Genomic DNA, 144,179 nt, shown 5'->3' with positions numbered 1-144,179 from the left:
ATTTTAAGAGTTTAATATCTCATATCAAACTCATGCACCCAGCACCTAGCAGTTGCTTCATAAATATTGGCTGAATCTTTCTGTAGGACTGTTTAAGTCATCATTAGATCATGCACATTGCATTTACAATAAACCCTACTATGTGCCTTGCTTTGCACTGGGGATTAAACTTCTGATATGGGATGCTAACAATCTGTGTAAGAGGCAAGTAAGAATATAACATCCAAGGATGTTCAGAAAGTAAGAGAAGATGTAAGATAATCAACCGGAAGTTGAGTGGGACAGGCTTCAAATGTCAAAGTAGTTCCATGTGACCTTGACCTGCATGGGACATGTAAAAAATAAAGTAAAGGTTCCTCTTCAAAGACTTTCCTCCCCATTTAATTAGAAATAAATAGTAACTTCTCTCAGAAGCAAAATTTATTTAAAGACCTGTGCTAACATTCTTAAATATCTGCTAGCCGTGATAAAGAAATCAATGTACTTTATGTTCTTAGCTACTACAATTTAGCCTAACTATTTGCCCCAGCATGCTTATACTGGTCCAAGTAAGCATTAGGTCATATCCTGTTCCTCTTCCTTATTTAAAGGTGTTTTCACCTTTCTCAGTATTCCACAAATTACTTCCTCCTTCCTTTGTTCTCCTCTACTTTTGCCTCTTTTAAAAAGTTCTCTAATTTGCTAGCCAATCAGGACAAATACAGAACGTGAGGTCTTGTTCCAGCCAATGGAAACTGGACACAGCAGTAGGGTGGACATGTCAGGTTTTAATGACCCTGTCTCCTTTGTTCGGTGTCCTCTCGTGGCAAAACTGCTGGCGAGTGTACCCTTTCTTCAGAAAGTATAAAAATGGCCTTGCTGAGTAAATTAAACTTATGTTCAAGTGCTATTTCTTTACGGCACCTGGGAACAAGCATTTCAAACAGACAAAGGAAGAGGAACTTAGGAGGCACCAACTTTCTAGAACAACTGGGATTCAAATTGTCAGGAAACAGAATAAAGGGCACTAAATGTAATAATTAAAACACAGAACTTTTTAGAACATGATCTCTTTGGTCCATCACAGTATTAACCATAAGCATAACTTTTCTCATTATGACCAAGTCAGCCTTTTATTTATGCTAGAAAGAAAGGTTTGAACATGTCCTGCTTCCTCTAATCAACCACACCTGTCCTACAAAAGATACAATCATTTTCTTTCTCTTTAGATTTCCTTTTGTCTTCTTTTGATTTTGTTTTTGTTTTTTATGAAAAAGACACTGGATTTGTAGACAGATCTGAGTTTGAGTCCTGATTCTGCCCTTGCTCAGAAGCTTTGGGAAATGCATTTCCCCTTCTTCATACTAACTTTCCTTACTTGCCAGAGCACGAGACCTGGCCTATGTACTGTGCTGCTATCACTAAGTTGGCTGGGTCTCCTGAGCTTCCTTCCATCTGTAAGGCTAACTAACCCATCATAATTATCTTATTCCTTAAAAGCAATAAGGTCCTGACCCTTAGATGATAGCAGATATATGGTTCTATTACAAAACTTTTTTGTTTGATTTATCAAAATTATTCGATGAATTTATTTCATTCTGCTGGAATTGCTTTGTGTGTGTGTGAGTTATAGGGGCAAATGATGGAAAAGGAGGTCAAGGAAAAGATTGCAATTTAGTAAATTTCACCATGATTGGTTATGGCTAATATCTTGAAGACATTTTCCAACTCCAAAATCATATGATATATGGCCAAATGTTAAATTACAATTCAACCTCAGTAGCAAACAAATATGTAATTTTAAAAATCAACAATCAATAAGAGTAAAACAAAAAAAGGTAAAAACAAAAAAGATTCAAATTCACTAATGAAGAAATAAATGAAATAATTATTTTGCCTATTGAATTGACAAAGCTTAAAAAAATGATGATAACTAGTCCTGGCATAATTGTGGAACAAATGATATCTCATATCATTAGTAAAAGACAAATTGGTGAATCTTTCTGAAGGGCAATACGGCAAAATTTTCATTAACGCGCGTACCTTTGGACCAGCAATCTCACTTTACCAAATTTGCTCAAAATAAATAAGTTGAAAAATACTCAGATGTATGTCTATGGATCTTCACTGTAGTTTTTTTATTAATAAAACATTTTAACAAATTAAATATTCACCAATAGAAAATAGAGTACATATATAGATACCACCTGTATATGGAATGATGCATTGTGTAGTCATTACTAATGATAAGTGTAGGCCGGGCACTGTGGCTCACGCCTGTAATCCCAGAACTCTGAGAGGCCAAGGTGGGTGGATCACCTGGGGTCAGGAGTTCGACACCAGCCTGGCCAACATAGTCAAACCCCGTCTCTACTAAAAATACAAAAAATTAGCCTGCTTGGTGGCAGGCACCTACAATCCCAGCTACTCGGGAGGCTGAGATGGGAGAATTGCTTGAACTCGGGAGATGGAGGTTGCAGTGAGCTGAGATCGCACTCCTGCACCCCATCCTGGGCAACAAGAACGAAACTCTATCTCAAATAAATAAATAAATAAGCACTTGTTTTCTTTAATGGAAAATTTTCACAATATATTAATGTTGTAACATTGCAGTGATAGCTTTATTAACTGCTGAGTGTTTATATTTTTCCTCCTTTACAATTTATTAAAGATAAGGTTGTCTTTGCCTGCTCAATGTCCCACCACCCCTTTCAGTCCTCAACAGAGAACCCTTGACTTTCCCAGCAAGGTCCCTTATCTTTGGTGACATAGACTAGAGAGTGGTAAACTAGTAATGGAGACTAAACAGCAGAGGTAAAATATGAGGGGGGAAGACTTAGCAGAGAAAGCAAGGTGCTCTACATAAAAAGGTGGGAAGTGGGATGGGACAAAAGCCCCTTTGGGAATGAGGAAGATATTGGATCATGCGGCACAGAAGTTATCTTCAGCAGCTTTGTGTGCAAACAAAGCAAAACAACACAAAACACCTGAGGAAAAGAGGAAGAGGTTCTGCTCATTTACATTCCCACCAGCAGTGTGTAAACATTCTCTTTTTACCACATGCATGCAAACAAACATCTATATTTTTTTTTGACTTTTTGGCCACTCTGGTTGGAGTGAGGTGGTATCTCATTGTGGTTTTAATTTACATTTCCCTAATAATTAGTGATGTTGAGCATTTTTTCCAATGGTTGATGGTCATTTGTATATTTTGTTTTGAGAAATGTCTGTTCGTGTTGTTTGCCCTCTTTTTAATGGAACTATTTGTATTTTTTTTTTCTAATTTGTTTGAGTACGTTATAGATTCTGGATATTCGCCCTTTGTTTGGAGACATAGTTGGCAAATATCTTCTTCCATTCTTTAGGTTGTCTGTTTACCCTGTTGATTATTTCTTCTGCTGTGCAGAGCTTTTTAGTTTAATTAGGTCTCATTTATTTATTTTTGACTTTGTTGCATTTAATTTTGGAGTCTTAGTCATAAATCCTTTGCCCAGGCCAATGTCCAGAATAGTTTTTCCTAGGTTTTACAATGTGGTAAACAGTATGAAGATTTCTCAAAGAACTAAAAGTAGATCTACCATTTGATCCAGCAATCCCACTACTGGGTATCTGCCCAAAGGAAAATAGGTCATTATACCAAAAAAGACACCCGCGTATGAGTGTTTATAGCAGCACAATTCACAATTGTAAAGATATAGAATTAACCTGAGTGTCCATCAACCAATAAGTGAATAAAGAAAATATAGTACATATACATCACAGAATACTACTCACCCATAGAAAAGAATGAAATAATGTCTTTTGAAGCAACTTGGTTGGAATTGGAGGCCATTATCCTAAGTGAAGTAACTCACAAATGGAAAACCAAATACAAGATGTTATCACTTATAAGTGGGGGCAAAGACATACAGAGTGGTATAATGGCCATTGGAGACTCAGAAGAAGGGAGGATGAAAGGGAGGTGAGGGATGAAAAATATCTACTGGGGCCAGGTATGGTGGCTCACGCCTGTTATTCCAGCACTTTGGGAGGCCAAAGCGGGTCGATCACTTGAGGTCAGGAGTTTGAGACCAGCCTGGCCAACATGGTGAAATCTCGTCTCTACTAAAAATAGAAAAATTAGCCGGGCATGGTGGTGCACGCCTGTAGTCCCAGCTATTTGGGAGGCTAAGGCAGGAGAATCGCTCAAATCCAGGATGTAGAGGCTGCAGTGAGCCAAAATCGTGCCACTGCCATCCAGCCTGGGTGACAGAGAGAGACTCCCTCTCAAAAAAGAAGAAAAAATATCTATTGGGTACAATGTATACTATTCAGGTGATAGGTACAATGAAAACCCAGATTTCATTTCTATACAATTCATCCATGTAATCCAAAACCACTTGTACCCCTAAAGCTCTTGAAATTTAAATATTAAAAACAAGAGGAAGGGGCTTTCAAGAGCATAATTGTGGGTTGTATATTAGATTTCTCTTAATATAATATCTCTCAAGAAACAAAAGGACAGGGGTAAACCAAGATGGCAGAATAGAAGCCTACACCATTTGTACCCCTGGAAGGAACATGAAACTTTAACAACTATCTGCACGCAGAATAGCACCATCACAAGAACCAAAAATCAGGTGAACAATCACAGCACCTGGTTTTAACTTCATATCATGGAAAGAAGCATTGAGGAGGGTCAGAGAGACTGCCTTGAATTGCAGAAGCCACCCTTCCCCTATCCCCAGCAATAGCTGTGTAGCACAAAGAGTCTGTGTACTTGAGGGAAGGAGAGCACAGTGACTAGAGGAGTTTACATTGAATTTGGTGCTGCCCTTTCACAGTGGAGAGTAAAGCCATACTAGGTATGAATGAAACTGGCTCATACTTGTAATCCCAGAACTTTGGGCGGCTGAGGCGGATCACTTGAGGTCAGGAGTTTGAGACCAGCCTGGCCAACGTGGCAAAACCCCGTCTCTACTAAAATACAAAAATTATCTGGGTATGGGAGCAGGTGCTTATAACCCAAGCTACTCGGGAGGCTGAGGCAGGAGAATCACTTGAACCCAGGAGGTGGAGGTTGCAGTGAGCCGAGATAGCTCCACTGCACTCCAGATTGGGCGACAGAGTGAGACTCTGTCTCAAAAAAAAAAAAAAAAGAAAAGAAAAGAAAAAAACTGGAGGAATCACATTACCTGACTTCAAATTATACTATACAGTTACAATATGCAGTAATCAAAACAGCATGGTACTTGCATAAAAACAGACACGTAGACCAATGGAACAGAATAGAGAACCCAGAAACAAATCCAAGAGGACTCAGAAAAAAATCCATATGTCTACAGTGAATTCATTTTGGGCAAAGGGGCCAAGAACATACTTTGGGCAGAAGATAGTCTCTTCAATAAATGGTGCTGCGAAAACTGAATATCCATACGCAGAAGAATGGAACTAGACCCCTATCTCTCACCATATACAAAAATCAAATCAAAATGGATTAAAGACTTAAAACTAAGACCTCAAGCTATGAAACTACTGCTGATACCGTTCTTGATGCATAAGAGAGAACTCAATGCATTATACAATGGATGCCTGATGCCTGAGGGCATTAGGGCTTAACTCTTTTCTGAAACCCCTGATTGAGAAAGGCTGCTAGAGTGCTGTCTACATGGATGAAGCATGTGAAACCAACACTGCATCTGCATTTCAGCACATGGAAAAGAGACAGAGCCAGGAGAGGGCAAGCAATTTTTAAAAGTGATATAGAAGTTCCACACGTCACTTTCACTCATGTTGCATTGTTGAATAATTGGCCACACTTAGCTGCAAGGAAGGCTGAGAAACATGTTCTCTAGTTAGATGGCCACATGCCTAGATAAAATTTATGAAGATGCTATTACTAAAAGAGCACAGGGGAAAATGTCTGCCTCAGGCACAATGACCTAAATACAGCAAATCACAGACACGTTTGTTCCTCTATTGTCCCTGACTGTAACCACCACACACTCAAGCTGGAGATAGTGTCTGCTCTCATGAAGCTTATCTCTGGCAGCGGGGGATAGGGGAAGCAGGCAAGAACAAGTGAGGCTGACAATATCCTTCAAGACACCAAGTCCAACTCTGCCTAAGGCAACCCTGGGCTTCCAAAACACATGAATAAACACATTCCTTTTTTTTTTTATTAAGCCAATATTGGTTGGGTTTCCACCTTTTGCAACGAAATGAGTCCTGACTAAAGAACAGCTCTGTAGGCTTCTAGAATAAAATTATGATCTCAACCAGCATTTTATTATGAGTTAGGTACAGTACCAAGAAGCTTTCAAACATCTCTTTTAATCTGTATCACAGCACCCTATTACTCATATAGCACATGTCACGTAGTATTTTATATTTTTACATAATATTTTACCTGTTTAGAGCCTGTCTCTTTAATAGAAGAGAAATTCTATGGTGAGAAAGACCTTATCCATATCCTTAGCGTCTAACACAGAGCTGCTGGCACATAGTAGTTGTTCAATAAATATTTGTTAAGTGAAAAAATTAATTCATGACTCTAAAGTCTATGGTTTTTTTTGTTTTTTTTTTTTTTTTGAGACGGAGTCTCACCCTGTCGCCCAGGTTGGAGTGCAGTGGCGCGATCTCGGCTCACTGCAAGCTCCGCCTCCTGGGTTCACGCCATTCTCCTGCCTCAGCCTCCTGAGTAGCTGGGACTACAGGCGCCCGCCACCGCACCCGGCTAATTTTTTGTATTTTTAGTAGAGACGGGGTTTCACTGTGGTCTCGATCTCCTGACCTTCTGATCCGCCCGCTTCGGCCTCCCAAAGTGCTGGGATTGCAGGCGTGAGCCACCGCGCCCGGCCAAAGTCTATGCTTTTAATTATTCTAGAATGTTTCCTTTCTAACATAATAACCATCCTATTTTGAAAATTTGGAATTATCTTATCCAGTTTACTTATCTAGTAGAAAAAATAAGCTGAAACCCAAAGCACATATATAGTTTTTCCAAAGACACAAAAATAACTCTGTAAGATAGTGTCTACAGAAATGATTGCACGCAGATAGTTTAATTACATGCTTGTAAATAAAGTGATTTGCCTGAAATTACTGATTTTCTACTTTTACTCTTTATTACTGTGGCCATTCACATTTATAAGTCTCACCATTTCTTCGTCATTACTACCTGTCTCAGTGACTAACTTCCTCATAATCATCATCTTCACTTTCCCCCGTTTTTTAAATTCAAGTACCATTCTGTCCTATCAATAAATTTTGAAATAAATAATTTCTCATATATTTTCATCTGATGCTTCCAAACTTTCAGGAACTCATATTGCATGAATCTAATGAAAAGCTAATTATTCTTTTATGAGATGGCAGTCATTTATGATTTAAGATAATCCTTAATTCTAAGTAAAATATAATTGAGAAAAAAATACACTTTCCTTTTGAATAAGCACACTATAGGGAAAAAAAAAAAAAAGCCAGGACTACAAGCCAAGTAAGCACCGGCTGTTTGTTCTGCATGATGAGTACTCACTATAATATATTAAATGAGAAAATGTATGTGAAATACTTTATTAGTAAGAATAACTTGTAAAAGTGGGAGAAAATGTAGTTCTATAGTGATTCAGCTTTTAATTCCTGACATGGATCATTAGGAACCTCTCTCTTTCTCTCCCCCAATTTCTGTCTCCCACCATTCCTGATTTCAATTTTATCAGTCTTTAAAAAAAACTTTTGACTTTGTTGATTCTCTGTTTGTTTTATATTTTATTAATTTTTGCTCTTGTTATTTGCTCCTGCTACTTACTTGTAGTATATTTTGCTCTGCTTTTTCTAACATGGTCATCAAATTTCAGCCTTTCCTCCTTTCTAATGAGTTCATTTAAAGCTATGATTTGTATGTAGCTTTAGCTGTAGCCCGCATGTTTTGATATATAATATTTTCATTATTCTGTTCAAAATACTTTCTAATTTTTACTATGATTCTCTTTTGATTATCAGTTGAGGTGTATTTTAAAATTTCAAAACATATGAGAATTTTCTAATTTTCAGTTTGCTACTGATGTTGTGGTCAAAGAATATACTTAATAAAATACTTAATATACTTAATATAGCACTTGAAATTTATAAATTTTTATTTCATAGCATGACATTTGGTTGTTTTTTAAAAATGTTTCATACAAGCCTCAAAAGATTATGAATTCTGTATTTCTTCAGAAGAATAGGAATTTTTATGTATCTAAGTATGAATTTATATATATAAATACATACATAGTTGTGTTATTGAAATCTTAAATAACTTTACTAATTTTTCTGATTTTTCCATTAATTTTTGAGAGATGTGTGTTAAAATTTCCCATCACAATGTTTATTTATCTATTTCCCTTTGGGAAAGGAGGCCTATATAAATAGAAACATAAAATCTTAAAATTGCTAAATTCTCATCTTGAATTAAACCTTTTGTCATTGTGAACCATCCCAATTCATTTCTAGTAATGCACCAACTTAATGTCTAATCTGTCTGATATTGATATATCAGACATTACTCAAAAGAAAATACAAAATAATGCCAGGGTTTTTTGGTTAGTATTTGTCTAACATATATTTCTTTCATCTTTGACTTTTGATCTTTCCTTAACCTTAATTTTTAGATGTGCGTTTTTTGAACAGCATATAAATGGTTTTTGTCTTTTATCCAAGCTGACAATCCTTGTATTTTAACTGGAGCATCTAGTCAAGAATTACTGTACATTGGGATAAATGTACCATTTTATTCTATGCTTTCCATTTGCGGTGTTTGCTTTATCATGCCTTCTTCCTTTTCTTCTTTTGAATCACACATGTATTTTCATTCCATTGCTTCCCCACTATGACTTTGAAATAAATATACCCTCTTTCTCTTATTTAGTATTTATCTGTCCGTTAAAACATACATATGCAACTTTTACAAATTGTAAAAATAATTAATAACTGTATTCCAAGGCATTACAAGTACTTAGAATGCATTCATTTCATTTACTTGCTTTCCAATTTATATGCTACTGATATATGTTTTATCTTTTTAATCCCTCAAGACATTAATACTATTGTTTAGCACAATGTTTGCTTAGATTTACCCAAATATTTAACATTTCCTAAGCTTTTCCTTTCTTTTTGCATTTTAGACCTTCTATTAGGGTGTGTTTTTCTCCTGCCTAGGTTCATCTTGTAGAATTTCTTTTAGTAGGGTTCCATAGGTGTCAAAATCTCCCTTTGTCCAAAAATGACATTATTTTACTTTCATTCTTGAAAGTTTTGTAGAAAACTTTTTTGTAGAAAACTTTGTAGAAAATTCCAGTTGGCGGTTGTTTTCTTTCCGTACACTGAAAACATTTCCTTGTCTTCTGACTTTTGTTGCTAAGACTACTGTCATTTCTGCTACACTGCTTTTAAGAGTTTTTCTTTGTCTCCGGTTTTCTATAGTTTTGTTACAATATACCTAAATGTATAATTCTTTTAACTTATCCTGCTTAGGATTTCTTGGTATTCTGCAAATGTAACTTATCATCTTTCATCTGTTTGAGTAGTATTAATAATTATTTTTTAAATGTTACCTATATCCCATTCCTTTTCTTCTTAAAGGAAAATTCTAAAGCATTCTAAAAAGTTACAGAGCATTTCTGTTAAATATAAATTATTCTTCTGTATTGAATGCTCCATAACTTACCTTTTTTCATGTTTTTCCTCTTTTTGTTCCTCCATGCTATGCTACATACATGAAATTTTCTTCTGGTTAGTCTTCCAGCTCACTAATATTCTCTTTAGCTATACCTATTGTTTAACATGTTATAAAGGTTCTAATTTTAGCATTTTTAATTTCTAAAACTTCTATTTATCTTTTTAAATATTGGTTTCTCTTTTAACATTACCTATATCCTGCAGATGATTTTCAAATTCTTCTCTAATTTGTTTATAATAATACTAGGTTCAAGTTTTTCTCTAATTTATTTAAGCATAATCTGTTTTTGATCATTTTAATTAACAAGATCTTTTTCCATATCTTTCTATTGTCTGTTATTTCTGCTAGTTGTCCCTAATGTGTTCTAATTTTTTTTGTATGCCTGACTATCTTTGTGATCATTATGCCTTAAAAGTTGTTTGTATGAATACTCCGTGGTCTAGAATGAATGTCCTTTCTCCAAACAACACTTGTCTGCTTCTGCCCCATGACTGCTGAACTAACATTATCAGGAACAACTTAATTGAAATTCAAGATTTGCAGTTTTGTTCAAGCCTGGATGATTTGACTTGGGCTTCAAAGCCATGAGAAGGTTGGTTTACATTCAATTCACCGTCATAATGAGAGTACAGTTTTTCAAATTCTCAGCTAATTTTTCAGCTACATTACCCATCTTAATGCAGGTTTTACTACTGTCCCCACATCTCACAAAGCCATCAAAACAAAAGTTCAAATTTGTCAGTCTCAGTGAATTATCTCAGGAGTAACTTCCAGGATGCTCATGCCATTTTTCTGAGTTGCTGTTCTCTTGCAATGTTAACCTAGTACTTTCTCAGTTCTTTAATATATGTATGAAGGCGTGTATATATCCTATTATAGCCTATATTCTAAAGAATAAATATTAATAAATAAATATTACATATATGTGTGTGCATGTATATATACATATGTAATCAATTATATATAATCTTATGTATAAGATTATATGTAGATCTTATATCTTATGTATAATTATTTTATAAGTTTAAAAATAGATTATAATATATTTAATCTATTCATTTTAGCTGTTTTTACTGAGACAGCTGGTCCAAGCAACTAAGCCTGACATTACTGGAAATAGAATATATCTGGCAAAGTATAAAGGAAGGAGAGAAGCAGGTTCAAAATCCTGGCCTTCTGGACAAACTGTCAAACTTGTCTGCACTTCAGTTACTAAATAAGTTTGTTGTAAAGATTGAGTGCGATGAGTAATGTACCATATACATCACAATGTCTGGCACAAAATAGTTGCCTTTTTCCTTTTGTTATCACATTAAATGGCTTGATTTGAAGGCTTTTTAATGGGGGAAGGCCAACACACGTTGTGTGAGAGCAAATGTTGGGTGAAAGGAAAGGTTTGAGGTGGGAAGCTGTGAAAATCAAAGACAATAAGGAAATGAGGCTGCTGAAAACAAATCTTTTATTACTCTGAGCTGTAATAAATATGGGATATCTAGCATGCTTAAATGAATGGTAATTTTATTTCCTTTTGTCTGCCTGTATAATTAATTTCTATCTTTTATGATCCAGTTCAAATGTCACCTCAAAGCCAAAATGCTCATTAAATGGATGACTCTTTTTCTGGGGGAAAAAATATTGCAATGCCTTGGAAAATGTTTGGGAACACTCATCGTTGTATAATTTTCCTCAATTTTATACTTTAGGCTTACATTTCATGTTGCCAGCTACAAAAGAAATAAGTTTAGCTGTGTAGAACAACATAGCAGGATCTGAGTAAACCAAGATTGGTCTTGAACTTTCCCCACTCTCAGACATACCCATATTTAGCATTCCAGAGCATTGTGGCTATTTTTAAATATCTCAGGGAAGGTGCTACAGTTTTTCTCAGACCAACTGCCCTTTCTGTCCAAAATCCTTCCTCACATTTCAGTTCACTCCTTTCTGAAACTACAGAGCTACATGAAATATGTTTGGAGTTTTACACTTTTAAAAGTCCAATTGCCAGACTCTCAAGGTTATTTTAAGGCATCTGTTGTAACTATTCTCTATTACAGAGTCCTTTTTCTCCTTCCTCTCTCCTTCCTTCCTCTCTCCTTCCCTTCTTTTGTCTTCTCTTTCTCTCCTTCTTCAAACAGTTATAGTGCCCAGTCTTCAATGTTCTTGTATATACTTTCCACCTAGCAAAACCACAAGGGTGGGGTATGGGAGGAAAGGCAGTTTGATTGACTCTGATTCCAAAAGAGCATTTATCTGTCACTTTCTTCCCTCTCTCATCCCTTCAAGTTCACACTTCCCAATGCATCCTGAGACATTTGACCTCACCTGTCTTTCCTTCTCAATGTTTGCAGTGCTTCAGATATGCAGAGAACAAAAGAACATTGCACCTTCTCTTGAGGGGGCCTGCAATTGCATTACATTTTTATTTCATTATGTGACCCTGACCAGCTACAGAGATATGACATCAATTTATTCAGCTGAATGTTTTAATCTTGCAGAAAGTAAATGCCAGCTGCAGACAGCGCTTTTTACCCATTTGCCCTTACTTGATTTTCTTCTTCAATTCCAAGCACATTTATGGTAATGAGTTAACCTGGCTGCGTACTCTCTGTGACCCTTTTCCCCACAGGCCATGCAGTGTTGGCGCGAGATGTCAGAGAGACATAAATTCTTGTTACAGAGATTTCTAGTGCAAGGTTGGAAGCGTCCTCCCCGACGCCTGTTAGCCTTGAGGTACAACCTTGCTTACTCTGTCCTTATCTCCATGGTATATACAGAACCGGGTTATGGCTGTCATATTTCAAGTGGCAACTAGGAAGGAAACAAGATTTGGAAACATGTCAGTAATACCAATGACTAACATTTGTATAGCCTTTACACCTTGCAAAGGGCTTTTGTATTTGCCCATTAAGTTATCATGGTCCTTCTGGAAGCTAGGTGTTTTTATTTTGATTGTCATTTTACAAATGAAGAAACTGAGCCCTGAAAAGATATTAATAATAGCTTAAGACTATACCGCAAGTAAATGACTATCTGGTTGCCAAAACCAAGATTTCTGGTGCCAGAACCCACAGTCTTAGTATTTAAATACTAAAATATGTACATATGCTTTGTTCTAATGTGTAGATTTCTGAATAATTTATTATTTTAAAAAAAGTCAGAAATACACATAAACTTTATTTACAGAAATTTTCAGTACAATGTGGAAATGTGATATAGTTACAAGCTAACTAACATGTAAAAACTATTAGGCTGCATTTATAAGATGTGACACAGTATAGCCATTAAAACTGTATTCTTAGCTGGGAGTGGTGGTTCATGCCTGTAATTCCAACACTTTCGGAGGCTGAGGTGGGAGGATAGCTTGAGGCCAGGAGTTGAAGACCAGTCTGGGCAACATGGCAAAACCCCAACTGTACAAAAAAATGCAAAAAAAAAATTAGCCGGGCATGGTGGTGTGTGCTTGTAATCCTAGCTACTTGGGAGGTGGAGGTAGGAGGATCCCTTGAGCCCAGGAGGTCAATGCTGCAGTCAGCGTGATGCTGCCACTGCACTCTAGCCTGGCTGATGGAGCAAGATCTTGCCTCAAAAAAAAAAACAAAAAAAGCTATACTCTCTAATGGCATTTAAGCATAATTGTTATATAATATTAAATAAAAATTAAAATAGATTACAAATCTACCCATTGTGTGATTCCAATTTTGGAAAATATATGTCTAGAAAAAACCTAAAACCATTATATACACACATGTAAACATATACACACATATAATCATGAAAATATTGTACGTAGTATTCTCTTATTTTTCTGTGAACTTTAAAAATTATGTTCAGAATGTGTATTAATTTTATCAGCAAAGAAAGACAATAAAATGATTTTTCAAATGTTTATCAGATAATACCAAAGAATGGTAATTATATATACCAAAGAAAATATTTGGTAATTTCTATACCAAAGAAAATATTATCTGATAAGGAGTACTTCCTTACCCCTCTAGGGATCTATTTATTCTAATGGTCTGCTATCACTTGCATTTGTGGATATTTTGTATACCCCGCCTGTGCAAAATCCTCCCCTTTTCTCTCTCACCCAGGTATGTTCCTGGCATCTTTTGTTTTGCAGTGGGATGGTGGGGTGCAGGGAAAGACAACAAGGAAATTCAGTTTCCATTTCACTGGCTCTCCAGCCTACCGTTTTCTCTCTGGGCAGCTGATACCCAGTGAAGACACTGTCTAGTGACCCACAGGGTGGGCTGAGGCTCCTGCCACTGCTTTTCCGCTACAGCCTTCCCTCAACCCCACAAAACAAATTGAAGGTTGCTTCTGTGCCATTTCAGAGAATCTACTGGGCCTCCTGCGCCTGGTAGAAGCAGCACTGTGAGTGAGGCTAGGTCTTTATCTTGTACATATATTGCCTCAACCTCACTGCAAAGGAAGAAAGCCCTGACAGGATTAAGCCTTTGGAAAGCTGATGTCTGCACAAATGCTCACTTTATCCTCTCCTCAATGTCCATCCTCTTACCCCAGACTCCTACTTCCAATGCCTTGGTTAGGTGTCCTGACTCCTGCCTCTCCATGTAAGGAAGAGGTTCCTTCCACTCCTTGATCCTTCTTCCTGTTTTCTACAAACTGAAGTTTCTCAACTTTGGGCTGGAGGCTAATGAAATTTTTCCTTTGGTTGGTTGAAAGGGGTCAAGTAGGTTCTGGCATTATTAAGGGGTTAGGAGGGGGTTGTCAGTGCTCCTCATTCCAGTTCAATCTACCCACCTGGAAGCTGTGGCTGATTTCCTCAGAAGTTGCCTAGGAAGTTGGCACACTTCCCTACAGCAGACGTTACTTTTTCCAAAACAACACATTATATTCTTATATAAGGAAAACACATCCTCCCATTAGCGTGTCTTTTATTATACCCTAACATTGCTCTGCTAAGGGTCATCTGATTTTGTCCTGAGCTTGTCATATGCATCCAGAATGATAGCTGTGAGTGGCTCCTACTTACTCATTCGGGGTGGGGGAGTATTAGATTCTATGTTTTCTCTAATATTCAAATCTCTTCCCTAATAGAGTGAGAAATAGGAGTTGCAAATGCCAAGAAGAAGAAAACATGCTTATCATATATCTTCCTTCTGAAGGTCTGATTCTGCATGAGGCTTCTTCCCTGGAGGCTGTTACTGTGGCTTCTCTGTGGGATCTGCCAACCTTTCTCTACCAGGTAGCACTTGCTGCATAACAAACTACCCCAAAATTTAGCTGCGTGTAACAACACCATTTATTCACGTCAGCTGTCAGGATGCAGAGAGGCAATAAAAAAAAATTAACTGTTCCGACAAAGAGTTGGTTGAGACAACAAATATGACAGGAAACTCAGGACAATGAGTTTTGCAACGGTTGGTACTAGTTTTTCCTTTCCATGTTTAGTGCTTTTTTTCAGGACCTCTTGCAAGCCAGACCTGGTGGTAATGAAATCCCTCAGCATTTGCTTGTCTGGAAAGGATTTTGTTTCCCTTTGGCTTATGAAGCTTAGTTTGGCTAGATATGAAATTCTGTGTTGAAAATTCTTTTCTTTAAGAGTGTGGCCCTCACTCTTTTCTGGCTTGTAGGGTTTCTGCTGAGAGATCTGCGTTACTGTGATGGGCTTCCCTTTGTAGGTGACCTGGCCTGTCTCTCTGGCTGCCCTTAACATTTTTTCCTTCATTTCAACCTTGGAGAATCTGACGATTTTGTGTCTTGGGGTTGATCTTCTCGTGGAGTATCTTAGTGTTGTTCTGTGTATTTCCCGAATTTGAATGTTGGCCTGTCTTACTAGGTTGGAGAAGTTCTCCTGGATAGTATCCTGAAGTGTGTTTTCCAGCATGGTTCTATTCTTCCCATCTCTTTCAGGTACTCCAATCAATCATAGGTTTGGTCTTTTTACATAATCCCGTATTTCTTGGTGGTTTTGTTCATTCATTTTATTCTTTTTCTCTAATCTTGTCTGCCTGCTTTATTTCAGCAAGAACATCTTCAATCTCTGATATTCTTTCTTCCACTTGATCAATTCGGCTATTGATAACTTGTGTATGCTTCAAGAAGTTCTTGTGCTGTGTTTTTCAGCTCCATCAGGTCATTTATGTTCCTCTCTAAACTGATTATTCTAGTTAGCAGCTCCTGTAACCTTTTGTCAAGGTTCTTAGCTTCTTTGTGTTGGGTTAGAGAATGATCCTTTACCTTGGCAGAGTTTTTTATTACCCACCTTCTGAAGCCTATTTCTGTCAATTCGTCCATTTCATCCTCCATACAGTTCTGCACCCTTGCTGGAGAGGTGTAGCGATTATTTGGAGGAAAAGAGGCACTCTGGTCTTTTGGGTTTTCCACACTTTTTCACTGATTCTTTCTCATCTTCATGAGTTTGTCTAGTTGATCTTTGAGGCTGCTGACACTTGGATGAGGTTTTTGTGGGGACTTTTTTTTTGATGTTGTTGTTGTTTCTTTCTGTTGTGTTTGTTTTTCTTTCAACAGTCAGGTCCCTCTTCTGTAGGGCTGTGCAGTTTGCTAGGGGTTCCCTTCAGTCCCTATTCTTCTAGTTCACTCCCATGTCTGGAGATGTCACTTGAGGAGGCTGGAGAACAGCAAAAATGGGTGCCTGCTCCTTCCTCTGGAATCTCTGACCTTGAGGAGCACCAACCTGATGCCAGTAGGAAAGCTCCTGTATAGGGTGTCTGACAACCCCTGTTGGAGGGTCTCACCCAGTTGGGTGGCATAGGAAGCAGGACCCATTTAACAAAGCACTTTGATTGTCTCTTGGTGGAGGGGGTGTGCTGCATTGGGGGGAAACTCACTCGTCTGGGCTGATGGATACCTCAGAGGTAGCAGGAGGAAAGACTAATTCTGCTGGTCCGTGGAGACTATGGCCACTCCGCCTCCTAGTGGCTCAGGCCCAGTGAGATCAGAGTTCTGACCCTGAGCGCCTGGTTGGAGTTGTTGAAGTTCCTGCACGGAGGCCCTGCCCAGTGAGGAGAAATGGGCCAGTGGCCGGCCTGAAGAGGCACTCTGGCCGCAATTTCCGAAAGCCAGTGTGTGGGGCTGTGGGGAATACCTCTTGGGACCAAGCGGCCCATTCTCCTTGGCTCCAGCAGGGAAAAAGTGTTGCCTGGAGCTATAGAGATGGCTGCCGCCATTCCTTTGCCCCCCACCTCACCACTCTGGGAGCTTAGTGTGTTAGGAAGCTAGCAGCCCCAGTGTTGGCGCCACCCCTCAGGAACTCAGATGGCTTAGACAGCAGGCAGCTGCAGCTGTGGTGCTGGCCACCCCTCCCCCTGGGAACTCGGCAGGCTTAGGCAGATTCCAGTCAAGTGGCTGTTCTGAATCTGGGTAGCTCCATGATTGGGATCCGAGGCTCCAGTGGTGTGGGCTCATGAGTGGGATCTTTGAATCTGAGGGTTGCACAGTTCCGTGGAAAAGGCACGGTTTCCCAAGGTGGGTGGCAAGCTTGCTCATCACCTCCCTTGCCTGGGCGGTGAGGGCTTCCCTGCCGCGTGTGGCTTTCAGGTGGGCTGCCGCACCACACTGCTCTTCCTTCCTCTCCTTGGGTCACGCCAGCCGCCTAGTCAGTCCTGATGACAGAATCTGGACACTTGGTTGCAGCGCAGGATTCGCACATTCTTTTGGTTCTTTTCAATGTGAGCCTCCAATCGCCACTACTTCTAGTTGGCCATCTTGGCCCTGCCCCCTCTTCTTTAAAAAAAAAAATCATAATCATACTTGATAGTAGCTATACTTTTAACACCTACTTATTAGCACAATTCACAAGAGTAACTTAGACTGGCCTCAGCTGGGCAGCAATTCTGGTCTTAGGTGGGCTTTGGCAATCTTGGCTGGGCTTGTTTATGAGTCCGGGGTTAGTGTGTGAGCCAGCTGGAGCTGACTGACTTATGAAAGCCTCGGGGGAATGACTGGGATGTCTCTCATTCTCCAACAGCCTCTTCCAGGTGGGTTCACATGGCAGTAAGGTCTGAGAGCAACAAGAGGGCAACCCCAGATGTTCAAGCACATCCTACATCTCTGCTTGAATTGTATTTGCTACAGTCCCATTGACCAAACAAAAACAAAATAGCACCACAGGTCCAAACCCAGTATGAGAGCACTTTCAAAGGGAATGAATACAGAGAAACATTAAAATTGAGGTTATTGCTGCAATCGCCTTTAACTCTGTAAAGGAACTACATGTCTCTCCATCTAGAGTGTGTTTGGTCTGGAGAAAGTTGGCAAGTCAGGAAGTACTCTGGAAAGGGATGGCAACCACTTCTTGCACCCTTACAAGTTTGGGGCATGGGCGTTGATTAGGCAGATGTTGAGCTAAGATGACACTGTTTCCTACAGTACCAGTTTCCTAAAGTTGCTGTGACAAATCACAAATGGGAAAGCTTACAACAGAGATTTTTGTCTCACACTTTGAAGGCTAGACGTCTGAGAATGTCAGCAGGGGTATGCTCCCTCTTAGAGTCTAAGGGATCATCCTTTCTCACTTCTCCTAGCTTCTGGTGGTTGCTGGCAATCCTTGGCATTCCTTGGCTTATGGCAGCACAGCTCCAGCTTCTGCCTCTGTCTACCCATGGCCTTCTTCCCTGTGTTTCCTCTGTGCCTTTAAATCTTTCTCTCCTTATAAGGACACTAGTCACCCACTTTAAACCAGGGTGACTTCATCTTAACTTAATAATATCTGCAAAACCCTATTTCCAAATAAGGTCACATTTAAGGTATCTTAGTCCATTCAGGCTTCTATAACAAAATACCATTAACTGGATGGCCTATAAACAACAATTTCTTACAGTTCTGGAGGCTGGGAAGTCCAAGGTCAAGGTGCCAACAGATTCAGGGTCTGATGAGGGCTTGTTGCATGGTTCATAGATGGTGCCTTCTCATTGTGTCTTCACATGACAGAAGCACAAGTCAGCTCTCTGGGGCTTCTTTTATAAGAGTACTAGTCCCATTCATGAGGGCTCTGTTCTCATGATGTAACCACCTCCCAAAGGCCTCACTTTCTAACACCATCACATTGAGATTAGGTTTTTAACCTAATGAATTTTGGGATCTACAAGTATTCAGACCATAGCAAATAAATACTAGAGTTAAAACCTCAATATGTATCTTTTGGAGAAATACCATTCAACTCACAACACCTATCTATGACCTACTAAGTAGAGTCACTATTACACCTCAACAGCCTAGGACTTGCAAGCCGGAAGCAACCTAAAAAATTCAAACATAAGATAGTAAAACTGAATTTCTTGAGTCCTAGGTCTCCACTCTTAGGTTAACAAGAAACACCTCTTATAGACAGAAAATAGAAGACCTTTTGACCCTCAAAACTCTACCCTTATAGAACAGAGTAATGATAAGGGAGGCTGATGGGGGATAAAAATTTCAATATATTTCACCACGTTATTTTGCATTTATTCTCTTCCTACCTTCATGAGGGTTCAGTCTTTCCAATTAAATTATAAGTTCCTGAAGCCAGGTACAATTTTCCACTTGTAAATATAAATGAACCCTTATTCATTGAGGAATTAACATTCACTACTTTATTCTCAATAAATCCCTAAAATTCATGATGCACAGTAATTTATAATGGTCAAGAAGTCACTTGGAATTCCAACAAAAAATTACTGGTTGGGGAACAATTTACTTAGCTAGAGAGTTCTAGCTGGTCACACAGAGTATTTTTAACTTCGCACATTTCACTTTTTCCTTAGAAGTTGAATTTGTGTCTTTAAAATATATGGTTTTATTTGCTTGCTTGTTTGTTTTTTGAGACAGAGTCTCTCTCTCTGTTGCCCAGGCTGGAGTGCAACAGCGTGATCTTAGCTCACTACAACCTCTGCCTCCCAGGTTCAAGCGATTCTCCTTCCTCATATGACTTAACTTTTTGAATACACAGAATACAGTTTTAGTGTCCTTGACTGCTAGTTCTAACATCTGTGTGGTTTGTGGCCAGTTTTAATTGATTCGACCTTATGGGTTGTACATTCCTGCTTTTTTGTTTGCCTGGAAATTTTGGGGAGATGCTAAACATTGTGAATATTATGTGTTGAGTGATATTTTTTGTTTTATTATAAATATTCTTGAGCTCTTTTCTAGAGTGAAATTAAGTTACTTGAAAACTATTTTATTGTTTCGGATCTTGCTTTTGATATTTGTCAGACAGGACTAGAGCAGTATTCATTCTCCAGCTAATTATCCCATTACAGATGCAAGAACTTGCCAATCAGCACTGTAACCAATGCCCCATGAATCTTGTCATTTTCCAGTTTAACTGGCAAAAGTAACCCATATTTTCAGTTGTGCATAAATATCAGACACTATTACCTCTAATCCTTTTAGCAGGTTCTATCCCCAGACTTAGGTAGTTTCCTCACATGCATGTGTTGATCAGTACTCGGCTGAATACTTGAGAGGACCCTCTGAACATATCCAAAGTGTCCTCTATACATGATTCTGTTTCCTCTAGTACACTGGCCTGCAAATTCCAATCACCTTAGTTTCATTTGACATAGGCTGAGCTTCCCTTTTCTCTTAGCCTGGAAACTCTAGGCAAATGCTGTGATAATCATAGGGTTTCCTTCTTCCTGAATGATCTTTGGGTCAACAATAAAATCAAGACGGAAATTTAAAAATTCTTTGAACTAAACAATAACAGTGACACGACCAACCAATACCACTGGGATACAGCAAAAGTGGTGGTAAGAGGAAAGTTCACAGCATTAAATGCCTACATCAAAAAGTCTGAAAGAGCACAAATAGACGATCTAAGTTCACACCTCAAGAAACTAGAGAAACAAGAACAAACCAAACCCAAACCAAGACCACATTGATCTCCACAAATTTCTAAAATTAATATTTAATGTAATGATTGATATGCACTAAAAAATAAAAGAGTGATTCTTTCAGTCAGAATAAATTATTTCATTCTAACCTCATTTTCTTTAACACAGAATTACTAGGTTGATATTACAGGGGAATGCTTACTTATATCTCTGAGTTGCACCAAGGCCACTAATACCCTATCTACTTGTATGTATGGATACGAACATGTTAACCGGATAATAATTAAACAAGGAACTGAAAAGATGCTGGTCAGATGCCATTGTAGAGGGAAAGCACTAAATGCACACTTGACATCTGAGGCAGAATTTTCCTAGTTTGCCACAAAACCTGTTCACTCTTCTTACTGGACACACAGCTAGAATATAATTCACAGCCTCCATTGAAGATAACCCCGTGTAATTTAGTTCTAGCCAGTGGAACATGAGAAGAAGTGATTTGTGCCACTTTCAAGTTTGGAGCAAAGAAATGCCCCATGGAAAAATCCTCCATGCTCTTTATTTTTCCATCAGCTGAAGAAGACAAGAGTAGCAATCACAGAAGGCACACACTGAACATGGGAGAGTCACAGGTGGAAAGTGCTAGGTCCCTGACTCTCCTGTGGAGGAGGCTGCTCACTAGTTAGGAACATTGTTTTGTTTGTGTGCTTGTATGAAAAAAGGATAATTTTTTTTTTTTATTTTGGAGACGGAGCCTCGCTCTGTCGCCCAGGCTGGTCCACCTCCCGGGTTCACGCCATTCTCCTGTCTCAGCCTCCCGAGTAGTTGGAACTACAGGTGCCTGCCACCATGCCCGGCTAATTTTTTTTTTTTTAATTTTTAGTAGAGACGGGATTTCACCATGTTAGCCAGGATGGTCTCAATCTCCTGACCTCGTGATCTGCCCGCCTCAGCCTCCCAAAGTGCTGGGATTAAAGGCATGAGCCACCACGCCTGGCCAAAAAAAGGATAAATTGTCATTGCATTGAGACATTGCAAATTTTAAAGATTGTTATGGCAGCAAGTTGAAGATACCCTCAGTAATGAAGCCTCTAACTTTGGTGCTTTGCTGTTCACATTTTTATAAACTAATTGGATCAAAATAAAATCTCGTGAGTAATATTAATTTTTAAAACTCTTGTTCATGTTATTTATTATTTTATTTTTTCTACTTTTAAAACAATACATGCGCATTACATATTTTGCAAAATTTCTGCTCCTTGCACATAAGAGAAAGAAAAGTGAGAAAGAAAAATAACAATCTTCTGTCATAAAACACTCAGTGATAACTATAGTTAATTCCACAAGTTGTCTCAAAGTCACTTCAAACTCAATTTATTCAACACCAAACTAAGGATCTTTCCCCCAGATAAGGTCTTCTTTTGATGTTTCCTACTTGGTTGAATAACAATATCCTCTTTCCAACAGCATGGACCAAAAACCTCTAAGTGCCCTCCTGAAATGCCTTTTATGTAACCTGGAAGAATACCTAATACAGACAAAAGATGCGGTGGTTAGTGAAACAACAATATATTGATATGTTGAAGTGATGGGTGAAGTGTAATAATCCTATTTCAAGACAGTTTGGGATTGGGAAGAGTCATCGTACAGATGGACTAGACAGAGGAAAATGTGATCAGCAAGAGTTTGGAGGTGAATTTGACTGTTCATTCTCTGAGGATTCGCTTTTGTCATTCTATAGTCTTCCTGACAAAATCCAACCCCAAGCCCAGCTCAGAATCTATCTCTTGCACCAAGCCTGCTTGATTTCCACGCTTGCTTGACTTCCACACCACAGTAACCTGACTTTAACTTAAAGTAATTTCTTTCTTACAAAAGTATTTCTCATCCACATCATTCATGTGGTGCCTGTTTTTAGCCATACACTATTTTTTTATTTCTTAATATGGATATACTTAGCTGTCCTAGCTAAAATTAAAAATGTATAGCTCTTAAGGGATAAGGAATGTGGCTTTTATCTCCTTGTGCACTCAGCATCTAATACGTTGCCTGCTTCTTAGCATGCTTATTTTAAAAAGAGGAAAGAACAAATCCTGTTGACTTATTTCATTTTATATTGCCCTCTGCTACTGTCAGCGAAGCCATATGGAGAGTTGGGGTGAACAAAGAGACCCTTTGTGAAACTTCCTACCTCCTTATTGAACAGAAGGCAAATGACCAGGTTTCCAAAGTAGTTACTTACATTCTGATCACTTCCTGAAATGTCTGTAAGACCAAGATTTACAAGATGAGATATCAGTTACATTCTAAAGATATGAATAACCCCTGCTGCGATTATTTCTCATTTAAAAGAAAAAAATCCACCTAAATTGGCCCTCCTCCAACACACTTTTTATACTGATTAATTTCTCTCCAGTATTGACCTGCTGATCTCTTGAACATTCAAATTCACTATCTATTTCAATGACAGTCTATTAACTTGATTTTTGTATTGACCACAGGACCTGGAAAATGTTTTCGAATTTGCTGATCTGCTGAAAGATGATTGTGCATATATACTGAAATTGAGCCACGGAATCTAAAACCAACAAAATGAGGGCTAACGGAGAGCTGTGAAGCTTATTCTTGGCCTGACACCTGGGCAGTTAAATGGAAACTTGTTTTAAAAAAAAAAAAAAAAAACTAACATCTAAAGAGTCTTATATTTTACTCAAAAATCTTTTACTAAAAATAAACATATAAAGACAGTAAGTAGCAAGATGTTAACCATTTCCGATTTTCTCTACTCCTTTTCAAAAACACTGTATTTTCTGTTGTTCCAGTGTTATACAATATGGTAAATCAAGACATGCTCTTGTGTGTATATTTATTTACCAGCGTAGAAAGAACTCTATTCTTTAAGGAAGAAAATCATGCTATGATGCTTTTCATAATCATAGTTTTGGAATATTTGCTATTATCAAATATGGTGCTAAGTAGATTATGCCATGAGGTTCTCACATCAGTTCTGAAATAGGCATTATTCTCCTTTTTCCAGTAGGGATGTCAAGGCTCAGAGAGGATGCTTGGATCACCCAGGGTTATTCAGGACTTGGGTTCAAACCTGGGTCAACCTGATTGCAAGGTCAAAATTTTAAGGGCCACGTTGCCTCAAATATGGCACCACATAAGGAATTCTTCAGAGTGATGTGTCATACATGTTAGTTGTAATTGGCATTTCTGGTTATCATTGTTACTGGCTTACAATGACAGTGTTCAGAATCTAAATATATACCCTTTAACTCAGAGTGAGTGCCCAATGCTAGAGGCAGAGAGACAGAGGCAGAGTGAAGAAGGGAAAGAGAGGGGGAGAAAGAGAGAGAGAGGGGCAGAGACAGACAGATAGACACAAGCTGATGTTGTGAGAAGAGAGATGGTTCTGAAATCTAGCTGACATAGCTTCAGGTCCTGGCTCACCACATAGTAGCCAATGTAATGCCCAACAAATGAAATCAACTATCTTATCAGTAAAATGGCATGAATAATAATAGCTTCTATTGGGGGATAATGATATGCTCATTATCTTGATTGTGGGATGATTTCACTTGTGTGTATATATGTGTGTGTATATATACATATCATCAAAATTTACAAATGTACACTTTAAATGTGTGCAGCTTATTATATGTTAATTATACTTCAATAAAAGCATTACAATAATAAGTAGCTTTCTATCATTAGGAAGCATGAGGAGTAGAGTAAATATATACTTAAGTGCCCACATAAAAGTGAAGATAATTTTTCCTCCCCTTTTGAAGATTTGAGTCTGTTAAACAAACTGACAATAGACAAATTAACAAGAGAAAAGGCATACAGACTTACTCATGTGTACATAGCCATGGGAGTCTCACAAATATGAGACTCATAGAAAGCCCAGATGGTTGAGGCTTAAACACCATCTTTATAGGGGAGAAGGAAAGTGTAAGCAATTTTGAGAGGTAATAAGTGATTTTAGGGGAATTAACTGAGCCCAAATAACAGACAACGGCCTGGGACAAAATATTTCTGAGTTCTTCAGGGCAGTGGTAAGAAAGAGTGGGATGGAACTTTGCTGTGAACAAAGGTTGTCTTATTATGTAGATAAAGTATCTCAGGTCATTTTTTTGGAGTTGTCCTTAGAAGAATAAATGAACAGGCTGTCTGAGCACAGTGATGACTTTTGATCTTTTTTTCCCTGGCAGTTGATTATTTTCTGGCTATTTGATAAGATTTCTAGGGAGAGGCTCTTAAGACAGCTGTATTTTTTGGGGAAAGAATTGTTCTTCAGTTAGTTAAAGGAACTTTTAGAAAGAGCCTATCCCTGTGCTTGGTGGCGACAAAAAGGGAAGGTTAGAAAGTCTTTGGTTCTGAGGTAACTTCTATGGTCTTCCAATTTCCTTTAATTAAAATCATGCCAAAGCACCATACTTTGGGGTATCAGTCTCTGTGCCCTGCCATACCCGTCTGAAACTTCCCTAGAAGTTTCACACACGCTAAAAGCTGAACTGGTGGCTGGAGAGACAGAATTTGAGTTAGAAGCTAAGTGGCAAAGGATACCATTAAACCCATCTCCCAATCCTGGCCAATCCAATTAAAAATTGTAGTTCATTTAAGGAGAGAGTAGTACTTCCATCAAGGCTAGGTCTCAATATGGTGCAAGTATACAGGTATTTAATAAGAGACTTGTCTATGGAAGCAAAAGAAAATTAAAAGTTGATGTCAGAAGCAGTATATAATTAGTCTGCAACTGGAGGGCAGTCAGCTGGGAATATTTTTAAATCTGGTCTGAGGCATCTTTAGTTGGAGCAAGGTATATAAGCAGCAATCTGACAGATTATCCTGGTGTGCAGGTTAAATGTGATAAAGGCTGTCAATATACAAGCCATCACAATGATTTCTCTGGAGTTTATTTATTAGGTTGACCAGCTTCAGCTTGCAGAGCCTCAGGAAAAACACAGTTTTAATTTTTTGTGATTCCAAGTCAGAGGACTGAGAGAAAATTTGGAAACATTAGTTTGGAGATTTGCAGCCAGATGTTGGAAGAAACAAAACTAATTTAGCATTTAGTCCAGATTGTACATAAATAATAAAATCTCAAAAACAATGAACTAGGATCTAATAACAGGTATACTATAGTTTTTTCTAAGATATAATTGTTTTCTCTACATTGCTACCAAAGATAAATCATAGCAAGTTTAATTTACTTGTAAAATCAGTTTTGTTATACTTGGACTGACCATTTACATAAGTCTAGCAAGACTAGTGACTGATTAGGTTCTTTTTAAGTCTGCTTTGTTGAAACTTTTAATAAAGAATGTTAGATTATTCTTTTAAAAACCTGTCAAGGCTAGAAAGCCAAGGCAAGGAGTCACCCTTGAATTTTGGCTGTAATACATATAGACTTGGCTCAATGAAGAAGAAAGAAGACCCCAAAAAGAGGGCTAGTGGCACCTTTTCTGTGTTTCTTAGGGGATCTCAGGGTTGTGAGAAGTCTCCTTTAGATCTCTTTATGTGGTAGTCATGTTACAGGAAAGGGGACCTGATCCAGACCCCAAGAGAGTTCTTGGATCTCTCACAAGAAAGAATTCAGGATGAGTCCACAGAGTAAGGTGAAAGCAAGTTTATTAGGAAAGTAAAGGAATAAAGAATGGCTGCTCCAAAGACAGAGCAACCCTGGGACAGCTGGTTGCCTATTTTTATGGATATTTCTTGATGAAATGCTAAACGAAGGGTGGATTATTCATGCCTCCCCTTTTCAGACTATATAGGATAACTTTCTGACGTTGCCATGCCATTTGTAAACTGTCAATGCACTGGTGGGAGTGTAGCAGTGAGGACAACCGAGGTCACTCTCGTGGTCATCTTGGTTTTGGTGGGTTTTAGCCGGCTTCTTTACTGCGACCTGTTTTATCAGCAAGGTCTTTATGACCTGTGACCTTTTGCTGACCTCCTATCTCATCCTGTGACTTAGAATACCTTAACCATCTGGGAATGCAGCCCAGTAAGTTTCAGCTTCATTTTACCCAGCACCTATTCAAGATGGAGTTGCTGTGGTTCAAACGCCTCTGACAGTCAGAATTCTGATGTTTCCTCATGGTAATTTTTATCCACTGACACCAAATAGAGAAGGTAGAGGCTTCTCTATTTTTTTTTATTTTCAATTAAAGGAAGTTGGGCCTGGCCCGGTGGCTTGCGCCTGTAATCCCAGCACTTTGGGAGGCCGAGGCAGGTGGCCTCTACTAAAAACACAAAAAAAATTATCCGGGCCTGGTGGCACCTACTCAGGAGGCTGAGGCAGGAGAATGGCTTGAACCCAGTAGGCAGAGGTTGTGGTGAGCCAAGACCACGCCATTGCACTCCAGCCTGGGCAACAAGACTGAAATTCTGTCTCAAAAAAAAAAAATTTAAAGGAAGCTAGATGGAAGATTGAAGGTGGTGAAAAGGAGATAGAAGGAGCAGAAGCAAATAAAAGAATAAGATTCAGGGGAACCAGATTGAGAAGATCTTCTGTTTCCCAAAAGTCTAATAAAATTTTACATTATCTTTGGCAAAATTTATGTCATCAAGAAAGGAAGCACATGTATTTAAACGTATTGATTAAATTAAAATAAATTAATAAAGTTATTAATTATATGCTTAATAGGCTAAGCATATAATTAAAAAGGTGTTTCAGTTGACTAAGAAAAACGTTATGGTAGAAACAGGATCCAAAGAAGAAAGTTCTTAAAAAAAAAACAAAAAATAACTATAACCTAAACATTACCTTTTAATTAGGCTGACTATTTTGACAATAGAATTCTTTTAAACTTTTTAAAAATATTTCATTACTAGGTTTGAGCTGGGCAAACTGTAGAAATTCCTGTTTCCTGGTTCTTTTGTCCCTGAAATTTGCATTTTAAAGGGTGTTTCTTAGGTAAGACTGAGGAAAGAGTTTACACCTCAAAAGGCACAGAGAAATAATACAAGTGGTTAGTGGCTTAAGGTAATTATTAATCAAGAAATTTTTTTTAGTATAAAGTTCCCTTTTACCTCAGAGAAAGGAAAAAGCAAGCCAACAATTGAAACAAACAAACAAAAAAGCATTTATTATGCTCCAAATATAAACAGAAATTTAAAATTTTAAATTTATGTCTCAAATGACATAAGGCTGAAACAAATAAGCACAAGAGACCAAAATAAATAAGGGCTTTCAGGCCGGGCGCAGTAGCTCACACCTGCAATCCCAGCACTTAGGGAGGCCAAGGCAGGAGGATCACCTGAGGTCAGAAATTCGAGACCAACAACATGGTGGGCAACATGGTGAAATCCCATCTCTACTAAAAATACAAAAATTAGTTGTGCATGATGGCAGGTGCTTGTAATCCTAGGTACTTGGGAGGCTGAGGCAGAAGAATCACTTGAACCCGGAAGGCAGAGGTTGCAGTGAGCCGAGATCTTGCCACTGCACTCCAGCCTGGGTGACAGTGCAAGACTCCATCTCAAAAATAAATTTAAAAATAATAAAATAAATAAGGGCTTTTAAGCAAGGCCTATAAACAGGGAGAAAAGATGCAGCCCTTTCAAAACCTGTAGCATTCCAAAAGGCAGGCAAAAAAAAAAATGGCTTAGATGCTTAGCCATAAAAATATGTAACCCACATTCTTGCCTTGCTATATTTTGGGAGCTCCCAACTTTTGGTTGGCCACATGCACACAAAAGCCTGATAATGTGTATGTTTCCGTGGATGGAAAATCAAAAGAGACAAGTAGTCCATTTGAAAAATAGAAAATCAAAAGTTATTATCAACGAAAAGAGTCAAACTCTGTAAGTTATTTGAAGAGATTTATCCTGAGCCAAATATGAGTGACCATGGCCTATGACATAGCCCTCAGGAAGTCCTGGGAACATGTGCCCAAGGTGATCGGGGTGCAGGTTAGTTTCATACATTTTAGCATTTTAGGGAGGCATGAGACAGCAATCAAATACATTTAAGAAATACAAAGGCAGTGATATAGTGATATGGCTCCAATGACTGGAAGAACATCAGGGTTCTTGGTCTCACACAGGTTTGGATAAAACGACACGGACACACACGGAGTGGTTTTAAGGTGCGAAAAGTTTAACAGGCAAGAAAGAAGGAAGGAAGAAGAAAACAGCTCCCCCATACAGAGACAGAAAGAAGGGGGATTCTAACAAAGAGAAAACCTCCTGTGTGGTGGAAAAGTGGCTGCTTATATGAGGAAGTTGGAGGAGGTGGCGACTGATTTGCATAGGGCTCAGGGGATTGGTTTGACCAGGCATGTCATTCATGTAGCCTGTGAAAAAACTGGCCCTCCCACTCTAGCCTTTTAATACGCAAATTCAGGGCACCATGATGTTCTACACATGTGGAGATTTTGGGGGCGGCCATGTTGTCAGACACATGTTGGGGCAAGGGGAAGAAGACAGTGGGAATCCTAATGTTTGGGTGGACCCAGTTTCTAATGGCCTGTATTTGCATATCAAAGCTTGCTAGCCCAGCTCTAAGAGCCAGGACATTCCTGCTAGACAAGAAACATTTCTGGAGCTGCTTTAAAAGAAAAAACCTTCCCGAGGACCCCTTTTCCTCCCTATCTGCCTAAGATAATTTCTTAGTAACTCCTATAATAGCAGTGAGAGACAGGACTAGCTGGATTTCATAGGCTGACTAAGAATTCCTAAGCATAGCTGGGGAAGGTGACCACACCTATCTTTAAACACAGGGCTTGTAACTCAGCTCACACCTGACCAATCAGGTAGTAAAGAGGGCTCACTAAAATACAAATTAGACTAAAAACAGGAGGTAAAGAAATGATCATATCATCGATCGCCTGAGAGCACAGGCGGAGGGACAATGATTGGGATATAAACCCCAGGTATTTGAAGGGGGAGTGGGCTCCCCTCCCATTGTATGGAAGCTCTGTTTTCACTCTATTAAATCTTGCAGCTGCACACTCTTCTGCTCCGTGTTTGTTCCAGCTCAAGCTGAGCTTTCGCTCAGCTGTTTGCCGCCATGGCAGATATGCCATCAACTTCCACCCCTCCAGATCCGGCAGGGTGTCTGCTGCATTTCTAATCCAGCAAGGTGCCCACTGCCACTCCCCAGCGGCCTAAAGGCTCACTATTGTTCCTGCAGGGCTAGGTGCCTGGGTTTGTCCTAATTGACCTGAACACTAGTCGCTGGGTTCCACAGTTCTTTTCCATGAACCAAGGCTTCTAATAGAACTGTAACACTCACCGCATGGCCCAAGGCTCCATTCCTTGGAATTCGTTGAGGCCAAGAACCCAGGTCAGAGAGCAAAAGGCTTGCCGCCATCTTGGGAGTGGCCTACCACTATCTCGGGAGATCTAAGAACAAAGACCAGCCCTTAACGAATACACATAAGGCAATAGGTTGGAGGGAGAACTTTCTGAGATTGTTTTTTTACATACAGAGTCTAAGTCAAAAGATCCATTATCTGGCATTGACAGTTAGGGTCCTCAATGATGTACTTATTTTAGTCCTTACATAATCTAATAAATCTCTTCAAGGAAAGACTAGGAGGTAATTTTTTTAAGTTTAGAATAAAATTTTTCATCAAGGTAAGAGGCATCCCCAAAGAAGATGTGGAAGAGGCAGCTCCCATGATACCCAAAAATTGACTCCCAGAAATAGACTAAAGAAGCCAAAAGATTCCGTTGACACAGATGGCTAAGGTTGGTGTCTGTGCAAACATTGCCTCTGGTCTCCTTCTGAACATGTGGACACAGGGACACATGGGGGTGCCTGCAGTCACAAACTCATCAACCTGTGAGTCCAAGCAGGGTTTTCTGGGGTTGGACTTTCCTAGGACTAACAAGGCAACAAAGGCCAAAATGACAGAAACACCCATGGATGAGATTTTTATTTGTTTTTTTTTTTTTTTTTTTTGAAGGGGAGTTTTGCTCTGTCTCCCAGGCGGGAGTGCAGTGGCACAGTCTCGGCTCACTGCAAGCTCCGCCCCCTGGGTTCACACCATTCCCCTGCCTCAGCCTCCCAAGTAGCTGGGACTACAGGTGCCCACCACCACACTCAGCTGATTTTTTGTATTTTTAGTAGAGACTGGGTTTCTGCATGTTAGCCAGGGTGGTATTGATTCCCTGACCTCATGATCCACTGGCCTCAGCCTCCCAAAGTGCTGGGATTACAGGCCATAGCCACTGCACCCGGACTAGACTTCTTAAGACAAATGCGCCTGTGAGTTTGGCACATTTGGAAAAGAGAGTATTACTTAATAATTGTACGTGTCATGGGTTACCAGGCCTTTCAGACTGGCCACCTGACGTGATTTAACAACCATGCCCCCAGCTGGCAGACAAGCAGAGAGAGTGTTTTCACTTGGCCCCAAAAGCCAGGCTCTCAAGATATAAAACAAGACAAAAGCCCAGCTCAAGCAACAGGTTTATAAGGGCCTTAGACCCATGTTGTACCCAACAGTTTTCTTCTTTGTGGCAAACAACACAGAAAGACTGAGACAAAGGAAAACAAAGGCCATTTCTGGAAGGAAAAGGATCAGACAAGGTGAGTGTGCATACCAAAAATACACTGGAGTTGCTATACCCAAGGACCAGTCCATACAAATGCTTTTCCCCTATTAATCTAACATTTGAAAGGAAAGGGAGAAAAATAGTGTTTTGCCATTCATTCAACTGGAGTTCATAGACAGAGAACCAGGAGTCTGACTGGTAAGAAATTCTTCCCATTTTTGCTGGCTTTTCAGTCCTAGGTTCTCTCAACTGCAGATTCCAAAGGAGCAGAGTGGTTTTGGTATCCTGCCAGCTATGCCAAATCTGAGGCCAAGACAATTTTCCCTCACTCCCTGAAGGTTCATGTCTTCTACATAAACTGACAATAAACAGATTAACAGGAGAAAAAGCATACAAATTTATTAACTGACATGTGTATGCAGGAGTCCTGCAAATATGGGATTCAAAGAAAGGCCACTTGCTTGTGGCTAAATTATCATCTTCATAAGAGAGAAGAAAATGAGGGGAATATAGGCAATTTTGAAGGGTAGTGAACAATTCAGGATAATTGAATGAGTTTAAAGACCATAAATGGCCTGGGGCAAAGTTTCTCTGAGCTCTGGGAGAGATGGCAAGAAGGTAAGGGAGTGATCTCTCAAACACAGCTCTTGCTATTATCCAAAGAGCTGCATATTATCTTCATCAACACTATGGGTTTTTTTTGTCAAAAAGTAATTGTGACTATAGAATTATATTTCCTTGCAGTTTTTCTCCAGCTTTATTGAGGTATAATTGCCAGGTAAAAATTGTATATATTTAAGGTGTACAATGTGATGTTTTGATATACATACACAATTTAAAACTGCTTCTCAAGCTAATTAACATAGCCATCACCTCACATATTTATTTTTTTGTGGTGAGAACATTTAAAACCTATTCTGACATCTGACAATAGTCATGATGTTGTGCATTAGATCTCGAGAACTTATTCATTCTGCATAACTAAAATTGTGTACCCTTTGACCAACATCTTCTTTTCTTCCCTAACCCCAAGCCCTGTGAAACACCATTCTCCTCTCTGCTTCTATGAATTCCACTTTTTTAGACTCCACATATGAGTGAGGTCCTATAGTATTTGTCTTTCTATGTCTGGCTCATTTTACTTAGCATAAAGTCCTAGATGTTCATCCATGTTTTCAGAAATGACAGAATTTTCTTCTTTTTTGAGGCTGACTAGTATTCAACATTTGCCTCATACATTCATCCAGTGATGAACTCTTAGGTCAAACCCATATTGTCACTATTGTAAATAATGCTGCAATGAACTTGGGAGTGTAGATGTCTCTTTATATACTGATTTCAACTTTTTTGGGATATACCCAGAAGTAAAATTGTTGAGTTATATGGTAATTTCTAGTTTTTTGTGGAGCCTCCATACTGTTTTCCATAAGTGTACAAATTCACATACTTATCAACAGTGTACAAGGGTTTACTTCTCTCTACATCCTCACCAACACTTGTTATATTTTGTCTTTTTGATGACCCTTCTAACAGATGTGTGTTGATACTTCATTGTGGCTTTGATTTGCATTTTCCTGCTAATTAGTGATGTTTAGCATTTTTCATATACTTGTTGGCCATTTATCTATCTTCTTTGGAGAAATGTCTATTCCGTTCCTTGGTCTATTTTTTAATATGGTTATTTGTTTTCTTACTATTGGGTTATTTGGGTCTCTTATATATCTTGGATATTAAAAACTTATGAGACATATGGTTTGCAAATATTTTCTCCTCTCCTAGGACAGTATTCTTGCTAAACTGACAGTAGGATTTTTGCTAAGACTGGGTTATGCAGACCTGGCTAGAACGGGGCAAGGTTGAGGCCTAGTCAAGAAAAAGATTCAGAGAAGCCTGGATAAAGTTTGGTCAAGGAGAGGGCGTTTGTCAGTTCCATCCTCTAAATATTTAAGTGGATTCAACAAATCCCTGCTGAAAAGTAAATGCCCACCAAAAAGTCATTTAATTCTGTCATTTAAATCTGGTTACTAATTAATCTCAGGAAGAAAAGAAAAACCAATCTCTTAACATGAAGAGATAATTTAGAAATTTAGAAGCACAATCTTTGAAAAAGGGTGGGTGGGGATACTCTAAGGCCCTGAGGGTAGAGATGGAAGCCAGTCTTCTCTCCTTTTTCCATTTTCCTTCTGCTCCTGTAATCACAACTGCAAGTTCGCTGGGCTGCCAGCATTGGCAGGCATTAGGAAGGCCTGGTAGAATTGTTTTTGTTTTGGGAGGATGCTTGTTTTGTTTTGTTTACAAATATAGATTCCTTCACATAGTAAGGAATCATAATGGGTAAAATAAAAGCTAAACAAGCAAATGTTCTTCATAAATCATACTGATTTCAGTCATTTTTAATGGCTTAATGACTTAATATCAGTACTGATTTCGAAGATTGTACAATTAATTTCTACTATCAATATGTATGTAAAAATTTAAGGTTAGAATTTGACTAAATCTTATAAGTTGTACAAACAGAGCTCTTCCATCCTCATCCGAAGACCTAATCTGTCCTCTGTTTCTTCAGTAGAGAAGCTCAGGCCAGAGAAGAAATGGAAATACACCACTTACAGTGAGCAGCAAGATCAAAAGTTTATCCTCAAGGAGCGTCAGACACTTCTATCTGCAAAAGTCTAAGCCTGGGTGGAAAGGAACTATAAATAATTCTGAAGGCCTCCCACAAATTGTTGGAGAATGCAGAGGAAAATCAAGGTGATTCTAACCACTCTGAATTCCTTTCCTGGGTGTAGACAATGGTTTGATGTCTCCTTGCTCTTGTACCCTCTGTGTTTTGTTCAGGACATAGCTCACTTTCTTTATGTTGCACACATGACAAAGCTCCAGAGAGATGTCACACGAGCCATTCTCTCTCCTGACAATAAATTAAAGGCAGGAAGGTTTGACTTCCTCTAATTGATTTAGGTCCATGACTTGACTCATGACATTTCATATTCTCAGTGAGTTATTTCATTCATGATAAATGATTTGAGTGCCTGAAAAAGAGCCACTGCAGTAGGATGAACTAGATAGCTCAGGAGGCTGAGGAAATAAAAGTGCTTTTCTCTGTTTCAAATCCAATTTGATTAATGGAGACAAAAGGCTGTTGTTTAAAAGCTGCTCACCAGGAGGGAAGGTGTACATCTCCCCCATATCCAGCAGTTTTTGCAGAGTTTTTTCCTTTGGTACAATCCACTTCAGCATCCTTTATCAGCATTATCTTCTTGAGCATGCCTTTGCAGCTTGACCTAAATCATGCCAGCCCCAGGATAGCTAGCAAAAGTAGGAAGAGAAGTTTAAGGTAGGTGAAGTAGGTTAAGGTAGAAAAGAAGTCCCCTCCAGAAGAACATGCATTCGACAAATATTTGCTTAGCGCCTCCTAAACGTATGGTTCTGCCCAACAATGTCGGTTGTAAGCACAGCCGAGGAGCATGAAGAAATCCATTTTCAGCCATTGCATAGCTCATCCCTGTAATCAATTCCAGCACTTTGGGAGGCTGAGGCAGGAGAATCACTTGAGCCAAGGAGTTTGAGAGCAGCCTGGGCAATAAAGTCAGACCCCCATCTCTACCAAAAAAAAAAGGGGGGGGGTTTAATCAGCAGGGCATGGTGGCTCATGCCTGTAGCCCCAGCTATAATTAGCAGGGTATGGTGGCTCATGCCTGTAGTCCCAGTTACTCTGGAGGCTGAGGTGGGAGGATCACCTGGGCCTAGGAGGTTGAGGCAGCAGTGAGCCACTGTAGTGCAACCTGGGCAATATAGCAAGACCCTGTCTTTAAAAAAATTAAACATTTAAAAGACCTACATTTTGAAAAGAAAAGAGATTGATTTTATCACTATATATCATGTTCACATGCTGTTGCAAAATATTTTTTTATTATTCTTACCATTATCATTTGGTCTTTCAGAATCCATTTCAAGTGAGATCTTTTCTTAATCTCCTTTCTTTTCTACTCTTGGCCCCACCCTCACTCCTAGTCTCATTTTGCTGCTGTCCCTCTGGTTAGGCCTGTGAGAGCTGCTCTATCCTAGTAACCCAGGCCACCTGAGCTCCTTCATTTGCAAGACAATCAGAGCTACCAGTTTCACTACCAATGATCATTTGGCATTCTTTTGGCTGTGACTTTTATTTTACCTTTCTTATTTTTAATTGAGGTTTAATTTGTACACAATGAATGCTCAGATCTTCAATGTACTGTCCAATCAGTCTTAACACATACACACCAAATGGTGAGCACTTCCATTGCCTAGAGAGTATCTTCACCCCTTCCCAGTGTGTTCCTCCAGAAATAGTCACTGATCCGATTTTCATCACCGTGCAACATAGTTTTGCCCCATTTAGAATCTTCTGTGAGTAGAATCACACATTATGTAGTTTAGGAATGGGGGATCTGGCTTCTTTCACTCAGCATAATGTTTTTGACATTCATCTATGTTGTGACCTACATCAATAGTTTGCTCTTTTTTATTTCTGAGTAATATTTCATCACCTGAATAGACGATACTTTGTTCATCCATCCCATTGATAGGCATGCAGGATGTCTCCAGTTTGGGGCTACTGTGTAGAATAAGGCTGCTATAAACATCCTTCACATGTTGTTTTCATTCTTCTTGGATAAATACGTAGGTCATAGGCTGGATGTATGTTTCGCTTTTTTAAATTGCTAAACATGGTATACCACTTTACACTCCCACTGGCAATGTATGGAAGCTCTGATTGGCTCATATTCCTTCTCATTTTAGCCATTGTAGTGGGTGTGTAGTTGCATCTCATTATGGTTTTAATTTGCATTTCTTAAATGATATTATTTGCTTTTTCATGTGCTTACTGCCATTTGTATATCATTTTTTGAGAAGTGTTTAGGTCCATTGCCCATTTTTTATTTTGTTATCTTTTTTATTATCGAGTTGTAGGAGTTCTTTATATACTAGATAAAAGCCATTTGCCATATATATGTGTTGTGAATTATTTTTCCCAGTCTGTGAATTGACTATCAATTTCTTGATGCTTTTTATTAATGCACAGAGGTTTTTAATTGTGATAGCCTAAACAATTAATATTTGTTCTTTTTAATAATTTATGGGTTTGTGTTCTCTCTAGGAAATTTGTACAGATATATAGGGTTAGCTTCAAAGTTATGAAGCTAACCCTATATTTTATTCCAGTAGCTTTATCATTTTAGCATTTTTATTTAGGTCTGTGATTCATCTTCAGTTGATTCTTGGGTATGGTTAGATAAGTCAAACATCTTGATTTTTCTATATGAATATTCCGTTATCTCAGCACAATTGGTTGAAGAGATTTTCCTTTCCCTGTTAAACTGTATTAGTGTGTCTTTTAAAAATCACTTAATTGTCTATGTGCGGACTTAGCCTTACTTTTATGTGTTTTATGCAAAAAAGGAGCCTATCCTTAGCAGGGGTCAGAATCCAGAGTTCAGCCTAGGGAGGTAACTGACACAAGCTGGAGTGCCTTCATACCTGAGGCCTGATTTCTACACCAGTTTTTCAGGCTCTCATAGGTTTAGGTAAACCTAAGGAAATATATTTAAAAGAGCTTTTGGCGTTGATGAAGTGTGAAGTCAAATTTCATTGTTTTCCTTCTGCAATCAAAAAAGAATTGTCCAAGGTGCTTCATAGATCTTTGCAATGCGGGACCCCCTTGATTATAAATGCAGAGACATTGACTCCCATCTCCAGAAAATTGCCTGGAAACTTCATCAGTGCTACAGCACTGGACAGATATATTGAGAATTTTTTATGCTGCCCTAAATCAAAATTAAGGAGGAAGTGGCCTGACCAATTTTTATTTTCCTACTTCCCCTTCATAAACTCTACAGTGGTTTTTATCACAGGTAAGTTGACATTTTGGGAATAATATTTTTTAAAACCCATGGCAGATATACCTTTTTGAAGGTTTGTTTAAAAATTTTCCTTCCAATTATTATTGTTATTTATCAAAATCATAGCGTAGCAATCTTTTAAATATATATTGAGTGCTTGGTAATAGAAAAGAAACTCAAAAAGAAACAAAACAAAACACACAGACACACATCCTCTGTAAATTGTATTGACTTTTGAGAATTTTCTTGTATAGGAAAGTTCAGACTTTCCCTGTGAAAATTTAAGTCTGAGTCTATTGAAATAAACTGACGAAAGACAGATTAATAGAAAAAAAAAGAATATACAGATTTATTAACATGCACATGGACACAGGAGCCATATCCAAAGTATGAGACTCAAAGGAGGGACCAGATGGTTGGGTTTTTATATTATCCTGAGGTTACAGAATGAATAGGGGCTTGGGGCTTCTCAGGGGAGGTGGAGACACAGGTGATGGGAGAGTGAGGGCAGGAAAGCCAGTAAAACCTTTTTTTTTTTTTTTTTTTTTTTGAGACGGAATCTCTCTCTGTAGCCCAGGTTGGAGTGCAATGGCACCATTTTGACTCACTGCAATCTCCACCTTCCGGGTTCAAACGATTCTTCTGCCTCAGCCTCCTGAGTAGCTGGGATTACAAGCACCCACCACCACGCCCAGCTAAATTTTGTATTTTTAGTAGAGATGGAGTTTCACCATTTTGGCCAGGCTGGTCTCGAACTCCTGACCTCAGGGGATCCACCTACCTCAGCCTCCCAAAATGCTGAGATTACAGGTGTGAGCCATTATGGGCCAGGCCCACAACAGGCTATCTTGTTTACAAATGACATCCCTCAGGGAGGAGCTCTCAGAAAGAACAGATGAGTGCCTGGGGTAACAGTTTCTCTGTAGGACCTTTAAGGTGTCAGGCTTTTAGTCTCCTTTTCTTGTGAGTTCTTCTTTCCCAGATCTGGATAAGGGGAGCCTCAGAGAAAGCCTGGCTATTTATTTCACCTATGTGGATTTTCTCTCTAGATGCAAATCTCCCCCACAAAAGAACATCTTTTCATAGCTATTCCTGTGGTTTGCAGCCCGTCTAAATAGCCTTTTCAAAATATGCTAAAGATGTATATTTTGGAGTTAAGTACTCTGGTTTCCTTCACTCAAAAGTCTTATTCTGAAATTTAAAAAAAAAAAAAAAAAAAATGTTCCTACTGGCATGAAATAAGTTAAGGTTTAGAGAACATTTGGACAATCACCATTAAAAGGCTAATCAGAGCTTTATCCCAAAGCATAAGAGGATTTCAGTGATTGAAGCACAGATTCCTGGTGTTACCTTCATAAGAAGATATTGTAGTACTAATTAATAGTTACCACCCTTTTGGCAGACTCCGAAGAGAGGAAGGCAATGTAGGCAAGCAGGGGCATTTTCTTGCGGGTTGTTTGTCAAACAGTGCAGAGAATCCTGCAGTGGGGAAACAGTCCTTGTAGATACTTGCAAACAATGAAGACAATGCAGAGGTGCTACTTGTGTCCTTTACGAGAGAGATCCTGGAGGGTTTTCCAAATATATGGCATCCAACACACTCACAAACCACAATACACACTTAGCCTTCATGTGCTTAACATGCAGTTTGTTCGAAATTTTGTATTCTCTCTTTCTGACAACATCTGTGTGGGCCTGCTCAGCCCAAGGCTCCAGAGCCTGCGACTCTCCTTCACCTTCTAGGCACCTGTGCAATCACACACACACAAACACATGCACACACACACACACACCTACTCACATGGGCCTGCTGAGCCCTTTTAATGGATGTGAGAATAATTAGCATCAGCTGGCCTGGACAGCTCATGCTTTCTCTGTTTTTCACATTCTTTTTCTTCCCTCCACAGCTGAATTTACAAGGAAATGATCAATAACAATAGCTAAGATTTGTTGAACATTGACTCTATGCTATGAATAAGGAACTTCACAGTTATTTGCAGTTCTCGAGGAGATAGATCTCCTCAAATTATCACAGCCATCCTCTAAGGAAGGTTTTATTATTGCTATCTTATAGATAAAGAAACTGAGGCTCAGTGTCCACATTCAATAACTTGCCCGTGGCTACAGAGCTAATTAATCCTGAACTTGAACAAAGGATTGCCAGACTTCACTGCTGGCTCCTAAATAAGTTGCATTCTCCAGTCCATGGCAAACTCTTTGATGTTGCTTTGGGTTTTATTTTATTTTGTTTTCTTTTTTGTTATATCGAACCATACATTAAAACAGAACATTCTTTCTCCCCACTCCCTATCAAAAAATGGTATACTGCCTTCATAAGCTTGGTAGCTACCATTTATGTCATGATTGTTTCTGATTTTTGAATTGAAATGTTGTGCAGAGAAAAGATGTTACCTCCACTGCATTTGATTTTGTAGCTGAATAGGGCCACTTTCATTCAGAGCTTCATTCAGAGCAGACAAAAATCAATGTCTGCCTGCCTAAAATATAAAATGACATGCTCTACCCAGAAAAAACAAAAAACAAACAAAGCATCTTGGGTTTCATGTTAATATTGTGAACAGTGGAGGATAGCAAAGCGAAAGCAAGACCAAACTACAGAAAACAAGCAACAAAAGCAGGAGTAGTGCTGAGCCTCTTGTAATTGCTGCCTTGGGTTTCCTTTTGCTGTTCTCTTTTTTGTGGGGAAGAAGAAAGTGGTGTCTGATTTATAGGATTTTTTGTCCAGCTCCCAGATATTCACTCTTAAAAACCTAGGGATGTAGCTAAAAACGGCTTCTGAAGCACTTGGAAAGGACAAGTTATTTTCCACATCTAAACCTCATCCAATTGTATTGGTGCAATTTTGCTTGAAAATGCCCCCAGGACACCAGTTTCAGGCCTGCCAGGTGGCCTAAGTTCATCCCTTCCTCCAGTATCCCTAAGACGACCTGAGACCTAGGGCAAGCGCTGGAACCATCGTTTTGCAGGGACAGATGGCAGCAAACACTGTAAGCAGGGCACAGAGTTTCTAGGCAACCCCCATCTCCTTTCCCAGCCCCAAAGCCGCGAGGCACCTTCCCTGGGGCTGATTCAGAGCCCTGAGTGTGGGCTGTGCTGGGTCCCAGTCTCTCAGCTCCCCCACCGTGGCGCAAATCTGCTCTCCCGCTTGCCTTTATTCTTATTGGAGGATTTTATTTTCCTGCTTACCTTGCCAGCTGCCAAAAACAAAACAAAGCAGCCCTTCTGATTTTCTTCACACCCTTGACCCTGGAGAAATCCCTTGCCCACAGTCACCATCTGGGAGAGCCATTTCTTTCTTCTAACCTGTAAACATTTTCACAAAGCCTCCAAAGGCAAGCATTTGGCACACCATCCTGACTGCTTTCCTGCGAACATTGAGATTTTCAAATTTTAATTGCAGCTTCTTGATTAGGCATCAAAAGTCCATATTTGAGCATTTGAACTGTCAATTCTAAAATGCAAATCTGTCCATTTCAAGTCCTTATTTACGATGGTTCAAATACTGAATTTGTTATTACTCATTTTGAAAATTTCCTTGTGTTCTGCATAGACAAAATAAGTTGATGGTTACTACTATTTATCCCTGATCTTCTTCTTTTTTTCTTTTTTCCCTTTTTTTTTTTTTGAGACGGAGTCTCGCTCTGTAGCCCTGGCTAGAGTGCAGAGACGCAGTCTCGGCTCACTGCAAGCTCCGCCTCCCGGGTTCACGCCATTCTCCTGCCTCAGCCTCCGGAGTAGCTGGGACCACAGGCACCCGCCACCACGCCCGGCTAATTTTTTGTACTTTTAGTACAGAGGGGATTTCACCGTGTTAGCCAGGATGGTCTCGATCTGCTGACCTCGTGATCCGCCCACCTCTGCCTCCCAAAGTGCTGGGATTACAGGCGTGAGCCACCGCTCCCGGCTCTTTTTTATTTTTTTTGAGACAGGCCTACACTCTGTTACCTAGACTAGAGTGCAGCCCACCTCAGCCTCCGGAGTGGCTGGGACTATGGGTTTGTGTCACCATTCCCCGCTAATTTTTTGTGTGTATTTTGTAGAGACCGACTTTCACCATGTTGCCCAGGGCTGGTCTCAAATTCCTGATCTCAGGTTATCCACCCACCTCAGCTTCTGAAAGTGTTGGGATTACAGATGTGAGGCACTGCACTCACCATTTTCAGATACCTATAGTGCTATGCATGTGACTCTCCAAAATTCGTATTTTGGACCCCTAATCCCCAATGTGATGGTATTTGGAGGCAGCACCTTTAGGAGATGCTGGGGATTGAATGTTTATATCCCCTCCAAAATTTATCTAAAACGTAATTCCCAATGCAACAGTACTGAGAAGTGGGTCCTTTGAGAGGTGCTAAGCCCTGAGAGCCCCACCCTCATGGATGGGATCAGTGCCTTATGGAAGGACTGAAGGGACCTAGCTAAATGCTTTTGCCCTTCTGCCTACCGCCATGTGAAGACACAACATTGACCCTTTCTGCCTTGTAAGGACGTGGTGATAAGGCTCCATCTTGGAAGAAGAAAGCAGCTTCCTCCAGCCAAACAAACCTGCCGGAACCTTGATCTTAGACTTTCCAGCCTCCAGAACTGTGAGAAATAAATTTCTATTATTTATGAATTCCCCATGCAGTGGTATTTTGTTATAGCAGTACAAATGTGCTGAGACAGGAGGTAGTTAGGTTCAGATGAAGGCCTGAGAGTGGGGCCCTCATGATGGGATCTGTGCCCTTACAAGAAGAGATACAAGAGCGATCTTGTGCTCTCCCTCTGCCATGTGAAGACACAGCAAGAAAGCAGCCATCTTCAAATCAGGAAGCGAGCCCTCATTGCACCCCAAATCTGCTGGCACCTTGATCTTGGCATCCTGGGCTCCAGAATTGTAAGAAATAAATGTTTGTTGTTTAAGCCACCCAGCCTATGGTAATTTGTTGTAGCAGCCTGACCTGACTAAGACATATAGATAGGTAATTTTAACCCACACCAGCCAATAGAAGAAGAAGAAATAGAAAAGAAAGTTGGGGGTGAGGGGCAAAATATCCTCCTCCATGGCGTGCCCAGTAGGCAGAGAGAAGAGCAGAGGTTGGATTGTTTATCTGACATCTGCCTTCCTCTAAAGTTCTCCAACTCATTACTTCAACTTTAATAAACTAGGACCCTAAAGACCTCAGAAATTCAGCAAGGAAGGGGCCTTGTATTTGACTGGATCACTCCTAGCAAGGGAAAAAGACATGAATTAGAAACTACTCCTTTCAGGAAATATTTGTGAGCCACTTGTTAGATGCCAGGCACTGTGCAAGGCCCTGGGTGAACCAGCAGGGGCCCTCTTGAACTCTGCACATCCAAAGTTGGACTCATCATTTCTCCCCTGCCCCTGTGAAAGGCACGCCTGGGGCCCAGGTGCTCCCATCCCTCACTGCCTCCTACTCTCCACTGCTTTGATATCCTGTCTTTCACAGAAACACACACATCTCCTTGGGGCCCTATTCTCACTTTAAGAAGTCTTTTGGGGTACTAGAAACAGAAATAAGGCTGATCTAGACTCCATAAAACTGCCTCTTTCTAGGCGTGGGGTCTTGAAAGAGTAATTTAACCCCACTAAGCCTTAGTGTTATCATGACTAAAATGGGGGAGAATATATACTTCATAGGGTTGTTGTGAATATTAACAAGATGATGTAATTAAGAATAGAGCTCAAGGGCCTATAAATAAATATTTCAATATTCAGTAAATATTAGTTTAACCATTTGGACCCTTTTCCATTTTACTTATTGCAATATCTTCTGAACAGCCCCCCTGACTTCAGTACCTACCTTTCAAATTCCCCCAAGCTGCTAAACTGTTATCTCAGAAGCCTGGCTCTCACCTGTCTTCCCCTCTCTTTGCCTTTCTGTTATCTACACGTAGATACAAGAGTCTGTGCCTGTCTTGCCACTGGTGGCTCATGCATTCATTGAAATTCTTTTTCTTGCAAGTGACAAATCTAAACTGCTCAAACATAGTCTGGGGGTGCAGTGGCTCCCACAACTGGCTTATCCGGGCCCCCAGAATGTTCCTGGCTCTCTCTGGTTCCATTTGAGGTTCTGCTTTCGTTTGTGGCCAACTCACCTGCTGCAAGTAGCTTTTTGCTTGTGGCGAGGCACGATAACTTTCAGGGGTCTAGATGCTCATCCTTCTAGCATAGCGACCTCTGTGAAAAGTGGACTCATCACTCGCAATGTCTACATATCAACTCCAGGAACCAGCCAAGACTGGGCCAGTTCAAGCCAGAGCTTCAAGTGAAACCACAGAAAAGAGGCAGTGGCCATGATGTACCAAAGGGTGGATGCTACCTAGGCAAGCAACACACATGCACACACCAGCTGGGATTCCTTGGCACATCTACTGTTGTCTCACCCCTGAAGCAGTAGAGGAAGCCCTGCTGGACTGCACATCTGCATTGTGGGCAGGGGGTCAAGCTCCCAACATGGTCTCGGTGGGAGGGAAGGAGGGCTGGAGGTGGAATCAAAGCCAGGCTTCCCAAACGTCCCCCCACCCCCATAGAAACTGGATGTGGGGGTGAGGCGTGGAGAATGAGACAAAAGCCAGTATCCCCTAGCATCTGGTCTCAGGAGACTAAGCTTAGAGAAATGTGGAAAGGAATAGATAAGTCACCAAAAGCTGCAGAAGCGCCTGGTCAACCGTGGGATGTCCTAAGCACCATGCCCCTGGCTCTCTGTGTAGCTTTCCTTTGGCAAGCTCAGTGCCTTCCCCTGCTGGACCAGAAGTGAGGCATTTCTGGGCTTGGAGAAGAGCAAAACTGGAATGTGGGAAACTAAGTCATGTCTTTCAAGGGTTCCCATCTCACTGACAAAGGATTTCCTGGCCTGCACCAGGTTGAGTCCATCCCCTTGCAGCAGAGTCTCTCTCTCTCACACACACACACACACACACACACACACACACACACACACACACGTTTCTCAAATGAGAAAACTGAAACAAAAAGTTAAAAGTGACTTTCCCAAAGCTACTCAGAAGTGGGATTTTCAGCCTTGTGATAGTCACAGATTCTGAGCACAGTCACATTCTCACCTCTTCCCCTCACCCGCAGCTATGTGCTTCCTTAATAGGCAGAATCCACATGGTTTATGCTGATAAGGCTTGGTTGATGTTATAGAATGCTAAATTCCTAAAAAGGATGGCAAATTTTAAGTATAAAATATATTTTTAGCTTAATCTCAAGGTCACAATAAATTGTTAGGGGTCATTGAATCTATTTCTCCTTCTAGTTTTGGGCTATAATAATTCTCTTTGAAAATATCCAGTTAGAGGGACTATCTCCAGAAAGAACTGGTTCAAACGCCAGATGCAATTATTAGAACATTCCACCTCATGTTAAGTTCAAATGAGTCTCCTACAACTCTATCCACTGCTTCTACTTTTCTGCATTGGAATTCACTGATACTCTCTTTTTTTTTTTTTTTTTTTTTTTTTTGAGACAATCTCGCTCTGTCGCCTAGGCTGGCTGGAGTATGGTGTGATCTTGGCCCACTGCAACCTCCACCTTCTGGGTTCAAGTGATTCCCCTGCCTCAGCCTCCCAAGTAGCTGGGATTACAAACATGCACCACCACGCCTGGTTAATTTTTGTATTTTTAGTAGAGACGGGGTTTTGCCATGTTGGCCAGGCTGGTCTCAAACTCCTGATCTCAGATGATCCACCCGCCTCTGCCTCCCAAAGTGCTGGGATTACAGGCATGAGCCATTGCACCCAGCCGATTCTATCTCTTTCTTTGTTTTCTTCCTCTTTTCTTCCTCCCCTCCCTTTCTTTCAACTATTGTTTAGTAAGTAACTACTATGTGCAATGTATTGGCTTGGGCACCTGGGATACAGCATTGAACAAGAAAGACAGGGCCCTTGCCTCATGGAGATTACATTTTAGTGGATACTTTTTTTAAAATAAGAAAACAAGCAAACAAAAATTTCAACTAATGCTAAGTGTTTATAGCAGAAATTAAATGGGAGTGTGCCTGGGAGGGGCTGCTTTCTATGGGGGCCATAAATGGGTCCTCTGAGCCTCTGAGGAAGTGAGATTTGAGCTGCAATTGGAATGTTCCTGGAATCACACAACATATTTCCAGTCCTCTTTCCACAAGTGACTCTTGCTATGTTTGAACTCATATTATGACACACGTACACATGTGTGGGCACACACACATCAGTCTTCTTTTCTCTTGGTTGAATATCTATATTCCTCAGTCATTTCAATCAGATACACCTGTTTAGCGAAGTCTCTCTAAAAATGCAGTGTTCAAAGTGGGATAGAGCAGTCTAGATTTGGTCTGGCTGTCACAGGAGAGATGGGCCCCCCGGAGAGCCCCCTTGCTCCAGACACCACGCTGGTATCAACTGTGCTTCTAAATCTCAAATTCCAAAGCTGCAAAAGCCTGGAGAAACCTGTATCTTGTTAGCTCTCCATTATTAATTTCTCAGCCAACTAAAAATGGCATCTATCCATCACATGTTACCACAAAACCTCATCACAAGTAGCCTCTCACTGTGTCAATGAGAGTGGGGAGGGGCAGGCAAGGGTAGGAGCCCGGTGTCGACTTTTTTCTATTGAGGCCATCTGGCCACCTGTTTAATATTGTTCTTTTGTACTGTGGATGTTGTCATTTAGGATTTTAACTGTCCTTCCATATGTCACCACAGATTTGATAAGCATGCCACCCACCTCCACATCTGTGTTGTGATAAAAGCATCTCCCAGGCTGGGACAGAGAAAGAGTATGAGTATTCAAGCAGTTACTCATCCAGCTAACAATATTATGAGCCAGTCCACATAAGTGAGAAATATGCAAGACATCTTGTTGAAATTCAAGTACACCATAGACATTCATTCAGGACCTAAAGAATAAAGAAAGGTTGTCAGTGTGACAGGACATCCTTAAGAACCAATGCTGAATCTGAGAGGTCACTGCTCCTGACTTGGAGTACTCAAAAACTCCCGTTTAAAACTATGTTCTAAATATGTGCTCTAAAATATTGCCTAAACTATATATAGGCTCACCAGTTCAGAATACACAGTTTTGATTTTACTCATTTGGAAATTCTATCTTTACTATAAGGCCCCTGGATCATGCTCCAAGACCCCTCAGGGGTTCCTGACAGTGTCATTGCAATTGAATATACAATTTTTTTTCTCACTTTCCTGTGATACAACCCATTTTGGCCAGAGACTTAAAAACGTATAAACCGTAACAGACTCGCTTTTATAAGTATTGATGTAATGTTGAGTCCCTTTTGCGGTAGTCAATCCTACCATTTCCAACAAAATTCTTATCCCTGAGAAATATTTAAATGGAAAACAGGAATTAAGCAATGTTCTATTTGTTTTTGCCTTTTTCTATGTTACTTTTGTTTTTCATACTTTTTATTTGAGGATATAGAGACGTTTCCAGAGGGTAAAACGGAAAGTGATAGAAAAGAAACCCACACAAGAATTAAATAGGGTTACACCTATCTATTTAGGATATTTTGAAAACTGAATTTCTAAATGCATAGGTGCCCAGTATAACTACTATGACCAGAAATGTCTTTATGGCTCAGATGACACTCTCTTTTACACCGGGCTTTTAAAATTACTATGTATTCCCCTTGTTGATCTGAACTAGTTCCACAGTTGCAATACCCACCTCCTCTAACTTCCGAGAACTAGAACTGCCATCAAAACAAGCGAAAAATCTCTCGGCTGTTCTGTTTCATTGAGTGAGGCTTCAAGCTGAGGTCTGGATATTTAAAGCCCTTTCTCATAACTAGGTCTTTCCCCAAGCCAGCTTGAGGTTTGCACTGGAAACACGTGATTCCCTTCCTCCCTCAGGCTGAAAGATCAACAAGGACTTACAATGCCCCGTCTGTTTACCTGCTCTGAAAAGCTCTCCATCTTATAAAGGGGACACCCCCAGTAGAAGGAGGTCCTATTTCAGCTGCTCTTTGGCAAGGGTTGCTATGGCCCTGACCTGCTCAATTTGGCCACCAGGAGAGTCCCCTCAAATGCGGGTTGAGCATACATACCTAGTTCAGATATGTCGCCAAAACAATACCTAAAGGGTGTCTTTAAAGACTTTATGAAGACCCCACCATCATGTTGATGACAAGAATTCACATCATACCATGCCATGACATAAATGCAGTAAACAAGTCACAATGTGAACATTTATTTACATGTGTATGGATGCAGACAGATAGAGCAGATAAAGTTCAGTGAGGCAGCTGGTGAAGCTCAGCCAGCATGGCCAGGGGCACCCCCAATCCAATGATGCTCCTCGCCATTTGTCCTGTTCTTCCTTGTTGATTCTGTGCCATATGTTATTAGGCCAAGAACTAATATCTTATCTGCTGAAATGTGATCCATCAGGAACAGTTTTCTAATATGAATATTATTTCATATGCTACATGGTTTCCTAAATGCCACTCACAAATCTGTGGTGCCACTATCGGGAGCGTAAGTCCTCTCTGATAAGAGGACATTGCAGGATGCCTTTTATGGGCCTGGGCGCAGTTTCATGGAGAGCACCCCCATTTCCAGGGGGATTCTCCCTCATTACTTAGAGTCCTTTATTGGGGATTGTGTCCTGCCTTCCACTACCAATTGGACTCCCTTCCTCCTTTTCTATGGCAGCTGGAACCCCATTTAATCCTTACTAAATAGGGGTTAAACTTGGAATATCAGGTTCATAGGTTTATGCTAAGATACTTATTTCCTTGACTTAGAGTGACATACTTCCCTCTTTAAAAAAAATGTATGTTACATGCAAATTCAGCTAATAACAAGCTGAAGTCCTATGCATTTAATTTTTTTTTCTGTAAGGCCACATGTTGCAAGAAAAGTAAGATTTTGGAACTGTTGTTGATGGTGATGACAGCCTCCATATACAAATAACCAAGCAGGGCACTGCTGCCACTCACCGTGAGAAACAAAGGAGGACGCATTTTCGGACTGCACAGCAATGCAGCAGGTCTGAGAAACGTGCTGGGGTAGAAGAAAACTGGTCTTAAACCTGAAGCCTTCCACTAACCCAAGGAAGAAATTTCCCCTGGTTACCTAACCTCTCTGTGCTTCGTCTCCTTACCCAGAAGTGGGAATTTGTAACACTTACATGACAGAATTATGATGAGATCAAACGCATGGAGAAGAGGCATGCTAGTGGCCACCTTGGATACTGAGTGCTCCACAAAGAGACGACATCATAACTGCCCATATCCACTGACCACAATTGTTTCCAGCAGTTGTGGGTGCCTGTGTAACTTGCCCGAGGGGAGGGGTTGGTAACTGAAAAGCCTGGAGACACTGAGGCAGCAGGAGGGGGAAGGACAGGCAAGACGCCCCCGAGGACCTGGCCTGGCTCCTCCTCCTCTTGTTCCATCTTCAAAGCTATCAGTTTAAACCTAGTTTTGAGATGTAAACAATACAACGGTCAGTCTTCCATCGTCTTCGTACTTACCACATTTGAAGAGTCACTTTTTATTCTTTCAGAAAATCAATCACACTCCAACCCCAATGTTTTTATTTCAATGGATGTGTTGACAGCTGTTGTGATATCACAGTTCTTGTCTTTTTACTTTAAAAAAATTTAAGAGTGTCTGTTCATATCCTTCGCCCACTTTTTGATGGGGTTGTTTGTTTTTTTCTTGTAAATTTGTTTAAGCTCCTTGTAGATTCCTTGTAGTATCCTTGTAGATTCTGGATATCAGCCTTTTGTCAGATGGATATGTTGCAAAAATTTTCTCCCATTCCATAGGTTGCCTGTTCACACTGATAATAGTTTCTTTTGCTGTGCCGAAGCTTTTCAATTTATTAGATCCCATTTGTCAATTTTCGCTTTTGTTCTCAAAAGAAGACATTTATGCAGCCAACGAACATATGGAAAAAAGCTCATTGGCCAGGTGCGGTGGTTCACGCCTGTAATCCCAGCACTTGGGAGGCCAAGGTGGGTGGATCACCCGACATCAGGAGTTCGAGACTGGCCTGACCAACATGGTGAAACCCCGTCTCTACTAAAATACCGAAAATTAGCCCGGTGTGGCAGCGGGCACCTGTAATCCCAGCTACTGGGGAGGCTGGGGCAGAAGAATCACCTGAACCCAGGAAGCAGAGGTTGCAGTGAGCTGAGATTGTACCATTGCCTCCAGCCTGGGCGACAAGAACAAGACTCTGTCTCAAAAAAAAAAAAAAAAAAAAAAATTGCTAATCATCACTGATCATTACAGAAATGCAAATCAAAACCACAATGAGATACCATCTCACACCAGTTAGAATGGCGATCATTAAAAAGTCAGGAAACAACAGATGCTGAAGAGGATGTGGAGATATAGGAATGCTTTCACACTGTTGGTGGGAGTGTAAATTAGTTCAACTATTGTGGAAGACAGTGTGGCGATTCCTCAAGGATCTAGAACCAAAAATACCATTTGACCCAGGAATCCCATTACTGGGTAGATACCCGAAGGATGATAAATCATTCTACTATAAAGACACATGCACACATATGTTTATTGCAGCACTATTCACAACAGCAAAGACTTGGAACCTACCCAAATGCCCATCAATGACAGACTGGATAAAGAAAATGTGGCACATATACACCATGGGATACTATACAGCCATAAAAAATGATGAGTTAATGTCCTTTGCAGGGACGTGAATGAAGCTGGAAACCATCATTCTCAGCAAACTAACACAGGAACAGAAAACCAAACACCGCATGTTCTTACTCATAAAGTGGGAGTCGAACAATGAGAACAAATGGACACAGGGAAGGGAACATCACACACCGAGGCCCGTCAGGAGGTAGAGGTCTAGGAGGGGCATTAGGAGAAATATCTAAGGTAGGTGATGGGTTGATGGGTGCAGCAAACCACCATGGGATGTGTATACCTATGTAACAAACCTGCATGTTCTGCACATATATCCCAGAACTTCAAGTATATATATATATACACACACACACGCATATATATATTATATACACACAAATATATACACACATATATATACACACATATATATTATGTATATATACACATATGTATGTATATATATTATATATATACACACACAACAAAGCAAAATTGAGGATGGATATTATCAATAGCTGAAGAGAAAACAATTTAACTCATCTAGTTTAGGTAATTCAAACAAGAATGCTATTAATTTGCTTCCTTCAATAGGATGTTTCATCTCTCCATCTTAATTCGCTTGGGTGGTTAATGTTATATTTCTCATTTTAATTGCAAGTATGTCCATTCACAAGTGTCGAACAGATTTGAAAGTTGGGTTCACTTTCTCTATGAAAATATCACCAGATTAGAACAACCAGAAAGGAGCAATCCCTCCTGGCATTACAGAAGGTATCTGTTTCCCCCTCTTTCCCTCTAATCTGAGCTTTACTCTCATAAATTAAAGTTGACAAGACAAGCATGAGAAGCCTGTTTCGCTCAGCTTCAGTGGCTCCCCAGAAGGCCAGGACTCAAAGTAAGAGGCAGAAAGGCTACAAAAAAGAAAGGTGACATATTTGCCAAGCAGTCTGGCAGCCTCAACTTGATATACTTTATCTGTGATGGCAAGAGGCAGGCATTGTTTCTTCCTTTCCCTGCTTTCCTAGTGATGGTTCTCAATCAGCCTGTGAGACTCATGTGAGGCCCACTTACTCATGGCAAGGCCAACGTTCCGGTTGTATTAGTCCATTCTCACACTGCTATAAAGAACTACATGGGCAATTTATAAAGGAAAGAGGTTTAATTGACTCACAGTTCCACATGGCTGGGGAGGCCTCAGGAAACTTGCAATCATGGTGGAAGGCGAAGGGGAAGCAGGGCACATCTTACATGGCAGCAAGAAAGAGACAGAGGGGATGTGCCACACTTTAAACCATTAGAGCTCATGAGAACTCAGTCACTATCATGAGAAGAGCATGGAGGAAACCTTCCCCATGGTCTAATCACCTCCCACCAAGTCGCTCCCTCACCCGTGGGATTACAATTTGACATGAGATTTGGGTGCAGACACAGAGCTAAACTGTATCGCCGGCTATTGTGAGAGTTACAAAGAGGGTCTGCACTAGTCTATAATCCAGAGGTGAGGCCTGTGCGCAAGAAAAGCTGTGCTGTATAAGAAACTTCTGAGAAGAACAGCAATGCCTAGCCAGAAGAAAAGATTAAGAGAAGATGGACACCTACAAATCTGGAGTATCTCAGAAAACAGGATCAGAGCCAATAGAGCCCTGTTCAAAATAAAAGCAGACTCTCTAAGACCATCGTATGGTAGAGGGGGCTGACTCTGGAACTACATCAGCAGCAGAGACTGGACAACCACCTGTCCTACGCTGGGGAGTGAAGTCAAGTATCAAATGAAATGTAGAATAAGATGAGCAAAATGCTATCCAATCCTGATATTCTGTACAAAAGTTAATTAAAATAAGTGAATAAGTCAAGTATTATTTGTGACTTGGGCTTCACAAAAGAGCCTTGTGAGAGTAAGTGATACTCAACTCATATGATATCCATTTTTACGTATTCATCTCCAGGAAAAGTGGAGCAGGGATGGAGAGAGAGAGAGAATTAATGTTCACTGTTGGCCTGTAGGCCCATATGTAAAATATATATACATAAGCAAATATATTGGTCAACAGGGCTGTATTCAACTTATAGATAAATATAGAAATATGTCTGTGTATGCACATAACATACACACACACACGACACACATATATTCCATTTGCCAAATGCTGTAACTTTTCTTAAGTGAGTTTGTATACAACTGAGGTTATAGGGTAAGCTCCATTTGTCTCAATGTTTATTTTATGGCCTTTTGACCACGCAAAGCAGGAGAAGGACAAGAAAGAAAAGAAAAAGGAGGAGGAGAAGCAGGAAGAGGATGAGAAAAGGGAAGTTAATATGGAGGACCTAGAGGGCTGCAGGCATTTTATACACATTATTGTACTTTATATGTATTTGCATTCATGGTGAGTGAGCCATTATTACACCCATTTAGATGAGTTCAGATGAGCGCCGTTAAGTGAAATAATAAAATTAGTAAAAGGCAGAGCTGTGTTTCAGACCCAGTTCTGTCTGATCACAAGTCTCTGCTCTTTCCTCACCATTCCCTTAGTAACAAGGAGAGAGGTGCCTGACTCAGTTAAGGTCCAACCACTGTAATATGTCACCACTGACACATGTTTAAACAACAGGAATTTTTTTCAAGATATTTTAATTAAAAACAAATTAAAGTACGTATTCCTGAATATGCTTTGGGTTCTTCAACTAGTTACAGGCATTTCCTTTGCCAGTGCCAGGTAGGAATCTGACTCAACCAGCCAAGTGTAGCACTTCTAAGAGGACGGAAGAAATGCTTCCCTCCACTCTAAATCTCTTAGCGGAGGGTAATTTATGGTCTTCATGATCATCAAATGAGACGGCTTTCATTTACACCAAGTCCATGAGTATGGGTGAAATTGGGGTTTTGAGGGTAACCATCCAGAGGAAGCAATCAATACTATCTGTGAAGAAATAAAGCACGCTGGGGAACAGCAAAGATTCTGCTTTTGTAGCTGCAAGGAACCTTCGCCCAAGGATAAAATCATTATTTAATGGGGCTGAAGGAAGGGGACCTCACAGTGACGGCCTCCTGCTAACCCAGCCCTCCCAGCTCGCTTGCTGCTCTCTTTCTGGTCTCCATTGAATGCACCCTTCTAGAAGGACTTCTCTTTAGCAGCTTGGGGTCCGTGGCGGAGATGCAAGACCTCCGCTGAGGGCCGGCTCAGACTCTGGAACATGGCTCAGCCTCCACAGTGTGGAAGCAGGAAATGGAGACAAAAAGACTTCCTCCCTTCTGGCCAGACAGAGAGGATCCAGGACCAGGTGTAGCCTCGTGCTGCGCCCAGGAATCTGCGACAGCACGAGACGGAGCCGGCAAGGAAGATGGCGAGGCCTCAGAGGGTCAACTGAGACCGTGAAGGACAAAGAAAACTCCAAACATTCCTCCCAGCTCTCCTGATAAACAGAACCGACGTGGAAGCAGACCCAGACCACTGAGGGGAAGCGCGAGCCTGGCAGCCCTCTCTGGCGCCCTCCCCGTGCCTCCCCCTGCAGCAGGGCTGTCGCCTTCCACCTGGCCCCAGCGGGCTGGAAATGCGCCTGCGCCCTCCCTTCTCCACAAGCCCTGGGTCCTGAGACCCCCGCCCCCGGCCTTGGCTCGGTCTCCTGACGCCCCTCCCGCTGCTGCTGGCGCCACCACTTTCTGCCCTGGGGAGGTCCCCGGCTCCTGCCCACAGACAAAGCCTTCTTAAAGCGCGGAGAAGGTGACATCGGCAGATAAGACGCTAATTGACAACTCATTTTCATTCTGTGGAACAGAATTGTTTCATTTTTTCACTCCTATCACCTGCTTATTTTCGGCAGCCCACACCCGGCAGAAAGAGTTCCCGGGGGAGTCGTTTGAAAGGCTGGAGCCGCCACGGAGCTGGGGTCTTGCGGCTGCGCTGCCCCCGCGGCGCCTCATGGGCGCTCCCTCGTTCGTGTCTCAATGCTGCCCTCTGCTGGCCGTCGGCGCCACAGGCAGCGCCAGGCGATGAGCCCCCTCACTGCCCGCGTGCGTTGTGAGGAGGGCAGAGCGCTCCGGCAGAGGCAGAGGTCAAGGGCGGCGCAGCAGAAACTCGCCTCCTTTGAGGGCAGCCAGGAGAGGCAAGGATGTTCAGTTACTCTTCCCGCAGCGCGGCTGCTTCTAGCAGTTCTCAAGGCGCCAGTGCACCAGGAGCAAGGAGAAGCCATTGTCGCCAATGACTTTCCTCTCCTGCAAGAGATCTGGTGTGGAACAAAGATGTGTGTAAGGCAGAGATACTATATTTACAACCGGGAAAGAGCGAGTCAACGCCTGGTAGTACAAAGGTCAGACCTGGGGAGAATGCAAGATTTCCAGCTTCAGGGTCCAAGGACAGACTACCCTTTCCCCATGAGATGTGACGCCCAGCTCTGTGGAGCACTCCCAGAGATAACTCAGCCCTTCCTGGGAGCCTGCTGCTCTCCCCGCTCTCTGGCTCAGTCCATGACACCATTCTTCAGACCACTGCCAGCGTCGGACTCCTGGGGACCCACTGGACCCCTGGACCCCCACCCTCACCCCGTGTTCATTCATTCCTGCTTCTGATCAGCCTCCCTGCCCCCCATCTCCCCTTCCCAAGCCCATCCTCCCCTCTGTGCCAGAGGGAGCTGCATTAAATGATTCAATTACAGTGAAGCGCTTAAAACAGTGCCTGGCACGTGGTAAGCACTCAAGATATTTTAGCTAGAAATTTAGCTAAGTATGATCAGCCACCCCCTGCCCCTGCCGAGTGGACACTTCTAGGGGCTGCCCATTCATTTGATAAAATTAGCAGGCCACAGCCTAACTCAGCTTGATCTTCAAACATTCTCTCAAACTGCACAGAGGAACAATGTAATTTTCTGGGGTTTTCAGGAACTCACCCTGTGTGTATTATCTCTGTTGTTGGTAATACTGGCTCCTTAGCTAACATCTGCTTACCTCTTCACCTATTTAATTATCTTTTGAGACTCAAACCTTCCTGAAGGTATCCTCCCTTCCTGCCGGGCACACTCAACCCATCTTGTCGACTTAGGCCTCCTCTTCTGCATTCCCCAAATACTCTATTCTTCATTATAACTTTCTGTGTCTACTCTCCAGGTCTGAGCTTCTTGACTTGTGGACTGTTTCATTCATCCTTCTGTCCCCTGTAACTAGCACAGTGCCTGGATCCTATACGTCAGACCCTCCACCTGTTCATTGCACGAATGAATGAATGGAGGCAGGAGAGAACACATCCATGAAAGGACATCCCAGAAGCACCTATCAGCCCCAAGGTGGACCTCCATACACCTGCCAGCGGGACAGTCCTGTGGCTTAATCGGCTCCTTTGCAGACTGGAAAGGGCAAAGGGTGAGCATCTGGGAGGCCTTGCGCTGTCAAGTTCACCAGGAGCATCAGTTTCTTTAATTAGATGGTAATGGCAACATCGAGCCTGGCTACGTTGGAAAGGGGAGGTTATTATTGGAGGAGGAAAGGAAAGAGTAATTCTAAAGACTTGAGGACATACCAGAGAAACAGTCTGGCAAGAGTGTAAGACTTGAGACTCAAGAGGGCAACATGAAGACACTTGGCACTTGAGGAAAGGAGACTGAGAAAGTGTAATAGATGGCTTAGAGGAGAGGAAAATCAACTGAGTAGGTGTTATGTATCAAGTGCTTCTTACATCCCTTCTACACCTTATGGAAACTGAAGAAGACATGTATTAGCCCCATTTTCTAAATGGAAAAACAGGTGCTCAGATGGATTTGGTTCCATATCTAAGGTCACACAGCTACCAAGTGATAGCACCAAGATTCAAACTCAGGCTCTGTGACTTCCAAGCCCATGTTTTCTCCCTCCATGAATGTTTACTCTGCTGTGAGAAGTAAAGCAAAAGCACCTGGCACCAGCGGGCACTCACCTCCTACCTCTGGGGAAAGTGATTCAGACTTTCCTAAGGTCATTTCCCCTCCATCTTAACTGGGAGTCTTGATGGAGTTCTGTGTCTCTGAAATGCACCCCATTGAATGTCTTCTATAACGCAGCCCGCTGCATAGCTCCTAGCCCAGTCAAGCCCTAGACAGAGTAAGAATCCATTATTGAAGAGCTTCATTTCCCATTTTATACAGAAGACACCCGCTTTCGTACACTCCATTGTACTTGGAGAAGTGGCATGCTTCCTCATTGATCACATTCTCTTCCATTACGCCACACTTCATCAGGAGCCAGTGGGATTATACAGCTGTGACTAAAGAGATCTAAATCAATCATCACAATTTCCAGAAAAGAAACCAGAACTCACAGATCACTGCCCTTTGTTTTCTTAACATTTATTTTAACTTCCTGGCTACATGTGCAAGTTTGTTACATCAGTAAGCTTGTGTCGTGGGGTTTTGTTTCACAGATTATTTCATCACTCAAGTATTAAGCCTAGTGTCCCTTAGTTATTTTTCCTGATCCTCTCCCTCCTCCCACTCTCCACCCTCCAAAAGGCCCCAGTGTGTGCTGTTCCCTTCTATGTGTCCATGTGTTCTCATCATTAAGCTCCCACATATAAGTGAGAACATGTGATATTTGGTTTTCTATTCCTGCATTAGTTTGCTAAGGATAATGGCCTCCAGCTCCATCCATGTCCCTGCAAAGGACATTATTTCATTCTTTTTTATGGCTGCATAGTATTCTGTGGTGTCTGTGTACCACATTTTCTTTATCCAGTCTATCATTGATGGGCATTTAGGTTGATGCCAGGTCTTTGCAATTGAAAAATCACTGCACTTTGATGTTTCAGGAAAACCCAAACCTGTGTTTCAACTTCTGTCACAAAATCCTAGTGTTGCAGTAAGGCTGTCAACAAAGTGTCTAAAGGTAAGAATTTGAGTGTGTCAGTTTCAGCAAGGAAATCACATCTCCAGCCTCCCTTGACATCAAGATCCACTGAGTCCCACATGCATCCAATATGATCCTCCAGTGATACTCTTCCCAGCAACAGAAACTGCAGTCCAGAAACAATGGTTCTCAAACCTTAGCGTACATTACAGTCATTCAGAGGGCCTATTAAAAATACAGACTGTGGGCTTCCACAGTCACCAGAGTTTCTCATCCAGGAAGTCTGGAGAAATCTGAGACTTTGGATTTCTAACCAATTCCCAAGTGATCCTGATGGCGCTGGTGCCAGGTCCATGCTTCGAGAGCGGTTGCTCCAGAGCAGCCATCACCAGAGAGAGTCAGCCAAAGAGCCCAAGAGAGCACAGGCCCAGTGGGGAGCCCTCTCTGAATGTCCTACGGCCTTCATCTTTTAACGTATGGTAGTCAGCAAAGCAAATGCATCTCTACTAGAGGCTCTTTTCTTTTGTGAGGTGCATTTTTAGCACAACATCTTCATGCTTCTACTCACCAATTCTGCACGGCAAAAGATATCAAAGGCCCCCAGATCAGATAGGGTTCATATGGCTCAAGTGACAGAAAGCCAGGCTCCAACTGACTTCAGAAAAATAAAACAAATATATTGGTTCCGGAAGTGAGGTGTCCAGTCTTGGCTTCAGCAGGGCTCACATGATGTCACCTGACCTGATTTCTCCTTCTCAATCTCTCCTTTCTCTTGCTCTTATCCCTGCTCTCTCTCCTCTCTCCCTTGCTCCATCATCAAACCTTCTTCACTTGGGTGTGAAGATGGTCACGGAAGCCACAGGCCTGGAAAAACCCTACATTAAAATCATCCCCAGCACAATCTCATGGCTTCTCATTGCTTCTCATTGACGCACATGGAATCAAGTGCTCAGCCCTGAACCAACCCCTACAGGCAGGAAAAAGCAATGCTATGGATAGGCCTAAATCAAATGCTCCATTCTTGTTCCCAAGACAAGTTACAGGGGCTTGGAAGGGGACAAGGGTGCTAACAACAGGTCTTGCCAAGCCATCAGGCACCACCACCATGCATAGTCGCCAAGTCCAAAAGCTGCCTTTCAGCCCAGATCTCTCGTGGCTGCCCTGTAGCATTTTCCTCTCTTCTGCTTGGAACTCTTTTCTCTTTTTGGCTTTCTAGATCAGATACTTTCCTTGAACTGTTCCTGTTTCCATCTCCTTTTTAGGATTTTCTTCTTGTGCCACTCAAAGCCTTGTGTGTGCCATGGATTTTTCCTTCTGCCTCATCTCAGTCATGCCTTTTCCATGAGCTGTACCATCCATTCTCTTGTCTTCAATACCACCTTAAATCTGTGAATTCCCAAGTCTGTATCTCTATCTGTGGTCAGCAGGTTAAAACTACCCTCTCCCCAGCAAGGATGTCTACATCCTAATTTCCAGAACTTGTAATTGAGTTGTGTTACATAGCAGAGGGGAATTTAGGTTGCTAATGAAATTAAGGCTGTGCATCAACTGGCCTGAGATGGAGAGATTTTCCTGGCTTACCTGGGTGGGCTCAGTGTAACCACAAGGGTCCTTAAACGTGGAAGAGGAGGCAGAAGAGTGAGTGTCAGAGTCATTGTGATGTGAGGAAAACTCAATCCTCATTTCTGGCTTTAAAGGTGGAGAAGGAGCTGCAAGCGAAGGAATTCAGGCAGCCTCTGGAACTGCAAAAAGGCAAGAGAATGGATTCTCCCCTAGAGCATCCAGAAGGGCCCTGCTGACTCCCTGTTCCTATGTTCCAATACAACTTTATAAACACTGACATTTGGATTTCATAAAATTATTACTTATCTTGAGATATTCTTTTGATTTGTTTTTTAACATTTAGGGTTTTAAAAATTATTCTTAGCTCACTGGTCAAACAAAAACAGGTGACTGGTCAGATCTGGCCACTGGGCGCAGGCCTGCTGACCCCACCCTAAAGCCACACTCAGCAAGGCCAGATGCTCAGGCTTTGAGGCGCACCTGGCACTTGAGCCCCACTGAGTAGCTGGAGGGCGGGGGTCTTCCATCTCATCCTCTGTGTGGAGCATGTGCTGAGCAGAATGGAGTGAGCAACACTTTTCAAACTGTCCATTTCTTTCTCTGTGTCTCTGTTTGCTGACTGTGTGTCCTTAGATTTGAGTAAATGAATTACATGAATGACAGGGGGCTCTCCACTATACACCCAGCTGCCTGCTGTACATCTCCACCTGAACATCTCATAAGCATCTCAAATGCACTGGGTCTAAAACTAACTCCATGGAGCTCATTCTGTCTATCTTTTTCCTCTCCACCTCTTATACCCAACCACTCTCAATCAAAAACAAAGAACCTTCTCCTATATACCTTACCCTGGTTGTTAGCACCACAATTCACCCTGTCACCCAATTTGGAGCTCTAGAGCTATGATTTCTCTTTTCTCTGTCATATTTCCCAGGAACCATGAGATCTTGTTGTGTCTACCTCTTGAGTGTATCACAGAAGTGACCTTGAACTACCCCAGGGCCCGTGCCTTCATTTCAGGCTTCATCACCAAGACTCTTCAGCACAATGGCCTCCTAAAACTGACCTTGCAAATCCCAATCTTGCCCCTTCCCAATCCTTCCAACGTATTCTGGCAGAGTAGCATCCTCTGGCAGAGATACACAGCTACGGCTGCCTTGTTCTCCAACCTGAAGCCCCTCAAGGTGCCGTTTCATTCACAGGATAACTTCCCAGCTCCTCAGTGTGACACAAAAGGTCTTTTGATACAGCCCCTACCTGACTGCCAGCTGCCACTGCTCCCAGCTCACCTCCATAAACAGCCCTAAGGAGCTACTTGCAACTTCCATGTGTTATTCCACACAGCCATGCCTTTGTTATGCCACGGCTTCTTCCTGGACTTCCATACCACTTTGTCGTCTTGGCTACTCTATACCCACTCTTCAAGGCTCCACTCAGCCATCATATTTCCTAGGGAGATTTCCCTGCCCTGCCTCCTTTACCCTCCTGGACAGAATTGATGACCCCCTCATCTGTGCCCCCTTCATATCTTTTACAACTGTCTATCATGGCCATGTGTTGAATTCCATTGACATCGTTTGCTTTCCTGTCTGCCTTCCCTACAGGCTAACTCCTTGGGGGCAATGTCCCTTGGTGTCCCCCACCAGGCAGAGCATCTGACCCTTGGTTGATGCTTCCTAGATGCATTTCCAGACTTTGCAGTGGAAGCATGCTGGCTCCTACAGGACTCAGGTGCTGGAAGGTAGTATTGCTCCAATTCAGAATCTCATTGCTTTTCGTCATGAAAAGACTAGTGTCGCTCAGGCTTTCAGGCCAGACCCTGTGAGGCCCACCCCACAAAAGCTTCCTCCCACTCTTGGCACAGAGCAGCAATGGTGGTGGCTCATCCCTGTTACGGGAAACCAAATGCCCCGCTCCACTAATGGCAGGTTGTGTGCATCCTAAGCCACCCCTGTGGTGTTGCTTTACTTATGGGAGTCAGGCATTGTGTCTCAGCAGCGACACTGGGGAACTTCCCCCACTTCATCACTCCGCAGCTCACTGGGCCCTGCACCCTGCTTTTAGAACATCTGAGGCTTCATGCGGAAGCCTTGTCACCGCGGAATCCCAGGAGACAGGTTGTTCTCTAGTAAAACCCAACAAATAGCCCTGAACTGTGCCACACAGAGGGGAAATGCCATCAGATGCTGACACCTGTGATGGAAAGAAGGACACAAGACAGGGATTCTCTTTTCCCTTCTACAGTACTGCTTCTTGGGGGCAGGTATCTGACAGACCCTGAAGCCTGCCCCATTCAGCCACCGCCGAACATCCTGCCCAAAGCTTCAGCCCGTGTTGTCCCCAGGACTTTGTCTCTCCAGCCCCGGGTGCTTTCTGGAAAAGCCTTTCCCACCAGGCCTGGCATGCACAGCTCCTTGCTTCCTCATGGCCAGGATTCCCCTGTCACAACCCCAGCAACGGTTTTCACCGCCAGCAGCTGATCCAGGCTCAGCCTGCGGCTTCCCTCCCACAGAGACCTCAGGCAACAAGACTCGGTCAGTTTAGGGTTGAGTTTTCATATCTTGGTTTCATTAAAAAAACAAAAACAAACAAACAAACAAAAAACAACGTTGAATCTCCCCACACATTAAAGTCAAGGAATCACAGAGCCCTCAGTGCGAATTCATTTTGCAGGTCCAGCTTCATTGTGTCTCTGAGCAGGTGCTGTTGGCATTTTGTGAGAGGTACAAACCTTTAAGCCTTTTATGTGTGAGTGTCCACATACTGTGGCTCACTTGGCACCCCGATGCCCTCCCAGGAAATGCCAGAAGCACCCCACCCAATCGCTGTGGCAATTGGATGGCCCCTTCCCACACCCACAGGTCTTCTGGGTGTTAGGGGAAGAGCCCCCATTAAGAGCCACCTTCAGGAAATCCCCAAGCACTAAAGTTTATGCAGTTTTCAAAAACACCAGGTCATATTTACTCACCTTTTTCCTGGCTGAGAAAAAGTCTAGTCCACAACGAAAGTAAATTCCCAGAGCCACCATTCTCCTCATCTTCCATTCCCTTGATTAGACTCTTTATTTTTAAAAAAAAAAAAAATCTGGACTTTAAAAGACAGCACTCACTTAAATCTTGTTATTTGAGTGGTGATGATTAAAGAAAAAAAATCTGGCCCCTAGAAAAAGAAGTTCTTTGCATTAAATAAACGCTCTTTGCTAAGCAATATTTCTTCTCTGCCAGCAACAAAGGTTTGGGGATCACGTTTTCCTATGCAATAACCAAGGACAATTTCTCCCGGTTCCCTTTTCTTCCCTACCTTCCAGCCAAAGTCCCGTCCTTCCTCATCTGGTATTCCTTTCAGTGAGTCACACTCCTACTATGCAGACAGAAATGCTCAAACACAATGTACTTCCCAACCCAATATTGTCCCTTGGCCCCAAGCAGTTCATATAATTTGCAAATCAACTCTGCAAAGTCTTCATATATGTGCATTAATTTTCACCTGCATAACCCCTGCATAACTCGTGCCTTCATCACCTTACGTCTGACCCACTCCAGTCATCTATCTTTTCTCTGTGTTGAATCCATTCTCCTCATTCCTAAAATGCATATGTGCTCAGGGCAGACATCTTTTGTCTCAAAATCCTTTGTAAATCCACGGCTGCAGTGATAATGTCCTAGCCCAGGGCTACAGATAGGAAGAGTCTCCCTAGGGGACAATGTTGGCTGGTAAGAGGAGTACATTAGGGTGGTGGCCAGCCACTGAGGATCAGGCACATGATCCTCGCATAGAGCTACCCCCAGATATGCAGATAGGCACCCAGAAAAATAACCTCGAAGTAGAAAAGAGCCCGTGACATCCATGTCTAAAATGGGGGCCAGAACCAAATACTCCTCTAAAATCCCTCCTCACTGTATGACTGAGTAGTGATACTATTATGAGTTGATGAGTCTGGAATTTTAGAACTATCTTAGGCCTCTGCACTGGCATCAATTTTGTAGTGAAAGGAAGGGTCCAGGTTAAACCCTGAGGAGCCTCTGGCAGCAGTCTTCCAGCTTTCTGAGCCCACCCAGTGTTTCTTCCACTAACAGTGAAGGGGTGTGGGGCTACTATCACCTGTACATTTCAAACATTTAATTATTTTCAAATAATTAAAAAGTATTAAGACTGGAAACCTCTTAATACTCTTCAGGAAACATTTGCCTTCTGTCACCAAATCAGGCAATTATTTGAATATATGCCTTTTAACTAAATTGTATGTACAAACAAAACAAAACAAAACAAAACAAATGTTATACTAATTATATTTTAGAAACACATTTTCTTACCCAAGATACCAAGTTATAATTCATTCTGTTGGCTTCTAATCTGTCTGGCTTAAAAGCTCTTTTGATTGATGACAGATAGGTGAACGAATTATATATCCATTCATCCATTTTCTCTCTTTATTAACTGTCCATAAAATGCTTGGCATGAATTGGGTCAATGTGGTATGCACGAAGGCTCCATACTGCTCATGAGATGTCACTGAATATGTTGACCTGTGATGGAACTTTACAGCAGATGAGTGCTTTTTAACTCCTTTCCTTACATTTTTTTAAAATTTTTATTGTTGTTTTATTTTTTTGAGACAGAGTCTCACTTTTTCTCCCAGGCTGGAGTGCAGTGGCATGATTTCAGCTCACTGCAACCTCCACCTCCCAGGCTCAAGCAATTCTTCTGCCTCAGCCTCCCAAGTAGCTGGGACTACAGGCGTGTGCCATCATACCTGGCTAATTTGTGTATTTTTAGTAGAGACAGAGTTTCACCATGTTGGCTAGGCTAATCTCAAACTCATGGCCTCAAGTGATCCACCTGCCTCTGCCTCCCAAAGTGCTGGGATTACAGGCATGAGCCACCACACCTGGCCTTAACTCTTGAATCAATTGATCAGTCAATTGATCAATCAGGATTATAGAAACAAGGCATGGCTTTAGATTCAAATCTAAAGAATATATTAACATTGTCTTAGAGAGGTGTGATGCTTTTAAAATATGTTTGCAAATTCTTTGACACTCATGTCACTGAGAGGTAGTACTAAGATGATGGTACTAAGAAATGGGGCCATTGAAAGGTAGCCAGATCACAGGGCAAAGCCTTCATTGATGGGATTAGTGCCCTCATAAAAGAGGCCCCAGGGAGCTTGGTCTTCCCTTCCACCATGCAAGGACACAGCAAGAAGACACCATCTGTGAACCAGAAAGTGGCCTTATTGGACACAGAATCTGCCAATTCCTTGATCTTGGACTTCCCAGCCTCTAGAAATTAAGAAAATAAATAAATATCTGTTGTTTATAAGCTATCTAGACTACAGTAGTTTGTTATAGCAGCCCAAATGGACTAAGAAAGACACTCCTACATGTTTACATTTTGAAAAAAAGACAGATTTACAGGAAGAAGCAGTAAATGCAGGTTTAGCCTGTGTGGAAGCCTCACCATCCCTCCAGTAGCACAACACAGAGAACCAGGAGCTCCACTTCATAGCTGCACAGCAGGTGCACAAATCAATATACTCTAATCAGTACACAACCCAAACAGACAAACTTCACTCAACCACAGGAAAAGCTTCCACTCTGCCTTTCTTTCTCCAAAACAGATAATGTGATAAATCACTGTTAAATTATCTAGCCAACAGCAACAATGAGTTACTCTCCACGCAGTTCCATTTAGTGACAGACAATTCCATCTCTTTGTGTGCCTGCGGCATACCTTGCAACAATGAATCAGCTGAGGGTTGATGTTCTAAGGAAACCTGATGTGCTTCTGAAACTAGATCTTCTCAGTGTGGAAATAAGACTCGGTGAACACCATGCTGGAACAAGTATCAAATGCAATAAAAAAGAATTCAGTCACTAAAGCATCAAGAATTCCAATAACAGGAGAGAACCCTATGCAGTAGGGGGAACAGTGGAATCACTCTTTATAGAGGAAGAAAAGAAACTACAAGACTGTAAGTTTATCTTCTATTCCCAAAACAAACTGAGATCAGATCCACTCTTGTGACAGTAAGAAAACAGGTGAACGGAGTGACTTGATGTAAGAAGTGTCTAAGTCAGCAACACAGTTTTCAGGGGGCTGGGCTGAGAGTGAAAAGCAAGAGGCATACTGCAAAATTGCAAAGGAATCTTCACGTGGAGACGCACCTTCACGTATTGAACTTCGAACCTGACCCAAGTGTTGAACCAGGCTGAGAAGCACCAGGGTAGGATGAAAGAGCACAGGGGCTGAGGCCACACTTGGTGGCCACCTGTGTCCTGCTCTCCCCCGGATTCTGGATTTCATGCCATGTTACATGACTTATCAAATCAGGGCTTCTCGTTACAGGAGCTTGCAATAAGATAAAACAATTGTTATAAAGAAAAAGATATAAAGAAAGGAACCCTGCACGTGAAGAAAAGAATTCCAGAAAAAGCATAGATGATGAAGATCAACTGAATAGACCCATCTGTGGCCAGTTCTGACTGTCAGAGAGTCTGAGGTAGTATATTTGAGAGCATCCAAATGATGATGAAAAGTAAAACACAACTCACATTGCCCTGGAGCAATTTAGGCTTTACCCCTCCTTGCTGCAGGGACTTCCTGGAAACAAGTGAGATCACAGTAACTTTCAAACTGGATGTACTTATGCATAAATCTTGGTATCATGACTGGAAAATAGCTTTAGAGATATTAGATTTACATGGTCACATACAGAAAGAACTTAAAAAATCAGATATTTGGCTATACTGGTATCAAAAATCTTTTTTAAAAAATAGTAAAATCAATCAACTGAACACTCCATGGCAGCTGGTTAATGAGTTTTCAAAATAACCATTTTTACCCACTATGGTTGCTTTCAACATCATCTCTGTGTTTTTAAAATCCATCCAACAAGTATTGCCTTTTATCCCTGCTGGCAGTCGCCTGAAGAACAGGTGTCTCTCATCTTAACTACTAATTGGAATGGTTCTCCAATAATGAGAGTTAATTCTGTAAAATAGAATGCTAGTAATATTTGTCTTACATGGTTTACAGATAGACTGTGTACCTAGAAGAAAGAATGAGGAGAGGGAATATCTGTCTAGACTTTGCAAGGGTGCTGTTGGAAAATGAATATCCAACTGGAATGTGTGAGGAAAGAAAAATATATATATTCAAAGATGTATCTCATCAGTTAATCAATTCAGCTCAAAATACTCAGTGTGCTACCAAATATCTGTACAATACTTCATAAGAAATCAGGCATATTCCAGTTAAAAATGTACTGTACATACAAAATTATGTTGTTTTTCCCCACTGTATAAGTACCTTTTTTCTGAGGCTTAAAAAAATGCTTGAGCCAGGTGTGGTGGCTCATGCGTGTAATCCCAGCACTTTGGGAGGCTGAGGTGGGAGAATCACGAGGTCAGGAGATCAAGACCATCCTGGCTAACACACTGAAACCCCATCTCTACAGGTGCCTGTAGTCCCAGCTACTCAGGAGGCTGAGGCAGAAGAATGACTTGAACCTGGGAGGCGGAGCTTGCAATGAGCCAAGGATCACATCACTGCAGTCCAGCCTGGGCAACAGAGCAAGACTCCGTCTCAAAAAAAAAAAAAAAATGCTTGAGGCTGGGCACCAGTGGCTCATGCCTGTAATCCCAGCACTTTGGAAGGCCAAGGCGGATGGATTACCTGAGGTCAGGAGTTCACAGACCAGACTGACCAACATGGTGAAACCCCATCTCTACTAAAAATACAAAATTAGCCAGGCATGGTGGCACACACCTGTAATCCCAGCTACTCTACTCGGGAGGCTGAGACAGAAGAATGGCTGAGGCGGAAGAATGGTTTCAACCCGGAAGCAAGAGGTTTCAGTGAGCTGAGATCACACCATTGCACTCCAGCCTGGGCAACAAAAGCGACACTCTATCTCAAAAAAAAAAAAAAAAGCTTGATCTCAACCAAAGGCCAAGAAGCAATTCTGAGGCTTAATTCAAAGTTGATTCCATATCTTTTTAAAAACTAAGAACGATAACTCTGATTGCTAAAGCTTTATGTTTACCCGGCACAGTTACTAACTCACGCTTTTTGGTTCCTTTGGAAAATTCCTATACTGTGGGGAAGTCACTGTGCCCTTCCAAGATCATGGGCAGCCCCAGCTCACACTGCAGGAAGGTAAAAGATCGAGGCCAATCGAGGAACAACACCAGAAACACAGAAATTGGTTGAGGATGGACATGTGAATCAAGCTGGGTTAGTGTCTTCTGTGCTACTTACCTGTTAGATTCAGAAGGGAATACCATTTTTTCTCTTTTTGGATCACGTCAACCCAAGACTTGTCAGCAAAGTAGAGAAAGGTTGTGTAAAGCAAGAGAGAATAAATCCAACATGCAAACAAAAGACACAGAAACAAGCTGAGCTGAGAAATGAGAGGAAAGAGAGTGAACATGACAACATTGTTTGAACACTTGGATTCAGCTGTGCAAAGAGAAATTTTCCCGGACTTTAAACACAATGAGTCAACAAATTCTTGGTGCTTAAGGTGGTTTGAGTTGGGTTTCTGTCTCTTACAATGCAAAGAACCTTGATTAATATGATTTGCCTTATTATTTTACTTTAAAGCTTCTTTAATATTATCAGTTTCATTGGATACAAAACTATACAATTTATGAGCCCAATTTTGTGAAACAATAATGTATATACTAACTCTAGTTATAACAATAGCAAGCATTTATTGATCATTTACTATATGCCAGGCAAGATTCTAACCCAGGCAATGGAACCCCAAACCCTGATGGTTAACCACTAAACCCAGTTGTCTTCTGTTTTCTTTGATTTGGTAGCAGAAGCACTCGGTACATGTCTGCTTTCTCCACAGTGCAGTGGCACCCACAATTATGGCTGGTATGGGAGATGGGGTGAGAGCTGGTTGAGAGGACAGGTCCGGCCATGAGGTGGCTGGACCGAGAGTCAGTCAGTGTGTGTGTTCATGCATGTGTGTGCATGCGTATGTGTATAAAGAGAAGAGAGAAGTGAGAATGTGCTGTAGTACTAACAAGAATGGCAGGGCAGACCTCCAGAAGGCTCACAATGGGGCTGTAAGTAGAGTTTAGAGAGCCTAGAGTCAAAGGGGTGACTTCCATTTCTTTGTATATTTATCATTCATTTCTTAGTCTTCCACAATCAACTATATTATATTTGGAATAAAAAAAAAGTCCTTGAAAAAGGCTCTATTCCATTTATCAAACCAATGTAGTTGTTTCCCATTAATTGTTGTTTTAATATTAATTAAGAGCATTTATATAATATTGAAAAATCAAACTAAAATGTATTATGTGTCATTGTATTTCATTTTGTGTGTCTCATAGCTATGCCATCCTATTAATCTCTCTGGTATATTTGCATATGTCTTTTTTAAATTCCCTCATAGAAAACCTTTCTGTGTACTAAATGGGAACTTGCTCTGACCCTGAAATAAAACAGTGGAGTTCTTTAGATTAGAAAATCCCTTTGGACTGAATTTAAACAATAGTTGAAAGTTTGTTGCCTGTCTGTTTATTTTAAATCCCCCAAGAATGAGAGTCCTTTTGCGTCTATCATGGGACATACTGTTCCTTTGATCTTGGGTTTTAAAGGTGTTGGGAATCACCAATGTCTTTTTCAGTCAGTTTGAGCTAAGTGAGAAAAGAAATATTATCTGGAAGGGAAAGACCAAAATAAGTAACTGAACTTAGGTCTTTTTTTAGTTTTTGTTTTAGTTTTGAGTAACCCCTTATGGATAAACCTGCTTTGTTCAGCTTTCTGCACCCAGCCCCCACAACCTGTCCTGCTCTCCCACAGAGCCTTCCCCCGACCCCAAAACCATCCATAGCTGTGGGCACCGCTGCACTGTGAAGGACGCAGACAAATACTTGGTGCTTCTGCAACCAAAGCGAGGAAAGGGGAAGGTTGCATGGTTTAGTGGTTAAATAGGAGGGTTCTGGGGTTCTACTGCCTGGGATAGAACCTTGAGATTGTCATTTTGAGTGTATCCTTGAGCAAAATGTTTCATCTCGGAAGGCCTCAATTTCCTTATCAATTTAGAGCTAATAAGAGTAACTACCAAAGAGGTGAACTGGAGAGATGGGATGAAACGTCTCTCAAGCGCTCAGTCCAGTACCCAGCCCATAGGAAATGCTCATGATTGTCGGCTACTGTTATGAGTCAAGTGCTTTCACAAACGTGTCTCACTCTCCTCTCTCACCTGTGCTGATGTTTCTCACTCCTCTCACCCCCAAGTAGACCTGATCACACCATCCCACCCTCATGGCACATGAGGCACTGATCACACTTCAGGACATTTATGGCATTTACGTGGGTGTCTCTCCATTATAGTAAAACCCTTGACAGCAAGGACTGGGTCTGATTTGTCTTTGTCTTTCTGCATGCAATGCCCCACATCTAGGAGACATACACAATTTTTAAAGGAATGAGTGGATGGATGCACTGCCGTCTCCCAGATGAGGAGTTTGAGGCTCATCAGCCATAAGTGACTTCTGCAAGGTTACAAGCCAGTAAGTACCAAAGTCTGGGGCTTTCATTAAAGGGTCTGAAGGAACAACAATATACATTGTGGTTTAGTAAATAGTCAAGAAAATAGATCAGCTCAACTAGAGAGGGGACAAGACACAGGAGCTACTAAAAATAAAAAAAGTTGATCAACATAAGACAATAGCGTGCTGTTTCTAAGAAATGAAGGCCTTGCCTGGACAGGTATGAACCAGCTTTGAAACAACGAAATGCAATCAAGTCTGGTCAAACAAGTTGACCACTTTGGAAACTATTCATCTTGTTCAGTGACAAATCCTGGAATCTCATATGAAGTAGTTTGCTTTTTTTTTCAGACCTCCTAAGTGTCATTGTTTGGTTATATATATTCCTCGCTTTCATTCGACTCATGGTTTTAAAACTCAACCACATTGGATTTTGTACTGTTGTTCTTTTGCAAGGGTTTGAACATGAAATATAACCACACAGGAACAGTGATCTTCTCATTTCTAAAACCATGGATAATTTACTAAAGTTTCAGCAACTTTTAAAATGATTGATTTTCATCCATTTCTTTTTTTTAAGATAGATAAATTTTGCTTTGAAAGTAGGAGTCTTTTTGTCTCTGTGCCTTTGTTGTGCAAGAACAAAACATTTTAAACCCTTCTTTAAGAGTCAAACTGAAGTCCTGTCTTGCTTCTATTTATGTTTAGTACTAAAAGAAAGGAAAGAAGCAATAGCATCCTCCTCGCCATGCTCCAACTCTCTTTTTGTCTTCTTTGATGATCAGGCTGTTGCAAAGAAAATGCAGGACTGCAGAGTAAACACAGGGTTTGAAGCCCAGTGGAAGCCAACGCCAGCCTGGCTGAGTGAACCGGGGTCACCTCCACTCCACAAGGCCATTCTTCCACAGACTTTAGTCCACGGACACTGACTGACCTGAAATGTACAAAACTCCACAAAAGAATGACTCAAATCAGCATGGCATACATTGGTGAGTCCCTCCCCAGTTTTTTGGAGCAAAGTGTCCCACTAAGTTAATAATGAAGAAAAATATTTACAGTTATTTTGAAACCTTGAGGAAAAAAATAAGATTTTAAAATTTTCTCCAAAACATTCTTGAGTAAAAGGAAAATTTGGACAACAGTGTGAACTATGTTTACCACATATAATTTTTAGCTTAGTAGCATACAAATGTAATTATAACTTCTTTTTTTCCCAGGTCATAAAATGTCACAGTGATTTTTACTCTAAATCAAGAAAGAGTGACTTAAAATAGCCACAACGTTACTGATTGAATTGACTTATAAATGTTGTGTTGTTTTCCAGAAAGGGAGATATAAACTATTAGACTTTTTCTTTTTCTTTTTTCTTTTCTTTTTTTTTTTTTTTTTTTTTTTNTTCCTAGGCTGGAATGCAATGGCGCGATCTCGGCTCACTGCAATCTCTGCCTCCCGAATTCAAGCAATTCTCCTGCCTCAGCCTCCTGAGTAGCTGGGATTACAAGCATGCGCCACCACACCCGGCTAATTTTGTATCTTTAGTAGAGACAGATTTTCTCCATGTTGGTCAGGCTGGTCTTGAATTCCTGACCTCAGGTGATCCACCTGCCTCGACTTCCCAAAGTGCTGGGATTACAGGTGTAAGCCACTGCGCCCAGCCACTATGAGACTTTTTAAAGCAGTAGATATCTCTTTTGCTTTTACCAGTTTATAAAAAGCATGCAGAAACATGAAAACTGAAGAAACCATGAACCTTAAGAGTGAATGCAGAAAATCACATTTTCTGTACTTGAAGCCATCAGAATTGAGTGTTCTTTTTCAGCAAAGGAGCTAGAGAGCTGGGAAAGGATTGAAGCTGGTCAAAAGCACCTTGGTCTTTTGGTATTATCCACTCCTGTTTCTTTTCTGAGCTAACCCCTGGGCAGTTGCAGCCTCCTCTGGTGTTAATGCTTTATCACTTTCACGATGCTTTGAAAAGTCAAATGATTAACTTCCCACTTTTGTGTAGTCTTTCACTTCTTGCTTGCTGTTTTCTTTTTTTTTTTTTTTCTTAATATAGGCTGACGTCATTCACATGTTGTAAGACATTGATAAATAGGATTCAGCATAAAGTAAGGTGAGCCAAAAGCTGAGATTGCAAAGCCTTGCCACTAGGTCACCAGAAAGATGTGTTTGACTGATTTCCTGGCAATCCATATCCCTGGCCTGCATACCTGGAAATAATCTGAATTTTGCAACAATTGTAAGGATCCTGAGTATGGGGCTTGAATTATTTACTATCCTGCTAAGCAATAACATTATTTATGTAGTTACCATGGGGTCCTACATCCAAAAAGTTTATGGTTGCAGAAGCGTATGACAAAACTGTACCAGTATCTGTATTATAGTCTTTCTTTCTTCTTATCTTGCTCTGTACTTATAAGCAGAGGCAGCTTGAGGATAACTAAATCAGCTGCTTTTACCTGGGTCATTTCTGTAAGTCATGTCTACCAACAGATCCAGCTATTGCTGAAGAAAGTGGCTTTAGATCCTTCTGGGGGTTTTATAGTTAAATCCAGAAGAAATGTTCAAGTCCAGCGGTGGTGTTGTTTAATCTACAGGTATTGTAATGCGCCAGTGGATTCTAATTCTTTACCTTCCACTGCGTTGAGTCCTCCTCTTGTGTTTCAGGGTCTTTATTTTGCTGGCATTCTTTTTTTCTTGAAGGAAACACTTCCAATATGAATAGTTTTCACACATTCATGCAGCTTTTTATTCCTCTAGGACTGTTTCAAGAATTTCTATTCTGTGCTATCTTAAGCAAGTGTGAGCCGTAGAATGTACATCCAACTGCATTAATGTCTGTGTGTGGGTGGGTGTGTTTCTGTTACGATCTGTCCTGCTGTTTTTGTGTATACTTTGCTTTGACAGTCAGCAAAGAACATACTTGAAATGTTCAGCATCTCTCTTTGATTTCACAGGCCACAATATCTGTTCACTCAGAATTTGATTCTTCTGCAGAAACCTGATGGATTGAGACACAAATCCTGTATGATAATTTTATTTCCCAGAACATTTTTATAGCCATCTGTGAGTGTTACAAGACAAACATGTTTCATTGATTCTTCCTGGAATATATTCCAATACATGCAAACAGATACACACATTCACACACACACACACACATACACACACACACACAGAGTAAATCCAATAGTTGAAAAAATAAGAGCTGCCGTTTTTTTTAATCCTTACAATGTGCTAGACATTGTACTAAATACCTTGCATACAATATCTCATTTTGTTTCACAATGACAGTGAGGAATGGTTATTATCAGCCTTGTTTTGCTCATGAGAACACTATGATTTAGAGTAATTTGTCTACAGTTGTACATGGTAAGTAGCAGAACTGAATTTTGAGCCCAGGGCTCTGTCTTGCTAAAATTTGTGCCCTTGAACACTATGCTTTAATGTCTCCTCTACAAAGAGATGGCTCCAAAAATGTCTGCTGGGGAAAAAATTATATAATCACTCTTGGAACTTACAAAAGTCCAGCTTCTATGCACCTTCAGTGCATAGAAAATGACAACGCAGAAAATTCTGTGGTACTTTTCAGAGCTTCAAGAGCTTTTTCTGATCTTCCAGTGCCATCTTATACTAACGTGAAGACACTGGAAGCTTTTTGTTATTATATTTGTTTTGTTTGAGTTTTCAAAAAATAGAGGGAGAGTAGTATGTACTCAGTGACTTGAGAATGTAAGTAGAGAAACAAAAGATGAAACCTGAGATTTGAGAGGGCTAAAATAAAGATTTCTATTCACTTTCGTTAAATGTTTATAAGATATTTAATATATCAAGAATTCTTCTGGCCATTCTAGAACTCTTGGTAAATACACGTTCCACTTGCAATGATGTTTTTTTAAACTCAGAATGAGGTACTAAGTGATAGCTTCACCATCTTGCTCAAAGGGGAAGAAACGTAGTATAGCAGCTAGCTGGCTGATAAACATTAATTTATCAGTATAATAAACTACTGATAGTTATATTCTATTTTCTTCTTTTGAACCATTAATGGCAAGAGTGGTTTTATCTAGGAATCTGGCCTTTCGTTACATCATTTGTGTTAAAGTCACTACCTGAGAGCATTTGTCTAGAAGACCAGTAGCTCAAAATTTTTAGGGTTTTCTGGACAATTTGCTGTAGATGATGCTTTACTGAATTTTCATCAAGATCTTTTGCTGTTTAGTTTTATGTCTATGGGTGGAATTGATCCCACCAAGGGACTACATAGGGTCTCAAAAAGCAAGGGAATGTTTTGTATGAGTAAAGCAACTATAGTCTGCTACCTGTAGTAAGGCCTGCAAGCTAAGGATGATTTTTACATTTTAAATAATTGAAAGAAACACAAGAAGAATAATATTTCATGACATGAAAACGATCTAAAATTCAAATTTCAATGTCCATAATAAAGTTTTACTAGAACACAGTCATTATCATTCATTTACATATCATCTGTGGTTGCTTTTGCAAAACAAGGACAGAGTTGAGTAGATGATACAGGGCCACAAGGCCTAAAGTATTTACTACCTGGCCCTTTACACAAAAAGTCAGCTGTCATCTGATGTAAAGAATGTACCCAGGGCCAGGTGTGGTGGTTCAGCCTGTAATCCCAAGACTTTGGGAAGCCAAGGCAGGAGGACCGCTTGAGCCAGGAATTTGAGACCAGCCTGGGCAACATAGTGGGACCCCATCTCTACCAAAAAAAATTAATTAGCTGGGTATGGTGGCACACACCCACCACACCCAGCTAACTTACCAGCCAGTACCCAGGATAGGATAGGACTGATGGGCGGGTGCCAGTGCAGGTGTTGTGAGCAGAGCCATCCTTTCCAGGTGACACTACATGGCATGGCTGCTGACCCTGAAACTCGCATTCTTGAAAAACTTCCTGGGTCCAACTTGTTTTTCAGTCCTTTGCTTCTTTTGCATAGAAGGAGTGAACTACGGGCAGCTGGGTCACTTCCTGAATAGTGCAACAAGAAACCGGCTTCCTGCAGATGGATTACCAAGTTCAGGTCTAAAGCAGGCTTCCCCCATGTGGCTCTGCTCACCACCACACACCTCAAAAGTAACTAGGTTGGTAACTAGTATCTTCCTTCCTTTTGCTCCCCCTGTTGTTTCACCCATCTGCACAAAACATGATGCTTGTTTCATCTGGACATTCCCCAGGACTCAGCAGCCTGTGGGTTTACATCAGGTCACTTTTACAACATTAACCCAATTTTCTATTTTTGCCCTGCTGTTCTCAAAAACTTCCATTACCTTGCATCACCCCACAAACCCCCAGCCCATGTATTTCTGAAAGTCCCCAGTGATGTCCCCATGTGCCCAAGGGCCAAATTGCCAGCTCAGTCACCAGGAGTGCCCACCTTGTTTCTCTGCAGCTCTGCTTCTCACAGAGGGAGCCTCAGCAGTACAGCAGTCAATGCAGAAGTGATAGCTGGGGGGAGATATCCTCCCAAATTGCCGTACTCTCTGCACCGAGCATCCAAAACTTTCCACATGTGTTCAGAGCTTCCCAGAAGTTCCTGCAGAAATAGCTGATTCAGTTATCACTTATTTGAAGGTTGGCATGAGTGTTCCCATTTTACAAACTAAAAAAAAAAGGAAACTATAAAGGGGAGACCAATGTCATCTGCTGGTGGTACCAAGACCCAAACCCAGTCCTGAAGCTTACAGGTCCTTTTCCTTCTCCAGTCTGAGGTTCAATCAAGGCTCCTCCTCTCAGACCTTTTAGAATCTCTCTTACTGATCTCTGCTCTATATCTACTGGAATAGTGAGGCAACAAGTACCTTATTTCTAATCTCTTATAAAAATACATATCCGGTATTCACCTACAGGCTTTAATTGGCTAATTATTTCAAACCTTTAAGGAAAAAGTAATCTCACTGCTTATTGAATTATTTCAAACTTGTGAAAATGTGGAAAGCTTCACAATTATTTGATCAACATAGCAGAGCTCTGATATAAAATCTTACAAATGCTGAAAAAGAGAGAAAATGATAGGCCAGTAGAAATGGCCTCATCTACAGTAGAAATGCATGAAATTTTACATTAAAAGTCAGCAAATTTAATCTAGCATACATTAGTGAGACTAATACACCAAGATCAAGTAGGCCTTATTCTATAACTTTACATATAGTCAGAGGAAAAAATCTATGAACCTCTCTCTCTATATCTCTCTGTCTCTCTGTCTCTCTCTCTCTCTCTCTCTCTCTGTGTGTGTGTGTGTGTGTGTGTGTGTGTGTAGCATGGAAAACTTTAAAATAATAGTGATTACGATAGGTGGTGGGAATGCAGATTACGCTTATTTCTTTCTTTTGCTTCTCTGCAACAGTCATTTGAAATATAAGATTTTATTCACAACTTTAGTTTAACTATTCATATTCCTTTGTTTAGCAAACAAAAATTAAATACTTAGGGGATATTCAACAAGAATTCTGCAGTACTGATTTGAAAATAAACTTTGCCGAAAGTTATTAAAGGAAGATTACTAAAAGAAGACTCTGAATTAGAGAGATCTTCTGGAAAAATTAAATGCCAATTTTCTGCAAAACAATCCAAAAATTTAATACAACTTCAATTAAAATTTCAATGAAATATTTTAAAATCCATAGAAATGATGAACTTTTTGATAGAAGGACTATATAATAGCCAATTTCTTTTTTAAAAGAAGGGTAATAAAGAAACCCTTGGTCTCCCATATTCTAACAAATGTTTTAAAGTCACAGGAATTTAAACAGTATACTAATAGCAGAGAACTAGGCAGAAAGATTTACAGAACAGAATAGAAGACCAGAAAGAGGCCCACATTTAAACAAATATGTGATAGAGGTAGCATTCCAAACAATATGGAAATGTTCAGTAAATATAGATGGAGCTACTTGCTAACTAAAATAAGTTTCAATTGAATTAAAGTTTAAATATGAAAGATTAAATCACAGATCGATGCTGATTTCAGTTTCCTTTCCATTCCCAATTGTTTTGTCCCAAATCTGAAGGATAATTTAGCATGTCTGCCTATATCAAAAGTACAAACCAAGAAGAAACAAAGAAAATATTGACTTATCATCCCTCTTTTGGGAAAATTACACCCTTCTCTTCCCCTTTTGGAGGAAGAAGACCATCTTGTTTTTGCAATGAGCTGTCATTTAAAAGGGGAGTTATAATCTGATTATATGATTTCATCATAGTATGATTTTTATGTTTGTGAATTTTCTAGTATTTTCCACAATGAAAGTCATATATCAATATCTGAAAACACTCTCTTAAGCGTCATTGCATTTTTTCAGGAATTCCTACTTTTGTCAGGAATTCCTACTGTATTCCACTATGGCAAACAGTATGAAGATTCCTCAAAAAATTAAACATTTAGTTACCAAGGGATCCAGCAATCCAATCTCTGAGTATATATACAAAAAATGAGAAAGTGTATCTTATAGAGATATTTGCACACCATATTCATAGCAACATTATCCACAATAGCCAAGAGGTAGAAACTACCCAAATGTCCATCACCAGATAAATAGCTATACAAAATGGATCTATACATGTAAGATAATATTATTCCATCTTAAAAAGGAAGGAAATTCTGACTACAACATGGATGAACATTGAGGACATTATGCTAAGTGAAATAAACCAGTCACAAAAAGACAAATACTGTATGATTCTACTTATGTAAGATAATTCAAGTAGTCAAATTTCTCAAGACAGAAGGTAGAGTGGTGGTTTTCAGGGGTTAGGGGAGGCAGGAAATGGAGAACTGTAGTTTAGTGGGTACAGAGGGTCAGTTCTGCAAGATGAAAAAGTTCTAGACTAGACTTTGGTTGCACAACAGTGTGAATATACTTACAACTGAACTGTATATTCAGAAGCAGTTAAGATGGTACATTTTATGTTGCATGGTTTTTACCACAATTAAATTTTAAAAATTGTTTTTTTAAATCCCATTTTTTAAAAGATCCTCACAATGTTTTAATCATAGGAAAGGAGAAAAATCCACATTCATGGATTGCTACCTTAGACTGGGTTTCAATCTAAGACAAGACTGGGGATGAAGAGTCCATGGAATAATTGAGGAAGCCATCTCAAAAAGGAAGAGAGGGAAGGGAGAGAGTAAGGGAAGAATACTGTCAGGACGTCGTCTTGACTGGAATCTAGTTACAGCCTGGGTTCTCAGGGCAGCTCCCTAACAGCAGCCCACATAATTTGTCCCTCCTTGAGAAAAGGTAGCCGATGTTTTCTGCATCCACCAGGCAGTCCAGGCAGTCAGGGCTACAGGATGACCCCATTGGTGGTGGGAGGGGGTTAATTTCCCAAATGAGATAGCTCCAATTCAGCCAAGGCCTCAATAGAAAGGGGCAACTGTGCACAATTAGCAGCCAACACTCAGGGCAGCTGAGAGTCAGCACACAGGCCCAGAGAAGGGGATGAATGTCAGGCTAATGTCTTAGTCTGTTTTCTGTTTCATAAACGACCTAGTACTGGGTAATTATAAGAAATGAAATGTATTTCTTACAGTCCTGGAGACTAGGAAGTCCAAGTTGAGGGGGAGCATCTTCTTGCTGGTGGGGATTGTCTGCAGAATCCTGGGGCAGTGCAGGGCATCTCACGGTGAGGGAGCTGAGAGGGCTAACATACTATCCCAGGCCTCTCCTCCTCTTCTTATAAAGCCACCAGTTCCTCTCCCGTGATAAACCATTAATCCTTTAACCTGTAATCCATTAACCCATGAATAGATTAATTCATTCATGAAGGCAGAGCCCTCATGATCCAATCACCTCTTCAGAACCCCACCTCTCAATGCTGACCCTTGGAGGATTAAGTTTCTACCTGAGTTTTCAAGGGAACGTGCAAACCATAGCAGCTAGAGTTGTCATTTGAACTGAATTTGAACTTCAGATGACCAACAAATAATTTTTTAATATAAATATGCCCCATGCAATATTTACACTGAAGTAAATTTGTAAATATTTATGTTATTATATATTCTATTGTGTAATATATTTGGTTATATTTATGTATTGCATTATAGCTAAAAAGCATTTGTCCTTCATCTGAAATTCTAATTTAACTGGGTGTGCTGTATTTTAGGTGCTAAATTTGGTGACCCTAAGCGGGGCCTCAACACTGTCTGCTCCAACAGTTCACAGGTGCCAGGGCCTTTGATGGAAATTACTTCATTTAGACTTTGGAACAACTGTTTAAGGGTAATATTTTCCTTACATTGCAAATGAAAAAAAAATGGAAGTGCACACAGAAGTAACTGGAAGAAGCAGAATTTGGATGCAAGTATGACCCCAACCCCAGCCAGAATGCATAGCAGCCTCTACCAGCCCCTCCAAATGGAACCCCCCAAATCCCTCTCCCCCATCACACCAGGTCCTCAGCCAGCGTTTAGTCAAGTGTGAGAAATTCCAAGTAGAAAATTATATATGTGAATCCCAACGGGAATGGGAAAAATCCCTCCTCACCCCTTTCCCTCCATCCGGCATCTGGCCGAGTAAAATGCTCTCTATTGCTTGCAGGGAAACGTGTTGTCCTGCTTAAGGCAACGTGACTTAGAACCAACAGAGCACAATCTTAAATATGAGGGCTCAACTGAGAATACCCTCAGGCCTCTGACTCAGTGGGATTGTCTGTCTCGGTAAAGAAAAGAGACCCTTCTGAAATGTTAAAACCAGACTTGGAGCTAAGCTTTGTAATCACAGATAGAGGGGTACATAAATATGAGTGAAACTTTGAGTGAGAAGTTTGTAACTGGAAGAAACAATAAAGTCAGGATGAAATACCAACCCTTGGATTACTATTCATATTTAGCATGGTTGGGTCTTAAGAGATCTCTTGGAAGTCCTCATAGACTGACTTAGGCTTACATATGGAAGTATTACATAATAATATGTGTCTCTTTCATCCTTCCTTGCAAGTGTAGTTAAGGATGCACATATTATCTCAGGGTGTATATACATATAGAGAAAGAGTGAAACAGAGATTGGAATAGATTAAAGCAGAGATCTATGGAGCCATTTAGAGCTTTTGGATACCAGAATTGCAAAATCAACTAGCTGTCAACAACAATGAATGGCATAGAAAAGTGCCTATTAAACATCACTCATTTCATTATACAAGGGAAATCTAACTGTTACTGTATATTTGCAACTAATATTGCAGATTTTTGTTGCACTAAATACAGGACCCATGAGCGCAGAGATTTTTTTTTTGGTTTCCTTTGTTTTTTTTTTTTTTTTTTTTTTTTTTAGACTGAGTCTTGCTCTGTCACCCAGGCTGGAGTGCAGTGGCAAGATCTTGGCCCACTGCAACCTCTGCCTCCAGGGTTCAAGTGATTCTCCTGCCTCAGCCTCCCAAGTAGCTGGGACTACAGGCTTGCACCATCACACCTGGCTAATTTTTTTTGTATTTTTAGTACAGACAGGGTTTCACCATGTTGGCCAGGCTGGTCTTGAACTCCTGACCTCAAATGACCTGCCCGCCTCGGCCTCCCAAAGTGCTGGGATTGCAGGCGTGAGTCACTGCACCTGGCTATTTTTATGATTTTCTCTGATGAATCCCAAGTGTCTAGAATAATGTCTGATGTAAACACTCAATAAATATTTGTTGAATGAATTAAATTTCAGCTGATAAATAACCAGAGAACATAAAAATATGTTGGTTCACAATGTCACGAAATCCAAAGGAAAATCCAATAATTTGAATTCTGAAAACTGCAAGGAATGAGGGAAATATTTTTAAAGCAGCTCAGGTGACATTTTAGTTCAATTCAGCAAACGAAGATGCTGTGCTTAGTAACGCAATAGGGAGACACAGATGAAGAAGCAGCGATGCTCATCTTCATGGAGAACCATCTGCTATCTCCAGGGTAGTCCTTGCTATGGTCTGAATGTTTGTCCTCCCAAAATTCTTATGCTGAAACCTAACACCCAAGGTAATGGTATTAAGAAGTAGGGATTTCAGGGCAGTGATTAGGTCAAGGGGCTCCATCCTCATGAAGGGCATTAGTGCCTTCTAAAAGAGGCTTAAGGGAGCTTATTCTCCATTTCCACCAATGTGAAGATACGGCTAGAAGATGCCATCTATAAGGAACAGGACCTCATCAGACACTGAATTTGCTGACACCTTGATCTTGGACTTGCCAGCCTCTGGAACTGTGAGCAGTAAATTTCCGTTGTTTATAAATTACCCAGTGTAAGGTATTTTGTTACAGCAGCCCAAACCAACTAAAAGGGTCTCCTAGACTAAGAACATTATTCAATTCGATTTGGCAGTGAGAAGGAAGATTTCAGACATGAATTCTGTCCAGCCTTTAGATAGAAAATGTCTCACTCTCTCTAATTTGCAAACCAATCCTTATAGTTTCAAATTGTCCTGGTTTGTATCAAGTCTGCTTTCTCAGTCAGAGTAATGAGGACATAAAATGAATGGAAGTGTCTAAAATCCATCAGGATCGTTTATAGGAGAAAGAGGAGAATGGCAGCTCATCTGCTTCTACACGGCCCTCCAAGACCACCTTCTTTGGAATTTGGAACTGTCGTGGCCTGAGCACTCCCAGCAGGCAGGTAGTCATATGGAATCTCATAACTGTATGTTCACCCTTTCCTTGTTCATTCATTCATTCCACCCAGCACTGAGCACCTGGCCCTCTGCTTGCCCGCCTCCAGAGATGGTAAGCCCCATATTTTTGTCTGCCTAGAGGTAGCAGCCTCTAGGCAGAGTTGGGCTGACTCTTATCTAGAAGCTTCACAGTACCTGGGAGTTTACCCAGTAAAATTTCCATAGTTGTATCATTCCTCTGAATGCAGGGGAACAAAATCCAGGCATCTCCGTGGGTTTCCATGTAGCTGGTCCAAGCCACCTGCGCCTGGGCTGTTTGTCAGCTTGCCCAAGGCTCAAAGGCACAGCACCCTCCAACGCCTGCACGGAGGTGCCAGCAACTCCTCCTGTGGTGTACTGGGCAGGCCTGGACTCTGTGCTCATTTTCCTCATCTCTAGTCCTCCTACGCCTTATTGTTTGCCTCCCCAACATCCAGCTTGTGTATGAAAGACTGTTCCAGGGTTGTTTTTCCGTGCCAGCTTCCAAAATGCGCCTTACCTTTCATTCTATGTTTCTTTAAATGTCGAGTTTTCATTCCTGTGCTCCATCTCTTCAACGTTTTTGGAAATCTTTTATTTGGCTGATAAAATCAACAGCGAGTCACCCGCCTGTAGTTGGTGTGTGCTTGTATGTTGTTTTGTTTCCTGTTTGTTTTTTAAAGAATTCCATGTATGGCCTTCTTCTACCACTTTGAAATTCTGGCATTGGCTTCATGCTTTAAAATATAGTTCAATTAAACAAACCTTAGCTGAGAGCCTACAAAGGGCCCCTCCACCTCTTCCAGGGAAGGAGCAAAGGGAGGAAGTCGAGGAGGAAGGCGTGGCGGAATCTGCTCACAGTTTAGTAAGGTAGTCAGGCAAGTAACGACAGCATGATAGGAAACATGCAGTAGTATACAGGAACACACAAGGGCATATTACACAGCAAAGGAAGACGGAACTACAACCGTCTTCTAGCCTCCGGCTTACGGCTTACGGCTTCCAAGGGATCCCTGGAGGCAGACAGACGCAGGGCGGGCATGAGCCGGAGAACAGCTAAAACTGGAGCGATTGTGTTCAACTGGTCCAATTTGAGCTGTGACGGGTTGCAGTCCATGACAAGTTTGTCCTTTATCCTATAGCTGCTGATTCCTAAGTTTGGAGAATAGGAGGATCCCTTTTTAAAGTTAAATAAAAAATGTTCAGGGACCTCCTACCCTAACATGGTTGTACTTTTAATATCCTATGATTAAGAAAATACCTATGAAAAGAGAATACAATGATACATGGCTTGAAATTAATTTACTTATTTACAAATGACAGTGTCTACAAGTATTTGTGAGGCCTTATTCAGGGCACAGACAGTACCTGGTGTGTGGAAGGCCCCATGTCCCTGGCCATGCCCTACCCTTGTCCCTTCTCCACTCCCACAGTCTGAGGAACCTGAACCCTAAGAGCTGAGAATCATTAATGCTTACCTCACTGGGGTTTTAAGTAGGCAGAGTCAGATGAGTTTTATGTGTAAAGAAGTTGTCTCTGATAGGTTGAAAACATAGACTAAGAAAGAACCTTGGGTCAGAGAAATCAGTTAGAAAGCTATTAAATCTCAATAATATAAGCTTTATGTGAAATTGTGTGTGTGCATGTATGTGTATGTGTGTAAGCTATAACCAATAGTCCATATGTACTTCTAAGTGATTCAAGTTTGTTTTTCAAATTCAATTCACTCTTTTTCTCCTATAAATACTGATGAACACTACTTTAAGAAAGTCTATATTTTAAAATATCTCAAATATAATTAGTCTTTTAAAGTAAAACAGATGTGACCAGGGGCAGTGGCTCATGCCTGCAATCCCAGCACTTTGGGAGGCCGAGGCAGGTGGATCACCTGAGATCAGGAGTTCAAGACTAGCCTGGCCAACATAGTGAAATCCTGTCTCTACTAAAAATATAAAACATTAGCTGGATGTGGTGGTGGGGGCCTGTAATCTCAGCTACTTGGGAGGCTGAGGCAGGAGAATTGCTTGAACCCAGGAGTCGGAGGTTGCAGTGAGCTGAGATCATGTCATTGCACTCCAGCCTGGGCAACAGAGCAAGACTCTGTATAAATAAATAAATAAAGTAAAACAGATGTAAGCCAGCACAGTGGTATATACTGTAGTCCCAGCTACTTGGTAGACTGAGACAGGAGGATCACTGGAGCCCTGGAGTTTCAGGCCAACCTGAGTCTCAGAGTAAGACCTGGTTTCTAAAAAAAGTCAATTTTTAAAAATGAGATTTTAACATTTTGATCTAATCCTTGATTTTTTCCTTCAAAAAACCCATATGCTTTTGATATGGGAAAAAAATGTATTATAAAAAAATAAACCAAGTTTCCAAATGATGTGAATGGGTTCATGATTCTTAAAGATTACTAAAACTAATCAAGTATTAAGACATAACAATATACATCTTTCATAACTTGAGTGAATTTTTCTCCTACTTTATCAAAATCACATCTGTTGGAATTAAGGACTATAAGAAATTACCTTGGGTTTCCCATCACTTCTGGCTACTGCAAGAGAGATATACATGCTACCTATATATCTCTGCAGCACATCAATTTAAATCTGTTGGAACAATTTTTTAACCCTCATTTCAGCTCAAGGTCTTTGAAGTTGACCAAATGATGAATCTAGCCTGATTTCTTGTTTGTATGAATCAAGTTTCTTCTTTTGCTGTCTGTAGCTCAGGTTTGCATTTTCTATAATAAGAAGTTTTCAAGGAAAGCTTTTATTCTAGGATTTTGCAAGGATGATTTTGCTCTTCAAAGAAGAACAATTAGCTAAATGTGCTTATTTTCATGCCTGCTGAAATCCAAATGTCCAGTAGATTGTTAATCACTTTCTGAATACAGGAAACATGCAAAGTGAACAACAGATAAAAGTATCAGATTTTATGATACATGTTGGTTATCTATTGTATCATGACTCTGAATATCAAAAAGCCAAAGACTTTGTAGTTAGTGTTTTGTTAAGCTTCCAGATGAGGGGATGATACATTAGAATCTATTCTTTACTCATAAATCCCCACCCATCCAGGCAAGAACAGACCCCTAATGTTTTCATTCTTTTAAGCAAGCCGTTGCCTAAAGTTCATCCCTTCCTGAAATTCAGCTCAAGTGTTCAGCACATGTCGACCCTGCAGTAATGAATTGGCACAAGCCTAATTCTTATGATGATTAATGAAGCTCCTCAGATGCCGCCTATTATTTCATCCAAAGTTAAAACAGTGATTCATCATTAATCACTGAAAGAAATGGGCTCAGTGATTCATAATTCTAAACCAGCCCATTTCCTTAAGGTCCTGTTTGCCTTTTGTTATTCCAGAAGTGGCACAGTTCATAGCTATGTGCTGTCTGCATTCTGATATGCACATTTTCTGATTAATTTTCTTCAAAAAGTCATGGACCCCAAGGATATTTACTTATAACCCCAAAACTTCTGAAGAATCATCCTTTTATCAGATGCTAATCTTTTTCTAGATCAAACTACTCTCAGTTTATCCAATTTAAAATATGCACCCTCACCCAGAGACTGAACAAGTTAATCATAAATCAATAATCTTCATGGCTACTTTTGGTCCTTGGCAAACAGCAGCATTTGGAGTAGGGCCATTTAGATTTAAACGGTTGGTTGCCTTTTCACTGCTACCCCTCATTTACACCTAGATCTTCACCAGTGGCCAAGGAAGAGCAGCAATACAAACAGTGCTTCACCCTCCCAGTCCTGGCTCAAAGTCATTTCAGGCCCACTAGCAAAGAAAAGCATTGCTGCTTTCTACATGGGACCTTGTGTTACATCATTTGCCAACCTGATGCTATTTTCTTCAAAGCTGTCTGCCTTACATAAAAAAATTTGATATTCTTCTACCTTCCATAAGGGAAATGAAAGCCTTCGCTATGATCTACTATCATTGCCTACCTTTCCCGGTGGCAAGAAGATCACCAATAAAAACTAACAACTTCACTTCTGTCACTACTGCCTTCATAGAGCTAAGGGAGGTTGTCTTCAGCCTGAGAGCTACCTTATTGTTTTCTCTATCCTTTTCCTTCTCCTCCTCCTCCAACTGCTCTTTCCTCTTTCTCTTTCCTCTCACTTCTCTTTCTTTTCCCTGTCTCTTTTCCTTTTTCCTATATTCCTAAGTTTTGCCTCTTATGGCCTGGGAGTAGATCCCAGCATGATACCTCAGCCCCATGATAGTATTTAGGAGTGAAGAGCTTGTGAAGGTCATGGAGTTTCTTACTATGGTCTATAGTACCCTCTCAAGAAGTTATAATTTTCAGCCAGGGCAACTAGGCAAGAACCACAGAATTATAGGCATCCAGATTGAAAATGAGGAAGTCAAACCATCTCTATTCACAGATGATATGACCTGGTACATAGAAATCCCTAAGAAAGCCATTTTTAGAACTATTAGAACAAATAAATTAGTTCAACAAGGTTGCAGGATACAAGATAAATATACAAAAATCAATTGTATTTCTACACAGGGGCAATGAACCAGCCAAAATTAAATTAAGAAAAAGATTTTATTTACAATTGCATAAACAATACTAAAATACTTAGAAATAAATTTAACAAAATGAGAGTAAAACTTATATTGTGAAAACTATAAAACATTGTTGACATAAATTATGAAAGAACTAAATAAATGAAAAGGTATCCCATATTAATGAATTGGAAGACAAAGACTATTGTTGAGATAGCAATACTCCTTCAGCTGATCTACAGATTCAATGCAATCTCCAGCTCAAAATCCCAGCTGGCTTCTTTAAAGAAATTTGACAAGCCAGTCCCAAAACTTATACGAAAATTCAAGAGACATACAATGGTCAAAACTGTCTTGAAAAGAAAAAAACCAAGTTGGAACACTCACGTTTCCTAATTTCAAAACTTATTACAAAGCTACAGTAATCAAAACAGTGTGGTACTGTGGTACATATTGATCAATGAACTATATCGGGAGTCTTGAAATAAGCCCTCACATTTATGATACTTGATTTTTCACAAGGGCCTCAAGACTAAATGATAAAAGAATAGTCTTTCAATAAGTGGTGCTGGAACAACTGAATATCTACATGAAAAAAAAAACTTGGATTCCTACTCACACCATATTTAAAAAGTTAACTCAAAATATAATAAAAATATAAATATAGAGCTTAAAAACATATAAAACTTGTAGATAAAACCTAAGGGTAAATATTTGTGCCTTGGATTACCCAATGGTTTCTTAAAAATGACACCAAAAGCAAATAAATAAATAAATAAACCAGACATCATCAAAGTTAAAAACTTTTGCATTTCAAAAGCACCACATAGAAAGTGAAAAGACAACCCACAGAATGGGATAAAAATTTTGCAAATAAGGTATCTGATAAGGAATTAGTATCATCAATATATATAAAGAACTATCACAACTCAATAATAATAAGACAAACTAATTTTTTTAAATGAGCAAGGAATCTGAATAGACATTTTTTTCAGAGAAGATATACGAACACATATAAGACATACAAACATCTATACAGAGAAGATATACAAACACAATAAGCACATAAAAAGATGCTTAACATCATTAACCATCAAAGAAATGCAAACTAAAACTGCAGTGAGATATCACTTTACACCCACAAGGATGGCTAGAATCAAAAAGCACTGGTGAGGATGTGAACAAATTAAAATCCTTATACACTACTGGTGAGAATATAAAATAATGCAGTCACTTTAGAAAAAGTCTTGCAGTTATTCAAATGTTTAAATGTTCTTCATATGGTCATGTTACCATATGATCCAGCAATTCCACTTCTTAGGTAAATAACAAGAGAAATGAAACATTTTTACATAAAAATAAGTGAACACAAGTGTCCATATCAGGATTATTCATAATAGTAAAAACTGAAAACAACCAATGTGTCTGTCAACTGATAAATGGATAAGTAGAACATATTATATCCATACAATAGAGTATTATTCAACAATATGAAAAAAATGAAGTACTGATACATGCTACACCATGGATCAATCTTCAAAATATTATGTTAAGTAAAGGAAGCCAGTCAAAAGAACCATCTCTCTATATTAAATGTCCAAAATAGGCAAATCCACAGAGATAGAAAATAGAATTGTTGTTCCCTACCATTGTGGGAGAGGGTGCTAGGTGGGAACAGCACATATTGGATTGGGAAGATGGCTAAGGACTATGAAGTTTCCTCTTGGGATGATGAAAATGTTCTAAAATTGATTGTGGTGAATGATTACACAGATCTGTGAATATACGAACAGCCATTGATTATATACTTAAATGGGTGAATTGATTATGTGAATTATACCTCAAGCTGTTTTTTAAAAAAAGAAGGGAAAAATCATTTTTAAAATCTTGAAAGTCGTGTTCAAGGCAAATTGTGACTTGAAAGTTGTGTTCCTTCAAAACTTTTGTGGGGAAGACAAAGAAGCTTCAAAGAGTATCAAAAAAATACCTGGGCATTATTCGAAGTTCTAATGTAATTTCTAGTGCCGGGACTTACTCACTAATTTAGACCACTTATTAGCTTTATTTGTATTATTTTTGTCTATGCTACAAAATAGTGATTAATAAAATAGTGATTAACAGCTCAAAGGGTCAGTGCCTCATAATGTATTGAATGTCATGATCATTGGCATTGGTACCCATTGTCCTAGTCATGCAAGTTGTCCTGCCTAATAAAAACACTAAGTTCACCTTTTTAGTTAAATTCTGTTATCCTAAGAAAATACATTGAAAGGAGCCTTTGGTTGTGGATAAAATAGATTAATCATCAGTCATCCACACACATGCAGTGGAATTAAATGTCATTAACACCTTTGGAGAGTGAAAAGGGAGGTACAAGATGGTGTTTCCCATGTTTCATAAATGTCCCTAATTCTAGCATTTTAATTTATCACCCTCTTTTCTTTGGGTTTCTATTGTGCTTATTGTCTGTGTTCTGAAGTAGCTGTAACTATATATCCAATTATATTGCTACCTGTATTTTTAAGTATATTCTGCATTTCCAAACAGATTACAATTTGCCTGAGGACTGTAATCATTTCTGATGTGTGTTTATATCCCCAGTAGCCCAGAATATTAGTTTGCACACATTAGAAGTTCAGTAAACACTTGCTGCTGATGTAAATGATGATATCAATCACAATAAACTTTCAACAGATAACCCTCGAAAGTTTGGCGAGCAGGTCTCTGGGACTAAACTTTCTGGGACTAAACTTTCAACAGATAACCCTCAAAAGTTTAGTCCCAGAGACCTGCTCGCCAAATTCTCTCATTCTTTGGACCTCCCTCTCTCTATGCAGTCTTTCAAAGATACTTTTAGAAAGATTTCTCTCAGCCATTCAAGCAAATTCACCCTAACTACACTTTGAAAATATCTCCACAATCACTCATGACTGTATATAATATTTGTTCACTTGTTTATACTCCTGCAAGATGAGTATTACGTCTTTTTCACCTTACAATTACTTAAGTCCAGCCAATGACTGGCATATAATAAATACTCAAAAATGTTTGTTAAATATATAAATGAATCATGAAAAAAAGACAAAGACCCAAGGAGAGTCGTGGCTTCCCATTGAATTTACTACTCTACCTCTCCAGCTGCTCTCAGGAGCCCTTTGACCCCGTCCCAGGCCTTCAGTGGCTCTGCAAACATTAACTCTCCTTTTGGATGCCCACCAGATCACACCATGGCCCCTCCCCTCCTCTAACTCCACTAAAACCACAATGACGTCCATGTGAAACTAGCCTGCATTCAAGTGAAACCAAGGAGAAAACGTTGTTTGTCAAACTTAAAAGACAGATGTTAGCTCTTCTCAGTTACGAACTGAATCCTAACCCTTACGAAGTTCAAGTTTCATTTCTGCTTGGCCAAATGGAATTTCCTGATTCTATGTAAGAGAAGTTTAAGGGTCTATATTAAAAGATGCTGAGGACTATGAAGTCTGTAAGTGATTACCCTATTTTATTTTAGTGATCAATATACAAATCTCTTTCCCCTTAAAGAGCATAGGCTTTACATTTCAATAAAAACTTTTTTTCCTTCATTTTTGGCAAACTGTTTAGTATATTGTGGCACACCGATATTCGGAAAACAGGTAGAGACAATTCCCAAGACCCAAATGTTAGTAGGTTTTGCTCCTAGGAGGAGGGAAGGTTCAGAGAGGCAGACTGGGGGTGGATATGAGTAGGCTCTGTTCTCTACCCGACTGTGACTCATACAACCCTAAGGAAGTTGCTGAAATCCTCTGTGCCTCTGTGTGCCTGTCTGGTAAATGGGTTAATCATCTTGCCTCCAATCCATCTCCCAGGAGTGTTGCAAGGATTAATGAGCTAATAATGCTTGAAGAGCACTTTGAGCTTTGGATGAAAGTGATACCTAAGAACACAGTGTGATGGTTATTATGCATAATTAAAAGCTGTAGCAGAAATGTTGGTCTGAGTTAACCCCAATGCCACAACAATCAGAACTCAGATATAGCAGAGAACCAGTATGCAAATATATATATATATCAGTTTCCCTAAAAGGGAATTTTAATCTGATTTCATGGTTCCCCTAAATAAACCTGTTTCCTGAGCAGAGTCCTCCTAATCACTGTGAGTAAACGCATAGTTCCATTATCACCCTGAGGTGATGAATATTGGCCCAACGCAGGGTTTATGTAAACCATGGGGGCAATCCTCACCTACTACAACATGAGTTGTTTCTCTTGCGCTCTCTCTCCCTTGCTCCCTCTTTTTCTCTCTGTCTCTTTTAGAGAGACAGAGTCTCGCTCTGTCACCCAGGCTGGAGTGCAGTGGTGCGATCACAGCTCACTGCAGCCTCAAACTCCTGATCAAGCAATCCTTCTGCCTCAACTTCCCAAATAGCTAGGACTTACAGGTGTAAGACATCATACCTGGATAATTTTTTTAAAATTTTGTTGTAGAGACAGGGTATTACAATGTTGCCCAGACTGGCACAATGTGAGCTCTTTTAAAATAGCCTCTCTGGAAGAACTTTTAGGGATATCAACAAGATCCACTGCCCCCAAGCCATTGTTCCACATGATTGTGGATTATTGAAGTTCCTTTAATAAAAACCAAACCCTTTTCAAATTACAGAGAAGAGTTAAAACACAAATACTGCTCAGGGTGGTAAAGCAGAGTCCTTAGCCTGCAAATTAACTCTACACCAACATAGATAATAGCAGATCCCACCCTCCACCCAGCACAGGTACCTTGAAATTAATAGTGGAGATGAGGTTTTCCAAAATAAGAGGGACTTGGTGCCAAGATGAGAGACTCAAATCCCAAAGCCAGACACATCCTCCCTCACAATTTCACATGTACCATAGTCTGCAAAGTAGAGAACTCTCTCTTCTTCCACCACAAAATACCCTGTGCTCACACCACTCTAGAGAAATGCACAAGCAACACGTCCTAGAAACTCTGAGTGAAACAGCAACCTGTGCTGTCTTTGCTAGTTTCTGAGGGCAAAAAGGCACAGTACCGTGAGAACTCATCAAATAGCATCATGCTCACTCACCATACTTCTCCCGAATGACCATATACACTGAGTTTTTATTTATTATTTGTTTATTTTTTAAATTTATTTTTTATTTATTTATTTATTTTTTGAGATGGAGTCTTGCTCGATCACCCAGGCTAGAATGCAGTGGTGCGATCTCGGCTCACTGCAAGTTCCGCCTCCCGGGTTATTTATTTATTTTTAATAGAGGTGGGATCTCCCTATGTCGCCCAGGCTGATCTCAAACTCCTGGCCTCAGTGATCCTCTTGCATCAGCCTCTCAAAGTGCTGGAATTACAGGCATGAGCCGCCACGCCCGGCCTACGCTGTGTTTCTAATAATGGGCTTAGAGACCTTTAACTGTGTCAAGTGCTTTTTTTGCTGCTCAAGTTGATGTCTGAGGGTGGAGAGAATAGAACGTGGGATTCACAGAATCCTGCAAGATCCATACATTTCTACTACAGATGCTGAAAAACAATATGATGCTAGTGGAGAGGACGACAGTGAATTGTCACATCCAGAGAAGCAAGTGGCCAGTTAGTTGGGGTGAGGTAGTAGGAATCGCGTCTGTGAGGTGAGGCAAAGGAAGCAGGCTAAAGGGCCAAAGCCTGGGAGCTGTGATGACCATCTTCATAAATGTGAAACGCTATCCTGTGAGAGAGGGAATCTGCTTTCTCTTCACCTTTCCAAAACACAGATCCAGGCTCAACGCCCGATGCACGGACACATTTTAATCCACTGGAAGGGCATGCTTTCTTCTTTAAAAAAAAAAAAATCTGTAGGTTTTGGGGGAACAGTTGGTGTTTGGTTACATGAATAAGTTCTTTAGTGCTGATTTCTGAGATTTTGGTGCATCCATCACCCAAGCACTGTACACTTTACCCAATGTGTAGTCTTTTATCCCTCAGCCCACTCCCACCCTTTACCCCCGAGTCCCCAAAGTCCATTGTATCATTTTTATGCCTTTGCATCCTCATAGCTCAGGTCTCACTTATGAGTGAAAACATATGGTGTTTGGTTTTCCATTCCTGAGTTACTTCACTTAGAATAATGGTCTTCAATTCCATCCAGGTTGTGGCAAATGCCATTATTTCATTCTTTTTAATGACTGAGTGGTATTTCATGGTATATATACACCACATTTCCTTTATCCACTCATTGATTGATGGGCATTTGGGCTGGTTGGAAGGGCACACTTTCTTATAGTGCCAACCCAAGATGGAGTGGGCTGGCCACCGTCCACTTCCTATACTCAAGCAGAGCTACTGAGCATGACATAAGTTGTGTTATGTGACATTTTAGAGTGAGAAGGCTTATTGACTCACGTTCTGGTATAAAAGGGAGGAAAAATTGAATAAAAGTGTGAAACGTTTGCATTACTGGTTCAGACACTGAGTCTCACAAATTATTTTCTCCAGGCTCCACTTTAAATATTTACATCCTATTTTAATATTTACTATATGAGTCTTAGAGAATCTGGAGATTCACTATAAAAAATCATTTTTCCTACAGAATATGGGATGTTCTTTTTGTATTCTAAAACAAAATCAAGAAATTCAAACAAATATATATCCTGATCTTTTGAACCATATGAAGAGGGTAGGAAAGAAAAGCAGTAAAATGTGAGTTCCAGGCAGAAAATAAGACAGAAGACAGAGGACGAGAGGATGAAGTTGGCCTTGCGCAAACCCACTCTCTCCTGTAGGTGGCAGCATTTATTTATAGCTGTCGCATCCACAAGTCAATGGCGGCTGGAGGACGAAGCGGGTTGAGTGAGTTTGAGTTGAGCTGTTTCAATTTTCAGAACATCGAGCATAATCAATTAAAATTTTAATATCATTAGGTGAGTGCCTTTGCTGGGAAAAAAAAAAAAAATACGTGGAATTCAGCCCTGCCTGACAAAAGGGGAAGTGGCCTATTGATTATACTCAAGGTCATAGCCAATCAGACTTGCCAGCACGATCACATTTCCTTACCTCCTGCAGACATTGACTCTTTTCTGTTTCCTCTGTTGAAATCTACATGGATGCAATAAAAACTGTTGTTTACTATTCTTTTTTGATTCCTGGGTAGTTTTTAGAAAGAAATTGATGAAGAAGTAGCTAATGCTATCCAGTGACAATTCAGAAACGTTATGAACTGTGTCTACAGCTGAAACCAGGAAACTGGGCTGATGTTGCTTTTTCATGAACTATATAAAAAAAGATATCTGACTAATGGGATAAACGTCTTAAGGCATTAAAAATACAAACCCCAGTGTGCCTTGAAACCCCAAACATCCCAATCCCTATGCTTGGGGTCTCTGTTTTAATGTATTGATGTGAAACCCTACCATAGGCCAGAGAACAGAGTGAGAGTAGGTTTTCTGGAAAATTCTAAATACACAGTTGTGTAAGATCCTCTCAGGCAAGCTTTCTCAACCAGTAGATCAGGATCAACCAGTAGGTCGCTGGCCTACCTGAGGATGGCCAAGAAGGGCTGCCAGCACCCTTCCAGCTCAACTGAGTTTCCATGGGACACTGCCTGCCAGCACCTCCTAGGCACCCCCTGTGCGGACTTTCCTGCCCCAGTCCCTCACCTCTCACCCTTCACCCATGGTCTCAACGTTTGGAAAAATAAGAAATGCTCCACTTCTTTGAGAGACTGCCAGCCCCTGCCCCTGCTCTGGGGTCAGAAAGCCCCACTCATGGGGGATTTCCAAATCTTATTGTTTGTTTGATTTCCTGAAACCTACCTCCTGCCCCTAAAAAACCAAGAGCTATTTTGCATAGTTGGTTTTTCTTCTTTAATTGAAGAAAGATTGACTAAGTTTTGTTTTGAAAAATTCACAACTCACCTAGAGATAACTAGGGTAGGGCGAGGTCAGTTCTCAGGGTGGCTTCTTTCAAAATTTGGCAGTAAATATGTTATGAATATGAAAGGAGATAGAGACTTAATCAGTATTTAAAAACACATCCTTCCAAAATATTAACTAATGCCTAAATATATTACTGGAAACATAACAAAGAATAATTATGGGGTTTACATTGAAAATATGGCTTCTATAGTCAGGTTGCCCAAGGGCGTAGCCTTGGGAAAGTTATGGTGTTAGTCTGCTAGGGCTGCCAAGACCAAGTACCACTGATTGGGGTGGTAAGAACAAGAGTTTATTTCCTCACAGTCCTGGAGGCTGGAAGTCCAAGATCAATGTGTCAGCAGGTTTCATTTATCTGAGGCCTCTCTCCTTGGCTTGGAGATGACTGTGTTTCTCCTGTGCCCTCAACAGAACTTCTCTTGGTTTGTGTGTCTGTGTCCTAATCTCCTCTGCATACAAGGACACCAGTCAAGTTGGATTAGAGCTCACCTATATAACCTCATTTTTACTTTGATTACCTCCTTAAAGACTGTCTTTAAATACAATCACACTCTGAGGTACTGGGGTTTAGGGCTTCAACATGTGAATTTGGTGAGGGAGACACAATCAGCCCATAGCAGTTATCCAGCCTCTTGAGCCTCAATTTGCCCATGCATAAAAAGGAGAAGATAATATTAATAGCCTCGGAGTTTTTCTAAGGATAAACTTATACACCATCATGAAGCATTTAGCACTGTATAGAGCTCAGGGATTCCTAGCTGTGGTCTTATCATCAATGAGACAGCATTCAGAGGACACTACACATGAGCACCCCCAGCGTCAGTGCCCCGAGTCCTTGCATTAGAACCATAGTGGTGGGAGGACTGGCAGGAGAAAGAAGAGAGATGAAAACATAATTTCCACACCCACCTCCCACTTCACACCCACTGGTATCTCAGAGCAGGAGTTACTGGGGCCACAGGCGAATCCAGCAGAAGAGAGTTCACTCACAGGTCTGACTTCAAAAACTTGAACCAAACTTGGGCTCACAACAAAGGGAAGAAAAGAGAGATGCATTTTCCTCTCCTCAAACAAGCGCCTGGCTGTGCACAGTGAGCCCGAGGCTCATGGAGTTGGTGATGGAGCAGAGAATAAGTCAGGCCAAATGACCAAAAACCCCACGGCTCCCAGGCACATTGTCTGGGATGAAGTTTTAAATTCAGACCTCTCCTGGCAGAGACAAAGACTGGCCTGTCTGTCCCTGCTTCTCCAGGGAAAACAGCACAGCCATTAACCCAGTCACCACAGTAGTTGTGACACCTGATGCTGGCATTGCAGCGAGCTGCTGAAACAGCATTGCTAAAGTAGCTGAAGAGAGCTGGACACACACATAAATGCGGTGATTTCTTGCTAGGAGGAGGGGTCCGAGAAAAAGCAGCCAAGCATGTGTGTTCCAGAAAGAAAAGTAAACGAAGATCAGCTTAGTGCCTCACTATTTTCCCCTTCACCAAGCCTTTTCACTAGTGCTTGCTTTTAATTTATGACATGCAGCACTAGAGGGACTCTCTATAGATTTAACACTGACATTTCCTTCATGCAGTAATCCTCTGAATCCCATTTGCTGTAAATTTCTGCAGAATGACAGGAAAATGACTTTTTTTTTTTTTTGTGAGCACATTATAATGAGCTATCTTTTTCCAGTATTGGGAAAAACCTGAATGACCCACACAGTTTTTGGACCCCCAAATTCACCTCACTTGACCTGAGTCCAGGAAGAATATTACAACCATAGAGGCTGCATTACAAATCGTTGCACTAGCCATTATTATGAAAAGTGCTCAAGGAGAATGGCTCTAATCACATGATTTTTCCCATGCAAACAACTCAAGGTATATAGAGGACAGAGTTTTGTGTGGCTTGGTATGTCTGTTTCGATTGAGTCAGTACTTTTTCCATTATATTGGTATATATCATAAAGATGTATATAGCTGTCATATACACAGTAAGGTATAAGCAGAAGAAAATATATTCCCGACCACCTAATAACAGGCTTTTGAGAATACACAAGAAGAAAGAAAAGGAAAGGAGTCAGATATTTTAGAACCAGGAGTTTACCTACTGTTCCCTTCCCATTTTGTGGTGAGGAGCTAAGGTGCTTCTTTCTTTCCTCCCCCCATATTGTCTGGGATGTGTCTCGTCCACACACTGCTCTATCCATGGCCGTAATTCCTGCTGTGACCCAGCTTCCATTCCCAGTGATACCACTTGGGAAGCAGAATAATGGCCTCCCAATATGTTCAAGTCCTAGTCCCTGAAAACTGTGAATATGTTATGACACATGGGAAAGGGGAATTAAGATTACAGATGGAGTTAGGGTCGCTCATCGGCTGATGTCAAGATAGGAAAATCATCATGGATTATTCAGGTAATTGCAAAGGTCTTTAAATGTAGAAGAGGAGTCAGAAGAGTCCGTCTCTGAGTGATGTGATATGAAGCACATTTAACCTGTGAATCCTGGCCCTGAAGATAGAGAAGGGGCCATGAGCCAAGGCAACCTCTCAAGGCTGGAAAATAAAGAAAACAGATTATCTGCTAAAGTTGCCAGAGAAGAAGGAAACTTTGCAAACACCTTGATTTTAGCCCAGGGAGACCCATTTTGGACTTCTGACCTCCAGAGCTATAAGACAGTACATTTGTGTTGTTATAAACTACTCTGTTTACAGTGACTTTACAGCAGCGGGAGGCAATGAACGCACCGCCTCTTCCTATGAGTCTTCAAGCACTGAGTGTGGAAGCAGAGTCCTCCCATTGCCAATCTATAGAGGTCTCCCCACTGTCCTTGATTGCCTACAGGTTGTCCATGCCATGTATAACCTACATGGCTGGTTTCCTGACTGCACTGTTACTGATACAGGGACATAAACGCAAACTGGTAATTAATGGAAAAAGCTCAAATGCTAAGGGAGAAAAAACTAGCTCCTAAGTTAGTTGGCTTCACAACACAGATATTACCATGTCTAAACATAATTTTCAAATGGAAATCATTAACAATTATTTTCTAATTATTCACATCCATACATTAAGTGTAAATGAGTTAAATGCCACCCATTGGCATCTCTGATCAATCAAAAGAAGAAAGTAAACATGAGGATGAAAACCAAAAAATTTCTTAACTCCCTAAAATTGGAAGCTCACACATTGTGAACTTGTGTCTTGTGTCTTGCCAGGTCTGCCCAAACTTGTTCTGAATAACCAGCCCCATCAAAGTCACACCTCACAAGTTTCAATCATGGCAGTTTTTTCCTATCAGGATTTTATGAGAATATTAATAATGTGATCTTCCTGACATTTTGGCAAAGGTAATTTTATGCATCATTGTTAGCTTTTTTCCTAAAAAGGCCTTAGGTCTTCCAGAGAGAGGTTTTTTATTTAATAGAGTTAGTTTAGATATTTAGTAAAAGCTGAAGTATTGTACTCCAGATAGTATTTGCTAAATTAGAGAACATTTGTTTTATAAAGGCTTTCAATACCTCAAGTTCTTTTTTGTAGTTTGTTTAAAAATATTATTTTGTTGAGAAAAATATTGATTTGCCAGTTATAATGAAATAGTCCACCTAGGAAAAAGAAATCTGCTCCCTTATTCGTTTTTACACCATGGCTGTAGCTAAAGTTTTTGAATATAAAAGAGCATGTCAGGACCCTGGCCCAGCAGAGAATGTGTACTCATTTCCTATTGTTGCTACGACAAATTCCCACAAACTTAGTGGTTTAAAACAACACAACATGTTGTCTTAGAGTTTTAGAGGTCAGAAGAGCAAAATGAGTCTTCTATGGCTAAAATGAAGGTGTCACAGGACTGGTTATTTCTGAAGGCCCTGGGGGAAATCTGTTCCTTGTCTCTTTCACCTTCTAGAGGCTGCTGACATGCCTTGGCTCCTGGCCACATTGCTCTGATCTCTGCTTTGCATGGCCTTCTCCTCTGTGTTTCACTCCTCCTGCATCCCTCCTGTAAGGACCATTGTGATTACCTCAGGCCCACCTGGATAACCCAGGCTAATCTCCCATGGCAAGATCCTTAATTTAATCATGTCTGCAAAGTCACTTTTTTTTTTTTTTTTTTTTTTAATACGGAGTCTCGCTCTGTCACCCAGGCTGGAGTGCAGTGGTGCAATCTCAGCTCACTGCAAGTTCCGCCTTCCGGGTTCATGCCATTCTCCTGCCTCAGTCTCCCGAGTAGCTGGGACTACAGGTGCCTGCCACCACACCCGGGTAATTTTTTGTATTTTTAGTAGAGACGGAGTTTCACCGTGTTAGCCAGGATGGTCTCAATTTCCTGACCTCGTGATCCACCAGACTCGGCCTCCCAAAGTGCTGGGATTACAGGTGTGAACCACAGCGCCCGGCCTGCAAAGTCACTTTTACCATGTGAGGTAACAGGCAGAGGATCTGGGGATTAGGGTGCAAATGTATTGGTGGGGGACATGGGTCATTATTCAGTCTACCACAGTCCACCCTCTGATCCTTAAAGATTCACACGCACCCCCCTTTTGAAGGTCCCCCAATGTCTTAACTCATTACAGCTTCAAGTCCAAAATCTCAGTCTTCTCAGCTCAAAAGTCCCAAATCTTATCATCTAAATCGGGTACAGATGAATCTGCATATAATTCATCCTAGGGGAAAATTCTTCTCTGTCTCTAGACCTGTGAAATTAGAAAACAAGTTCCATGCTCCAAAAACACAACAGTGGGATAAGCATAGCAAAATAGTGATAGACACTACTGTTCAAAACAGGTGAAAATGAAAAGAAAAAAGGAGTCTCTGGTCCCCACCAACTTCCAAATGCAACCAGGCAAACTCCATTGCATTTCAGGGCCTAGGATTGATTCTCTGTGGCTCTTGGCTCATGGATCCACCCTTGGAATCACCTTTTTTTTTTTTTAAAGGGTAGCACATGTTTGCAGCTGAGTCATTTTGTCAGCCTGTTTTCTGCTTATAGAATTTTGGGAGTCCAAGAAGCTTCTTTCCTTCTATCCTCTCTTGTCCTGTTCAGTCCAAGCAGGCTATGCTTCTGCTGGTATAACATTCTCAAAAACCTTGTGGGCCATTATTCAGCCTGACACAGACAGCATGGACAGGATAATTAATAAAGGGAAGTACACGTGACTTCTGAAGGATGGACTTGACTATGTTATAAAGCACTATGTACACAGAACACAATCATTCAAAATTCTTAAATGTGTGTTTACGGTATGTCAGGTCTCTAAATCTCAAGTTACATGCTAGGACATGATATTATCTGAAAGACCTTTCAATTGTGATATATCTCCTTACAGGAAAAAGTTGAATGAGCACTAAAAAGTAAAACTGTAGTGCCCAGAGGATGCTGAGGACTACTAAAGAATAATCAAAGAAACGAGGGGGCTGCTCAAATAACAACAGGAGGTATTAGGGAGAACTTCTTTATAGGCAACCAAATTACTATTAGATGGTAAATGAAGTCATGGAACCTGCTTCCTGGGGGATTTTTTTAAAAAAACAAACAAACAAAACAAAACACAGTCTCACTCTGTCACCCAGGCTTGAGTGCAGTGGCAAAATCAGCTCACTTAAGCTTTGGATTCCTGGGCTCAAGCAACCCTCCTGCCTCAGCCTCCCAGAGTAGCTAGGACTACAGGTGCATGCCACCATACCCAGCTAATGTTTTTTATTTTTTTGTGGAGATAGAGTCTTGCTATGTTGCTCAGGCTAGTCTCAAACCACTGGCCTCAAGCATTTCTCCTGCCTCAGCCTCCCAAAGTCCTGGAATTACAGGTGTGAGCCTCCATGCCCAGCCTGGTAGATTCTTCATAACTTCTTTTGAAAGTGGTAGCTCCAAGGACTTTATTTCCTGAATTAGAGTTCTCGTTGCTGGCAAGTTGAACACTAAAGAAGTAGTAATCAAACTGCTTCTTGGCTCCTGGCCACATCGCTCCTTTCACTTCCCATCCACTGACCCAGCTACAGGAAAAAAATAATAAACCAGGTAGAGACTCCAGCATGTGTGGTCAACAGGGTACCAGAGGTCTGCTCTGGCAGGAAAAGCAGGAAGAGTCACATCATGGGACCACATATTCCCAGAACCTACAGCACCATTTCTCCATTTCTGGCCAAACCCTAAATCAAGTCGACTTTGTTCTAGAATAATTTGTTATACATTTGGTAAATCATTTGTTATTTAGAGTATAAATTAGAGACAAACAGAGTGTTCCATCTGTCTGCCTTTCCATCTGATTTCTGCAATTCCAATTTGATTAAATTATAGAAATTGATTAATTTATAACAATGAAAAATAGAGTTATTAGCCATTACAAAAATGCAAGTTAGAACCACAATGAGATATGTTAAACCTGCTGGTCATTTCTACATAATAGATATTCCCACAGTCATCTTATTTGACTCAAATCAAAAATTAGGGCATCTTCAACCTTCATCCAATGCTGAGATCTGTTTCCCTCACTTCCTCCCACCAGGCACATCACAGTATGCCAACTAAGTTCCACTCCTCTTCTCTACGCTTACCTCCAGAGCCACCCCCTGCAGCTCCTACCAAATCCTCCTCTGAGTTGGAGCATGAGGAGGGAGGAGAGGAAAGAAATAGAATGACCTCACTTGATGGAAAAAATCATAAGCTGACTTTGAGGTCTCTGGACTTGGTAAATTCTAGACCTGACTCCCTCAAGGATCCCTTTGGGGCTCTCTGCAAGAACTCAACAGTGACAGCCATGTGGTATGCCATGAATTTCACTCCAGTGCCTCAATGCTCCCTCTTCCTGGTTTCCCAGTGGTCCACTGCACAGGGATTCTGCTGGACCACTGATGGACCATAGCCCTCCAGCCTGTGCAATCCACATCTGCTCCACAGGAAACATTCATGTCTCCTGGTCCCAACCTCATTCTCTTTTGACCTATCCAGAACAGCCCACTGGCCCAGCCCGCTTTCTCTCTTGATTTCTGTACTGTAGGATGGAGGTCAGGCTTGCATGTGCTAGAAGGTCCCCACCCTGGGAGTCAGCACGCAGGGCCATTGGACAGGTCTGTCCTGTTTAGCCCTCTATGTCGTGCTGCTTCTCCTCAATGGCATCATACCAGAGCAGCAGCTATCATGAGTAGATAACAACTTTTGACCTTATTTATGAAATGGGGAGAATATTACCCACTTCACTGAGGCAAGCATCATCTGGATACAGGGGGGAAAGCACAACACAAGTACAATTTGCCTTTACTGTTAGGATTACAGTTCCTCCTTGACTACCTTGGAGATTAGGAGATTATGTTCCAGAAAATAACTGTGGGAGACAGGATCAAGGTCTCTTAGAAAATAATATAGAATTAGGGAGAAAATAAAGTATAATTGAAAGGGCACAGGAATTAACAGAAGGTGATTGCTACTAAAACATTAATAGATGTTATATTTGGGTAATGTTTTTCAAATGCCAACTTGGAAAAAAAAGTAACTAATTTCCTGAATAATCTTCTTTAGCTATTCAGAAAATATTGCTGCTATGTATAGTCTAGGGTAGAGTTACCCAGTAAAACACAAGAATACAATTAATTTGAATTTCAGATAAACCATGAATATTGCTTAAGTATGTTCCTTGCAATATTTGGAAAATGTTTGTGCAAAAAACTATTCATTGTTCATCTGAAATTCAGATGTCACTGGGTGTCCTGTATTTTTATTTGCTAAATCTGGCAACCTTAGTCTAAGGAGGAAGTTTCTTTTACAACTTTTATGTTACACAAATTGAGTCTTCTAGGTTTTCAAGTCAGCCTTCACTGGCTCGTAAGGTCATGCATTTATTTATTTATTTAGTTAGTTAGTTAGTTATTTTTGAGACAGAGTCTCCCTCTGTCGCCCAGGCTGGAGTGCAATGGCGCAATCTGGCTCATTACAACCTCTGCCTCCCGGGTTCAAGCAATTTTACTGCTTCAGCCTCCTGAGTAGCTGGGACTAAAACCACACACCACCACACCCACATCCAGCTAATTTTTCTTGTTTGTTTGTTTGTTTTTGTTTGTTTGTTTGTTTTTGAGACGGAGTCTCGTTCTGTCGCCCAGGCTGGAGTGCAATGGCGGGATCTCGGCTCACTGCAAGCTCCGCCTCACAGGTTCACGCCATTCTCCTGCATCAGCCTCCTGAGTAGCTGGGACAACAGGTACCTGCCACCACCGTCGGCTAATTTTTTTGTATTTTTAGTAGAGGTGGGGTTTCACCGTATTACCCAGGATGGTCTCTATCTCCCGACCTCGAGATCCGCCCGCCTCGGCCTCCCAAAGTGCCCAGATTACAGGTGTGAGCCACCGCCCAGTCTTTTTTTTTTTTTTTTAAATAGAGACGGGGTTTCACCATTTTGGTCCGGCTGGTCTCAAATTCCTGACCTCAAGTGACCAGCCTGCCTCAGCCTCCCAAAGTGCTGGGATTACAGGCATGAGCCACCGTGCTCGGCCAGGTCATGCGTTTTATTGTTATATTCTCCTTAGTTTCTTTTTCACGAATCTCAGTAAAATGTGCAATTGCCTGAGCTTTTCACAAGCTTTTTGTTGCTTGGGGCTTTTTTCCTCCTTACATCTAGTCTTCTAATCATAGATTGGGAGGCTGTTATTGATTTGTTTGTTTAATAAACATTGATAGGTTGTCGGGGATGCAATGATGAGAGAGAAGAGACATGATTTCTACCCTCGTGAAGATTGAGGTCTAGCGAAGGAGGCAAGTATTAACCAATAATTCCCTGCCATAGACTTACGTGGTTTGGGACGGCGGAAAAGTGATAATTATTATTGTACTATTTCATTAAGAACTTTGAAATGAACCACACATATTTATTACAAGGCTATGGATTTTCAGCCTCTGGATAATATGCGGAAGTAAAACTGACATTATTCAACCCTCTTAGAATCATCTTTGGCAAAACTGGTTGGCAGGACATTGCTGCCTTCCAAATACCTGCATCATTTCTCATATTTTCCCAGGTTTCATCAAGTTGTTGCTCAATCCCTTTCAACTTTTTGCTAATATAGCAGTTCTGATGTATTTTTTCATTCCATTACTTCCCTTTCCTGGCAAAACATTTTTCTGGTATTGACATACCAATTTTTTTACTATTACGTGAAAACAAGATATCTGTGATTTTTACTCTAAGACATTTTATATCCTGACTAGCTTCATTCCCATTCCAATAAACTGAAACCTTGGAAAATACTTGAATGCCTCACCTGTTTCATCAGTCTCTTCTATCTCTACCTCCCAGTGACTAGGTTTTGGGGAGACAGTTTCAAACTTTTAGATCAGTATTGGGATTTCTCTGCAGCTTCTCTCTTCTATTTCAAGAAACTTTCACAGGTTTTTGCATTACACATCCCAAGACAATCTTTCATTATCCACTTACATTTAAATTTCATATATCTAAATATATATGCAAGGTTTGTAGCTTACGACTCTTTCCACTTCTCATTATCTTCCCCCACCTCAGAGTTTCCCAAACCTGGCACTATTGACCTTTTGGGCAAAATAAATCTTTGTTGTGAGGGGCCATCTTGTGTCTTGCAGGATGTTTAGCAGCATCTCTGTCTTCTACTCAGTAGCTAATAGTAGAACTCTCTCCCCGATTGCTCCAACTGTGACAATCAAAAATATTGCCAAATTCTGAAGGGGAAAGAGGACAACAGGGGAGGGGAGGGCAAAATCACCCCTGGTTGAGAACTCCCCATCTTAAACTCTCTATTCTTTTTCCACCTGATGTTGGTTTTCTTCAGGTGGGTTATATTATGAGTTGACTAGTTGTCCTGGTTTGCCTGTGACTAAATGGTTCTCCAGGAGGTAGAATTTTCAGTGCTAAAATAGACAAAATAATAGGAAAACGAGAACAAATTTAAATGGATGATGTCTTCAATCCTTGAAAATTTACCAATATCTTTTATTCTGCCAGATAAGTGTTATTTTGTCTGGTATTGAATTCTCAATCTTAGTCCTATCTTCTCAGTAGCCTAAGGATGTTATTATTTACCCCATTTTCTAGCATAAAGGGGAATAGATTTTAAAAAATTGAGTCTAGTCTGATTGTGTCCCCTTTCTTAGTAATTTGTTCTTCCCAGCTGGGAACTTGTAAGATGTTATTTTTATCATTAGGGCTCAGGAAATTTACCAGAATATAGTAAATGTACATCTTTATCCCCCCCACCCAACAAATCCCACCAGGAATTCATTTAATTCTCTCAAACTGCAGACTCATAAATTTCTTCAGCTCAGGAAAATTTTCTTCTACCAAGAACTCAATTATTGTCTTTCCTCCATCTCCATCTTTTTCTTCTTCTGAAATTTCTTTAGTCCCTGTATCAGGTTTCATGGATCTATATACTCGGTTTTTTCACTATTGCTACTCAGTAATGACCATTTTCTCCTTTAATTTACCTACTAGTTTTCCAATGTTAAATAACATCCTGGGTTTTTTATCCCAGAAAATGTTTTCAGTACTTGAATCTCCCCAAGGCTCCTATTCTGTTCAAGTTGATGCCTGTCTTCTCCAGCTGCTCAGTTTCATTAGGGTCCAGGTCTCAGTCTTTGTGTTCTCCCTGCCTCTGGCTCCCAAACCCCCTCAGTTGGGCTGCTCTTCTCCTTTGTACACTGGCCCTCAAGTTCAACTCCTGGGACTCCTTGAATGGTTAAAGATGTAGTCACATCTTCCCAGGCAGCCCAGTGGCTGCTAGGTCCCTGGCAAGGCACCAAGATGATGCCTCTTTGCTCTCTGGCCTTCTCACACTTATCCAGCCTAAAAGTAGAGAAAGTGGGAACCCCTTTATTCAGGACCACCATGGCACCTTGGGAGGCAGAGGAGAATGGCATGTATACTTACCGAGTCCAGTGTTACTCTCTCCCTTTTGTTTATTTTCCCTTCGTTCATTCCTTCCCAAATAATCTTCCTTTCTTTACATAGATTCCGTTTTCCTACCTATAACATTTTCCTTCTTTCTGAAGAACTTATTTTCACTTCTTAAAAGACAGGTTGACTGGTGACAAACCTCCTTAATGTTTGTTTGTCTGAGAACCTCTTTATTTCTCTTTTTTATTTTTCAAGACAGAGTCTTTCTCTGTCACCCAGGCTGGAGTGCAGTGACATGCTCACGACTCACTGCAGTCTTGACTTCCCTGGCTCAAGCAATCTCATCTCACTTAGTAGCTGGGACTACAGGCATGTGCCACCATGCCAGACTACTTTCTTGTAGAGATGGGGTTTCATCATGTTACCCAAGCTGCTCTTGAACTCCTGAGCTCAAACAATCCTGCCACCTCAACCTCCCAAAGTGCTGGGATTACAGGCATGAGCAACTGCCTGTGGCCTCTCCCCTCCTTTTGAAGGATAATCTCACCAGACACAGAAATCTAGGTTAGTGTGTCTTTTCTTTCAATACTTTAAATATTTCACTCCACTCTTGCATACGTGGGTTCTGAAGAGAGCTATGATATAACTCTTATCTTCTCTAGGTAAGGTATTTCCCCATCCTCATGCCACCAACTTCTTTCAAGATTTTTCTGTCTTTGATTTTCTGCAGTTTAAATATGATATACCAAGGCACAGTTTTTTGTTGTTGTTTGTTTGTTTGTTTTTTTGGTATTTGTCCTGATTCATGCTCTCTGAGCTTCCTGGATCTGTGATTTGACATCTATCACTAATTTTAGAAAATTCTCTGTCATTATTCCCTCAAATATTTTTTCTCTTACTTTTTCTTTTCTTTCTAGTATTTCCACTATGTATTACATCTTTTGTAATTATCCTACAACTCTTACATATACTGTGCCTTTTAAAATCTTTTTCTCTTTGCATGGTTTTGCAAGTTTCTATTGACATTTCTTCAAGCTCAATGACTTTTTTCCTTGGCCACGTCCAGTGTATTGAAGCTCATCAAAGACATTATTTCTATTGAATTTTTTTTTTTATTGCTAGTATTTCCGTTTGATTCTTAGAGTTTCCGTCTCTATATTTACCTTACCCATCCATTCTTGCATGTTGTTCACTTTTTCAATTAGAGCCCTTACCATATTAGTTGTCTTAAATTACTGCTGTGATAATTCCAACATCTCTGCCATATCTGAGTCTGGTTCTAGTGCTTGCTTTGTCTTTTGAAACGGTGCTTTTGTCTTTTAGTGTGGCTTGTCATTTTTTAATCGAAAGCTGAATGGGATGTACTGGGTAAAAGGAACCCAATACTGGTTCTCATAGAGGTTTCCACTCCTGGGCTTCTGCTTCAGTGAGCTGTGATTGTCTGTAACTTCCTGTCTGTCTCTCTAATTTTGGGAAAAATGGTTTGTCCCATGACCCAACTCTCTCATGGATCTAGAAAGTTCTGATTTTCAGTGTGTTAAGTTTTTTCTTGCTGTGAGTGTGGAAGGGATGACTTCCAATTTTCTTATATACCAGACTGGAAACCAGAAGTTCTTTATTTTGTTTATAACATCATCACCAACACGCCCATCTCTGGAGACCAGGACACAATTTATTTTGTTTTTCTCGCCAAGGCTCTTCTCACTAACTCCAGGTTCTCATAAAGGTCCCAGGAGAAAAATCCTGCAGCAATCCTCCCTAACTGAGTCAGCCAAAGGTGGGTTCATCCTTACCCCCTGTAGCTGTTAACATGCTTGTTGGCCTCAGCAAGCTTCAGCTCAGGAGAGGTGTATGTGCTGGGGGAAAGCTTGGACACGCTTATGTTGCCATCTCCTAAGAACTTTCTTAATCCAGCTGCACCCAGTTGATTACCAAATCATTTACATTCTGCCTCTTTTTCTTACTGCCACCAGTTCAGCCCAGGCCCTCATTCCTTCTGCTCTCTCTTCTCCACAGGACACTCTATCAGCTCTCTGCAGATCTCTTCCCAAGCAACCCAGTCTGGTCCTAGCAGCAAAGCACAACTTGGATCATTTCAGTGCCTCCTTAGAAACCTTCAGTGTCTTCCCAATGCTTTCCAAATTAAATACAACATTCCTAGTCCTAACAGTTAAGACAAATTTTTAATCTTAACTCTCATTGATCTCCTACAAACAAGCTACTCCCAACCAAACTAAGATTGTAGACATTTTCTGAACACCCAGCCGTTTCTTATTCCACACCTTTGTGTTATCATTTTAGTTCCACCACCTAAAATGCTTTCTCAGTTGCTGAATTCTTATCTATTCTCAAACACCACCTCTTTGATGAATCTTTTCTCATCCTTACAGCCAAGAGCTAACTCTTGCTGGCTTACTTCCTCTCTCCTTTGTGAAATTCCAAGCCACTTTCACTTCCAGCATTTATCAATCTTTTATTAAAGGATTGTTGTCTTTTGGGCATCTATCTTTTCTACCTATGATATTTCTAGTTCTGTAAGGACAGAGTCTGTACCCTACTAATCTCCATATTTTTCCAAAACAATCAGCACAATGCTTTGCAAACAATAGTTAAACGACAAATATATTTTTAATTTAACCAAAAGCAAGCTATTTTAAGGAGGTAATCCATGGGTTTAAGCTCATTCATTATGGTTTTGATGTATTGAATAAAGTAGATTACAGTATATCCTTGACATTCACAAAGGAAATAAATGAATCCCAAGTGCTAGAACTCAGAGATTTTCATGGTTGTTTTAAAATCCCCTTTTATTGTTAAAGGGGGATTCTGTCAGTATCTGTGTGTTTACCAAGTCTCCACATGTAAACTGTGTTATTTTCTACCTTTATTTAACTTTTATATTTTAAATGATGACTGTTTTACCCAAAAAAGTAAAGTTTTTATCACCTCATGAATATTATTATACATATGTTGGCAGTACATAACCAGGGGAGCTACTGGTGGCCAACTAGACTTGTAATATATACTGTTTTTTTATCGTTTCAAAATGACTAATTACTATAAATTATGCACCTTAAGCCATTTTTGTTTTGTTTTGTTTTGTTACAAATTGTGACCACCACAGATGTTAAGTCCCTATTGTTAATAGAAAATACTATATTAAGAAGAATATTCACAATATTTGCCACTTTCCGTAGATAAAATTTAGTGCCCACAATAAATTATTCTGAGTTTAAAGTATTACCCCCATGCGTCCATTCATTTCCTCCTCAACCTCTTTAGAAACAACACAGCTACAGTAATAATCAGCATCAACATTCTCAGCCACTAGGGTAAGGTAAACTTTTTCTATTGACTTCTTTTTATTATGATGAAATACACATTACACAAAATTTACCATTAGTAACATTTACTACATTCACGATACTGCACAACCATCACTGCTGTCTAGTTCCAGATCTATTGACGTGGTTTTTTTTTCTAAAGGCTTTTTGCTAAAATAAATTAGGACTACTTTCTAAAACATAAGCATCTATTAATTTTGAAGAAGTAGATGTTATAAATCTCTGACCTTCAACAGCTTTTGTAACTCAGACAAATAAACCCCTCAAAAAGCTGTTTGGTCCCTCTGTTGGTCTACGCAGGGCACGCTGAAAGTCATAGGTAATTGAGAATCATTTGACTTGGGAGGACCAGGCAGCAACATGGTTTCTAGCTCCTGGCAGTATGTTCCCGGAACTCCAACAAACCTGAATGAGGCACAGGAGACCCAAGACCTTGGCACATTTTCACCTAAGCCAACTCACACCATTAAACCTCAGTTAGGAAATATCAATAACCTCCAAAAAGTGGATTGCAGTTTAACATATTACCAGCTGTCAGCACCTCCAGAACCAAATTGAATGGCCAGGGAATTGAGATATGAAAAGTAAAGAAAGAAATCACACGGGCCTCCCTTAATATCATTTGTGACATATCCCTTCAGCCTCACCAACCCACCCCTCCCCCGACAAGGGACTAAAACACAAATAGTAAAAACAAAGGGTTTTGTTTTCCTTTGTTTTTAAAGAAAGAAAGACAGTGCAATTATAAAATTCCAGAATTATAAAGCTGATGTCTCCAACACCACTACTCTTTTTACTCTTATATTTTGTAATCTAATCCAGATGTTTTTTGAGGTTCCCCCTAATAATGTCTTTCAGAGAAAGACATTTTGGTTTTTTGGTCTTTGGCATGTTTTTGATCTTAGATGAATTATTTCTACCTATTTTTTTCTCAACCTTCACAAATGTTGTTTTTGGAAAATTCTATAAATAAATATACTCTCACTGGGCTAATTTGACTTCTCAGCTATCCATTTTAACATTCAACATTATATAATAAGGTAATAGTTTTTAAACACTGGAATGTAATTTTAAAATGAATTTATATAACTCCATTGTTGCGATGATATCCAATTCTTTGAAAATGATCAGGGAAACATCATTAGCTCTGCAGAGTTAATTGGCAAACTAAGAAGTCTCTCAAGATACAGAAGAAAGCCCTAGGCCTCCACACTGGTGGATTTTGTTGACGAACACCCCAAAAAAATAAGAGAAGGAAAATGAGTGAACTCAAAAGTGTCCCCCAAACTTGTTAGATTTATTATTAGAGTAAAAATCCAATCAGTTTCAGAGTGAATTAGATGAAGGCTTCTGAGATTTCACATTGAATCTTAGGTTTGCAGGCATTCCAGGCCCCTAGAAAAGCCAACAGCAACACAAATCAAGATGGCCATGAAAATAGATACAAACTGCAACTAGAATTTTCACACTTCTGACCAGGACATTGAAATGTCACCATGCATGGCCTCCCACCCTGGATTGATTGCTGAACTTGGCAGATAAACAAACACATACTCTAAGTAGCCAGGTGTCCCCATCCAAATCAGTCCCAATTTAGCAAATAAAAGTAATCACCTGGCCCTCGTCACATCACACAAGCGGGCAATTCCTCTGTGTGTGTCAAGGTCACACAGACAGGTTAACATAATCACACTGCAGAATGCAGAACAAATAAAGCTCTCTCCTTCCCACAGCCCATACCACACAGCTTCTTTTATCAGCTGCCTCATGTGCCCCGGAGACACGCAGCCCTAGCAGGCAGACAGGCCTGCCTCGGATCCTGACCCAGGGAAGCCTGCACTGGAGCTCTATTTAAAACTTCAGATCAGCGCTCCCCTCGGCTTCCTCCGCCCCAGTACTACTTGCTAAGACAATAGGACAGCAGGGGAGGTCTGATCCCAAGTCAAGCCAGCTCAGTCTATCTCAAGAACACAAAAGCCACCCGAGGAGCCGGAGCCCCCTTGCTGGCCACTGCATGGCAACGCAGCAGCTCACACATCACGAGGCTTGCAGAGCAGCAGGCCCCACCGAAATCCTCGCAGATGGCTCCGGCATGGCCTTGGGCCCACTCATGGGCAGCCCTGTGCTCCTCCCAGTGCTGGGAGGGAGCAGAGCATTTCCTCTCTTTCTCTTCTCCTTCAAGCACCAATTTCAAATCCTGGTCTGCTGGCACAAGCTTTTCGAGTATTTAATCTGACCAACACAGCGAAACCTCGTCTCTAATAAAAATACAAAAATTAGTCAGGTATGGTACTGCACGCTTGTAATCCCAGCTACGTGGGAGGCTGAAGCAAGAGAATCACTCGAACCCAGGAGGCGGAGGTTGCTGTGAACCGAGATCGCGCCACTGCGCTCCAGCCTGCGAGACAGAGTGAGACTCAGTCTCAAAAATAATAATAATAATAATAATAATAATAATAATAATAATAATTTTAGAGAGTCCATTGACTTTAAGAGCTCAGGAATAGTTGAATGATATCACTCCCAAGAAAATTAGATTGGCCAGGAGCAGTGGCTCACGCCTGTAATTCCAGTACTTTGGGAGGCCGAGGCGGGCGGATCACGAGGTCAGGAGATCCAGACCATCCTGGCTAATACGGAGAAACCCTGTCTCTACTAAAAATACAAAAATTTAGCCGGGCGTGGTGTCGAACGCCTGTAGTCCCAGCTACTCGGGAGGCTGAGGCAGGAGAATGACATGAACCTGGGAGGTGGAGCTTGCAGTGAGTCGAGATTGCCTCACTGCACTACAGCCTGGGAGACAGAGCGAGACTCCGTCTCAAAAAATAAATAATTAAATAAATAAATAAAATTAGATCATACAGTTTCTAAGCTAAGTCCTGACCCAAGCCCTGTAACGAACGCACTATGGGGAATATTTCAAGCACCAAATGTAAAATATAAAACAGGAGTCCCATTCTCAGAACAAAGCCTCAGACCATGCCTCAGGAAAATGCAGATCATCCGCAACAGGCACAGAATGGCTGAGTCGGGGACTTGCAGGGAGGAAAAGGGTAATATGGGAAATATATCATTGCATTAAATGGGCCTAAATTTTGGTGTAGAGGCTCTGGCCTTCTTCCAGTGGAGCACATTAAAACCAATATCAGGGGTGGTGCAGCAGGAGCTGTAGAGATGACTCGTTCTCCTGACAAATAGCCACCCAAACAGTTGGCAAGCTGCCCTGCTCCACCCATCCTGGTGATCTTACCACAAATGTAAGCATCTGGCACATTCATCATCTTCTCTGGGGCATGAATGAATGCTTAGGCTGTAGATAATTTAGCAGGAATATATGTGTGTATTATCATGCAGATAGGACAATTATATCATAATAGAAATGGAACCCGAATCGTCTTTGCCTGACTTTTGATCCTGCCAGCACTGCAGAAAAACACTCCCTGATATGTTAGATAGTCAGGAAATGGAAGCACAGAAGGAGAGAGAGATTACAGGCTACTCGGTGCATTTGCTAACACGTGCTGTGATCTTAGCCCTTTCTTATGAATATCTGATTTCACAGGGAAAAGGAAAAGGCTAAGGAGAGACAAAGAGGTCCCACCCAGCATGCATGCATTTTTTTCCATACCAATGTGTAACTGAAAAATAAACATTATCATAAACTGTAAATAGGGGAAAAGCATAGAACAGACCAAATGCTACAAAACGGTTCTTTAAAAAGGGAGAGAGAGGAGGAAAGGAAGAGAGACAGAGAAAGAGGGAGGGAGAGAGAGAGAACAAATAAATGAGAGAAGAAAGAAATTTGTAAAACTGACTTTTGCTATGGTATTGTAACAAATGGGTAACTTTCTTTTGAGTCATGCCAGGTTACACACCTTGTTTCATTTCATGATGAGTTTATACATAGATAGATGCAGGTAGAGATAAATTATTTTCTAATTTAGATTTTAAACTCGGTAAAAGCAGGGACTCTGCATTCCTTATTTCATTCCACAGCAACAAACTCTTGGTAGAAAAACTAATATTAATTTTTCTAATCTAACTGGACAGGAGATGGAAGATGTAAGGGAAGAAGGAAGGAGGCTGGATAGGATGTGTGAGAAAAAGTTAATCTCAGCTTGAATTAATAGAGCAGTGAAAGGGAGGAGGCAAAGGCAGCACAGTGGTACCAGCCTTGTATCAGCCACATTGCATGGGCAATCAGGGTGCTGCTGGGCCAAGACAGAGGAGGAAACGTAAAAGGGGGAAGGTGAAAAAGGATGTGGGAGATCTGAGGGAAACCAGTGCCCAACCAGTCATTCATATTTATCGGACAACCATAATTAGGTACTTATAATTCAGGAAATACTTTTACTTTTATGTTTACTTGCATCATGCCTAGAGTAGTTTCCATCCTAGTTTAAGGTTAGAAAGATTTCACCAATGTAAAAGGTACTTCATTTTAATTTGGATCCATTTCATACATTTAGGGAAATGTAACAGCCCTCTTAACACAGCTCAGATTCTCCCCTTTCAGCCTTTGCAGATGTTGGAGCTTTGTCAACACTGGAGGGTGCTTACGCTTTTCTATCCAGATAAACTTGGGGGTGCTTGACTGATCTGTCATAATCCTTTTGAACTTTTGGTCCTGTTTTGGATCAACCCATTGCTCTTTCAGCTGTAGAGAAATGAATGGCCTCTGGGGAGAATGATCTCCACACACCTCTTTCATTTGCTGCTGACTGCTATGTGAAAATAGCCACCTGCCACCGTCTAGCATCCCACCAGCCCCTTCCCCTTGAGCAGTCCACAGTGCCCCCCATTCCTCAAGCACTGAGGCTGCTGGAAAGTCCTTCCCTTCGGCCTGGGTCACGGATGGCGTGCTGCCTTTGGAAGAGGTATAAGTAAAGATTAGAGCAGGATGATAGAAACTGTGCATGCCCACCTGAACAACAGGAAAAATAAATCAAAAAGCATTTAAAAGGGGGAGGAGGATGATTTTCTATTTCAAAAATGTGCTTCCCCCAAATTCTCTGAGATCAGATAAACCATTTAGAAGCCCTCTCTATTCAGCCAAACTAGGAGTAGTTTTTCACTTCTGTTAATTCCAAGGGTATGTATTCATTTAACATTTGTTAAATGCCTACTAAGTGTCAGGCACTTTATATTCATCTTTGTTTTTACAAAAAACCCTGCAAGGTAATATTATTATCTGCACTGCACCCACCATCCACCCACTCCCACAATCATCATTTTAAGATGGGAAAGCTGGGGGAAAACAGGATAAGTAATTGGTAATGACCATGCTGCTAGTACACGAAGCATCCAGGTTCAAATCCAGGTCAAGATCAGACCACAGATCTTACTCATCTATAAAAGCAAAGACATAGGTTGAGCTTTCTGCCTCACAGGACTCTTGGTCTAATGAAAAGATAGATTTTATTTGCATATATATATTTAAATTTGAGACAGGGTCTCGCTCTGTTGACCATGTTGGAATGCAGTGATGGGATCACGGTTCACTGCAGCTTCTACCTCCCTGGCTCAATCAGTCCTCTCACCTCAGCCTCCCAAGTAGCTGGAAATACAGGCATGCACCACCACACCCAGCTAATTTTTGTATATTTTTGCAGAGACAAGATTTAGCTATGTTGTGCAGGCTGGTCTCAAACTCCTGGGCTCAAGCCATGCTTCTGCCTTGACCTCCCAAAGTGCTCAGATTACAGGTGTGAGCCACCATGTCTGGGCTTGCATATTTATTTTTAGTTACAATTTTTTATAACAGTACTGTATTGGATTATGGGCTCATGAAAAGCAAACTCTATGCTTAGTAATATCTACCATTAGATATGGTAGATATTATTTAAGTTATAATAAATTATATTATTACTATAGCAAAGCAGAGGGTACTGCCCACTAAACACTCAGTAAGTGGGCGATGAACAGGAATGCAAATGGGGAAGGAATAAGTGAATGAACAAACGGATTCTACGAAGAATCACTGCTCACTTTTGAAGAGGCAATTCTATCTGTGGCTTTGTTGGTTTCCTTACAAGCATATCTTCCTGACAACACATCTCCATGTGTTTAAAGTGTAGTCATGGTTTTAGAAGCTATTAGAAAAAGCCAATGAAAGGAAATCTGACAGCCTATGGTTTATAGAGACCTAAAACTATGAACATTTTACACCTCTGAATACAGTAATTTCCACAAGGCAAATAAATTATGGTAAGAACAAGCAATATAGATAATTGTTCTAGTATCCAAGTAGATTGTATTTTCTTTTTTTGAAGAGATTTAGAAGCAGAGGATATGTATCTAATTCTTCTTAAACTTGACAAACATTTAATTAGCAAATGAACTGGAACTTAGAAGGAGTGTAGTAAGAAACTTTTACTTCAGAACTGAAACACAACACTGTACTGCTCCCATTCCTTATCATAAATATAATAAGTGTAAAAATCAGACAAAAAGAACTCAACCCAGAGAAAGTGCTAAAAGTACTGTAATATAATATGGTGAACAAAGGATAGCCAAGTACAAAAAAAAATTATAGACTTCAGTGGAGGAAAGCCTTATCATTTCACTTGGAATTTATTATTCCATTTCACTGAGCTAGATTTTCCCAGAGACTTGAGATATTTGACCTAAAGGCAATAGCTAGGCAATTCTATTTGGAAAATGGTTTGTTCTCTAGCAAGCATATACTTATGGTTCATGGTGTTATTTTATTTTATGTGAGAGTGTGAGCTGGGAAGTGGGATTTCATTCATTACCTGAGCACCACAATCAAACTCCCATTGGTGCTTTAAGTGAGAGGCAATGAATGGACCCATTAGTTGTGTTTACATTTGTGTTCTAAACTTTAATGCTATAAATCAAATTTTTGTTAGTGTAATTTGCTAACAAATGCATCTGTTTAGAATGCATCTTTCGTAGCTTTTCTTTTAAGTAAGGTTTGTTTTGGATGTGTGCTTAGAATAAGAGCATTACCATACCAAATGTTCAACCAAGATGAGCCATTAAAATATATAAGGTCTATAAATTAAAGTGTCATCCTTCAAACATCTTCAACCAAGAGAAACAAGAGAGGGTCTTAGGAAACTGTCAAAGGAATATTTACTTTTCATATTTTGCATTAGAAACATGGGTCTGGAATGCATCTTCATGGATGAGTGTCGAAGCTGTAAGAGGGGATAAGATTAACAAAGAAAAATGTCACAGAGTGGGGAAGTGGACAGAGGACAGAGGCCTCATGAAAATCTCTCCAGCTGGGTGTTGAAGGCAGTGGGTGAAGCTTAGGAAAGCAAAGGAGGAGCCAGGAAAGCCGGAGATGAACCGGGACGTGCAGCCGACGGATCACGCTAGGAAAGGCATCCCTCACTCTGGCCTTTGGGGCTCCAGAGACTAGAAAGAGGTGGCCGTTCACCCGCATCTGAGCAAGCCAGCGCAACATCTTTCCATGACTCAGACGCCTCCCGTGACACTTTGATGTGCCCTCACAGGGGCTCTCTTTCAACAGGCTGAACGAGGAAATAAGAGTGGCACAGTGTGATTTGTGTGTGTGTGCGTGAAATTAAACAAAAGCAGTGACAACAGAAACCACACCCTCTAAATTGGTTTTCTTTCTTAAAGATGTGTCAGTACACCTTGAAAGCTGACTTTCCAAGTCAACTTGTATGTGTGTTTGCATATATTTAAAGGAAAATGTCTTATTACCTAGCAGTTTACAGTCAGAATAAAACTCAAGAAAGTGTTACAAAGATACGTGACTGAGTAGGCAAAGGGCAGGTGAAATTCAGTGTGAGATACCGTGTTATGCTAAAGAATGTCCACCTACAACCAAAGGTATCCATGTGCTCACCCACAGAAGTTGTGCGTGTCACTTTATATGCCAAAGGGACTCTGCAGATGTGATTAAATTCAGGAACTTGAGCTGGGGAGATTATCGTGAACTATCTAAGTGAACCCTAAATGTTATTATGATGTCCTTATAAGAGAGAGGCCAAGGGAGATCTGACTGCATAGGAGGAGGTAGGAGATGTAATGATGGAAGCAAGAGGTTGACGTGATGCCAGGAAGGAGCCACAAGCCTAGGAATGCTGGTGGCTTACAGTAGCTACAGAAGTCAGGAAAACTGATTCTGCCCTACAGCCTCCAGAAGGCACCAGCCCTGCTGACGCCTTGATTTTGGCACCCAATAAAAATGTTTTCAGACTTCTGGCTTCCAGACCTGTCAGATAATTTCCTATAGCGGCAACAAGAAATGAACACACTTTGGAAAAATAATTCCATTTGTAGCAAAACACACAGTTGCATGCTTTTCTCTGATAAAGACGCATTGGCCTCATGAATGGACTTTCCTCCAGGATAGGTCTTTCTCTTTTTACTGCTGCCTTCACTGCATAGAACTGGGCTCACAGAATCTGCCCAAAACATACTTAGTTACAGGTCAAGAGTAGGATGTTGGTTCTGTGGACAGGGGCAGGAAGGTTTGAAAGAGGCTTAATGAAGTTGGGCAAGAGAGAAGGAGGTGCCTACTGAAGCTGTCTACATAGATCAAAGAGGAAGGGCCCTGACCAGAGAACACTGTTTGAGACTCTTAAGTGCTCCTTCAAATCTCTATTTCTTTTTTAAGTTAGAGACATAGGGTCTCACTCTGTCACCCAGGATGGAGTACAGTAGTGGTACAATCGTGGCTCACTGTAGCCCTGATCTCCTGGGCTCAAGCAACCCTCCCATCTCAGCCTCCTGAGTAACTGGGATTACAGGTGTGCACCACTGTGCCTGGGTAATTTTTTTAATTTTGTGTAGAGATGGGATCTCCCAATGTTTCCCAGGCTAATTTTGAATTCCTGGACTCAAGTGATCTTCCTGCCTTGGCCTCCCACAGTGCTGGGATTACAGGCATGAGCCACCACAGCCTGCCAGGCCTCTGAATTGAGGAGCATTTCCTCACGTCAGCAAGAAGAAGGGTGGAAGATGGGAAAACAATAGGAAATTCTTGAAGACTGGAGGTAATGTGCTGCTTTATTGAAAAATGTCATCAAAATGCTGGTTGCCCTTAGGAACAGTATTGACAATAAAACAAAAAGGATAACTTTCATAAAATCACAATATTATTCTCCTTGGAATCATGACTGTAGCCCAGCAAGCAAGTCTCAATGGTGGGCCAATGTGCTAGAAGGCCAGAGGATAACACTAAAATAAGAGGAGTGCATGTGATATGAGAGATGCACACAAAACACAGAAAATATCCCACAGGAAGCTTGCAGAGATAGGAAAGTAAGCCATAGGCAGAAGGTAGAACCCTGAGGACAGGGCCTCAGGGGTAGGCAGAACACAAGGCAGCCAAGGAGAGAGAAAAGAAGCCATTCGAGAAAAGCCTAGAGAGGCTGGGCGTGGTGGCTCACATCTGGAATCCCAGCACTTTTGGAGGCCGAGGCCGGGGGGATCACTGGAGGTCAGGAGTTTGAGACCAACCTGGCCAACATGGCAAAACCCTGTCTCTACTAAAAATACAAAAATTAGCCAGGCATGGTAGTGCATGCCTATAGCTACTTGAGAGGCTGAGGCATGAGAATTACTTGAGGAGAATCACCCGGGGGGACAGAGGCTGTAGTGAGCCAAGATAGCGCCACTGCACTCCAGCCTGGGAGATGGGGCGAGACTCTGTCTCAAAAAAAAAGGAAGAAGAGAAGAGAAGAGAAAAGAAAAGCCTGAATGTGGCGGGAAAGTCAGAGGACTTGCAGGAGCAACACCAGCAGAAGCAACAGATAAGGACAGGACAGATGTTGATGGTGGCAATGAGGGTATAGCATTGGAAGCAGAACTGAGAATGAGAAGTGAACTAGGTGAGAGGACGCAGAAACACAAGACAAGGTGCATGAGATGCAGAGGAAGACAGAAGCCCAGTCACTGGGTCAAGATGTCTCAAGCACTGATGACTCCTACCTGCTACAAGATGCACCCAAGAAAGTGTGACTACTGATAAATACTCAAGTATGCAAATAATTTACTTTCAAAAGGAAGGAAGTGAGAAGGAAGGAAGGAAGGGAGAAGGAAGGAAGGAAGAAGGATAGGAAAAAGTAGAAGGATTTAGTGTCACTCTTACTCACATTCTGATGTGATTTCTCAAAATGTTGGAAAGTGAGGGAGTCGGAGCTGGTGCACTGGGAATGACCCATGACCTGCACTGTAAAAAGAATTCTGGCTGGGCTCAGTGGCTCATGCCTATAATCCCAGCACTTTGGAAGGCCGAGGCAGGTGGATCACTTGAAGTCAAAAGTTCAAGAGCAGGCTGACCAACATCATTAAAGCCAGTCTCTACTGAAAAAATACAAAATTAGCCAGGCGTGATGGTGCATGCCTATAATTCCAGCTACTTGGGAGGCTGAAGCAGGAGAATCATTTGAACTCAGAAGGCAGAAGTTGCAGTGAGCCGAGATCATGCCACTGTACTCCAGTCTGGACAACAAGAATGAAACTCCATCTGAAAAAAAAAGAATTCCTCAGTCTGCACTGTGGAAGAGGGACAAATGGAAATATAAGACACAGTCTCAGGCTGGGCTAGGAATCTAGAAAAGGAACGTTAGCGGGACACCCTTCCTAGGTAGAAGGGGCATTGGTAGGAACAAAAGGAACAATTTGAGAGACCCCGGGAGGTGTGGGTGTGGGGAGCAGATGAAGGAAGGGGCACAAGACAAGAGGATGCAAACCCTGGGAGAGCCGGAAAGTGTGGCAAGAAGGAGGCCACCTTATCTCCCCTGGCTGGAGGCCTGGCTTGGAGGAGGGACGTGGGTGTAGGTAAATTGTAGAAGACTGGGAAATTACCAGAAAGCACACTGATGACTTCAGTGTCCCCAGTGACTCATGAGATGAGGGTATCTGCTGAGAATAAAAGGAGCAGGAATTGAGAATGGGTCTTGAGAGGAGTCGGGGGAGGCTATAAATATCTCCGAATTCATCAGCCCTAAGGGGTAGGTATGTGACTCTGTCTGAACACCCTGCAAGCCTGAGGGCCACCAGTTAGAGGTTTCCACGCACCCAGCACGGTGCCGGCTGCTATGTGTGTCTCTCCTTCATGAGGAGATATGATTAGTGGACCTAACTCCCAGAGCTCTCCCGTCTTGGAGTCTCAGCCATAGTGAAAGTGTATTAAGGCCTTGAAGAAGCTATTGATTCTGAAGTGGTAGCTTTTTGAGATATATAGATATCGTTTTTTTCTTTTAATTGGAGACAGAGTCTCACTCTGTCACCCAGGCTGGAGTGCAGTGGCGCAATCAGGTCTCACTGCAGCCTCGATCTTCTGGGTTCAAGCAATCTTCCTGCCTCAGCCTCCCTAGGAGCTAGCCACCACAGCCACTAATTTTTTTTTTAATTTTTTGTAGAGATAAGGTCTCTCTCTCTCTCTCTCTCTCTCTCAATATCAAATTTCATTTTAGATTTAGGGGATACATGTGCAGATTTGTTCCCTGGGTATACTGTGTGATGCTGACGTTTGGGATATGGTTGATCTCATCACCCAGGTAGTGAACATAGTACCCAATAATTAGTTTTACAGCCCTTGACCCCCTCTCTCCCTCCCACTTCTAGTAGTCTCCAGTGTCTATTGCTGCTATCTTTATGTCTATAAGTACCCAAAGTTTAGCTTCCACTTATAAGGGAGAACATGTAGTATTTGGTTTTCTCTTCCTGCATTAATTCACTTAGGATATGGTCTCTGTCTTGTCCAGGGTGGTCTCGAACTCCTGACCTCAGGCAATCCTCCCACCTTGGCCTCACAAAGCACTGGAATTACAAGCATGAGCCTCTGTGCCAGGCCCTGAAGTGGTAGCTTTTTAAAACATAGTTTGAACTATTGTGGATTTTTTGCTTGTGCTCTCATAGCTATGGCTTGTACTTATAATGATATATTGTTAATATATCATTACAATGATCATAATAATAATATATCAGCTAATAATATATATTATATATCACATATATAATTATATAATACATTTATATATGTATACACACATTATATATACACACACATATATAATTTAGCAACCACTTATTTAATATATATTTGTTGAGCACACTCCATGTGCCAAGAACTATTCCAGAGACTGAAGAGACAAAAGTAGATGAAGTGTCTGCCATTACGGAATGAACAGTCTGATAGTTAATACAAAAAGATATTCAAACTAATGTAAAATTACAATATAATTAGTGCTATAAAAATCAATGAGAAAGTACAGTCAATACAGGTCAGGGTGTGGGAGAAATTATTTCGTCCCCCCTCATGTCACAGATCACAGCGTTAATGTCCTTCTCGTGACCCATTCCTTTCAAGGTTGAACATCGTTGCCCACCACCCCTTCCCCCCATTTATGGCTCCTGACTCAGGACTGTACACACAGCACGTGTTCAGTGTGTGTTTGATGACTAGACTGGAGTCATGGAATGCTCATCAGCCGTGTTAGTTATGACAGCCATGTGTGGCACCAGCCTGGCTTTTGCAGGAAAACTACAGATGGACATGTATGGAAATAATGGAACACTCCCAACTTTTTTGCTAATTTGGCAGGAACAACACACAAATACCACTGCATGGACACTTTCCCCTGAAATGTTATGTGTCATTGACATTTTTCATTTTTAAAAAGTATGAATTGTGATGTTCTTCACATCTGTACATTAAGAATGTGTACACTTGCTTCCCCTTGCTTTTCAGGGCAACCTCTGTTGACCCACAGGGGCATTCTGGAGAATGATGCTCATGCCCCAGGGACTGTGGAGTAGAAGTGTCTTGGGAGGAGATGGGATAAAGAAGGGCACAGGTAGAGGAGGAAACAGAAAAGCCATTTTATAGCCATCAATCTAGGAACACTAGCACTTTTTCTTTTTTTCTTGAGACAGGGTCTTGCCCTGTCACTCAGGCTGGAGTGCAGTGGTATAATCATAGCTCATTGCAGCCTCAACTTCCCCAGGCTCAAGCAATCCTCCCACCTCAGCCCTCCAAGTAGCTGGGACTACAGGCACACACCACCACACCTGGCTAATTTTAAAATTATTTTTGTAAAGACAGGGTTTCACCATGTTGCCCAGGCAGGTCTCAAACTGGGCTCAAGCAATCCACCTGCCTTGGCCTCCCAAAGTGTTGGGATTACAGGTATTAGACATCATGCCTGGCCACTAGCACTTTTTTGTAAAATATAATGAACACATTAACATATTCTCTTGGTCAAGTTTGAAAACAATACAGATGATACAACACAAGGTTACCCTCCACCTTTACCCCCTTACATCCTTCCCAATTGCACTGTGTAAATACACTCCTGATCTTCATGTATATGTTTAGAAATATGTCTACATATTAAAAAGAATGTTTTTATCATAAATGTGATCATGCTGTATGTCATGTTCTAGGTCTCACTTTTTAGTTAACTATGTATTTTGAGGATTATTCCATGTCACAACATGCTATGTGTATTGATCTACTGCCTGGTATTTCATAATCTATTAATCATTTTTATATCAATGAATGTTTAAGTCATCTCCAATTTTACCAGCAAAAACGCTTTCCACTACACAACCCACAAATTTTTCACCAAAAGATACCAATCTAACTAGACTGCCTTCTTTGCAGTGTGTTCCACACCAAATAATTTACTTCATATATTATACCCTTACTTAGCTTGCTGAGAAAGCTTGCCTATTGCTTCTTGCACCTGCAAAATAAAATATACTCTGGTTAAAACAAGGCACAAAACAAATTTTCTTAACTCATTTTGTTCAAGAGATTAAAAAAAATAGAAGCAACATAATAGGATCAGTGATTCAGTGATGTCTCTTACTATATAGAACTAAAAATGCATCTGCTCCTTGGTTTCAACCCCTACTGCTCCTGACTCAATTCAGTCTCCCCTCACCTTTTATATAGGTTACAGCAAAAAGCTTTATTTGTGCCCCTCTCAAATACATCCAGAGCAGTACAGTTGGCCCTCTGTATCCATAGGTATCACTTACATGGATTCAACTAAGCAAGCATCAAAAAATTCAGGGGGGAAAAAAAAAGATAGCTGCATCTGTCTGTACGCAGACTTTTTTCTTGTCATTGTTCCCTAGAAAATACAATGTAACAACTATTTACGTTATCTAATACATTGTATTAGGTATTATAAGGAGTCTGGAAGTAATTTAAAATATAAATTTTCAATTTATATTTAGGATGTTATATAGGTTAAACGCAAATATCACATCATTTACATAAGGGACTTGAGCATCTGTGGATTTTAGAATCGGTAGAGGTGTCCTGGAACCAACTGCCCACAGATACTGAGGGACAACTATGTTTCTAAACTATAATTCTCATCAGCCTGGTGGCTAGAACATATTAGTCCTTTAAAAAATGTTAGTTATGGCCGGGCGCAGTGGCTCATGCCTGTAATCCCAGCACTTCGGGAGGCTAAGGCATGTGGATCACCTGAGGTCAGGAGTTCAAGACTAGCCTGATCAACTTAGCGAAACTCCGTCTCTACTAAAAATACAAAAAATGAGCCAGGCGTGGTGACGGGCACCTGTAGTTCCAGCTACTCGGGAGGCTGAGGCAAGAGAATGGCTTGAATCCAGGAGGCGGAGCTTGCAGTGAGCCGAGATCGCGCCACTGTACTCCAGCCTGGGTGACAGAGCGAGACTCTGTCTCACATACACACAAAAAATAGCTGGGGTGGTGGCAGGTGCCTGTAATCTCAGCTACTCAGGAGGGGCTAGGGCAGAAGAATCGCTTGAACCCAGGAGGCGGAGGTTGCAGTGAGCCAAGATTGGGCAGCTGCACTCCAGCCTGGGCAACAAGACTGAATCTCTGTCTCAAAAAAAAAAAAAAAAAGCTAGTTATGCTTACTACTCAACAGCAGAAAACAACAAACAACCCAAACTAAAAATGGGCAAAGAACTTGAATAGACATTTCTCCAAAGAAGATACTCAGATGGCTGAGAAGCACACGGAAAGATGCTCAACAGCACTAGTCATTAGGAAAACGTGAATCAAAACCTCAATGAAATACTACATCGCACCACTAGGGCAACTAGAATCAAAATGTGTAGGCAAAGTTGTGGAGAAATTGGAATCCTCATACTTTATTATTGAAGTGTAATATGGTGCAGGCTCTGGGAAAAACAGTTTGGCTGTTGCTCAAAAAGTTAAATATAGAATTACTATATGATCCAGCAATTCTACTCCTAGGTATATAGCCAAAGAAATTGAAAGCAGGCACTCAAAAAGATATTTGTACACCATTATTCATAGCAGCATTGGTCCCAGTAATCGAAAGGCAGAAACAACCCGAATGTCTACCAAGAGGTGGATGGGTTCGCAAAATGTAGTATATCCATAGAATAGAATATCATGCACCTTAAAAAGGAATGAAATTCTGACACATGCTACAACATGGTGAAATCTGAAGACATTATGTTAAGTTAAACTAGCCAGACACAAAAGGACAAATATTGTATAATTCCTCTTATATGAGATACCTAGAATAGGCAAATTCATAGAGATAGAAAGTAGAAGAGAGGATACCAGAGGCTGGGGAATGGAGAAATGAGGTGTTATTGGTTAATGGGTACAGAGTTCCTATTGGGGACGATGAAAAAGTTCTGAAAACAGATAGTGGAGATGATTGTGCAACGTTGTCAATATACCTAATGCCACTGAGTTTTAGACTTCAAATGGTTAAAATTGTAATTTTATGTTATGTATCTTATACAATTAAAAAGCTCAAAAAATAAAACTTGAGGATGTTTTTAAATTACTGGTTATGAATGTTGGAATGGATGCCGTCTTTCTCCTTCAAACCTTTCAATGGCTTCATTTTCTCAGATCAAATCCCTCTCACCCCCACTAGACTTTACCTGGACTTGGTCCTGCCGTGTTCTCCTGTGTCCATCCTTCTTGAACGCTGTGCCCAGCCAGGTCAAATAGCTTGCAATGTTCCTGTCCTGTGTCACTTCTAGATGTCTCTGTGCTCGATGTGCACAGGTCCCTGTCTCTATAATTCTATTCTCAACACCACCCTCCAGCTGGAAAACACTTTCTTGTGCACCTCAGCTTAGCCTTCTCCAGAGAACTTTGACCAACAGCCATTTCACTCCTCACCTCCTGCCAGGAAAATGACTGTTTTCTCTCTCTCTCTCTCTCTCTCTGTCTCTCCCTCTCCCCCCCCCCCCTCCGCCCCCGTCTCTCCCCCTCTCGCTTCCTCACCTTCTCCTGTGTAGATCATTATCATGGCTAATATACCATTCAATGCACTCGTTTATTTATAGGTCTGTCTTCCTGTTCTGCACCAGGGGAGCGAGAGAAAAGCCTTTGTCTTACTTACATAGCATGGTTTTAAGATCTCTGGCTCTAGTTGTGTGACCTTGAGCAAGATATTTAACCTTTTATAGGCCTAAGTTTTATCTTTCAAACAATGGGAATAATAAGTTTCTATGTCATAGTTATGAGGAGTAAATGACATAATACATATAAAGTGCTTTAGCAGAGAGTCCAATACACAATAAACAATAAAATATTTGAAGAAAGGAAATGCAAAGCAATCACATAATAACATAGTATGGGTTATGTCATAGTAATTAACAATTTTTCAGTGGTTAAGGGATTCAACATTTAAAGTCAAGAGTTTGTAAGAAGAATGAATAACATAATCACAGACATTTATTTAGAAAGACATATGGAGAAGCCGAATGACTGGAAGAAAGAACAACATAAGGGTGCTTCTTTTGGCCTGTGGACCATAATGCAGTCAAAATGCTTCTAGAGACTTCCCAAGTTTCAATTTTCTGCCATAAACTCTACTTCATCCAGAACCAGCCAGGTCCTGCCATAGACTTCCTTATCACTCAATACCATAGTCCTCTCAGAAAATAAAAACAAAAGCAAGCCCTCAATGAAAACAGGTAAGAAACACTTATTGCAATAGGCTTTAAGACCAAACCAGTGGAGGATCTTCCTGTTTTAAGGAACGTAAGGTGGTCTTCCTATTAACTTTGGAGAAACTCGGGAGTAAATTTTCTATATGATGCCGTTACATCAACATTTTGGCAAACTGCCTTTGCTCCTATAGATTAAATCAGTAAGTAACCCTGTCTCTACGCCTGACTTTGGGTGTAAATTCTTATTTTATGTGAGTAGACACTGGTTATTTCAAGGTGTGCAGCTGGCTTGTGCAGTAGACACGCACTCATTATTTCTTAGAAGGCAAAACTCACTGCAGTGAACGTTTCCAGTATCCTCCTGGTAACTGTACAGGATTTTCATGCAGTCACATTAAGCTGACTCCATGGAATGGCATCCCAGGGGTGGAGTTTTGACCCAGGTCTAAGCCATCAGCAAGTCTCATTTCCCTGTCCACTGATGTTCATAGTTCATAAGTGACCTAGTCAGAAGCAGTGAGGCACAATGACATTTTTCACTGCATCTTTTGAAAAAGAAACTATGACCTAAAACATAAGAAAATGAATGGGTTCACAGAGACGCTTCTGGTTTCCATAAAACTCAGGGATGAAATCAACATAATAGAAGGCAAAACAAAGAAATAAAGATAAAAATGCCCAGGTGCTACGGATATGCTGGAGCCCTGAATGGAGCTATGCCTCCAGCTCACCCTCCTCTTTTCAGCTTCTATGAGTCAATAAATTCCTTTTTTGACTAAGCCAGTTTGGGTTGGGTTTTTCTGTAACTACAACTAAATAAATAATCCCCCTGGCATTTATGAAAGCCACCCTTCCCAAACAGGAGCTCCACATTCTGATTCCATAAAAAAGATAACCGGTTTCTCTACAGAACTCCCATGTGAGTGAATCAGGGCATATTCAAGAGGTTCAGTGTCTGGGTAAGGAAATCCCTCCTTTGGGGATGCCTGTGGTTCTTATTTCTGTGTGGGCCAGGAAACTCCCATAAATTTTACCTGTTATCACATTTTCTTTGCAAGCATTTGTGCTACTTCATGGGGAGGAGCCGGAAACAGAGGTGGAGAAGAGAAGGCATGAGGTAAATATGAATGATTATGCAGGAAGCAATATAGCTGATGGCCTGGTAGCAAAGGACTGGCATATGGGTACATGCGGTGCGAATTCATGGCAGAGGAAACTAATCAGGCAACGTTATCTGATCTGGAACAGCAAGAGAAAGAAAGAGTCTCTATCCTTTTCTCCCGGTTTGACACGGCTGAAACCTCTTACCAAGCTGTAAGCTGGCATTGGAAGAATCCAATAAGAAACGGTGACTTCAGTTTGTGTTAAAGCCAGGAGCTGGGTTCTAAATTGTTTTCCAGTGATTAACTGTCGTTTCGTGATCAGTGTGAAGCTGGAGTTCTGTTTTACAAAATCCAGGTCAGGTTCTGGATTGAAAATAAAAGCCAAACATGCTGATGCTTGAATATAAAGAGGCAGGGAGTGACACAGGTTCCTCTGTGTAACAGAGTCTGGTCATCAAGTCTGCAGCTGAGGAGGCTATAAAAACACAACCAGAGTCTGTGAAGTTATTTCTTCCATGAAAATAAAACTCCTAAAGCAGTACTCTGAATAGTCTAAGTCTGAAGCTGCTCCCATGAAAGGCAGCAGAGTTTGTAGGAGTGAGGCTCAGATTTTGGTATCAGGCCTGGTTTCAAACCCTGCTTCCATCTCTAGCAGGCTCTGTGGCCTTGGGCATGTTTGTTAACCTCTCTGGCTCAGTTTTCTCATCTGTAAACCTCAATATATTTCTTGAGAGAAGTAAGTTAGTTGAATTATATTAAGTCTAGTAGAGTCCATATCCCCATAATAACTCAAATAAATGGAAACTACATGATACCACTTAACCTGGGAAGACTAGTACTGAATATAAGGGATGGGAAGGAGTGCTGTGGGCACTTAGACATTGAGACCTGTTCTCAGTTCACAGGCTGAGGGGTTAAAGTGCAGTTCATGTTAATGTGATTTTCTGCAGAACATTAAAAGAAAATTACCAATTTAAAGCCAAATTTCTGCATCTTTTTCAGGTTCCTCTAAGCTCAACAAAATCCCTAAGCTGCTGAATGATCAGCTCTATAACTTCAGACTGGCTAGATACGAGCCAAAATCCAAAGATTTTTCACTGGACCATCATTTCCTCAAGAGCAAAGGTTGGGTTTTATTTCTCTTTGCAGGCTGATTACGTAGCACAGTTCCTAATTGGGTGCTCAAGAAATGTTTGTTCTATTCTACAGAAAAACGAATTCATCCTCAGACCCACCTAAAGTCCTGCTGGAAAGTGCTCAAAGTAGGAAGGAAGGAGGAAGAAGGAAAGTCTTTCTTCTTGTTATTAGTTAGGGTAAGGACTAAGCTGCTAAGGACGAACAAGACACTTCAAAATTCAGTGATTTTTTTAAATGATAGAGCTTTATTCCTCTATCATGCTACAGCCCAAAGGTGAGTAATCCTACTGCCAAGGTCACTCTGGAATTGCCAGGGCACTGTCCTCACCAGCATGATCAAAGCCATATCATCCACTCAAGGACATGAAAGAGAGGTTGGAGAAGCACACACACTATTTCAAGGACTGAAGCAAGAAGTAGCATACTTCACTTCTGCCCTTCTACTCACATTAAGTGAGTAAGAACTTGGTCATGTGGCCATACTGCTTGGCAAGGGAACCTGCAGAACAAATACATGTTCACCACTTTTTTTTTTTTTTTTTTTTTTGAGACGGAGTTCCGCTCTGTTGCCCTGGCTAGAGTGCCGTGGCATGATCTCGGCTCACTGCAACCTCCGCCTCCCGGGTTCCAGTGATTCTCCCGCCTCAGCCTCCGAAGTAGTGGGGATTAACAGCACCCGCCACAACACTTGGCTAATTTTTCTATTTTTAGTAGACATGGGGTTTCACCACATTGGCCAGGCTGGTCTCAAACTCGTTACTTCAGGTGATCCACTCGCCTTGGCCTCCCAAAGTGCTGGGACACATTCACTATTAAGGGAATTAAGGACAAGCCTCATGCTGTTTTCAAGACATATATATAATATAGGTCTTGCATCCAGAATGTATAAACAACTCTCAACACTCAGGAATAAAAAAACCAAACATTCAAAAATAATGGACAGATTTGAACTTACACCAAGAAAGACAGACATATAACAAATAAGCATGTGAAAAGATACTCAGCCTCATTCATCATTAGTCATTTTGGAAACGCGAGCTACTATAACACATCTACTAGAATGACTGAAATTACAAAGACTGGTCACATCAATTTTCGGTCAAGGTATGGAGGAACTAGAACTCTCACATGTTGCTAATGTATGAATAAAAAACTGTCACAACCAAATAAAAAACAGTGGTCAGTTTCTCAAAAAGTTAAATGTACAGCTGCTGTATGCTTTCTACATATCAACCCAACAAAAAGGAAAGCACATGTCCACACAGTCTCAGACACGAATGTTCACTGAAGTTTTATTTGTAATATTAAAAGCCCAGAAACAGTGAAATGTCCATTGAAAGATGAGCAGATAAACAAACTGTATAGTATCTATACGATAAAATATGACTCATTCTTTAAAAGGAATGAACTTTTGAAACACACAAAGAACATGGATGAGTCTCAGAATAATTACACCAAGTGAAAGAAGCCAGGACAAAAAAAAGAATCTACACTATGTAATTCAATTTATATCAAATTGTAGAAAATAACAGAAAGCAGACCAAAGAAGGGACAAGGCAGGAAAGGAGGGACAGAAGCAAAGGGGATCAGGATGGTGCACAAGAAAACTTTTTGAAGTGATGAATATATTCACTATCTTGACAGCAGTGATGATTTCATGGTAGTATGGCATATGCCAAAATTAGAAAACTGTACACTTTCAAAATGTGTGGTGTGTTGTACGTCAATTCCACCTCAATTTAAAAAGTATATGTCCTCCATTTTTATGGATAATGGGGAGAATATATTTTGGTGGTCAATCAGAAGTAACTTCCACATATGGTATCTTTTTGATATTTTGCTATTTAGTTTTGTGAAATTCTGGACCAGAAAAAGAGAGACCATAAAAGAAAGGTTTCTGTCAAGAAATAGCATGATCTATAGCTGTAGCCCCAGCTTCCGGCTCATGTGCCTCTGAAACACCAGCCACACCTCCATCTCTGGTCTTGATCCGTGCAGTAAACACATCCTGTCCTGCACAATCCCATCAAACCCCCTCATTCACTACTAATTCACGCTGCCAACTACCAGTGACTTTGCACACCAGCCTCAGCCCTGTCTGCCCAAATGCACCTGTCATAATCTCACCACCAGGGTGCCCCACTGCAGTTCAGCCTGCTGAACAAGTTTCTAGCTAGGTCGACGCTTTGGTCATATACTATATGTCTAGCTAGGTCATACACTTTGACTGACATTCTCAACAGAGAAAAGTTACTGTGTCTGTTTTCCATGGAAACTTTCTTAAAGCGCCTCCCCAGATTTATCATTAGCCTCAATGGGACCTTTTCTCCCAACACTCCTTCAAAAGACGTTTTCAAGTCTAAGCCCTTTTGCAGCTGTCATGCTCCTTCCCTACAGCACGGCCCACGAGGTTGGGTGATGCTTTGGAATCTTCGTAGGTGAAAGGCTGAAATATATAAAGGCATCATAAAAGAACTCTAGAGGGCTTGGGCAGGATTACTCTAAGAATTTTATCCACCCACTTCAAGCAATTTCTTCTGTTGATCTTTAGGATTACGACTGAAACAGCCAAGGCTTTTGCTGATTTATCCCAGAATATCATCCTCGTTGCTGCACAGTTGTGCAGTATCACAAATGCAAAGGTTTTTTTTTTTTCTTCTGACTGGCTCAGAGTGGGATACCAGAACTAAGTACGAAATAAGCCTATATAAGAATAAGAAGATTTAAGGATTATAATTGATTCTCATAAACTTAGCTCAGGAGAACTAGTGGAAGTGACTTTCGTCTTCCTCCAACATGTACTCAGGCATGGCCTGAAAACCAGAGAGTACAAACCCACCCTTCATTTAGAGGCCAAACTTTCCTTGGATGGTGTGTGTATGTGTGTGTGTGCGTGAAGTGTGCTAAGCTTAGCCAGGCTCGAGCAATAGAAATTGTGCTAACTGGAGTAGATAGCTATTTATGAATCAAGAAAATACTCGAGAGAAGAGGTGAAACATAGAAAATGCCAGAGGTTAGCTAAGTTGACTTACACTGGAACAATGAGACATGGGCTGTGTCCTGTTGACTGAAGGCCTTACCTCTTGGGTTCTTGGAGCAGAACTAGCAAAAACAAACTGCAGAAAAGCCTTTTCTGCAGCCAGAATTCTTAGCAGGCAGTCATGTGGGGGTAATTGTGCTTTTGTCTGGCTCCTACTCCCTCCTCACCCTCAGACCCTCTGATTTCTGCCTGAATGGAAAGAACTGTTGCTGCAGTTGGGTCTTCATAGAGACTGTGGTGTGGGGGAGGAGAGGTAGCTTCACTAGCAGAGACACCACCATTCTGACAAAGACCCTGGCACTTTACCTTTCCCTGAGCTGAGCAAGGCAGGAAGGAAGCCGGTAGGGATTACTTGTCTAGCTGATGTCAGGCACTGTGCTCGGTGATTCCTCCTTCAGCATCTAACTTAAAACCCTTCAAGGTCCCAAGAGATGGGAAGTGTTAACCTGATTTTGCACAGAATAAGGAATTAAGGAGAATAATTTAAGGAATAATTTAACCTGAGGAAGGTTAAATAAATTGCCAGAACTTCACAGCTGCAATGTGGTGGGCTTGAGATTTGTGTCCACATCAGCCCAGGGAAAGGAGGTGATTCACAGGTGTGGAGAGAGCAGGGCGGCCTATGTGAAGTCTGATGTCCTGAATTATGAGTCAGGTACTCGCTGATATGCAGGTCTTAAAGAGATGGAGAGAGAGAAAGAGCAATCATGATCCTGTTTGCCTCAGACCACTAGAATATTTTGGTGTGAAGCCTGTCACTTTCCAACGATTTACAAGAAAACAGGGTCAAATAGACTTATTTTGCTATAGACACTGTGTAGCTTTTTTGAGATGTTATTGGAGACCAAGATGTTAAAATGTTTAATTCCATTCTAGAAATCAATGGGATAAAAATAGAGAAGCAAAACTGAATAGCAAAAAAAAAAAAACAAAAAAACAAAAAAAAAAAACAAACCAGAAATTAACAAAATTTTCTCAGTTTTTTGGGACCTACCCCAATTAGTATTTTTAAATACTTTCGGTGTAAGAACTTGGCCACCGTTGGTGTCAAAAGCCTCTTGACTATGGCCATAGGAGGCAGAAACTACTGCCTCTTTACCCAGACCCTGGGCATGTGGCCAACTGATACTTCCCAACCTCCCTTACAGGGAGGTGTGACCGTGGTCCAACGTCAGTCCTACACTCGGCAGTGTGAAATGAGCAGAGCTAATAAGTCTGCACCAATCCCAAGTCTGCACCATAAAGGCCTGTGTAGTCCTCCATGAGCTTTTCTCTCCGCAGCCAGCCAAAATGAGACTCCTGGAACTGCACTGGGAGCCACATGTTAAGCCTGGTGGAGTCATGCCTGTAAGGAATCCAGGCCTCTGAACCACATCATGGAGGAGAGCTGCCCAGCCAGAACGACTGGCCTTGGAGAGTTACGTGGGCAAGATACATGCTTTTAGTATGGAAAACTGCTAGGACATGAGGACTTTCCTATTGTAGTAGCTCACACTCCCTTGACCAATATACCAGAGGTTTGGTTCTGCTCACTTCATAGAGATCATGAGTCTAAAAACACAACAGCCAGAAGAACAAAACCACTCTCATCAGAAGGGAAGGCCTGTCTGCTTCTAAGTCTCCACAATGTTTCTCTCTTGCAATTTGTGTCCCATCTACAGGAAGTATGGAAAGGGTTTGGGAAACATTTTCTTTATGTGATTTAGAAAGCAGAATTCAATTATGGCACCAAGAATATACCTCACTGAAGGGTAAAGTCATGAAGTAGAATATTCCTTTTCAGACTGATTGTGGGGGAGACTGAAGTAAATTAGCAAAAAACGTGAATGATACAGTTTTTATGTAGTTGTATTGCAGTAAATTAAAAATGGGCTGAACAACCACTGCCTGCCAGAAATCTTTGAAGACCTGCTTTCGTGACTATAGAATATTGATATGTACCTGGCATCAATTATTTGGGTGCAACGTGCCATTTTAAAGTGCTTGAGGGTGCTTAAAACAGTTTTTCTCTTAAACACTAAATTCACCCTTCCTACAAATATGTTTAGTCTAGTAATATGCACTATCTGTAATTATCTGAGCAACAAGTAAATTTCATTTTAGCTTCTGTCAAATGCTACAAACTCCAACTGTGTGGCACTCCATTTAATGAGGTTTTTTGAGTTGGTATCATTTCTATTCCATGGTGAGAGTAAACTGTATGATTGGAAGGAAGTCTCAACCACAGTTAGAAAATGAAAGGGTTGGTGTGAAACGTATGTCTTCTCCAAGAACAAAAGAAATCCTGAAATAGAAGCAAGCAATGAGGTAATGATTTTGGACAAAAGGGATTTATACCAAGTCCTTTGGTGCATAGATATTCCAAGGCTCTATGAGGCGTTGGTTGGTTTATTGAGTGTAGGTAGCTAGAAGTGATCACTGGAGCATAATTTATCCTTATCGGTGTGCAGGGTGAGAAGCTCAGAGCTCTTCCCATGGGTGACTCATGCATTTATTTGCCCAGGTATAAGAGAGACATGAGGCAGGCTGAATAACCTGTTTATCTGCATGTGGACCCAAAGCACAGTGCAAACAAAGTGCTTTCCTTTTTAACACACCGAGAAGACACCCAAAGGTGGCAGACTGGATTTCTAAAGCCAAAAGCCAGCATGAATGGGCCTGTGCACCAGGTGTCTTTAAGACTCTGCCATTTGTGTGTGGCTGGCCCTTTAATAACAGCTCCAGGCCAAAGAAACATCATCTGGCAGGATTAGTCAGTTTGTTTTAGCAACCGCTTCCCCTACCCTGGTCTCCCATTACTTGGTCTGCTCTCCCCAGATGCTGACCCTGTTCCCCTCTAAGCCTGCAGCAGTTCCCTGTTTGGCTATCATAAGGTCCTAGGGAACTCCCAATACTGATCCCTGGCAGCCCACAGGATACCAACTCTTGGGTCATGGGTGGAATCTGATACCCTCACCCAGCTTCTCTGGTCACAACCCTACCTTGCCCCAGATTCCAGGCCTGCGTCAGACGCTGCTGCAGGAGGAGATAGGGAGCTGACCCTGTTTGGTCGTGCCCAGGCCGGCGGCTTTCCCCAGGCAATTGTGGCAGCTAAAAATAGTCCTGAATCCAGGGATTGCTCCATAAGGTTTCATGTAGGAGGCTGCATTCCCACTATTGAGGAAGCACCTCCCACTATTGAGCAACTGGCGTCAGAGAGATCTTCAATTGGCCAGGACATTTTGGATGCAAGAGAGAGGAGACTGATTCAAACCAGCTTCAAGTAGAGAATTTATTGTCCGGGAAATGAAATATGGAAGTCCAAGAGAGCAGCAAGCCTTGGGCAGCACTGGAGCCAGAATAGCCTCAAATGCTATTGTCAAGGATCTTTCTCTCTCTGTCTTAGGAATGGTGAGTCCACCCGACAGGTAGCATGTCTGCTAGTGGCCAAGATTTGCATCCTAACACTTAGCAACTCCAGAGAAAGAAGCCAATATTTCCTGACAGCTCCAGGACTGAAAGTTCAGAGAGAACCCTAATTGTCCCAGCCTGGGCCACATGCTTATCTCTAAACCAATCACTGTGCCCAGAGAGAACTCTGATTGGCCCAACTTGAACACATATGCCCCATCTCTGAACCAATCTCTGTGACCAGGGGAGGAGCTCCCTGTCAGCCAGACCTGGGCCACATGCTCATCCCTGTAGCTAAGGATAGGGGCCAGGATCCCCAGTCCAATAAATGAATTTCCATACAGAAAATGGGGCTCAACAATAGCCCCCACTTTGCTATGCCCAATTGTCATTTTAGACCTTATCTTAGTTGACATGGATAACCACTCCTTCCTCCTTGAAACACTGCATCTACCTTGCAGCACACAGCACTGGTTTTCCTCTTATCTGGGCCTTTCATTCCCAGCTTTCTCTCATCTTTCTCACTCCAACCTCCTCATGCTGGAGGCCCCGGTGCTCAGCCTTTGACCTCTCTCTCTTCTAGCCTCTACCTGCACTCCAGTGGTAATCTCACTGCATCTTGCAACCTTAGATATCATCTACTTGCTGTGGGCACCCAAATTATACTGTCCTCTCATGCACTGCAGACTCCACCCCTCCACTTCGTGACCCACAGGCATCTGAAACAAACACATTCAGCCCGGAGCTCCTGATCGACCCCACTCCTTGCCATTAACCACAGCTCCTTTCCTGCAGTTGCTCAGTTCAAGAATCTCAAAAACATACTTGTCTCCATTCTTTCTCTGACATACCACATCCAGTCCATCGGGAAATCATGTCAATGTACCTTTACATCTAGAGTCCAGCCATTTCTTACCCCCTCCGCCATCACTGACCTGGGCCAAGTCGTGTAATGTCTCATCTGTGTGATCACAGTCTCCTCCCAACCAGTCATCCATCAGTGCCCTGGTCGTGTTTTGGTGTTCTCTCATGTCAACGATCAGAATGAACCTGTGAGCATGGCCAGAGAATGACTTCCTCTTGTCAAAGCCCTGAAGTGGCCCTCAACTCACTCAGAGGGAAATTCTCACAGCAACCTGCAGAGCCCCATGCTACCTGCTCTCCGCCACTCATCCCCATTATTTCTCCGGAGTGATCTGCTAACCGGCCCCTCCCTCGGCTCAGGTCCCACAGGCCTCCTAGCTAGCCCGCTTGCTCACCAGCAAGATTATACCTCAGGGCTTTTGCATGTGCCATTCCCTCTGCCTGGAGTCCTCTTTTCCCAGATCTCTGCATGATTCCCTCCCTAGGTCTTTCAGATTTTCACTGAAATTTCCCTTTCAGTGAGGCCCCCTCTGACCTCCCTGTCAAACCCTATCCTCACTCTGGGAATTCCTGTCACCCTTCATGGCTTTATTTTTTCCCGTCATAGTGGGTACTTTCTACTACACATAATTCATTTTATTTTAAACATCGTTTTACTTGTTTATTTAGTTACGTTTTCAAAATGTTTTGGCTTATTTGTTTTGGTCTTCTTCTATTTTCTCAGCACTGGGCACTACAGTGGGAGGTGGAGTTGTTGTGTGTTCAGTGCTATAACCTCCGCATCTAAGGATAGCTTGCAATGACTGATGAATGAATGAAATGGAGTGACTTTCTCAGTCCTCCAATCTGTCTCCCACAGGTGCGGTGGCCTCAGTCCCCCTCGCCCGCCCCAGCCTCTGAGTCCCCCTCACTAATAGTCCCCCAGGCAGGGACCAGGAGGCAACACAAGGTCACAGCCCAGGCCAAGGCCATGGCCGGATGGCACAGTCCAGCCAGCAAAGGTGAGGCCAGACTCCAGAGGGTGGACAGGAGGCCTGGGAAACAGGGAAAATGTGGGTGGGATATCAAATTCCAGGGGTGGGATGGGGCCCAGCGGGGGTGGCTGGGCAGAGCCTAGCAGTGGGGATGGCCAGGCAGCGGCAGTTGGGGGGCACTCCATGGCCACCATCCTCTGTTGGGCCAGCATGGCCAGATGCCAGGGCCAAGCAGAACAAACGAAGGAAGAGAAAATGTGAGCCTCACTGAGGTCAAAATGGATGGGAACCAAGAAAGACACTCAGTGAGCTCAGCCGCAGAGGCAAGCAAACTGCTGCCCTTCCAGACAGGGCTGGCATGAGCTCTTTGCAGATGCCGGGCTCTCCCTGCAGGCCAGTGGCTCTCCATGCCTTTCATTTGGCAGGCTGTGCCTCTGCGGGCAGGACCCCGACAACTGGTTCTGACAAGCCCAGGAGGGCATCCCCACCCCCGGCCTGACACACATCCCCAAGGGGAACATGATGCAGAATGCAGCCACAGCACCTCCCCCAGCTGCAGCCAGGCTCCCAGCTTGGAGGGGACCCCATTTTCCCAACTCTCCTACACCTGAAGCAATGTTTCTAGCTCTATAAAATTTAGAGGTGTCTTAGCAACCTTCAAGTCCAATGTCCTCCTTTTATCTGTCAGAAACCTGAGGCCTAGAGGGTTGAGTGAGTTGCCCAAACCTCCCAGCTGGCAACAGCCATGCAGGGTAGATGCTCAGCTTAGAGCTCTTTGCACAGCACCATGCTGTGGAAGTAGCTTCCATTTCAGAGTTGGCTCATCACAGACCGGGCCTGGGTGCTTTACCTGTGAATTAGAGCTCTCTAATGTTCTAGGAATCTGCAACGTGACAGGTGAGATAATGAAGCCACGCTGCAGAGGAGCCTGTTTATTTCACCCCTTGCTCTTGTCTCTGCTCCCCATTTCTTGATGGGATCAGAGGAGGTCACTCCTCAGTCGGATGGAAATCTCTGCCCTCCCAAGCTGCTCACTCGCTCTAAGCTCATTATCTGACTGGCTCATACTTTCCCAGGGGTGGCAGGGAAGAGGAAAGGTAATTAAGTGTTTTGCTTAAATGGCCTTTTCAGTTGACAGAAATAGCTGCCCAGGGATATGGTGGCTCTCCTTCCCAATTCTCTCCCTGCCACTGCTGGGCTGCAGGCCACAGACAGATGCCAAAGGCAAGGAAGGAAACCAATGACGAAGCTAAGGCCAGATGGACCAGCGGCTGCTGCCCTCTCTCAGGTAATCTCAAAAGTGGATCATCTGTAGGCAGATAAAAGGGAAGAGTGAAATGTCCCTGAGGACCCTCTGTGTGTCCCGGTCAGCCCTCACTGTGCATGGAGACTGTCTGATACGTGTGCACATGGGCCCTGGGCTGCCGGTGGCCAAGGGACCAGGGACAAGAGCCAGGGCTTTCTTCCTGCCTTGTGTGGCCCTCGGTTGGCCCAACACACTGTGTCCTAGTCAAATCATTGGTGATGTTTAATGTCTTTTCCAGCCCAGAGCACTCACTGCTGCTAGAGAATGCAGTGTTTGAGAGAAATGATACTACCGCATAGAGTCCTCGTAGATTGGGCGACAGAGTGGGAGACGCAGGCCAAGCACGAAGGTGCATCTCCCCCAGACAGGAAGAATGAAGAGATGAGTCAACAAGTCAACAACCTCCTCAGACAAGCAGACAAAATATGCATTTCCACATATCGAAGAATTTGGATGCAAATGGAGTCATTATAAAAACATACAAGGAGGTAAGGAAAGGGAAAATGAACACAGTAAAAAATATTAAATTAAAGGCACGAATGGGATTTTTTTAGATTGGAAGCCACTGAGAAGGTTGTAAGAGGGTGCTTAAATCAGACTCCAAAGAGTTAAGTCCAGTCTTAGCCAACAGCACCTGCTGTAAGTCCAGGGCACATTCAGCAGTATTGTGTTAAAGATAATAGCAGCCTTATTACAACAGACAGCGCCATATACATTAGTGCCCACACAATGTCACCTGTCTGTGAATTCAGCAGAATTTTGTTCACAGAGTAATACAGGATTGCCATTGTTGCAGCTTAGAACTATACATTCATTAATAGAAACACAATATCAGTGGCACTTCTATGCAACACTAAGTCCTAAAAAAAGACTCATTATGGAAGGTGGCCCCAAAGCCAGTAATGGCGGTCATTATGAGAATGTGCATTAATACCAAAGGATCTATAATTATTTTTACATTTTTCCCACTATCATCAGTGATCCTTTAAATTGTACACCTTTCTTGGTGTAATCATGTGTTCTTGCAGCCTCTATCTATGTGCAAAATTTCACTGCAAACTTAAAAATTGCAGAAGATAGTCTCAGTAGAAAGCTTTTTGACTACCATTTTGCTTCCAACTGGACCTCAAATTGTGGTAAAGGTGACTTTCCTATCATTTATTGATATACTAAATTTAGCCAAATCAAATCGATCAAGTTCTCCATAATGCATCATTGGAACAAACACCCTGAATACGTTCTTTCTGTATATTGGTTGAGACGGTTTGAGCTGGCCACCAAAACTGGAGAAAGGGAGATAAATTGATATATGCAAGAAAATTCAATGGAGAAAAAAATGATTTGGCCAGACTTGTATTTATTGCTATAGAGATCCCTAATCTTGCCCATGTCCAGTTCTCCCCTCTTCTTATGGGTGGGCCACATGACAAGCTCCAGCCTGTGAAATGGCAGTGAGAGGGCCATGATTGTTTCTGTACTGTGTTGTAGAAAATTGTGTGCCACCGTAACCCCATCTCTTCCCTTCCTATAATGTCCTCGTGAAAATTCAGCAAGCTATACATTACATTTTACTTTCAGTGTACGCATTGTGCTTAAATAAAATGTGCAAAAGTAAGAGATGTCCCTGAATAAATTTTGTCCTCTAAGGAACCCTTCAGTCCTCAAAATTCTGGAGCCTTCTGGTGGCTCCATTCACCAGGGTGATTAATTTCTTATTGTGATAATTTAAAGAATGCCTACTCCCCCAGACAGAGGACCAAAGGAAGAAGGATATCAGAGCCTCAGTCAAAGATTCAGGTGCATAGGATTCATGGAGAGAGTGCCTTACAGAAAAAGAAAAAAAGAAAAAAAAAAAAACAGTGAGGGAGGGGAAGAGGGAAGGATGGCAGGGGAGGGGAGAGAGCAGGGCAAGGCTGCCGTCTCAGGTAGAGTCCAGCCTTGTCCTCATCCATGATGGGAGGTTAAGGGAGCTTCATAGCATAAACAGAACTGCAGAGTGATCTTCTCCACCACTACCACCACCGCTTGATGCTAGAGGTCCTGCCTTCTATACCCCTATATCAGTCAGTCATTGCCTTTGGGCCCTCCTAACCTGGCAGCTTGAATTTGCTGGGCAAAGCTGCTCCCATCAGCTGAGGGAAATTTGGGGGAGAAGGAAAGACTTGCTAGCTGTTAGCTACTGGCACACACAGCATCCAAGGCATTCAGCCCAGGAAAGTGGATTCAAGTAGTACCTGCTGCGGCCCACCCCTTGCCTGTTCATTTCCACTTTCTCCTCACACTGAGTTCATTCCATGCAGGCATGGCTTCTGCGGGATTCTGTGTCATGATTCCTAAGGAGCTTACAAGAGGACGGTCAGTGAGATGAACTTCAGCTCCTCTGCTGCAGTTGGTCCAAGGCCATCACTGATAGTCACTGTGTCCTGCTCTGCCACACATTCTAGGTTCCCCTCACTCTTGGTCAGCACCTCTGTGGTTCTAGGTGACTTTTATGCAGGATCTGAGCCCTCGTTACCATTCCTGACCAGCTATGTTTACTGTACTCATCCAACTGCAATTTAAACTGAACCTAAGAGCACCAAAAACCACCACAGAGGTGCATCAAAACACCAAACAGGTGCCTCCCTGTTCCTGTGTGTAGCAGCAGTCCAACCACCTCATGATGATCAGGATCAATTGTTCCTCTAATATAGTACATTTGTCTATGCCTGGTTGTCTATTCGCACAAAAAGATCAAAGTGGCCAGAGGCACAGCCATGTCTTTACATTCCCTAGGACCCTTACTATGTTCTTTGGTGGAAGCAGCCACCTCCAAGCACCAGGTTACCTAAAATTGTGTGGGGGGAGTATACGAATTTCCTCAGTCAGTCATGATGATGAAAATGATGAACAAAGCCACTTCTACTTCCTGGAACCATGTTTTCTACTTCTAGGCATATTAGCTACAACAGCATTAGTTCTAAAAGTTCAGTGCATTCTAAAGTAGTCCCTCACCCACTTGGGGTGCCGTATTCAAGAAGGTGACTCAACTGCCTCTTCAGGAGGCTTTTCCGCTATTCTTTCAGGTTGGCAACTTCTAAATGGTGTGGTGTAGGGTAGAATAGGTAGATACCATGGTCATGCACACACTGCCACACCTCCTTTGCCATAAAGTTTTTCTTCGGTCCAAAGAGATGTTATAGATGATCCCTTGTCGGTGAAGCAGACACTCTGTGTGCCCTTGGATAGTGAGATGGTCAAGGTCTTGCGGGCAGGAAAGATAAAGCCATATCCAGAATATGTCTCAGTCTCAGTGACTGAATCAATGTTTTATCCAGGGTGTGAAGAAGCTTCTGGAATAAATTTGCCACACACATCTTGCTGATCAGCTTCAGGACGTTAGCTTTTTTGAGAGGACCAATCTGACGTTTAGCAGCAGCAGTAGTTTCATCAGCCATGGTGAGAGCAAGTTCTTGCCGCTGGGCTCATGCATAACCTCTATTTCTGCCTTCAAGATGGCTCTACCCATGAGCCCATTGATCATGCCCTGGGGTAGCCAAGGAAAGATGCTGCCATCCACTGGCTAATCCATCCCATCTGTTTGGTTGTTTGTACTTTTGCTGCAGTGGCTCTTGCTGTGCGTTTACATGCAATCCAAAGATCACACTTCAGGACCACTCCCATAGGTCCGTCCACATATCTCTTCTTCAGAATTTTTTGTTCCTCTTTTTCTATGCCCCTTAAAAATGAGTTGAGTCACATGTCACTTCCCCAGAACCCACGTATATTCTTACCTAATCCACTTCTCTTTCTACACAAAGTGGATGGCCAGAGGCAGTACTGGTGTGAGGCTCTACCGATTGAAGGATTCTCCACCCCAATACCTTTCAGGACCACAAGAGGGGCTATAGTGCAGCAATAGTCCATTTTCAGCTCATGTCAATATGCTCAGCTACTGTGTGCCAAGCTTCATTTTTCTCCTCCTTCAGCTGGTCTCATAAGATGTCACCTATGTGGCAATAGGTGTGAGTTGAGGGAAAGACATCAATGCAAAGTAGTAGATCATGTGGAGGTCTGGGCCACCTGTTCATGTAGCTTATTTGTATCCTCTGGACCTGCTAGAGCCCAATCCAGGATACGCCACTTTCATTTTACAACAGATTGTTGGTGGGCCTACCTGACCTCATATCTTGGTGGGGCTGATTATACCCAGTTCATGATTGGCATGTGGTCAGTTAATATTCCATGTCTGGATGTTCTGTCTCTACCAGTGCCCAACAGCAGGTCAAGAAATATTTTTCACATGGCATATAGCACTCTGTCCCAGATATTGTGACCTTGTCCCAGAACCACAAGGTCTGTGCTATAACTCCTTTGGGGGCTTTCTAGAGCTGTTACTCAACATCCCATTCTACCCAGATACGTCTAGGACCATGGTGTCTGCTAGATCATATAGTCTAAACAGCAGGAATATCTGTAGTACAAGGAATTTTATTGCTTCAGGGCCAACTCCAAAGTAGCATCTTTCCATGTCACGTGATAAACGAATCAGAAATATTCTCAAGTACCGAACATACTCCCTTCAAAACCCAAAAAGATCTAACAATTGTGCTTCTTTCTGAGTAGAAGTGGGTGCAAAGAATTCACTTATTCCTTATTTTCTTCCTTACTAGGAATAAGGCATTTGTTACTTACTTTAGAGGGCCTGGTTGACATGCCCCAGACCCCTGGATCACCTATAACCTTCACTAATGTAGCAGAACCCTGAATTTTTGGCAAGTTTACCTCCACTCTCTGAAGCATTTATCTTACTAAGGCATCCAGAGTACCTATCATTAGTGGATCAATGTTCTGCAGAATGCCCAGCCAATCCAGGTCCTTTCAGGCTATCTTGTGACAGAGTACAGGAGAATCAACATATACCTGGGACTAGATCATTACTGTGTACTGTTGTCCATCCCAGTTAAATGCTAATTTCTTCTGTTCTTCCTACCTTATGGGAAAGAATGCATTTGCCAGATCAATAACTGCATCCCCCAAACTTGAGGCTGTGATAACTTGCCCTAGTAAAGAGAACACATCTGACAAAGCAGCTGTAATTGGAGCCATTACTTAGTTGTTTGACAACGAACAATAGTTCAGTGAACTATTGTTCATTGTTATCTGCCATGATCCATCTGGTTTTGTAAGAACCAGACTGATGATTAAGATGAAAGCCACTGCCTCTGCATCATGTGTCAGTTAGTGTAGCACTTAGCCTCTGCCGTTCTTTCCAGGATACCATGCTGCTTTTGATTAACTACCCTGATATGGGAAGGCAGTTTCAGGAGCCTCCATTTGGCTTTTCCTATGACAATAGCTTTTATTCCAAGGTCAAGGAACAACTATGAGGATTCTGCCAAGCTAAGTATGTTCTTGCCTAGTATATTCAGGAATTTGGGAAGTGACCATCTGTTGGTCTGTGGACCTGGGAGATCCACCATCTCATGATGGCTCAGGGCCTTGTCTCCATTGATTACTTGCCCTATAAAGCCCTCCTCTAATAGGGACATGATAATGGTGCTTTGGGTTGGGAAGAATCAACATCAACTCAGGCCTATAACCAACAGCTTTTGAACAAGCTGGACATAACCTATTCCCAAGGGTTACCCTAGTAAACACCCATAGGTGCCTTTAAAGGAAAACTGAGGAATCCCTACAGTATACATTTGTCTTGGTGTTGCAAAATCCTTCCTTACTGGGACTTGACCCTCAAATACCAGGTTCCGCATCTGAGAACTGGCTCATGTTTGGAATTTAGGCAGCAGATCATGAGTTTCCACTGTGATCTTTCCTTCTATTCTCTTCTTCATTGTTTTTCCCTTCCAATGCCATATTTATAAAGCAATAACCTATAATGGCTGCTGTAGCTATAAGGATGAAAAAGAAACAGTCCCTGACCTCCTGAAAATTTTTTCTCCCACCTTGTTATGATCTGAATGTTTCTATCTCCCCAAAATTCATATGATGAAATCCTCCAATGTGATAGTATTGGGAGGTGGGCCTTGGGGAGATGATTACATCAGGAGGGCAGAGCCTTCATGAATGGAATTCGTGCTCTTTTAAAAGAAATTACTGAAAGCTAACCATCCACCTTCCACCAAATGATAACAGAGTGAAAAGACATTGTCTATTAACCAGAGTGGGCCCTCACCAGATACCAAATCTGCCTTGATCTTGAACTTCCCAGGCTCCAAAATTGTGAGAAACAAATTTCACATACATTGTTTATAAGCCACCTAGTTTCTGATAATTTGTTTTCACAGCCTGAATGGACTAAGAAGGTCTTCTCTTGATGACTTTCTCTTAACATCACAGGCTGAAATACAAGAGTATGAAGATAGAGAATGTTGTGGATTATCAGGGGCTAACATATTTCAAAGTAAAATTGACAACAATAATAATGATTAATATTGAGGAATTACCATGTATTCTAAATGCTTTACTCAAATTATTTTATTTAATCCTCATGACCTTATGAGAGAGGTCTCCTCATTTTGTTGATGAGAAAACTCATTCTTAGAGAAGTGGCCAAAGTTTGAATTGCCTCCTTGAGGTTATTTATGACCAAAAAATTAGGGAGCAATCAACAACAAGAAAGGGATTCAAGCTGGTTGGAACTTTGACAAGAGGAGGTCCAAGTCGACAAAACTCTTAATTTGCAGAGTACACATCCAAAAATTTTTTTCTCATATAATTCGATGACAGGGAATTCAAAACTCGGAGATTAAGTCTCTGCAGCCCAGTCTGGATGACAATCAGAACTTCTCTCAAAAAACAAAAAACAGGAAGTCCTATCCAGGCAAGCAAAAGAAATACAAGATATCCAAACAGAAAAAGAAGTCAAATGATCTCTCTTCACTGATGATATGATTCTCTACCTAGAAAACCCTAAAGACTCTGCCAAAAGGCTCCTAGACCTGATAAATGACTTCAATAAAGTGTCAGGATACAAAATCAATGCACAAAAATGGGCAGCATTTCTAGTTTATGTGCCGCCGAAGCGAGCACAGAGTAGCATTTCTATACACTAATAACATTCAAGCAGAGAGCCAAATCAGGAATACAATCCCACTTACAATAGTCACACACAAAAACAAAATATCCAGGAATACAGCTAACCAAGGAGGTAAAAGATCTCTACAAGGAGAACTACAAAACACTGCTGAAAGAAATCAGCGATGACATAAACAAATGGGAAAACATTCCATGCTCATGAATTGGAAGAATTAATATCATTAAAATGGTCATACTGCTCAAAACAAGGTATAGATTCAACATTATTCCTATCAAGATACCAACATCATTTTTCACAGTATTAAAAAGAAACTATTCTAATATTCATTTAGAACCAAAAAAAAAAAAAAGCCTGAATAAACAAGGCAATCCTAAGCAACACAGATGGAGACATTACATTGTCTGACTTGAAATTATACTATAAGGCTACAATAACCAAAACAGCATGGTACTGGTACAAAAACAGACAGATAGACCAATGGAACAAAATAGAGAACCCAGAAATAAAGCCACACACCTACACCAACTGATCTTTAACAAAGTTGACAAAAATAAGCAATAGGAAAAGGACTCCCTATTCAATAAATAGTGTTGAGATAGCTGACTAGCCATATGCAAAAAAAATGAAACTGAACCCCTACCTTTCACCATATACAAAAATTAACTCAAGATAGATTAAAGATTTAAATTTCAGACCTCAAATCACAAAAACCGTCAGAAAAAATTAGGAAATAGTATCCTGAACATCAACTTTGGCAAAGAATTTATGAGTAAGTCCTCAAGAGCAATTGCAACAACAAAAAATAATGACAAGAGGGGCTTAATTAAACTAAACAGCTTTTGCACAGTGAAAGAAACTATCAACAGAGTAAGCAGACAACCCAGAGAATGGGAGAAAATATTTGCAAACTCTCCATGCAACATGGGGATATGTGGATATGTGGTCTAATATCCACAATCTGTGTGGAACTTAAAACAACTCAACAAGATGACCCCATTGAAAAGTAGGAAAAGGACTTGAAAAAACACTTCTCAAAAGAAGACATACAAAAGGCCAACAAACATGAAAAAATGCTCATCACCACTAATTGTCAGAGAAATGCAAATCAAAGCCACAATGAGATACTGTCTCACACCAGTCAGAATGGCTACTACTAAAATGATAAAAAATAACAGTTGCTGGCAATACTGCAAGAAAAGGGAATGCTTGTAACACTGTTGGCAGGGATGTAAATTAGTTCGGTTACTGTGGAAAGCAGTTTGGAGATTTCTCAAAGAACTAAAAACAGAACTACCATTTAATCCAGTAATCCCATTACTGGGTATATGCCCAAAGGAAAATAACTTGTTCTACACATGCATTCATATGTTCATCACAGCACTATTCACAATAGCAAAGACATGGAATCAATCCAGGTACACGTCAATGGTGAACTGAATAAAGAAAAAGTGGTACATATACCCTATGGAATACTACACAGACATTAAAAAGAATGAAATTATGTCCTTTGCAGAAATATGGATGCAGCTGGAGGTCATCACGCTAAACAAATCAATGTAGGAACTGAAAACCAAATACTGCATGTTCTCACTTATAAGTGGGAGCTAAACATTGGGTACATATGGACACAAAAAGGGGACCAGCTGACACTGAGGACTACTAAAAGGAGTGACGGGGGGAGGGCCAAGGGCTGAAAAACCACCTATTGGATATTATGCTCACTACCTGAGTGATAGGATTATTTGTACCCGAAACCTCAGGATCATGCAATATACCCATGTAACAAACTTGTACATGTA

The sequence above is a fragment of the Theropithecus gelada genome, chromosome 8, assembly GCF_003255815.1.
Source record: "Theropithecus gelada isolate Dixy chromosome 8, Tgel_1.0, whole genome shotgun sequence".
Classification (NCBI taxonomy): domain Eukaryota; kingdom Metazoa; phylum Chordata; class Mammalia; order Primates; family Cercopithecidae; genus Theropithecus; species Theropithecus gelada.
Note: the sequence above shows the minus strand (reverse complement) of the source record.